The sequence below is a fragment of the Scomber scombrus genome, chromosome 3 (assembly GCF_963691925.1).
Source record: "Scomber scombrus chromosome 3, fScoSco1.1, whole genome shotgun sequence".
In the NCBI taxonomy this organism is placed as follows: domain Eukaryota; kingdom Metazoa; phylum Chordata; class Actinopteri; order Scombriformes; family Scombridae; genus Scomber; species Scomber scombrus.
Window position 1 is genome coordinate 16,281,582 of NC_084972.1, and position 141,345 is coordinate 16,422,926.

Consider the following 141,345-nt stretch of genomic DNA (forward strand, 5'->3'; position numbering starts at 1 on the left):
ATACTTCATACAAAGGTTATTAATAGCCGAAGCTTAAGATGCTCAGGTAACATAAATGCTTGTTATATACTCCCCTTTAATGAAATTGATCATTTTATTCCACATTTAGGTGATTAAACCAAGTTTCTTTCAGCCGGTCGGCAGGAGGCGCTCAGGAGCCGTGTGGCTGCAGTACATTGAAGACACAGTAGAAGAAGAGTTAGTATAGTAAACACAAGGATATGGCTGACGAGAGGGGAGGAGGTGAAGACAACATCAACGACATCATGGGGAACCAGCTGCAGCTCTTACCAGGTAACACTTCAGCTCACAGACAGAGCCGCAGGTCTGCTCGGTGTTTCCTCTGAAGGAGCGTTTATATTTCCATTCAGCTAACAGCTAGCTAACATTTCTCCACAACAGGCCACTAATGAGCCTCTGCTTTCGCTTTCTGTCACTTTTCCGTCACCAAACTGATCATGTTGCAGCTGTAGTTCCTTCAGGAGCCACTAACTGTGAGCTAAACTCCTTGTGTGTTTGTTGTGTCCTGACAGACAATGAGGAGGAGGAGGAGGAGGAAGAAGATGACATGGAGACTGAAGATCGAGACAGTGAGGATGCAGAGAAGCCCAACATCATCACCTTTGACCCCAGTCTCCCCACCTCACATGCTGTGAGTGATGCCAACGCTTTCTTCTTGTAGCTCCGCCCAGATCTTTTTGTGTTGTGTTAACTCTCTGTGACCCCTGTGGTTTCAGTACCTGGGCTCTGACATGGAGGAATTTCATGGCCGCACAGTCCACGACGAGGACAGCTGTCAGACCATCCCTGTCCTGCCACACACGGCCGTGATGCTGGTGCCGGGCCAGACGTTGCCTCTGCAGCTATTCAGGCCACAGGAGGTCAGCATGATGAGGAGCGTCATCCAGAGAGACCGGACCTTTGCTGTGCTTGCACACAGGTACTACTGATGATGGTCATTTGTGTCTCAATTAAAGTGGCACTCCAATGATTTCACACATAGATCAGTGTACGACTTATCATAAGGAGTTTTCTGTGACACTGGAGGGAACTTTTTTTAATCCCTGATGATGTTATTAGGGAGGTATCTTTACTTGATGCTGGAGACTTTAATCTTTTTAACGGAAAGCCTGATTACAAACTCGAGGCGTTTTTTGTGCTTACCAAGCTTGGTTAGTGGCTCTAATAGAAAGTATGCTATTCAAAGTCAAGATATTTTGGCCTCTGCTGCTTTGATTTGAGTGCCCTGGCCTTACGAAGGTAGAATACTAAATCACTGGAGAATTACTTAACATTATTATGAAGTTTGACTTTATTTAATGTTTGTTTCTGCAGTGATGCAGGCGAGCCACAGGCAGAGTTTGGGACCACAGCTGAAATCTATGCATATCGGGAGGAGCAGGAGTACGGCATTGAGACTGTCAAAGTGAAAGCTATAGGGAGGCAGAGATTCAAGGTCCATGAGATAAGAACTCAAGCAGATGGGTAAGTTGAAATTGCCCCATAAAACATGAACCAAAGGTCAGGACTTGTTGTGCACATCTGAAAGAACTGCCATCCCAAATAAAGATGTACACATTGTGGCGCTGTTCTGAAATCGACTAAGCCAGATGCTGTCTGCAGAAATGAGAGTCTCATGGGTATTTTTACCATTAAGTCAGGGATTGATTAAAAAAAGGAATATCATTTTTTAGGTAATTATCTGTAATATAAATATTTATATTAACATCTTTTTAGAATGAAAAACAGCAGTACTCTGTACCCTAAAACTCAGAATGCAGTTGTAAACATTTATTGAGATGTACTGAACTTGATGTAAAAATGAAATCTAACTTGAAAGTGTCAATGTTATACATACAGCAGATATGATGTGTATTTACTAAATGACAATGACATCATGCCAGATAGTGGGTTTAGACCGCTCATTTTCTTGGATCCCATTTAATATTGGTTGGTCAGGACTTCTGTCAAAATGTCTCAAGTGGTTCTATCACAGTTCACAGCTAGAGGGCAGACTTACACTTTTTACAGTCATCCTTTAAATGTGATCTGAAAACAATATAGTCAGTTTCCACCATGTGTTTTTGTAGGGGGCACGCACATTTTAAAAATAAGATTGTGTTTCTTTTACTCTAATACTTTATCAGAGAGGTTGTTTTTAATCATCAGTGTGGATTATAAGACGATGTAAAGCACAATCTTCCTGCTTCCTCTTATTTGAGGGTATTATAAACCATTGCAGCATCTATGGAGAAAAGTTACCCAGTTAAGTGTTACGGTCATACCATAGATCACAAGTACTTATGTCTTCCGCTGCACAGGAAATCACAGCTTACATAAAACTGAGTCTTCATGAAGACATATTTCCCTCATTTGCTAGTTGCTATTATATAATGCACACAAATTGCTCGCCATAATCTTGTTGACCTCTTGACGTACTGCAAGTTAAGCTATCATTCACTTTAGTGGCATCAGCCGATGTGCCCTCATCCTGAGGTTGTTGAGAAAATTATTTATAGATCACTAAACACAACCCAGAAATCCTGTAGCATCATTGTAAACCAAAATGAATATTGCAGCTCACACCAGGATATTAGGATTGATTTTTATGAACAGATTACATTAAAAATAAAAAGGAGTGAACTCAACGTTTTGCATGTTGCTTCATCTGATTGGCTCTCCAGTAGCATCGTATTAAAAGAGCCGTTTTGGAGATTATTCTTTATCATATTGATAAAGATTAAATAGAGATCCCATATGGAATATTGTCATTTTGCAGGATGGGAGCCTCATGTGGTGTTCATTTGTGGATGTTTGAATGTTTGGACTCCAGAAAGTTCACTGAGCATCTGGTTGAAGAGCTGGCAGAGAAAATGAACAGGCCGCACCGTTTTATGATCCTCTCACATTTGCAAACATCCTGCCACACACTTGATAACATTCAACCGGCACACCTTTTGTTTAATGTTACTCATCTGCTTGGTTTAACTCATCTGCTCGTCTTGCTCTGGTTTCTTTTGTTCCTCTACATTTGTCATTAGCTCCCTCTGTTTTTGTCCTCAGGATCAGACAAGCCAAAGTCCAGATCCTTCCAGAGAGAATCCTTCCTGATCCTCTATCTGCCGTGCAGCTAACGCCCCTCTCCAGGCTGCACATGCACCCCTCCTTCAAACCCCAGACTCAGAGCTGCAAACAGGCCCAGTGCTGGTGGAATAACTACCGACAGGTCAGACTCACTTACATGTAAATGTACTGCAATTTCAAGCATAACCTTCTGCTATTGCACCCTTTAAAATGAGAAAAACTTTATTGTCCATCACAAGGAAATGAATATTTGTCATTTATGTGGCTCACAAGTAAAAACATTTAAAACAGACTTTGAAAAAAAAAAAGTTTTGTCTTAACAGCTGCCTGTGGTCTGTGGTCATGCGAAAAAGTGAATGAGGCAATTAAAAGAAATTGTGAGACTTCATTGTTTTATGGGGGAAATTTGCAAAAATGTGCAACAAAATGATTAAGTCAATTAAAAATCAAACCGACAGTACTATACTGGCTGCAACTATCATAACAAATGTTTTACTGTTGTAGTTAAATCATTTTTAAAAAACTGTCCAGTGATCTCCCTCGTCCTCCATAATCTGTCTGTTTCTTAATTGGGGTGCATTTTGGATTTTTTTTGGTGGTAGGGTTGTTGCCTTGTTTGTTTTGTTAATGAGGTGTAATTACGCACTTATTATACGCCAATGCAAAAATATTTTCATGGTTTGAGTTGCCATTAAGGGAAATCTTAATGCTACCAAACACAGTGCAATGATATTGTAGACAATGGTGATTTTCCAACTTTTTGCTCCAACTTTATGTCAACATGTGACTTTGTACACAGGTGCATGTGGGTTTAATGGTCAGGTGTCCACATACTTTCAGCCATGTTGGTTCAGTTATGTTAATGTGAGAAAGGAACGAAAGAGGATCTGTCAAGATGTTTTATTGTTTCAGGAAAAAGTAACCACTGAACTGTAGCTTTAATTGACTAATGGTCCGTCTGTTGTTCATCAGAGGAAGTTTCACTGTGCCAGTCTGACGCCATGGCCACCCTGGGTTTACGCACTCTACGACTCTGTAAGCGTCTCACTGCTTGCACACTGCTTGCTTAGTGCATAAATAACACGTAAAATTGAATTTGAACTTTGTTTTTTCTCTGCGTCCTTTGTTTCACCTCGCAGGAGTCGCTCATGAACAGAGTGAAGAAGCAGCTCCATGAATGGGATGAAAATCTGAAGGATGACTCTCTCCCTACAAATGCCGTAGGTCAGCCTCTGCTCCATTTATTACAGATGGATCACAGACACGCACACGTTTGTCTCTCTGTTTCTCTGTGTTCTTCATGCCTTCTTTTTTCCTTCCTTTCATCCCTCCCGCTTTACTTTCTGTCTGGTTTCTGTCAGACTTCTCGTACAGAGTGGCGGCCTGTCTGCCTATAGACGACGCGTTGCGGCTCCAGCTGCTGAAGATTGGCAGTGCCATCCAGAGACTTCGCTGTGAGCTGGACATCATGGACCGGGTAAGTAAAAGGACACAACTCACCCCACCCACGCCAGCCTTTCAATCTCCTCTGTCATTGCAGTCGCAACATCATTTCCCTTTGTGGTTTGATTTGTGGGATAAGATCAGCTGTTCCTACTTGTGTTGTACTGTGTTCCTTGGTATATTTAAACTTCCCTGTCAGGAGCTAACAGATGTGTTGCTGCTGCAATATCTCAGACTGAAGTTGGCCTTTAAAACCAAATATGTTTGGAAATAGTTCAGTATAAGCAAGTAGCAATGAATTGTAATATATCAATAGTCAACACATTGTATATTTAGTGGGTATTTTCCAACATAGCAGCAATCGTTCAAACAGCAAATGGGCTGCATTTATATTGCGCCTTTCTAGTCTTCCAACCACTCAAAGCACTTTAAGCTACATGCCAACATTCACTCATTCACACATACATTCATTCACTGATGACGGGGACTGCCATGCAAGTTGCCAACCTGCTCATCATTTCTCATCATTTCTAAAGCTCATTCACACACCTCCAGTACTGTTAGTTTTGCTTTTAAGTTTTGACATCAGTATCAAACTGCAACAACTATACATAGTTATATAATCGTGATGTTTATGTTTTAAAAAAAGAGTAGAGTGTGAGACTAGAGGTGGTCAGGATTAACGTTGTCTCTCTTTATCTTTGCCTTTTTCGCATCACCACCAACATCCATATTTAAATATAAACAGAGCAAAGCTGTCTGGCCTCTGTATTCCTGGTTTACCTCAGTCTTGTGTGTCAGGGCGTTTAGGGGTTGTTTTTAGCCCTGCAACCGAGGTGGAACCAGTGAAGGCAACGTTGGCTGGTTGGGCCGTCCACCACTTTGGTCCGTACTGAAATATATCTCGACAGATATTGGAGTAATTCCCATGTTAATTTTAACAGACATTCATGTTTCTTAGGGTGAATTGTAATAATGTAAGTAGTGCTTGCCATCACAAAAACTGCAAATCCAATTTGAAAACGACGCAGTGACAGTAGGGTAAGGGTTAGGTTTTTTTTTAAAGTATTCAGTAAGATTTGAATTTGAATCCTACAGCGACACTTTTATGACATATTCCAGGGTTAGAAAGGTCTCGTGCATTAAGCTCAAAATACACACACACACACACACACAAGCTCTTAGCTGTAACTTGATGTGTGAAGTTCTTCTTAAATGTATCTGCCCATTATCCCAGTATTTCCTGCAGTCTGACTGAGCCATCCGGCTTGTTGCTCTTGTCCAAGTTTAAAAGATGAGATGTATTATTATCACATCGTCACTTAGTGAGAGCAGTGAGGATGCATTTAGTGAACTCTCGACATGTATACTGTATATCCTTTTGTAATGTGTCATTATCTCTTCTCCTCAGTGCACATCACTGTGCTGTAAGCAGTGCCAGGACACAGAAATCACCACAAAAAATGAGATCTTCAGGTGAGGACTTGAATCATTTGATTCACTAATAATGATCAAGAATATCATTTAATGGAGCCAGAGACATTTCAGGCTTTTAGATTTTGAGGTCTTTACTGAAAAAAACACATTAAAACAGCCTGACTGTGGTACTTATCCAGGAACAAATCTGCTCCTATTTATAACTGCGTTGTGTATTTTTGTAATGACCTCCATGACTGTAATCACTGTAATTATTAACACATCAAAGTCAACACTAGTTTGACGGTCTGAAAGACTAAAGTCTGGGGTTACATCATGAAGATAAGTGGCCGTTCTCTGCACCTCCACACTCAGATGCTGTTATGTAACGTAATTGTCTAACTGTCTGTGACGTATGATGGTCAGCGTGTTTGTCCCAGAGTGACACACAGAACCCGTAACACTGATGATGAAATTGTCCAGACCCTCTCTGTACGTTTATATGAAAAGTGCATTAACGTTATTGTCTGAGAACATCCAGATAATCTGAGCGAATGAGTGATCATGTGTTTAATTTAATTTTTGAAGATAGATACTCAAAAGGTGTGAACTTTTGAAGCGGACTTCCTCTGATGAACAAAACATTGTACCTAACTAATGCATTTTCAATCAGGGGCACAAAACCAGAGCTGGATTACACTGAGGAGGTACTTGAGAAGCCGACCTAAATAGGGATTTTTGGTGATGATTGTGTTTTAAAATTGTGTTTTTGGGTTGTATGTTCTGCAGAGATCTGTGGATTTAAAAGATGACTTAAATTTAACCTGAAAGAGTTTGAGTTTGAAAAACCATTTTCTCGTTGTAATTTAGTCTGACAACACTCACAATATTTTGACTACCAGACAGTCAGGGATAGAACGATAAAGATCTAGACTTATTTCCATCGTTGTTTCAGGTGTTATGAAATATATTGTGAGTCTTATTTCAAAACAGAAGCTAGAGGATGATGAATCTCTTCTTACGGGAAATATTCCTCTCAGAGTGGCCTTTTTTTATGTGACTGTACAGTTACCTTTCAGGCACATAATCCATTCTGATATTTTTGGAAACACTGTAGTGTCGATAAGAATTTAAGGTTTGTGTATTTGAACAGTGCTTGGCTGGAGTTTGTTATAATGAACTCGCAGATCAGCATTTTGAGGCCGTCTGCATCCCTTTGGAGTCTCTATTCAGTGTTCTATTCTTTCAATGATGTTTTGTTTTTGGTTGAACTCTTTTTCTTAAAGGGCAGGTTCACAATTTTTAAAATCTGTCTTCAAAACAAACAGGAAACAGGGTTGTATGTTGTAATGTAATCCCTCTTGTTCATACTGAACTCTAGAAAATCCCCTCCAAATGTGCTTAACATGAAAGTGATAGGACAAAATCCACTGTTCACCTTTTGTGTGAAAATGTGTATAAAAGTTAATCTGAAGATAAAATCTGAAATAAAATAATATGCATATCCTCCAAAGTTTTTAGTATAAAAATCCCTCTTAGTGTGTCATCAGACAGTGTTTTCCTTTTCAGCTGTGGTAGAAGGATTGTAACTAAACAAAAAAAATGGCACTAGAAAACAGTAACTTTGACTAATTTGGACATTTGAAGCCTCATTAGATTACAGACTTTGTCCCTCATTTCTTACAATGTAATTGAAGGGACACAAAATTCACAGACCTCGTTTTAAGTGAAAATGTATTCAAAGTTGTATAAAGTTAATATAAGTCTTCAGCAGTCTGAGTTCGTCAAATAAAGTGGATATCTTCCATAGTTTGTCTTTTCAGTGAAGAATTTCCTGTTTGTGTCTTGATGGTCAGTGTTTTCCTGTTTAGCTGCAGCAGAAGCATCATAACAAAAAGAGGCAATTTGGCACTGAAGTAACTTTGAAAGATATTGACTTGACTTTACTAAATTGGCTGACTGAAGCTTCATATTAGTTTCAAATAACTGTTACATTTTTGCATGGCAGGATGTCCCCCGTCAATTACATTGAACATGCATTATAAAGGGATCTTTAAATGGTCAGTATGAACAGAAGGAATGATTACAGCAAGAAAAACATGTCTCAGTGTTTGTTTGGGCATCTGACTGTTGTTTTTGGGACAGACTTTAAAACCCTGCCTTTAAGTCATAATCACTGCTGCTGACATATTCCACCTGCCTCTTCTTTCTCTGCAGCCTGTCTCTGTACGGCCCCATGGCGGCATATGTCAACCCTCACGGCTACGTCCATGAAACCTTGACTGTCTACAAAGCCAACAACCTCAACCTGGTTGGCAGGCCATCCACACTGCACAGCTGGTTTCCAGGGTAACTCTGTCGCTCACGGCATTTAGCTCACTATCCTTCCTCTCTGACCTATGCAGTGTATGGATAACTCAGACCCCTCACCGCGCTTTTCACCGCTTTCATAAATGCATCTTTTTAAATAAGGGCATACCTGTGACACCAGAGGTCTAAAACAGGCTTCAATACACAATTTGGTTTAGCTGTAATCCATAGTGACACAGTCTGGTACCTGGAATTGAAAGCCTTTGGCCTTAACTCGTGGCATTATAATCAATAGTGTCCTTTATTCTAATCAATGGTGCATGTATTTGTCTCTTCTTAGTGGTCTGGGGTCATTGTAGAAAAAACAGGTTTCAATAGAGAGCAGCAGTGGGGCACAGCCTGTCCCAAGCACGTAGTTTCATTTTCTGTTACATGATGCATTTGTATTAGCATTATTCTCTCACTGGTATAAGTGTGTCTAGTTTTAAAAACCACTTCAGGATTTCATGAATTATTTATCTGAATAGTTTTCAGTTCACCAAAGGAATTACATCACTGATAACGACAAGAATGTCAATTATGGAGTTTTAGGTGTTCATTTGAGCAGTAAGCAACAGGCTGTGATATTATGGTAAACTCTGCAGCTTCGTGCCTCGATAAAATACCAATGTATAGACTGCGAAAGTTAATACAAATTATATTTTTGAAGCATGAATGAAGAATATACCTGTATTAATAGAGGGTTAATTAAATTCTTCTTCCCTGAGAGGATCTGAATGACATATTTAGTGCCAGTGTGAGTTGTGTTTCATGTTAATATTTAAAATACTTGCCTTATATGAATACATCACTGAAAATGTATGTTTAACAGCTGCAACCTGCGATTATTTCCATTATCGATTAATCTGTTGATTATTTTCTGGATTAATTGATTTGTTTGGTCTAAAATGGCCAGAAAATTGTGAACATCTTTTAAAATGTCCCACATAATTCCAACAATGTCTTGTCCTAACAATCCACAATCTAAAGTTATTCAGGTTAGTATCATAGAAGCCTTAAAAAAAAAGAAGGAAAAAAAAAATCACATTTAAGAAGCTGAATCAGATTGTTATATTTCTTCCTTAAAAAAAACTCAAACCAATTAACTGATAATGTTTAAGTTTTAAATCTCAGAGGCTCTGAAAATGTGTCTTCTTCATGCAGGGCAACAGCTGTTATTATTTTTTTGAGACCAGTTATGAACTTGGGTCACAGCAAAAAACATCTCAAAACCCATCTGTAACATAATGAACGTCTCAAATGTTGATCCATATTGCAGCACTTGTGTCTCAAAATGGCTAAAAACTTTATTCCTATGTTTGACTGAGATGTTTTTCTGTGGATGTTTTGATGCTTTTTCCCACTATTGGACTCTGTTGTAACTGCTGTGAATACAAACAAACCACAGCTACTGAACAGTTAGCTGTTACAAATTTCGAGTCTATAATGGGGTATATGAAACTCACAAGATAGATTCTAAGTGATTTTACTCCTTTAAAACTTTCATTTTAAGAAAATATCATCTCCTTCCTTCTTTTCTCTCAGGTATGCCTGGACAATTGCTCAGTGCCGAACCTGCGGGTCTCACATGGGTTGGAAGTTCACAGCCACCAAGAAGGACTTGTCTCCGCCTCGTTTCTGGGGTCTGACTCGTTCAGCCATGCTCCCCCGTATCCCCCACGGCATGGGGGATGACGGGAGGGAGGGCTCTCGCCTGCTCTGCCTGTGATGTCAGACCATCATTTCCCCTTGTTAAAAAAAACAAACAAAAAAACCCCTGCAACCCTTCCCTCTAAGCCTTGATTGTCAGCCACACTCTGGCTGTGATTACTTTTAGTAATCAATGCATCACACCCCGCCTGTCACCCCTGGCAGTAAATCCATCATATTAGTGGAAAGGTCACTCGGCCTTTAAATGGCACTCAAAAGACAACAGGTCGGAGGTAGTGATTGTTCTTAAAGGTTCTTAAATTGTAGATGCATCATTTAGACCACTCGGTGCGTTGTGAGAAATTGAAAAAGAAATGGACGATAACAGGTTGAACAGATTGACATCATCACATGTGGTAGTCCTAGCATGCAGCTCGCTGATCTGCACCCCTGTCCAGCTGTGTTCTTGGTCACTGCAGAAACACAGAAACACAAAAGCGATGCCTCATGCATTATGCTTTTCACCCTTCAACTCCTGTCCTCTGTGTGATGGAGAGTGTGACTGCATGCAATTGAGATAGCAGGCTACTTCAGCCACTAAAATCTGCTGTATAACCAACCAGTCAATATAAATTCACATTCAGATCCCTTGTGTGTTTTTCAAATAGGTTTTCTGATGTTATTGACGACGGCAGTTGTTTTGAATCTTTGGATTAAATTGGACGTATTTTTGTACGCAAGAAGATGGAAATGAATATACTCTTTCATGTGTGGAATTTATGTGCTTTTTATTATCACACCAGTTTTTGTGTAATAAAAAAACACTGAGGAGACAATGATACCTTGTAATACACTTGATAAAATCAGGCTTTGTATTCCACAAAGACTCATTGTCTTGTTAGATGATGTGCTTCAGGAAATGAGCATTATCTCTGGTTGCACAAGTGAAAGATTAGAGATGTCTCGGTGCTGAATGGCGGACAGGTTTTTCTTTTTTTCAAAAGGTCAAAGCTCATTAAGACAGAGAGCGAGATAAACATTTACCCCTTCTTCATTTAGTTCATATTCAGTGTGGCATTTTAAAATAGTGTGCCTACGCTCCAGCTCAGTGTCTTCTGATAAGTTTGATATATCAGTCAACCCCAGACGAGAATGAAAGATTGTAAAAGTGACGATAAGATTTAATTGTTTTAGTTTTTTCGGTATGCTCTTTAATTTGTGGTGTCACTGCTTTCAGGATTTTACTTCATGCGAATTTGTTGCAAGGTGCTGGCTCACGTTTGTATAAATGTAACTGTAAATAAGAGGTACAGTTATAGTGTTTGTTGCTCTTCTGTTTGTAGAATCCAGCTCTGATTTCATTTTGCTTTTCATGGCAAAAGATTTTTCCATCAGTAAGCGGATTGATTAAACAAAATAAGAAGTTGTCAAGAATATGAAGATGTTCTTCTGAATGAAATATTTTTGGGTATTTGATCAAAGAAATAGTTTGACATTTTGGGAGATGTGGTTGTTTGCTTTCCTGCCACAAGTTAGATAAGAATATTGACACCACTAACAAAATTCACCTAGTAGCACCTCTAAAACTCATGTTCTTTGTTTGTTAGCTACAAAAAAGTGCAAACATATCAGTTTGTGAGTTTGTGTAAATAAGCATATTTCCCAAAATGTCAAGCTATTCCTTTATATGGGAGGGGCCTTAAAGGACAGGTTCACAATTTTTCAAGTCTTAAAACAACAGCCCGGTCCCCTAATGAACATTGAAGTCTATATGAAGATAAGCGCTGAGGTAGTTTAAAAAAGTGCATATTTTCCAAAGTTTCAGTCTTTTTAATAAAAACTTTGTTTTCTGTTTTTTTAACAAAACGAGACAGTAACTGTGAAAGATATAAACTTGATTTGACTAATTTGGGCAGATGAAGTCTCATTAGCTTTTTCCCCCATTTCTTACATTGTAAGTGCATTATGAAGGGATTTCTTAATGACCAGTATGAACAAGAGGAATGATTACTGCAAACATGTCTCAAAGTTCATTTGGGCACCTGACTGTTGTTTAAGAACAGACTTGAACATTTTTGAACCTGTCCTTTAATATTCCCCATATCACATCACCACCATGTCATGGGTGTCCAGTTTTGAGTTGTGTTTACGCCGAGTGAGAAAAATAGCTTCTTTTTTTGTTTTTGTTCTCAGGCAGAGTTTGCCTAGAATTAATTTTAATTGATGTTCATATTCTTGTGGTAGTCCCTTTTTAAAAAATCAGAAAATGTGAGCTTCCTCAGAAATAGCTTCTGACTTTGATCATATTTATTTACTTATGATTTATTTGCCGGACCCTTCATCAGCTTCATATCATATTATCTCATCGTCTTTGTTTAATTAAGAAAAGTTTTTTTTCTGTCATATCACTGGTTTAGCGTTCATCAGGCTGTCAGACTTTCACATGCGCCCGACAATATGGATGCTTCACTGAAGAAATCGATGGCCTGGTTCCCAAAAAAAAGGCCTCTGTTTGTTTTTCCATGTTGTTCAGTGTACCACAGAGTAAAATAAACATGCAGTTATCCTGTGAGTCTCCTCTGATTAAACTGTCTTTGTCACCACAGATGCTGAACATGTTTCAGCAGGACAGTAAAGGCAGGGAGTGCATTGAGAGTCATAAATTTGACAGTTAAGACAACAGCACTCCTGTGTGTGTGTGTGCGTGGGGGGGGGGGGGGGGGGGTGCTTTTTGTGCTTTCATGTGTCTGCATGGACTTAACACATTACTGGGTTTGCATGTCTATTATTACTTAATATTGCGCAGACACGTTTGATCTGAGGTTTATCTGTATGGTTGCACATTGAGGGTCTAACAAGGCTCTGTGAGTGGAAAAAGAGCCATGGCCACTGTGCCTCATTGATGCCTTTTAACGTGAGTTTCCATCAGATCGGATCATTAAGAGTGAAGAGGCAGACAAGGTTGGCAACTCGTGACTTCTCATAACTCAAATGTGACTCGTTGAAGCTCAGTCCGTCTTCCTCCTCCTCAGGTGTAAGCTCAAATTTTACATGGTAGGATAAAACCAATGGACAATCTTTGCTCAAAGTCCATTTGACAATATCGGATGTCAAACTCAAATTTTTACCCATCACAAAATAGAAGTCCTAAAGGTGCTCAGAATAGTGCAAAGTTGCACATCTACAATCAAGCTCCAGAACGAGCGTGTAAGTGAACCTTGAGTGGAGACTGTTTTCTCACTAACATTCGTTGCTGTGGACTAGAAAAGCATCATGTATGTATGATGCAAGATTTATTAGTATATTCATTTATGTGTGAGCATGCGTGTGTGTTTAAGTGATGCAAGCTCACATTAGGGTTCATTATTTTCAATCACAGTCAGTATGCATGTTGTACTGAATGCTTGCAGCTGGTTTGATGTAACTCACAATGAGTCACACACACATACTGTATTTCTGAACATGCAAAACCCAGCTCTGCAGTATGCTTTATATAAATGGGGTCTCAAGTAGCTGTGGTAAATTATGTTGAGTAATATTTCACTGAAAGACTTGATTAAATTAAACTTGATTACATTTTGAGATAAGATGAAACATTGAATTAACAGTGAAATGAGGTAATTGTGGCACCAAACATAAGGGAAGCATCACTGTAATTTAGAAGTGAAATGACTGTCAATCCATTTAGTTTGATGAAGGAAAAAGTAGAATCTGTTAAATCTGAAATTTATATTAAATTTGATTTTGTAATATATAATAATTATAATAATTGTGTATATCTAATTAAAGGTGATGCAGCTGCTGGGGTCTTATCAGGATAGTGTAGAAAACAGGTTTATGTTTATGGCCTATTCAATGTCTCCGTGTTTGGTCAAGACAAGAGTAAACCATGATGGTGAAAAACAAGAATGTTTTAATGAAGTTTTTTTACTGAGCACGACTCAAAAGTAATACACATTTCTCATTTTCAGTGAACTTTCTCTTCATTCATTTTACTTTTACACTAAGTGAAGATAACATAAGTGAAAATATGTTCAGATATTCATCACTGTGCTTGTCAGTTGTCAGGCTCCTTGGTAAAATGTCTTGAAAAAAACAATAAAAATAATTCAACCCCCCAAATCATTTGAAAATGTTCAGTGTAGAACAAATAGAAAATCTCAAGTTATTAAGGTGAACAGCAGCTGAATGGAGACTTTAGTGAGGATGATAGGTTTGCCACCTATACCACTGACTGACATCAACAAGGAAATATACAGTGTATACATTGTCATGTATTATGAATACACACACACATATATGTATGTATGTATATAAATACATATATGTGTGTGTCAAGGTTAACATGTTAGTAACACAGCAATCAAGAGAGGACGGGTGAGTGAGTGTAACTAGTTCCTAACTGGTATCATAACTGACAGCAGATTTTTGAAGCATGCAGTATTTCATTGTTCTGGATTGTTTAAATAATAATAAACATACATTTGCTTAAAGAAAGCATATGTATCCACTACCATGTTAATAAGAGTATTAAAACCTTGAAAAATATCCCTTTAAAGTACATTTAGAAAAAAATTTAAAATGTGCAATTAATTTGAGTGATTAATCGCAAGTTAACTCATAACATATTTAATCACGATTAAATATTTTAATTGCTTGACAGCCTTAATGTGTGTGTGTGTGTATATATATATATATATATATATTAACAATGTGTGTTATTATATTAACACAATTTGAGTGATTAATCGCAAGTTAACTCATAACATTTAATCACGATTAAATATTTTAATTGCTTGACAGCCTTAATGTGTGTGTGTGTGTGTGTGTGTGTGTATATATATATATATATTAACAATGTGTGTTATTATATTAACACACATTGTTATGCTCCTGATTGTTTTGGGGAAAATGGTTAATAATAATGACAAAGATGTTGCAAAGCTCCAAAGTAGCACCTTAAACTGGTGACACACTGGAGCCACAACAAGAAGTATAGCATCACACACAAAAAGACAAATAAGCAACTGCTGGATTCTGTGTAATCAAAGCTGTGTACAACCTTCAGATATTTTCATGAAGTCATTTTAACATCCTCAGATCAAACCCAGACTGCTGTGGCTGCCATAGTGACTAAGAAAAACCTTGATACTGACTGCTCTATTGGCTGCCAGTGTACATATTCCCACACAGGGAACAGAGCACCAACAACCTGCCTCCAGCCTGGTGTATAACAGAGCGTTTATTTCCTAATTTTTCACATTTTCGTAAAAATAATGACTGTAAGAAAATGATTGACTAATTATTGGAAAAAAGTGTGAAAATGTAACCTAAGCATATTTTATCCTGACTTTTGCGGCATGTATGTGTGTGTGTATACCTGAGTGTAGCTGAGAATAAATGGGTCACATTCCTTGCGTGTGTACTTTATGCTTGTGTAACTGACATTTTTCAGGCTGTGTCAGGTCTGCATGCCGTTCCCCCTGTGTGAAATCCTTCATCCTGAGTCACTTAGCAGATAGTGCACATACCATGTGTGACATACAGTTACCAATTTTAAAACTGGCTAATAACTCTTTATCATAGTAAACTGTGATAGACATGGAAAAATACTTTCACGATGCCGACAGTGTGCTCCTCCTCTGTCTTCACGTCAAAGTGAGAAATAATCTACACATTAACCTCTCTTGGCTCATTGTAAACTACCTTACTAAATCATCACTAAATTTTACACTCACATAAAACATTTTTAAACAGTTTGTAGTACATAACTAACTTTTTGATAACATTCCTCTGTGCATCAACTTTAACTGATTAATTTACACTGAATTAGTGACCCACACTCTGTGGAGTATTTTTGTATTTGATACTGAGCTTTATTTGAATCAAGGTTGATATATTTATACCTTTATACTTATTCAAGTAAAAAGACAAAGGAGTTGCAGGAACATGACTTTATTCCACAACACTTTCTTTGGTAACAGAAGAACAATATTTTACAAACTTTACAGTAACTTGTGACCACAGTGAATATTTACAAATGTGAAAAACATATTTCATATCTTTAGGTAGCCTACTGTACAGTATGATACAACAGTGTTTGTGGGAGGCAGCATATTTTAAACAATGTTGTTGTTTTTTTGCTGTTCATGAAAACACATATGTGCTTGCTGACAGCTCAAACTGCAGAAAATAAAGCTGTTGTGTAGATGCAATATAGTTTCAAGTCTCTGATCTTAACTCTAAAGGCTCAAGTTTTTACATGCTGCATTACAGTCAAATGCCCGTTTTGCCAATACACAAAGAAGCCCAAACCCACCTTCTTTTAAATGTTAGGCATATCAAACCTGTCCCAGTCAAAATGATGTGACGATATGAGCCACAACCAGCAGTTTACTCTATGGTTTATCTATCCTGACACTTTACTAAAAAGCAACTGCAGCCTAACAAAACTGCACCCTGTGTTTTTGTCATCAACATCTGGAGCGCAGTTGTCACTCATGGGCACCTATTTCTGGTTTGCTTTCCGTAAGTGGTTCTAGGACATGCCATATTTTCAAATGTCAGGGACCCATGGAGATTGTCTTACTATCATTATATCTGCTGCTCAGAGGAACATTCATCCACATGCGGAGAGAGCTCAGGGGCAGTTCATCAAGGCGCGCAAACTTTGCGTCGCTTTTTCCTTCAGGCTTTTCCCGTCTCCAGGTTCACTGGGTGCTTCTCATTTGAAGTCGGAGACATTTTTGGCGCTCATGTACAATGTGCTCACAAGCGTCGCCTCTTCGTGCATTGAATCCTTACCGTGGGACTGCCGCCGGCACAGGAGCGTCAGCAGCCTCTTGGGAAACTGGCCACTGAACAGGAGGTAAATGCAGGGGTTCGCACAGCTGTTCAGACTGGCCAGCAACATCAGGATGGTGAAAGTCGCAGCTGGAATGACAGGAGAAGCGCACCGCGTCACAAGTTTGCAAAGAAATGTCATTTGCTTATTAATAAATGGTGATGTTTGTGCGTAAATGCACATCGCTAGCGCGTCGAGACTCTGGTGTGTTACAGAAATAAAATAAACTACTTTGGGCTTTATTGTGATGAGCTGAAACTGAGCACCAGCCACAAATATTTACTGACTTACTTTCTTTTGGTGCATCGGTGTCCCAGGCGGACCAAAGCTGGACAGTGAAGAAGGGGGACCAGCAGACAATGTAAGCCAGCACTATAACCACAGTCATTTTCAGCGTCTTGACCCGTGCCTTGGACATGCCGGCCACACCGCTGGCTCTGGACGGAAGCGGCAGAGCCACGCTGCACTGCTGCTGAGTTTTTTGGTATAGGTTGATCTGGATGGCTCGGCAGATGCGCACTTGGCAAAAAACAACTGTGATAACAGGTAAAATGAAAATGACCAGCGTGGTCCAGGTGACGTAAGTCTTCAGTCCCCATGGCTGGATAAACTTGGCCCAGCAGTCAAACACACCTGGTGCAACTTCAACCTGTGAGAAAATGAAAACCTGTGGCAGGCTGCCCAGCAGAGAAACCCCCCACGCGACGCACACGGGGATGTTCAGTCGTGCACGTGTCCGCTGAAACTTCACCATCGGGTTGCACACAGCTTGGTATCTGTCCACCGTCATCACCACGATCATGTAGGTTGAGGAAAACATGCCAAGCACTTGCAAGTACTTCACCAGGCGGCACACCAGGTCCGGCCCAACGAATCTGTCAGTGATGTCCCACATGAGCTGCGGACAGACCTGGAAGAAAGCGACCACCAAGTCCGCCAGGCACAGGTGAAACACAAAGACGCGCATCCTGGTCACCTGTTTGCGCTGTCTCCATAGGACGAGCAGCAGGGCGCTGTTGAGGATGGCGGCGCTGACGAAGACCACACTGAGCAGTGCGATCTCCAACCTGGCCAGACTCTCGTCTCTCGGCACGTCCTCCGCATCCATAAAGCCACTGTCATTGACTGGGAGCATTGTGCCTGGGTGCTGGTGTCAGTGCTCAGACTTGCAAACTTGACGAGGGGGAATAAAAAAATGCTAAAACTTTGCCTTTTTAAAAAGAAATATAGATTCTGAAAACGTCGTGTACCTAAATTGCTGTATTGTAAGAGCTGGCCCTAACCAATCAAACTGCAAAACTACATTTTAAAAAAATCAAGGCACTTTAGAACACACATCTCGACCTACCTTCAGGCAACAGATATGTGTCAAATGTGTTGAATTTGAATTTCAGCCTCTGATGTTGTTCAATTCAGGTTGGGAGTAATGTCTGGAGATGCATGGGGTTTTGCGTGTTTTATGTGAGGATGTCACTGGGTGGAGCTTACATTTATTTAGCACTATGACTACCACACTTGTGAGTCTTTTCAGAAACTGAAAAAAATCCACCAGGGTCGCTTGGTATCATATGATAAGGATATTTCATTTATGCTTAATCGCTTTAAATACTGTATGTTGATCATACTTGGTGGCACAAGGATACAGACCCTTTACTGAAGTAAATTGGCAATACCAGAATGTAACAATATTTGATTAGATACTGAATTCAAAATTGTACCGAGATACTATCAGAAAAAAAGGACTTACAGTAGCCTATCAAAAAAAGAAAGAAAAGAAAGTAGCATAATGGCCCCAGCTTATTACACATTTCATTATAATATGTTTTTTTAAAGATGGCTAATGCATAAATGTGAAAGCAACATTTCAGTGTTTTAGTTGGTACTTTATATTCTGCTGGACAGTTTAATCTTAACAAGTTGTCTCTAACTGATTGTGTTTTGTAGTTATGTAAAATCGTTGTCATATGTTATAAACTGTCTGATAAATGCAGTAAAGTAAAAAAGTACAACATTTGCCTCCAAAATGTAGTAGATTAAAAGTAAAAAGTAGCTGAAAATGAAAATACTCAAGAACAACTTTAAAATTGTATAGTAGTGTAGATTGTGGATAGTTGCAGCACTTACGCAATTACTCAATTGAGACTATTTACAGTGCACCACCACAATTTTAATAGATTGAATTTATATCTATCAGCTTAGTACCCACTTAATTAAAATATGTCCATTTGAAGAGAAAGCACATGTTGCAACTGACCTCATACCTGGTGACAATTCTCCAGGGACGGTGGCAACATACAATTAAATGCATTAAAATGATATTCATAACCGTAGTTTTTATTTTATGTGCCATATTAGTCTGAATATTTTACAATGTACTGTATGAAACTGAATAAGTTCATTTGTTTTGTTTTGGCCTGTGCAGCTGTTGCTGGACTAGGAAATTAATCTTAGCACATTTCAGCAATAGATTAAACAACAACAGATAAAAATGTCTATAGTTTCTCCTAACTTATAAACAAGTAATTCACATAGCTAGGGTGCCACCATGGTGAAACCATATGTGACCAGACTGCTCTCATGATGCTCACTGGAGCATCAGAACATATTTTTTCAATCACACCAGTAGGTAGCAGCATTTTGACTGTTTTATAACACAAGGAAGGAAAAAACTTACTGCACCTTTAAACAACATTAATATATCTTTATCCATAAGCTTAATCAGAATGTAATCAGATTTTTGTAGTTTTTGTATTAGTTTTTAATGTGTATACTCAGTATGGGGACAGTTGCAATCCCAACAGCCATTTTATACTCAGTATGCCAGCATTACACAAGAACCTTGATGCATTTAGTCAAGTCAACATAGTGATTAGAATCATATCAAATTGTATTTTTTTCATACAAACAGTCGGGATAGTATAACAAGAACACAGATCATGAAAAAATATATTCTTTCATACCTCCAAAACTTATATTTGGCAGTCAGTTACACTTAGCTGCCCTCTTAGGAGAGGGGCTAACTGGGCAAGTTCAGAATGAGTTTCATGGTTGTATCGATTGGAGGAATATGACACTATTGTAACCATCCCCATCTTATCTTAGCATATTTATAATGAATTGGACTTATGTTTTATTCAGTTATTCACAGGCTGTGGATTCCTTACTGCTAATGAATCCGCTCTATATTTGAAATGAGACAATAAGCAAGAGTCTGACATTTTACACGTTAACAATATCCGTTAGGATATAGACATACATACACATTTTATTTCATTTATTTTATTTATTTTATTGACAAAAAAGGGGAAAAAAACTTTATATGTACACAACGTACTAAACCATATACATTCTGGGTACATATAACAAATACAAAGAAAAGTAAATGTATATGTAAAGAAAATGTATACATTACAACTAGAAATTAACGCTAGGGGGATGGGGACCTACTGCATATAAATATTTTTACCATAGCACAATGTGTTACAGTTTTAATTGCTTTTGGTTTTAGGGAGGATTGAATTGAATGAATGTATTGTTTGATCTCATTGCTAAATGCAATAAGGCATGGTTTCTTACCTGTAAATGTAATAAGATAAATACTTTATTGATCCCAAAGGAAATTAAGGCATCCAGTTGGCCATATTAGGTCAGGTCAAATGAGAATTTGTCTGTGTGTTATTTTCCATGACACCAAACAATACATTCTTCCAAATTAAATTAAAGCTTTCATCAATATTTTCAACAATAAAATCACAAAGATTTTGCCAGAATATCTTCACAAATGGTCAATGCCAAAATAAATGTACAATAGCTTCTGGATATTCATAACAAAAACTACAACTCACATCAACGTCTCTTTTAAATCTCTTTTTAAGATAATTTTTATATGGATAGACTTTATGAATGAGTTTAAAGGACATTCCCTTAACTTTATTGTGACACTTTTTTAACACATCATAAACACAGCATGAAACTCTACAATGAGCCCGAGATGTCGTCATCCTCCTCTCGACTAATCACAACACAGGATAGTGTGACGTCCCAGGACTCTCAACCGGAAGTGTGGAGGTAAACACAACAGTTGAGAAGAAGCGCTGCAGTGTTACATAAGTTGTTACTCGCTGAGTATTTTAAGTAAACGATGTAATGTTACGGGACTGATTGAACAACTTATCATTTTGTTTATAACTTATTCGCGTGTCGATAAACAGATAACAGCTAAGGGTCATGGATCTTTTGAAATCTGCTAGCGAGAGTTAGCTAAACGGCTAGTCCCAGTTTGTAACAGTTTAACGTCAACTCGCTATCAGCAGCAGCAGCAGCAGCTATGCCTCAAGAGGAAGAGCAGGCTCTGCCCCTGGTCCGCTCCCTCAACACTCGGATAGTCGTCAATCCTGTGTTTTGTAACCGCAGTCCCCGTGTAGTGCGACCGCTGTGGATAGACTTCCGCGGGGCTCCTCGGGCATACCCCGATCTACAGCCAGGGACAGGACGGAAGATGACTACATACGTCGGTATGCCTCTCAATTCTTACCACCTACTTCTGCACCGAGGTTTTGAATAACGTTTGCTATTTTGGCTCAAATTTGTTAGCAAAGCTTGTAATAAAGAGGAGTTATTTGGTGTCGACATCCATCAGAAGTCAGTTTACAACTCTTTGAATGTGTTGACATGGTGAACAAGTCCTCCTTTAAACTAAATAAAACAGAAGGACTTTAAAGATTAATACATTTCTCCACAGGTGGTAATTAATGTGAGAACTCCTAGCATGCTGTTCTTTTTCTCATACAGTATCTTAGACAAACATACTCTTTAGTCGATCACAGTGCTTAAATTCTGATACGGGGTGAAGGGAACATTTAAGGGAATCATAAATATTGATATTTCAAGGCTGATTCTCTGTCTTTTACACATATAAAAGAGTGTTAGGCTGATATTTTCCCATCCAGACCACATTACACCAGGTCCAGATCAAATGTCCTTTTCTTTTTTTAGTTTTCACAAATAGATTAAAGGTTTCACAAATCTGAAACTGTGTTTTAATGAGTCTATGGACTCTTCTTGGTAATCTAGTCCAGATTTGACAAGGCAAGCAAAATAATTTTTTGGTCTGGCCCTGGTCTAATGTGGTCTGGGTGAAATGTCATTTTTTTCCAGTTTTCTTAAGAAAAATGTAAGTTCCACAAATCTGTTTGTGTATTTTAACAGTATTAAAGCTTTTGCTATGATGTTTAGCACTTATTCACAAGCGTAACTGGTGCAAAAATCACTAAATATCATTATTTATGTTTTCCTTAACTCATCCCTTAATCCTGAACAGAAAGCTGCTAATCAATGGCTAAATCCAGAGTCGGTCACTAATTTAGTGACTAACTAATTTGACCAAAGTCATCAGCTCAAGTCTTGATGTTTTGATTTTCAGCTTACAAAGACAGTTTGTCTGCTGGAATGTTATCACATGTGGGCAGTGTAATATGAACTTTTATTTAAAAATGCTTTATGTGTGTGTGCTTCCCAGGTCACCCATGGATGTTCAGAGATGTAGAAACTGATGAGCTGCTGTTGGTGAACTGCAAAGAGTTGTTTCTTCCCAAGCCATCAGAGAGTGGAAATACATATGCCAATATCACTTTACCAGGTAAGATTTGTCAGATGACCCATTATGATAATCATATTTATCATTAGATGCAGTGTGTAATACAGCTATTTCACTGTAGACTGTGTCTGAGCATACTTTGACTGGCAGTACACTCAAGATGAAATCACATTTGGGGTATTATGAAAGGCTGGCAAACTGCTGTTGAATTTCCAGTCTGGTGGTTTAAAGGGAGGCAAATTACATTTATTAAACAAACATGTTTTATACAGTTTACAGCCTCAAGGATCGTGCGCTTCAGGTTATTCGGCGTCTGGTGCGACCACAGCACTACAGGAGTTTGGAAATAGCACGGTGTCTAATTGAGGAGCTGGAAGATGGGCCCAGTGTGTTGAAAGATCTCCATCGCATGAACCAGAGAGTAGAGCAGCATCTGCTAGAGAGGATCCAAGGCCAGGAGGAATGAGGCATGAAACCAGATGGATATAGATCACTCTTGGACATCTATGCTGTCTTGCACATGGTTAGAAAGAACATAAGTCAGAATCATTGAACTTGATTCTTGGATGAGTCAGCAGCTGCTGTAGAGACTTTCCCACATAACTTTGATATGCTGCCTGTTTGTCATTTTCACTCGCTGGCTTTAGCAAACGTCATCATTTCTCAACGTTAAAAAACTGTATGTAGTTAAATCAGAGTATGTAGCAGGAAGAGGGATTTTGATATAATGTGACAAAATATCTTCTATAAAATATTTTTGTGTGTCCTTGGAAAATGTTACTAAGGATTACAAGTACCTAAATGTCCTGAAGAAATTATATTCTTGATGTAACATATAATAATTTGTTCCATTTTGTTTCATAGATACAATGTTTTAGCTTCAGTCCTAAATATCACAATTTATGAAACTAAATAAAATAAATTTGATAGGAGATACATATATGCTCCTGATAAGATTAAATAACTATTTCAGTTATCTGCACACGTTCCTCTCAAAGAATCTTAGTTATCTTTGCTCGTAGGCATACTAGTTTAACCAAGACTGAATTGTGTATTATCTGCACCTGAGAAAAGCCTGAGTGGCTGTAGGAGCATTTTCCAGTGTAGTTTTTTCTGGTAAATGCAGTCTACAAGTCAGAACATGTCACCACAAATGGGCGGTGAACCATAGTGGCTCAAGTTTGCCTTGCAGTTGATTTTCAATGAGCTATGAAACACGACTATGGCTGAGGAGCTCATGCTGACAAAGTTAGTATCATCTTTGTCTTTGCCTAATTTTTTTTTTTCCTCTTTAATTTTTCTGTCACTTTGTTTAAATTTCATACATTGCTACTGTGTCTCAAAGACATTCATTGTTTATTTGTGTAATCAATAAATGACATATATATTTCTTACTGGTTGAAAAATGCTGTGAGTATTGATATTTTGGTTATTTGCTCAGCCTCTAAGTTAAAAATGTGGATCGAACTTTGTTAATTGACTAATCTTTGCAGCTCTACACCCAAAACAATATTGATTGAACATTAATGATTTTTTTCTCATGTCTGTTTTGTTAAATTTGTGGTAAGAAATGTTTATCATTTTACCTTTTTATAGGACTGTGTTGAAACAAATCATTCATTTTCTTTAAAGTAGTGTCATCATCATCTGTAATATATCAAGCTGACACTTGGAAAATACAGATTGTACAATGCCACAGACAGACTACACAAGGATGTCCATGTCAAAACCTTAAGTTATAACCAGCTCCGGTTTACAACAGCAGGGGTACTGTTGCCAAATGCGTTGCTAAGCAACAAAGTAACACAACCCATTTTTGTGTGTGGGAGACGAGGTGAGCTGGGTTCAGTCATATCAGGGACATGCACGCAGGAGAGAGGAAAAAAACCTGGGACTCGAGCCGTTTCAGGCGAGAGCAGTAAGTCCTCACTCACTGTCAAGAGCTTTCTTTTTGTAGTGCAGTTTTTGATTTGGTGCCAGGATCCATCTGGACAGAACGATTGATGGTGACTAATATTCATGATTCTTCCATATTCTTCACCAGCATGACATTTTGGCCAAGGAATCACCCAGTCATGTTTCCACATCTCCAGACAGATCACTGGAGCAAAATGAAAACAATGGTAAGACCAAATAAAGCATAACCCTCTTTTTTTTACCTACAGAGCCAGAGGCACATTTTACTGATTTGTGTTACACTACACACACTTATTCCCACACAGGTACCAGTTTATCTTGCATCAGTTCCAGCTGCCTTGTTAAAAGACACAGGTTTGTGAAAGTGACTCTATTTAATGAATAACATAAAATTGGGAGGTGACTGCAGAGCACTTTGTACAGTATTGCTGCATTGTATGTTTCAAAGGATTGTTTTAATTTGCCCATATTACATGTCCTAGTATATGAAGGTCCTCTAAACCGCACCACCTGCAGCCTGTTACCTTCCTTGACTCAGGATGAAACTGCAGTTAATGATCCTGTTCCCCCCATGACGCCAACACAAAGTACGTACCACATTAACAGGAGTTGTTACTTGTTTTGTTTATTAGCTTCCCTGCTGTATCCTTATTATCTCTCTCTCTCTCTCTCTCTCTCTCTCTCTCTCTCTCTCTCTCTCTCTCTCTCTCTCTCTCTCTCTCTCTCTCTCTCTCTCTCTCTCTCTCTCTCTTTTTGTGTTTCTTTTAGGCCTGCATCATTACGCACCAAAAACAAGTTGTTCACCTCAAAATATGCCCCAGTACAGGAATGTGTTCAGTGACCGTGCCAAGAGGGGCTTCTGCTACTGGCTGGTTGACAATAAAGCCTCAAAGTGTAAATACTGATCCAAGCTCAGACTGCAGTAAAATGTCCCCTATGCCATAAGTATCAGCTTGGCATGACATTTACATGCACGTGTGGCTGTTAGGAGTGAGATCCATACCCCAAATCCTTTCTCATGGCTTCCCACTGTACTCTCAACCTTTATGATATAGCAGTTTGTATTCAAAGACTTGTTTTTTTAGAATAACTCCTTTACATCTCCTTTAAATTATGAGACTGATGCATCTTTCTTTCTTTCCAACAGGTAAAGGATACAGCTTTGGTGCCTATAAAACCTCATTGGGATTACCAAAACTCTAACAAAAAGAGATGCTCTCACTTTACCTGAGTGTGTCCACACTAGGAAAGCTGTCAAGACACAATTTCCACTACCTGAAGAGTGATTTTCCTTTCAGTGGCAATTTGAAGTATTAAACTTGGGAATAAAACAACTGTTGTGCTTAGGATAATGTGAATAATACCTAGTGGTATGAATAAAAAACAAACTGAATTAAAACTGCAAGCAGTGTCGAAGGGCCCTCGCACCCCCCCAGTTTCCCCCCAACTGTAACGCTGTACGTGCATGTCGGTGCGTTTGGCAGTCGCAGGGCTGTCAAAACTGGCATGTACATGTCTTCGCTCCTGTGCCTTTAAGTGAACATTGTGTGATGAGGTTAATGTCTCCACTAGATGGCAAACTAAGACCACAAATGAGTCTGGGGGACTTCTCAGCACAAAGGAATGTGGGTGAAGGGCCAAAAAAGCATCAAGATTGAGCATTTTAGCCTGGATGGCCGACTTCCTGTTGGACTTAGGCTATGGGTCCAAGAGGCTTTTTTGTGCGTTTGCACATGATACATGTGTTTACCGAATTTGTCTACGTCAATCTGAGTCGAGGGACTAGATTTTTTAAATGTTCTAGGGGGCGCTATTAATCCATTTTTGCGTCGGCCATTTCCGCGATCCTTAAAATATCAAATTTTTCGCTGGATCGGACATGATTGCAAGTTTTGGTGAGTTTTGGGGCATGTTTAGGCTGCCAAAAAGGCGTAAAACTATAATAATAATTAAAATCATCCAGATTGAACATTTTAGCCTGGATGGCCGACTTCCTGTTGGACTTAGGGTATGGGTCCAAGAGGCTTTTTTGTGCGTCTGGACATAATACATAGGCCGTGTCGATTTCATTTCTCTATGTTAATGTGGTAGGCAGGGCTTAAACTTTGAAATCTTCCAGGGGGCGCCTTGGAGTCATCTTCTCACTTAAAAATCCCAAACTTTGTCAGTAGTCAATATGTGTGACTGTTGACGTATGTGTACACTTTGGTGAGTGTAGGAGTTTGTGGAAATGTACAAAATGGATAACGGCATTAGGGGGCGCTAGTGAGCTGTTGTGCCACGCCCAGGGGCAGTTATGGTCTCAAATTAAAGTGCTCCTGAGTGTGAACCTATGTGGGCAGTTTGGTGATTCTGTGAAGATGGGAAAGTCCTCTAAATGCAGTGGGAAAATGGGAAAATTGACGCAGGAAATGCACAATAACCGAACATACATGAAAACTCATGAAATTCTGCACACACGTCGCAGCTTGTGAAAATGTATTTAATTCAACGTGATTGGACGCAAGCGTGGTAAGGGGACTCGCTAGCGCCCCCTAACGTCGGTCATGTGACCACAAATCCTCTCGGATCGGCATGAAATTTAAATATGTTACAGCTCTCATCGGATCATGGGGAAATTAATATTGTGGAATTTTTTTACCAAACAGGAAGTTGTCCACGCGGCGTGGCGTGCACCGATTTTCATTTTTCGAACACCGCTTTGAGGACTTTATGATGTTCACAGAATCATGAAACCTGCCATGTAGGTTTCAAATCATGAGCTCTTTCATCTAATACCACATTTGCCCAATATTTTGCCCCAACAGCTCAGTGGCGCCCCCTAATGCCTTTTCCCACTTAGGATGTACTGACAAGCTCTAAAACTCACCAAATTGGACACACTCGTCAAGACTCACGAATATTATTTTTTGGTATAACCGCAACCTTTTAAGTGCCAAAATGACTCTACAGCGCCCACTAGAACATTAAAAGTTGAAGCCCCGCCTTCTACATGCACGTACATGAACGAAATTTAGGATTCATATATATCATGACCAGACGCACAAAAAAGCCTCTTGGACCCATACCCTAAGTCCAACAGGAAGTCGGCCATTTTGGATCACAGGTGCATTTTTTCCACCATTTTCGCCATTTCCAGGCCTCAATAGCGCCCCTTAACAGCAGGTCATGTGACCAAAAACTTTGTCTGATCTTCTTGAAATTTACAGGACTCATAGCACTGGGGTAAACCCCCAAATTTATTTTTTCAAAATGTTCGCTCTAACAGGAAGTGAGTTATTGTGCATTTCCTGCGTCAATTTTCCGTTTTTCCCACATAGTTTAGAGGACTTTCCCGTCTTCACAGAATCACCAAATTTCCCACATAGGTTCACACTCAGGCGCACTTTAATTTGAGACCATAACTGCCCCTGGGCGTGGCACAACAGCTCAATAGCGCCCCCTAATGCCTTTATCCATTTTGTACATTTTCACAAACTCCTACACTCACCAAATTGTACACATACGTCAGCAGTCACACATATTGACTACTGACAAAGTTTGGGATTTTTAAGTGAGAAGATGACTCCACAGCGCCCCCTGGAAGATTTCAAAGTTTAAGCCCCGCCTTCCACATTGACATAGAAAAATGAAATCGACACGGCCTATGTATTATGTCCAGACGCACAAAAAAGCCTCTTGGACCCATACCCTAAGTCCAACAGGAAGTCGGCCATCCAGGCTAAAATGTTCAATCTGGATGATTTTTATTATTATTATATTTTTACGCCTTTTTGACAGCCTAAACATGCCCCAAAACTCACCAAAACTTGCAATCATGTACGATCCGGCGAAAAAAATGTGATATTTTAAGGATCGCGAAAATGGCCGACGCAAAATGGATTAATAGCGCCCCCTGGAAGATTTCAAAGTTTAAGCCCCGCCTTCCACATTGACATAGAGAAATGACATCGATAACGCCTATGTATCATGTCCAGACGCACAAAAAAGCCTCTTGGAGCCATACCCTAACTCCAACAGAAAGTCGACCATTATATGAATAACTAATCCAGTTTCATTTATGGTCTTGGTTTGCCATCTAGTGGAGACATTAACCCCATCACACAATGTTCCATTGAAGCAGCAGGAGCAAAGACCTTTACATGGCTGCTGTCAATGCCCTGCGACTGCAACAAGCACTGACATTCCTGCGTATGAAGACCTCTACCTGCGCGCCCTCCGACTGCGCCACAGCCCGACGTGCATAGGATGTGCGAGGGCCCTTCGACACTGCTTGCAGTTTTAATTTAAATTCCACCTGCCCTCAAAATTATGTTTTTCTTCTTGTTCTTACAGTTGAATATCTGAGCGTCTGTGTGCAGAATAATGTATGTGCAGAGTCCAATATTCAACTTACGTCCATCAGTTAAACTTCTGAATTGAAATATATTTGCACATTCATCGATTCTGAAACGTTTAATGAAAGGCAAGGAGTATATGCCATTTTAAGGATTTTAAAGTGGTAAGTTGTTTTTGTGTGTGTGTGGAAAAACCATATTAGACACACATTGTTGTTCAAAGCAGAGTAACCTGATATGTCTTAATACATATCTGGATGGGATATTTAAGTTAATTTGGCACATTGAGTTGCCATTGTGTATGAAATGCGCTATATAAATAAAGCTACCTTGCCTTGCCTAATGAGGAAAGAGAAATGTACTGAACACACTTATTTTGTCTGGAATCACTGTTTGGCATTAAACACTTGTAAGGCGGGCCTAAAGTTTTTTGGGGGAAAAAACAAAAAACTTGCAAGGCGGGCACCACCTTATGTCTCTATGTTCCTTTTTATATCAGGATTGTCTCAAAATGTGTACACAGCATATTTATTTTTTTCTTTCATTTGCTCTTTAAAAGCCCGTTTTTAATCGACTGTAGACAGCAAGGAAAATGACACAATCATGAATGAATAAATAAATAAATGCAGAAACACAGAATTAAATAAAAGATTGATGCATAGAGATGAAGCATTTTTTTTCATTACCAAATTGTACTTATTTTTTCTGTATTTTATTCATACTTGTGTCGCTTTCCGTCCTCCATACAGAAGACCGGTATTGACACTGACAGGCAGCGCACAGCAGGCCCTTTGATGCAGTGAGTTGATTACAAAGCAACTTTAAGGTAAAACTTTGGAAAGAAATGGACCTGTGCTTACTGTTTGCAGCACATTAATGACTACGTATATGTATATTGTAAATTTGAACCACCATCTGTGAATGATGTGAGACTGAACCACCGCGGATAGTTGAAGTGACTCCCGCTAATTTCACATTTGGTCATTTCTACTGTTCCCAAGCCTGCGGAGGCAAAACTTAACTCTCTTCGACATTAGCTCAACAAAGTCAGCAATGTAGCTAGCTAACGGTTATGTGTGATGATAAGGTGTAAAGTAATTATAAATAACAGCGTGTGTTAATAGCAGGGACGACATTTAGGGTGAAAAACAGCTAGCATTAATTGTCTAAAGTGCTAACTTAGCTAACGGCCTCATTTTTCTGCTTTTTTTCCCCACCATGGCCAGGCCACATTTAAACACTTTATCTAATATACAACTTTACAAAAAAATCCAAAAGGTCACTATATACTGTTTCTTAACCATGAAAGCTAGGTTTTAAAAGAGGCACACCTAAAATTGGCTGACTCATCTCCAGGTGTTAGCTAGCTAAAGTGAAGCTAACATTGAATAAAATATGGTTATATATATGGTTATACATATATGATATGTTTTTCCATTTGTCCTGTAATTTCACAGCAAGTAAAAACAAGGGGTAAAATAGCACATTATGGCCATATTTTGAAGTGCAATGTCCATAAACTATTTGCCAACCTATTTGGAGTTGGGGGTGGGGGGCAGTTTGTAACCCCAGCTTGGGGTCACCTCCGCCAAGTGCCAGCATCATTAAAAATATGTACCATTTTACACAATAAAACATAAATCCCAAGGGAATCACAGCAGATGCTAATGCCTCAGGCTACATCTCCATGTATTGAACTTGATCATGAGACCAGTGGATATCCTGTGAGTGGTTGGAAAATTATCGAACTCTGTATTTTTGACTTGAGTCTTTTATTAACAGTCATGCTTTCACCTTGCTGCCCATTCAATGTACTAGATGGCTTTGATGGACTTCATGCATATTTGTTCAATTATATGTTGGATTAGGATCTCAGACATGGACAGCAACAGAAAGAAGGTAAAGTTCAACTGGCGGCGAACTTCTATCACCTCACCCACAGAACTTCAAGAGAGAGACACTTGCTCCACTACATCTTCTCGCTGGAATATGTCGCCAGATGAAGATTCAAGCACCCTGCCCCCCAGTGACTCCCCAGGACCTGATGGTCTTGGAGCAATGAGTCTGGACACTCCCAAGAGAAAAGCAGAGGATCTCAGCGATAGCACGCCCTCTGTAGGCAAAGTCAAGCTGAGGAAGCTTTCCAGGAAAAATCTTGAAACATTCATAACTTCAGAGGTAAATCTTGACTGCACATCTTGCTCTGTCTGTGATAATTCCAATAATGATAGTGATAGTAATAAAACTTTATTTATATAGCACATTAAAAAGATGGATGCAAGTAATAGGAACATTAAAGACATGACAAAGTGGGTAAAATGACAACTCTGAGATTTAAAATGAAAAAAAAATTACATTACTGTAGATGAGGCCAAATCAATAACAATTCATTGGTTTGATGAGTTGAGTTTTAAGTTTTGTTTTAAAAAAAATGCAGTATCACCTTGGGATGCAACGGTACTCGGTAAAATATTGAATCGTTCGGTCCGCTCTGCACGGAACAATATGCCCTTATGGACCGCAGGTTTTCGGTTTTGCAATTAATTTTGCATTGATGCTTTACAGGCCTGTGTGTGTGTGTGTGTGTGTGTGTGTGTGTGTGTGTGTGTGTGTGTGTGTGTGTGTGTGTGAAGAAAGACTGTCTAACAGGTGAAAAGCCCTCCCCGCGAGTTAATGTCCAATCACTGTTGTGCCTCCACCCACGCACTCCCTCTCACACTGTTGTAACTGGAGCCAGGTTCAAAGTGCAGCTCACACACAGAAGCGGAAAAAAGAAATCAAACAGGCATGGCCAGCACTAGCGGAGGAGTTGAGAGACAAAAGTTTGAAGAAGCACCGGCTTCATTCAAATCTCCGGTGTGGTTTAATTTTTAAAACGCAGACATCCCAACCCTCTCAGAAGTTCCGGGAGCATATTGATAGCGGCTCCCTGACGCCCGCAAATGAGCTACAATCTCTTGGAATCTGGAGCGAGTAAACAAGAGTACGCGCTAGAGAGTGACTGTTTGTGTGACTATCAATGCAGCACGTGTGAGAGCACAACATCCTTATAGCTCTGTGTTGCTGGTTATTAGACCAATCGCGGACCCCCCCCCCCCCCCCCCCCCTCCCCGACACCCAGCGTTTTAACTTTTTATACATATTTTATACTACCGTATGTGTTATATTTTTCAGTACACCAGTGATACTGGAATTTGTTTACTGCGAAATGCCGTTTTTTGCTGACAAGCAAAATAAAAAGATAATTTTGGGAGAAAAAAAGTTGTTCTCTTTACGCACAAAACACGAACTGAACCGAAACCGGCACCCAAAAACCGAGGTACGGAACGTACCTTGAGTTACCTGTACCGTTGCAACCCTAGTATCACCATAGGCTTTAGTCTTGAATGAAGTGATTTGTTAGGTATATAAACTGATGTAGTCTGGAGTGAGGCTATGAAGTGGTTTGAAAACAACCTTTGGGCACTCAACACAAAATGAAAACTTTTTCTAATGGGACACCTCTAGTTTCATATGTGCAAATTGCTGATTTATTTGTCCTGTTGCACCTCATCTATCAGGATACACCTTTGGACAACTCACCAAAGGAACTGGAGCCCACAGAGAGCCTGGAAATATCACCACCTCCATCTCACTCTTTTATCTTGAAAAAGAAAGAGAGGACACCTGAGGAGGGATCCAAGGCTATCTACAAGATGGCTTTGATTGCAGCTATTGGCAGCAGGGGATTGGGGCACACAACTACTAGCAACCCCAGCACTGACGCTAACAGCCTCCCTTTGCCACCCACATCTTCACCAGTGAAGACTGAAGTACCCAGTCTGACAACACTTGACAGAACTGTTAATTGCTCCTCACTCAACACCAAAATAAAATTAGAGGGCAGAAGCACTGACCAGGAAGTTGATTGGTCCCCCAAACAGCTTTTTGTGGACTCAGACACCCAAGGTGACTGTAGAGACCCAAAAGCAGATGCAAGGGTAAGTGTTAACTAACTGTAATTAATTTTTCAGTCTTTTTCTTTTGCTCTCTTTATATGTAATTTAAAATGTTTTAGTTATATATCTTCTGATATTTTTCTTGTCTGTGATTATTTTTTGGTCATTTAGCTAATGTTTTTATTTACTTATTTTTTGAAAGAATCAAAAATCCAGGGAGATGTCTGTAATTTGTTCAATATCATTTATGTTTTTTTTTATGTGTCATGCTAGAGGGAAAGGATTCACTCAAGAGTTTTGTTTCTCAGGACTCTGTGTTTGTAGACTCAACCCCCCAAGATGAGCTGTCTGCACCAGATAATGAACCAGACGCTGATGACTGCAACTCGTCCCTCCCTCTTCTGGAGTATATTCCAGACTTGTCGTCTTCTTTCACGACTCATCAGAATACCTCCTCCGACAGCCAGCAGTGCCAAAGCCATTTGATGAATGCCCATTCAGCTACAACTTCTTTCACCAATGACGCCAGCGGGCCGATCCAGTCAGCTCCTGACCAAATGGAGATGGCTTCCCCGCCGTCAGGGAGAACAGTTTTTGTCTCGTGCAAGCAGTCTCATCCACCAAATACAGGCCTTTCAAAGGCTTCCAGAGTTGACCCTGAGAATTCACACATGTCCAACATTACGACCTATTTATCGGATCCTTTTGCTCTACCGCTACACTCAAACAAAGAAGTATTGAACTCCACAACCACACGCAGGCAGTCATATGCTGGTTCTTACATGTGTGACCCTGCCTACTCATTTACTCCCTATGGTGGCTCTTCTAAGAGAAGATTTTCCATGGGGGCAGAACCTACTTGGACAAGTTGCCCCTATAACCAGGCTGGTTTCATAGACACACATTGCCATCTAGACATGCTCTATGGGAAGCTGGGTTTCCGAGGGACATTCAGCAGTTTTCGAAGGCTGTACCAAAGCAGCTTTTCCTCTGAGTTTCGAGGCTGCATTGCCGATTTCTGCAACCCGCGGATCATGGTGAGGGAAGCATTGTGGGAAGGTTTGCTGGCTGAAGACATGGTTTGGGGGGCATTCGGGTGCCATCCCCACTTTGCCAAGGAATACTCAAGTGTTCATGAACGCAGCATACTGATGGCCATGCGACACCCAAAAGCTGTTGCGTTTGGTGAAATAGGACTGGACTACTCCCACAAAAACTCCACTGACTCCTACAAGCAAAAAGAGGTAAGGGGGAAAAAAAGATGTTATGGTCTGAGATGAATGTAACTTTTTAGTCTAACTGTTCATCTTAAATCAGACAGCCATGTATGAATGTTGAGTGACTAGAAATGTTGAAGTGATAACGTAGTTTGTTTAGAACGAGTATCAGTATTTTGTTTCTTTTTTTTTTCTCTGCAGGTGTTGGAGCGTCAGCTGCGATTGGCTGTGGCCATGCAGAAGCCTCTGGTGATCCACTGCAGAGATGCAGATGATGACCTGCTGGTTATCCTGAAGAAGTGTGTCCCGAGGGACTACAAAATTCACAGGTGTGTATGTGTGTGTGTGTGTGTGTATCAAGAAAGACTGTCTAACTAATTATTTATCAACATGTCACATGATGTATACTCTACATCAATATGGAAAAAAGGTTAAAAAGGTAGTAATTCAGTCCGCTTTTGAGTTAACTGTAGTTGAAGTTTTTTTTCTTCATTATTCTCGTGTGTTGCAGGCACTGTTTCACGAACAGTTATCCAGTGATTGAGCCATTCCTGACAGAGTTCCCCAACATGTATGTCGGGTTCACAGCCCTGATCACCTACACCAGAGCCACTGAGGTCCGAGATGCTGTCCGCAAGATCCCTCTTAACCGCATTGTGTTGGAGACAGACGCACCATATTTCTTGCCAAGACAGGTACATTTAAATTGACTAAAAACACTGCTGTTATGTGATTAATGACTGACATGCCTTTTTCAAGTTTGAGTTGTTGATAACTACAAATGAAAACAGATTACTGTTGAAAAAGTATTGCCCTGTTTATAGTAGTAGTTTATACTGGGAAATGAACTTCAGCCAAATACGCTCAATAACTTTTATTTGTGACACTGATGTCAGCGAACATAATTAAACGTATCACACAGCTCTTTTTTAAAACTCAAGTTTATCTTTTTATATAAAGTATTTAGGTTGTTAAAAGTGTAAAGTTTATATAAAAAACACTGAAACCATTGTTCTCAATAAATAGGTTCTCATATTTGGACTTGAGGAGAACTGAAATTCTTCTACAGACCAGTTTATGCTTTGTTCAAACCTTTTTTTGCTAGATTTGAGCTTATCTGATCCTGTTGCAGGCCTCAGTGATAAACAAAACATGTGGGAAAATATGTGACCACAGAACTCTTTATACTGTGCAGCAGAACATACATATAAGTCTCTTCCACTCTGACAGGTGAATAAAGACGTCTGTCGGTTTTCACATCCTGGAATGGGCATCCATACTCTGCAGGAGCTGAGCCTACTGAAGGGAGAGGACATGGCCACAGTCCTCACCACCATCAGAAACAACACCACTCAGCTTTACGGCATATAAACATGAGAGGTAATGGATGAGAGATTAGCTGTGAAAAAAAGAGGACATGCTGGTTTGTGACTAACATTTTATGTGGCTTTTTGTTTTATTGATCCTCCATGTGTACAGATGTAGGACTATGGGGGAATACATTTAAGGAGCATGAAGTCTGCAGTCTCATTTTAAACAGTATGAAAGATTTACACATTTGTGCTAAGCTAAAGACAGAAAAAAGGACCAAAATAAAATGTCTCCTGTTTGATAGAGATACTGTATATTATAGTTTAATTGATTATATTTTATGTCGTTCATTATAGAAATTCATCCTAAGCATTATTAGTTTTAAGTTTTTGTTAACACTCTTTGCCTGTTCTGATTTGTCGTGATGTTTGTCTTGTCTGGCTGCTGTGCAGTTTGGTTTAATACAGTGGAGACATATTAAATTCCTTGAACACATCCTTCAGCCTTGAATCCTGCTCAGTTATTCTCCATGTGTGATGTGTCATATTAGTCAGTGATGCACGCGAGTACACACAAAGATGTACAATGTAGAAGAGTAAAGCATCGTCTGTACCACAGCAAAACTTTTAACACCACACGTATTAGCCTTGAGCAAAGCGGATTCTTTATTGAAGGAAGGATGAGGCTGAGAACAGTCCATTAGCTTGCTTTGATACCACCATGTTTGTCGCACACACATTTGGCTAGAGTGCTTTTTATTTTGAGAATGATTAGCTGGGCTTTTTTGTGACATTTTCTAGGGGTTTGAGTACATCTCCCCTTTTGCCAGGTTCTTAATGAAAGTCTCTTTTACAAGAATTTTAGACCCATCCAAAAATGTAGGTCAGTGCACACTGTTCCTAATGGTATATCTGTGCTTAATAAAAGCTACGAGGTGGAACACACAGACAGGTACATGCAGCAGAGCTACATAACACACATCCAACAATATGTTTGTTCTTGAATGTGTTTGACCTAGTTTCCGAGGTTTGACGTTTTGTAGCCTTATTCTGAGAGTTAATGTGATGTTGGCACGATGACAAAACAGTATTTAGGCCTGTGATTGCAGTTATATATGTATTTATGTATTATTAATGTCATTCGTGTAGAGGGTGAATGGATGTTCTTCACTGTTCATTTGTTTGAAGGATCCCGGTTAGTGCTGGGCTTTTCTGTGTGGGGCTTGCAATGTTCTCCCCAAGTTTGCGTGGGTTTCCCCTGGGGGCTTTGGTTTCCCCCCACCATCAAAAACTTGTATATCAGGTTGATTCTCCTGTCACCGCTCCAGCTCTAAGCCTCTAAACACCGACTTAAAGTGTTTCCATCAAATTAAATGGAGAAAAAAGCCCGACTCCTTCACTGCCTTACTGTCAATTTCATACAGTTTCCATTAGCCGAGTCAGAGATGAGACAGAGAGACAAATGGTTAATTCATGCTTTATTTTTACATGCACATGTTGGTCTCTGAAGACTGCTTAGGACTGGTTGTACAGTTTGAACTGCATATGTGTGTGTGTGTGTGTGTGTGTGTGTGTGTATATAAACTGGGTGTTTTAAATTCTGACTAACATTAGATCATGAATATGAGCGACTCATCTAATTCTATAGGGAAATTTTTGAAAATAAAAACTAAAATGTCAGACTACAGATACAGACTTGATGAGAAACACTGAATTCACAACAATTTTACACATTTGAGATTGCACGTTAATTATCAGCTTTGAGAACCATTCCAAACTCAGGATCCATATGTAATGATATTTAACTTATATCAACTTCTATTTATTAAATTCATATTCAACCATATTTATACCAGTTAAGCTCTATAATAAGTTCACGGGATGAAAACTGAAACAACTCCATCACTGACGAAGACTCTGTTTGGGAAGCTGAGTTTAGATTTTACACCTGGTCTGCAGTTTCATGTTTTAAATTGTGATGAGATGGACATCAGTCATTACAGGCCATAAGTTGTTTATCCAGTCTGAGCGAAAATTGTTTTGAAAGCTTTGAAAATGAGACCAGCATGTGTACAGGTTAATTTTTTACTATCACAATCTAATGATGTAGAAATTGGAAAGCATTGAAGCTGAAAATTTGAAAATCTCATCCATTATCTTCAAAGTTGTGATTGTCTCTCTGGAACAAGAGGAAAAAACCATTGTGAAATTATTCATTTTACAGTATATTAGCTGAAGGGAACAAATAATGTTTACTTATAAAACAGAATTAGATGAACCTGCTGTCTCTTTTTCCCCGAGCAGACGCTGGATGATCTGCTGCAGCGCAACACCATACTCCTCAAAGTCCTCTCCACTCATGGTGATGCCAATTTCAAAAGGGGCCCTTATCTACCCAGAGCAGACAGAGTTCATAAGATTTTAGTGATTATTTGGGATGGTGGGCTGCAGCGATGAGTAGGTCTATGATTGCTACTCACTGTGATGTGGTCGTCCTCAGCGGGTTGACCGGGTTCCTCCATGACATGGCGGCCGACTCTGGAAGATTTCCCTCTGTTCTGTAGTTGACACGGGACAAAAAAAGCTCATGATTATACCTTAGATTACAGGTCCAAATGCGAATATAATGTATTCATCATTCTGTTGCCTACAGTACATCAACTAAATATGCATGTGATAAATCAATTTTCCTTATTTCACCCCTGCCAAATATCAACATTTCAGTATGAGAAAACATGGCTGCACGCCATCAAAAACCTTTAGAGAGGCTCTTCAAATGCTAAAACAAATAATATATTATGAATCCAAAAGGTGGCAAAGCATTAAAAAAAAATAAAAATAATGAACATTTTAGTTATAACACAATTTTCAGCACAGCTACCATCATATGTAATATCAATTGCGATTTTGGCAGCCCCTGAAATCTCATTGGTCACCCCAGATCTGATATGTTGGTCAAGTTATGATGACATCTGATATAGGGCCAGTGTGCCATTTATAACTACTATAGTAATGGTTGGACTGAAGCCATGAGCGCTGATCTCTAGTCAGCATAGTTTTCACGATGAGTCAGAAAATGGCAAGTCTGGAAATCAAAAGTACGTGCTGGCTGTCAGTATGGTACATGGAATAGAAAACTGAATATATATATATATATATATATATATATATATAAATGTATACATGTATAAATATATAAATGGTTTGTTAGTGCAACTTAAGTAGTTGTGGGTTGTCATCATGGCAGCTTTTAGTTTAATGCTGTATTATGAAATGTAAAAACATCAACGTGGCCTTGAGTACAAACACTACAGTGGATACTAACATAATTTATCTGTTCATAGGTTGAAGTAATGTGATCCATTGAATGTCTGTATTCACACATTTTGATCACCTGCTATTCATTAAGGTTTGCTGTGCCATGGCTACCTGACACCTGCTCTCTGTCCCATCGTAACGACCCTGGTCAAAATGTCCTTGATGCACCACTGTGTAATATTGCTTAAGTTTAGAAATTTGCTAAAAATTAAACATGGGGCTCGGTGGGTTGGCAGGAGCTTAAATACGTTTGTTATCTTTTATAGCTGAAGACAAAGTAGTATGGTAAAGTGTAAAATAGTAATACATGGTTTGGTGTAACATATGAAACCATTACAAAAAGTCTTACACACAATTAAAACCAAGTCCTTGTTAAAGATCAGTTAAAGTTATGTTGAAAGTGGCTTCATATTAGGACCGTATCTAATCATTATCAACAGGATTAGATCAAGTGAAGGTTAACATTTTCTGGTTTGCATTAAATTTTTATATTTTCATAAAAAGATGAAGAATTAGTCCAAACTGAAAACACCTTACCTGTGGTTTTTGGGAGGGGCTGAGAAAGCTGGAGCCAGCACTGGTCGACTTGCACCACAAAGCCAGAGAACACATCAGAAATACCATCAGAAACGTATTTCTCTTTAAAAACATGGTTGAATAAAAAATCTGCACTGCTGTAGAGATCTACTTACACACACAATGATGTGTGCTTCGTGTTAAATGGTTGAAAATATTGCCATGAGTTTCTGACTCCATACCTTTATATACCTTTCATTCTCTTTCATTTTGGTCATTAAAGGCATTAAACATAATAACAGCAGGTACTTGTGTTGTCATATCTTGGTAGCAATGGACTGTTCAAATGTTTAAATTGATAACAGAGTAGGCATTGCTTTGTTGTAACCTGATAGCTTGCCTAATGATCATTTTATCTCTTCAGTGGGGTGATGGAGGTAATAGTGTTGCTATCGTAGTGATGCAGATAAATGGGACTGAATATTTACAAGGAAAGAACTGAATGCAGTATATTGAACTGATCGCTAATACTGTTTACTTAGACAGACCATTGTCCATATCAACACAGTTATATAATAACATTAATATTAAACAATAAAAATGCTTGACAATAAAGAACTAATTATTATGTTATAAATGTACAAAACCAAATAATTTGACATTTAAATCTGAGACTATACATGTGTCAATAATTTAAGGCTTGTATTTGCTGAGTTAAGGTTAAAAAAAAAAGCATAAACATAGCTTATTTTTTCAGGTTTTGTCATGCAAAAACAACAATTTAGGCTAACATAAATTAAAACCGCAGAACCAATCTGTTCTCTCAGTCTTCCTCGTGCAATCACCAATAATCACCTCTTTTTGAGGGGGAAATGTACGCAGGCATTTTTTTTTTGGGTCTAAAATGGATCAAAATTCATGCAACCTTTATGAGACATTTAGTGTTTAGAGCTGCCATTTACACGTGGATCTGAGTTATATTTGACTTATTGATTTATTTGCTTTGCAGTCTGTTTTAGACAGCAGATAAAAGTCCTTAATGAACTCTTGTTCTGAATTCATAACATCAGTGATGTGCTTTTTCATTACTTTATCAATTAGGAATTAAAAAAAGAATATAAGTAAATATGTCACTTTTTATTGTGGTAACACTCAGGCCTTTGTAGTCCTTAGCTTATGAAATTCACAAACTCCAGCGTCATTTTATCCTATATGAGGGACAGTCAGTGTATCTGTAATGAAATATGAAAACCTTACACAGTTGAAATGCTGTAATGTGCAGTTAACTCTTCAAATACTGCAATTAAATACACTCTATAAAGTATCATCACACTTTTAGTGAGGGTATTTGAAACAGTCCTGAATGTGAAAGGCATAAAGTAACGACCACTTACTGTTAGAAATAGCACGGCATTAATGTCCTGGGTTTTCAATAAAAATGAGATAAAGGACAGTTTCTAGGCAGCATTTAAATATTTTGCTGCTTCAAAGGTGCAGGTCAGATAATTCCAACCTGATCTGATGTTAATCATATTGGTTTCATGCTGTAAACTCAACCTTTGTTAGATATGATTATTCTTGTATATCCACTGTGTAAGAGGACGTGTACTGAGAACCGGAGAACAACAGGGAGGAAAAGCAAGCAATGAGCCTATCAGGGTTCAATTTACCATTAAAACATCTCCAAAAATATTTTGGCACACATTTGACCAGTCTTAAATGAGAAGAGACATTATTTTCACCTTGCTTCAATGGGCTGCTGTTTCTCTCAGGATAAGCAAAGGGAAACAAACACTTATTTACCTTTTAACTGCTACAGAGTTTTTTTTTTAAATTATCTGAACACTCATAAGTTCAGTCATTGCATTGCAAATGAGTCTCTCTTCAAATATGTTATAGTTCAGCTACTGTAGTTTACCATTAATGAGATAGGTGATGAGGAGGCGAGGACGCTAGATGGCGGTAAAGCAACAATGGCAACCAGATAAACACCAAAGAAGAAGTCAGGCGCACAGTAGTGGATTATTATGGTGGTTTTAGGTTAGAAAAGAGAGAATAAACATGGATAAAAAGAAGAAACCATTTGATGTGACAGCTTCATCGGTGAGTTATGTACATAAGCAACTATATATGTGCATTTTATTGATATCCTTTATGGCCTTGTGATGTTAATAAACGCTAAAAGCAGCTGATGGTAGCTTACTTGCTATCAGGCACAATGCTAGCAAATACAACAAATAACAGTAGTGTTTAGGTAAAGATTATATTAGATATTTGTAATTTTTTGTCTGACTGATATTTCTGGAAATACCTTATTTCTTCCAGCTAGTGGACCTTAAAGCTGAACTGTACAGAAAGCAGGAGCAATTCAAACAGGAGAAACTTGGGCGAGACACTGCTGGTGCTGGACTCAAACCCAAAGTCAAGGTAAGGTGAAGTATGTATTGTTGTTTAGGGACATATTTGTTTTGCCTGCTTGTGTAGCTCAATGACTGATGTAGGTTTGTAATCAGGGCGTGGTGTCTTCATGTGCCTGTTTAGAAACCTAATGTGTGGAGCAAACAAAACGCTGGTGTTTCAGCAAGAGCGGAGAAAGATGCAGAACAGCTTTCTGAGGAGCAGAAGAGCATCGATACAGCAAAGTGAGTTGTGCACATTACACAAGAGACCCAGTGTCAGTACGCGGTAGTGATTGAACCCTCTGAATTGTCCTTTTTCTCTCGTAACAGACGCAGGCTGGAGGAGAAAGCCAAACTCTATGAGCAGATGACAAAAGGAGACTTTCCAGGTTGGTAATATATGAATTATACCCTCCTGATGTCTAGTGTTAAAGGCAAATTGTATGTGTATTGTATTTATCTTGTCTTGTAATGTATCAGATGAAGAGACAGAGGGACTGTTCCTGGTTGATTTCACCCAGAAGATTATTGACAAAAAGAGAGAAGCAGTTGCACAGAAGGAAATGGAAAGAGAGGATGAAGAAAGAGGCAGCTCATCTCCTGTCCCTGCTCCTCAAACCCCAGATGAGGAATGGTAACATTTAGTCACTTCATTATCAAGGGTTTGGTTCTTGAAATGTACATTCATTAAGGAAATAAATGTCATATCTCTTTGTATAAAATATTTTCCTTATTTTTTGTAATTCTGTAAATATAAAACACCAAATTCAAGTGAAGCCACAGCGATTAGTTGATTAATCGATTGACAGAAAATTAATCTGCAACTATTTTGATGATTAAGTTTTTATTTTTGATACATTTTCTTTTTCCAGCTTCTTAAATGTGAATATTTTCTGGTTTCTTTAGTCTTGTGTAATAGTAAACTGAATACTTTTCATTGTGTATTGTGTAATGGCACATTTGAGGTCATCAGTTTGATCTGTGATGGACACTTTTCACCATTTAAGTAATATTTAACCAAACTGTCGAGAAAACAATAAACAGATTCATTGTAATTAATTAAAACATTGTTAGTTGCAGCCTTAAATACAAGTTGATTATTTTAAAGTAGTATTGCCTACATCACTTCTAAATGTAATTATATAACTGCAAATAATACAAATTTAAAAAGTATTACATTATTACGATAATACATTGCTGTTTTGTTTCTCTGTAGGGTGGACTTTGTGGACTCTTTGGGACGATTTCGAAGATGCATGAAGAAAGACCTCCCAGATTATAAGAAAATGGACCAAGACTTTAAAGGAAAAGGGTAAATATTCTACAAATATGAACACACCAATGGTGTTGGTGATGGTTTCTTAACACTGGATACTGGATTTTGGTGTCATACTGAGAACTGCAACTCTTTTGGATTTGCTTGTGCCATGTAGAAAAGCCTCGGCTGAGAAGACTTTACTCTCAGAAGACATGCGTCGAGAGCTACAGAGGCAGGAGTGGGAGAGGGAGGAAGAGGAAGCTATGAAGAAGCCTGTTGGACCAATCCACTATGAGGATATCAGGGGGCAAGGTCTTTATGCTTTGCTGCGCACATTTGGAATTGAGAGGTTTGGGTTGTCTGTTGTGTGCCGTAAAAAACTAAATAAATATTTTATTTGTTTGTTTGTTCATCTCAGAGGCTCGGGAGCTTGGTGTAGGCTACTATGCGTTTGCTCAGGATGAAGAGCAGCGTAGAAAGCAGAGAGATACTCTGGACATGCTCAGAGACCAGGTGAGCTGCTAATCACAGCTATAAAACACAGAAATGTTCAACTGCATGATACAACAGCCTTTCTATGATCGCATTTCTTCCACACACCACTCCAGACTTAAGACTGTTAGTTCTGTCATGAGAAACGATATAAGGTGATATATGTTTAGTGTAACACAACAACTGTTCCCAGCCTAGACAATGCTGCTACGCACTTGAATGTCTCCAGCCCAGTTCAGAACAAAGATGGATGTTTTGAAGTGTAAAGTAAGAATAAATATGTGTTCTGAGTTTGACATACCACAGAAAAGTGTGTTGTTAACCACCCTGCCGAATCTGAATGATTAAAAAAATCGCCAAATATATGAAATCAGCCTCTTTCCCTGCTCCCAAACGCTGTGGCAGTGCCCGCCGAGTTCACTGAAACCCCGCCCCTACCAAGTGTCATCTGTCAATCAAAGTCACCACCTCTACCAGAAACATGGACGCTACGTCTGAGAGCTTTCTGCTGCTAACTCAGCTGCCATGCCAATGGTGATTTTCAGACCCACTAAATCCTGAACACAGAAATCTTGAAACACAGTTTGTGAAGCCTAGCTTCACAATTCAAATCTAAATGGTTGAAATGCTTTTTACACCTTTTTTTAGAAATGCATTTTACATATTTAATGTGTTTAGAAGAAAATGTCTGAATTCACTTTACACAGTCTTTAATGACATCGCCTGCGACTCAGCTTGTCAAGTTGCCAGTGACTGGTTTTACAACATGAGGCACATCACGTGTTTCAGCAGCCCATCAGCTTGTAGCAAAGTCAGCTGGTGAAATCAGCAAACTGTCAGCTGATTGAAATGACAGAGTTTTGAATGGACGAAATGGGAGACTCGACCCTCTCTCCCCTTTTTATGTTTTTGCCGTTTCATCCATACTAGAAATGCAACTGTAGCAAGTAACTCACTATCACTATCCGCATTCATATTTTAAGATGCCACAAATTATATCCAGCAACAAAAAACCTGTCAGTTAGAACAGAAGTACAGAAAGTTGTTACTAAGGAGACGATGCACCGTCTTGTCAAGGCTGGCAGGTTTTACAGACTGGCACATTTTCAACTTAAGTTTCAACTCATCTTACTGTAAATCTTTGGTATATAAAATGAATTCCTAATGTGATGTCCCTCTCACTTTTTGCTTTTCTCTTCAGACAACAGATCAGCGCAATAAGAGGGAACGACTGAAGGGAAAGAGGCAGGCCATCCTGCAGGCCCGGCTGGCAAAGGTCAGGCAGAGAAAGATGAAGACAAACCTGAACGGCAGTGAGGAAGGACAGAAAGAGGAGGAGAATGAAGGTTAGAATCTGCCCCAGTTGAAATTATAAAATTGAGTTGTTTGTGTAAATTGTATATTACAGTTTAAAGGTGCAGTGTGTAAGATTTGGCCATCTGATTTAAACAAATAAGGGCAAAATATCACCAGAAAGCCCTCTCAGCAGAACAATACATGAACATCATTGACAGAAGGCCAAAACTGTTATTTCTTCACATTCTGGGGATAATTTTGTCAATTTTTGAATGACCTAAACTAAAATTCTGGCAGAATCTCACACATCGCCCCTTCAACAATCCCATGTGTGACTTTTGTGAACTGTTTGTCACAGGAGGAGAGGACGAAGGTGACTTAATCGGACCCCCACCTCCACCTGAGGACTGTCCAGAGGTCAGTATACTGAAGAAGGTGGAAGTGGAGATTCAGGAAAGGAAGGACACTAAACCAGGAATTCCTCATGTCAGAGAATGGGACAGAGGCAAAGGTAAATCTGATCTGCTAAGGCCCCTATTTGAAACGGTAATTCAGCTCCTTACATTATGAGTACAATGAAAGTATGTTGGAACCAAATAACCTCTTGCACCAGAAGGATGTTTACTCTCCTGACATTTAACCAAGACTGGTGTAAAAGTCTACTGGAGTAGAGTAAATAATTATATAAATGACAATGTATGTCATTTTTATTATAGTATAAATGTATATGTATGTATATGTATCTATTATATCCATCTCATTCAGATCACTCTACTGTTGGCTATAGTACTCATTAGGTGTGATGATTCAGAATAAGGAATAACATCTCTCAAAGAGATCGATGCCTGTTTTCGGTTCTGCTTTTCAAAGATCAGGCTTACTGTTCTGTCTTAGAAACGTGTACTTGGTTTGACATTGAACTCTGTTAACACCCCCTTTTTATTTAATCCCTCCAGAGTCTATGTTTAGTGAGTGGAAAACTCGGCGTCGGGATGAGCGAGATTCAGAGTTTGCGCCTCCCTCTGCATATTTTGGTAATGAGAAGAGACCAAGATCAGAGAAGACTGAGATGCAACAGAAGAAAAATTCCACAATGTCCTTCAAGTGGACAAAAGGCCCAGCAGGAATCTCTGAAGGCAAAGGAGAACCATATCCGGAGCCTAAAGCTATTCCTCCACCTCCTCAACCTCAACAAAATCCTCCACCTCCTCAACCTAAACAAAATCCTCCAACACCTTCACAGCCGTCACCCTCATCTCCTGTCTCTGCTCCTCCTGTCAACCCCCAAAATCCCCCTCCTCAATTTTATCCTCCATTTCCTCCTCCTCAGTTTGCATTCCCACCTCACCTGTCCCCTCACTTTCCCACACTGTACCCAAACCAGTACCCAAACCAGTACCCACCCCCCTACCCCCCCCATTATTCCCCCCAGTATCCACCTCAGCAGCCCCCACAGACCACAGACCACAGCCAGGCCCAGGAGCCCCCTCCTCCGGGTGCTTCTGAGAATCTGGATGACATGCTGTCCTTCTACAGGAACTCTACCTGATCCTTGAAATATCTGACATGTCTGCTGTGTAGTTGGTTCATATTGTGTGTAAATATTGCGACCACAGTGTGGTTCCTCTTAGAGATCCAAAAAACAGAGCCAGACATCTCAGCCCTGTAGTTTTCGAATTAAATAAATATCAGCAATTTGAGTGATTTGGACTTGTTTGTTTATTTTTATTGTGTAACTGTTCATTCTCTTTTAAAATATTTACTGTCATTTCAAATAATGTACATCAAAGTAAGTCCTCTACTTTATCAAGCGCCGAGTTGTAATATACCAACAACCACTAGATGGTACTGTATGCCTTTTTGTTAAAGCTTAATCTCTGAATACGCTGTGTGTATACTGCAGTGATTTATCTTAACTGTTATATATAGTGCTTGAATATAGAACGCAAACGATTTTCTTATGTTTAACAAATGTAAAAATGTATCTATAAATCCTCTCATGGCTTTCAGGGAAAAGCAGTAGGTGAAGGTGATATTTGGCTCAGAAATTCTGTGAAATTAAATGCAGAGAATTTCACTGAAATGTAAATTGTTAGTTGTCTGAACTGAACCTCTTCATTTGTTGTTCCCTTATGCCTGAATGGACACATCCTGGTTGTACGTCCTCTCTCTTTCTTCCAACACAGGCCCAGGATGAGGAGAGAGCCGTGCAAATAATACAGAACAAAGAGTCGTTGTGTATATTTAAGCTGGTGAGTCTCACACTAACAGTTTCAGTTTCTAAGTTCAGGGAAGAGAGGATTTTGAATGTAGTTTGAATAATTTGAAAGCTTTCTTACATGCTCACTGTTATCAGAGTGTGTCGTGGTCTTTTTTCTTATTAATGTTGTGGATAATTAATGCTAGAGAGGAACACATTCATCATACTTAAAGCTCATGTCTTCCTCAATGATATACTGTATTTCCATACTGCTAGTGAGGCCAGGTTAAAAGAGCACTGTGTAATCTGGGAGTGATTCATAATTGCAGATGATGAATTAATTTGTCTAAGTCTTGCACTGTCACCCAAGTAACCCCCCTGCATATCACAGAAATGAAGCACGCTAGAAAACTGTCACGATCATTTACTGCAATAAAGCAAATCCAGACTTGTAATCTTAAATGACAAAGAACAATATTTCTACCCATGGATTATGTTGATGTACATATGACACAGACAGCCAATTGTCTGACTCCGACCTCTGCCCCTGTCCTGGTCCACAGAAACCATGTGAGACCTGAGACGTTTAGGAAACAGCAGGGAACTATTCAGATGAGTTGATAGTTGGAATAACAAGAGCTGGAACTTCAACTTGACAGCAGATCAAACACCAGATCAACCCCATTACCCTCTTAATTAGATATTTGGCTCAGCTTCTGGCTCACTTGTTTCCCTTCTCAGGCAGGAGAATAGGTAGTTTGGCACTTTCTGTGTTTTGTGCATCTCGTTTATGAAGAGGTAGTTCTCTTCCTGGTGCGGTGTGTCATTGACCCCTCTGTGACCTTAAACACTGTTTTTTCCCCTCTTTGTTTCTGTGGCTTCAAGTAAGACCAGTCCAAGCAGATTGGGAAATACACACCCAGACAGCTTCAGCACTGTCCCCTGTTAGGTGTGTGTGTCTGGGAAATTGTATGTTTGTTGGCATTGTTGAGGAATATTAGCTGCTTGGGTAAATGTGCTACCATGGAGGTGAGATTATACAGTAATAATCATGCTGGGAATATATATTTTTTGGGGAATAATATATCCTTGCATGCATATATAATGCAGCACATGCCAAAATACTCTTAACAATTAAGTAAAGCCATTATTAATGAAGCCGCAGTCAACCCTGTACCCTAAAGAGCAGAAAGCAGTCCATCGATTGAGTGCGTGGTCTCAGCTCATTTGACTTGCTGACTCACCACTTTGATGTGTCTAATCACTTTTAAGGGACAGGAGGGTGTGTCCCACTGACAGATCCGCCCTCCTCTCAGGGACCAGCTGCACTGAGAAATGATTCCTGCATGTGGATGTGGCAGTTTAATCCAACTGTAGCTCAGCAAAATGGCAACCTGCTGTTCTCATAATGGAAAACAAATGACCTCCAGCATGTGGAAACCACTTGAGATTTAACATGGTGTGATTTCTCTAAGTGGTTTAGTTTTATTTATTTATTTATTTTTTGCAAAGTATGAGCTGTTTAACCAGCAGACCCTTATGCACTCTTCAGAAACATACTGTCACATCTACACAGTGTAGGTGTCATTTTACTGATGACATTTTTCACCGTGCAGCTATAAAGCCACTGTAGCACAGGAGCTAATGGAGCCTTTATGAGGAAGGTTATATGGGTTGAAGATAGTGTCTGACACTTGTTCCTCTCTAATAATGTCTTATGTCCTTTATGGCACTGCAGGACCCTGGTCCAGAGAGGATGGGGCTGTTTTGCCCCATTTTTTATTGCAGTCATACTGGGATAAAGGCAAACAAGAATCACCATATACAGGAGGCAGCAGTGGTTGTCCCTTCTACTAGCAAAATGAAACATCTGACATGGTAAGATCATCAGATCGAATTCAAAAGCTAGTCATGCAAGCAGCAGCAGTAAGATGGGGAGTATAGCAGAAACACTTTTTAGTGACTGATTTGAAATGCAGTCAATGATTGCAGACAAGCTGAAAAAAGATCAATTTGAAAGTACCAACCATGAAGTGTGAAACAAGTAGTAAAAAGTTGTTGTTTTTTTTAGACTTTAAAGTAAATGAGTTGAGCTGAGAGATTATTCTTTTGTTGACATACTATCATTGTCCTTCTCTGTGTGTATCTTAAAATCAGAGAATCAGAATCAGCTTTTCCAAAAGCTTTTCATGCTTTCCTCTCTACACTCCCTCAGCCATAAAAAAAATGATCTCATCTGCACCCAGCTGAACAACGTTTCACTCTCCCTGAGGGAAGAGATTACATAAATGTACTTTTAGCACTGTATCAGTGACCTAGTGAATTTAAAGAGGGAGCAAAGGGGGGTGACAGTCAAAAAAGGTCCCAAGTCAGAATGAGAAATGCTGTCGTAGCACGGTATGCATCTCGGACCACATTCGTTCCCCTTAAGAGTGAATTTAATAAGGATGCAGACCCCATCTTAAATGCTGGGAAATCTGTTTACAGATGCATTATTCATCTTCAAAATATAATATTACACTTTTGCATTTGTTTCAGGACTCATGCATATTTTAAAACAACTTAAGAGTGTGAGAAAACTGCCTTTAACACAGTATTAGTTCTTACTTTCCTGTAGAAGTTGGCTCAATAGGCTTGATTTTACAGATTGAGTCTTAATGACCTATTATCCTTAATGGAGCCAGTAGTATTTCCCTTATACCCTCCACTTGTTTTTATGTCAACGTCTGTAATTGAAGGAAGAATCCTTTACAAAAAAAAGCTATTTTTGTCACTGTTGTCGCAGTGTAAAATTGCACTGGTCTCACTGGTCTCTGATTGACCGGGATTGCCAATTTATGAGTTTGATTCTCACTCTCAGTTTGTGAGTTCAGTCCCCAGTTGGGTCATTGAGACTCAGCATCATAAAACTGCCCTGAGGATTAAAGACCTCTTATAGTTGAGCGTGTTGTCTGAGCTCGTACCACATCTGGGTCTTAGTGAAGTTACACCAGCAGTAAACTAGGTGGAGATTCCAGGGAAGACCTGCGTGGTGATACAATATAAGCAAAGCAAAGTGTGACTGAAGCCACTGACAAACTATTTAAATATGCTAGATATTTGATAGTGTAGAGAAAATAGTCAAGTACTGAGTATGTTTACATGTAAACTGTCTTTCCATTTTCTTACCCTGTTTTTTAAAATCTTATTCAGGACATTGTACAATGAAACATGGTTATTCATGTCCCTGTACACATAATTATAACTTTGTGCATGTCTGATCATCAGTTTGCAGATGTATCTTGACTCCTAAACATCTCAGCATCTTCTTTCTTTGCCAGCAGAACAGATGACGATACACTGGTTTGATTTGTGTCTATTCGAACTGATTGAAAGCACCAGAACAGCCACTAAAAGGACCTTGTGGTGAGATTGTTTTGTCAGTCAATCCTTTTGTTGTTGTTGTTGTTTTTACTAACAACTATGTAACTTGCCTCTTTACATGCCACGCATGCACTCAATAAGTTATATAAAGATTTGTTGAGTATAGAGTGTGTGGAAGTAATTAAACACATTTTAGAGTCTATCTCCATGCTAGCAGCTCTACAAGGCTGCACGTGAGGTATTGTGTGCTTAAGCAGAATGTTAAGATCAATATGCTAAAATGTTCAAAATGAGCAGACGCTGAGCAGGTATATGTTTACAATTTTCACCATCTTAGTACAGCATTTTTGCCAATTTGCCAATTATCACTATACACAAAGTGCAGCTGCGGCTGGTAATGTCATTAGATTTGCAGGTAAAGCAGCATAAAGCAAAGAACTGGACAAAATTGAGATTTTGTCCTGATAATTGCGCAGAGAATTAAAAAAAATATTATGATTCATCCTTTGGGAACCATGAATTTGTCTATAAAAGATTGTGCCAGTATATCAAATATATAGGAAAAGTCCAAAAAGTTGGGAATCGCCAAAGCAAGTAGTATTAATCCTCTGGGCAGCATGAATGTTTCAAATTTAATGGCAATCTGTATTTTAGTGGTTGATACACTTCAGTCTGGACCAAACTATATACAGTGTATATATATATATATATATATATATATATAGATGATATTTTGACTCAGATGACATGTAAAAAGTTTTTGAAATCACAATTCAGGCGAAACAAAGACACACTAAAACATCACAGACCAAACTGCTAAGACAAGTAGTAATGCAACTTGGAGATGAGTTTTCATTGGACTCATAAAACAATAGGGGGGCTTTTTGTGAGGTCCAGCAAGAGCCAAAAGAGACGAGTGGAAAATCCAACATTCATTAGAGCTTATTACATTTCATTTCTGATACGTAAGCAGGTTTATCCATCATTTTAAAACAAATTAATTTGACCTTCTGTACTGAACCACCTGAGGTGGACAGCGGGTTGGTTTCATTTGCTTTTAACATGACGTGATTCTCCTTTAGGGATGCAAGTTGTTCTTCTGTGTGCTTATCTCAGCTGCCGAGCACTGCAGGAGTTTAACTTGTCCTGACTGAAATGCCAAATTATATAAACTGAAAAGCAGGAAGGAAATGAAACTTTAACAGCAAATGTAAAGACTGACAGCCAGTATAATGTCTGTTTCATCCCTGTGTTTCTGATACTGTTTTGGTACTATTTCTACAGCTGCTATAGCTACTATTTCTAATTAAACAATAATGGGCTCACCTAATAAAGTCAGACTTTCAAGTCAGCGCAGTGTCCATCGGGCCGACAGTTAAAACAAATTATTGCCTCGACATCCCGCACTCCTCAATGAGAGCACTGTCTTACTTTGTCTATAGGCTTCTTTAATGGTCCATCAGTGAATAGTGTCTTCCACTGGCGTGTATCGCCACTTCCACACTGTGAGATTATGTGCTTCAGATGGAGGCCTGGGTCCCTCTGTCAGCATCACCCCACGGTGAGCTGTAATGAGTTGGTGTGTGTAATAAGAGCTAATGCTGCCACAGCTATTGAGCCCCTCTTGCCACCAGGCCATAATGCCACTCCTGCTGTGACGTGTCAAACAGCCACATGTAAGTAGTATGGTGCCAGTGAGCTGATGGCAGGCCTGCTGCAGTCACCACAGCAGCAGATGGATGAGAGAAAGAGGGACAGAAGGCCCTGTCGATTCTCTGATGAGCATTTGGCTGTGGTTCAATATGGGACAGTTGAATTTTTGTTGTAATGTAACACCTTTGCTATCTATTAACATCATATTGTTACCATTGGGGTTGGGTATCATTTAAATATATTCGATACAATGCTAAGACAAAGACAATTTTTGAACAGATACCAGACTGATACCTCTGTCTGTAAATTCTTTTGAGATATAGTGTTTTATGTTTTCTACAAAACCAATTTTTAGCCACAATAACAGCATGGCTACCAACTATTATGTGGTCTCAACAACAACTGGATGGATTACCACAAAATTCTTTAAAGATATCTATAGTTCCCACAAGATGAATCCTAATAACATTAGTGATCGCTTGACTTTTCTTCCGACTCCACCATTAAGTTGACATTCTAAGTAAATGGCTCCACAACTATTGGATGGATTTCCATGACATTTGGATATGAACATATTCATGTTCTCTGCAGGTTGAATTGTATTAACGTTCTCTCATTTTCTGCAATTATAATTAAATAGCTGCAGCATTAATATCTTTCCCATCAGCCTAGCACATATTAGCATGCTAACATGATAAACTAAGATGGTGAACATGGTAAACATTATATTGCTAAACCTCGGTATGTTAGCATTGTCACTGTAAATTATGCTAACATTTTGGTTTTTTTTAAAGGAAAAATATAAACATACAAAACGCGAAAGAAAAGAAAAAAAACAAACAGGTGTATGCACATATTACAAAAATAGATATATATTCCATACATACATATACATAAGCATATATACACATACAGAATGCTAACATGGTTTCAGTTCAAGTTGAGCCTCACAGAGCCAAAGCCGTGGCTGCAGACTCGTTCTGGTTTTATTTAACAAAAGTCATAAAAGTGCTCAAATGTTGAATTCTGTCTAAGAATAAGCAGCAGCAACACAGTGAATCTGACCTAAAATGAAGTTTAAAATTGTCAAAATCTCAATTTCAATCAGGAAATATCTGATATCAAATAATTTATAAACTAGATTATGAACCAATAACCAGCCCTAGTTAGCATGTACATACAGCACCTTAACTCAAGTCAATTTACTTCTATATGTTGGCGTGTTACACGGTGCACTGCATTAATTTTTAATCCTTTGGGCACCTGACCAGGCTTCAGTTTCTTCCCTTAATGAACAGATTATTTCATAATAAGAGAAGGCTTGGGCTGAATTAATTATCTAAGTTGCTGGCCACCTTGAAAAAAGCCGGCTAATGTGCTGAGACATGTTGAATATCTAAAGTGTATACATGTTATGTGGCTGAACTGAGAGCTGGTGGGGCAGTTTGTCTCCTGGGCAGTGTGTGTGTCGTCTGACAGGCCCCCCGTGCTAGATAAAGATATTAGCTGGGCACTGTTGACACTGCATGCACACTCGTAATGGCCTCATAAATTCTGCTCGTGTGAAAGGGAAAACGGGAGTGAACAAGAAAGTAAAGGGACTGTGGACTCATTGGCAGTCCACTCTCACTCTCGGCCTACTCTAAACCACCCAGCATGCTTTCTACCTGCAGTTAACAGATGCTGCAAATAGTCCTACAAGTATCAGATGTTCCTGTTTATGCTACACTTCAGGGCACAGGGGCTTATTTATATTATACTTAGTCAAGTATGTCCTTCTTAAAGCACTAAATCACACTTATAGGTTTACATTTCTTTGAATTGTTTTTCCAAATTTTTTCCCCGTTAAAGGGTATTTTGGGGTAGATCATACAGAAGATGTAGTCATTTATTTAGGTAACTCATGCCACCAAATTTTGTGGTATGTGTGACAGTTTAATGAAAAATGAAAATTAGAGATGAAGAGAGTCTGACTGTCAGCTCTTCTCTGAAAGCACACTGTCTTCATCCTTCTGTCATCTTTCAGCATGTACACCACAGTATTAGCCTTTCTCTTCTCACTCCAGCTCCTTCTGCTCTGCTGTGTGTGACCGCCTCGAGCCTCTCTGCAGACTGGTGTGCTGACAGTTTTGTTCTCCCCCTTGCAGAGAATAAGCTTCATAAATGTCACCTGTTCCTGTTGCAAACTTTACACATTATTCACTCAACAATGCCCCTCTTGTTGTGTATTGTCCAGCAGCCTTTTCAATGGACTTTCTCCTCTAGATCTTTCTCAGTTATCTGCAGATTGGACAGATCTTTGGAGATGCCGCTCTGTAATTATCTTCACTTTAGCTCTGGCTCAGTAAGCCTGCTTGTTTCGGTTGCATAGAGCCTCTTCCAGCTGGGATTTAAGAGATCTTCTGTTTGCCAACTCTTTTTTTTCTCCTCTCTCTGCCTCCCTTCAAGCTGACTCAAAACTACACTCCGTGTCTCCACCTGCGTGTAATGATGATGAGCCTCAGTATTGTGTTCAGAGGCAGTTTTGGTAACAGCTGTGAGTTAAAATATAGTCTGCCTCTTTCTTTTTGTATTTAGAAACATTTTATTGATATCCTGACTTTAGATCCTCAAATCAATTATCAAGGACAAAAAATAAAGAACACTTTTGATTACATGCATAAATCACATGTAGATATCATTCATATAAAATATGCAGTGATTTTGTCACTTTGTCAAGTATTTTACCTAGTATTTTATTAGTATATTTTTAGCTAATTTCTTGTGTTTGTGAATATCTGAAAGAAATAAAATGCAGTTTGCACAGATGTATTAAACACCATGTGTAAATGTTCCCTTACAGCATTCTACTATATATATTAATTACTGATCTACAGGTTTGATGTATCCCTCTCTTGTGGCCGAATAAGTAGTGTATTCACAACTTGTTCATTAAATTATCAAAAGTGAGACTCTAACATAAAGCTGATTTGGGACTCCTGTGATCTTTGTGTGATGGCGAAGCGACAGCTGAATAACAAACAAGAATTTAAAATGTGCTCATTGCTGCCAAGTCAGCAATTAAAAAGGTAATTTAGGTGGATTTGATGGCGATGTGTGACAGGCAGTGACTTTGCCTAAATGAGATGTTTTAAAGGGAGGAAGCAATGCTTCTTGGCGGCACCAATGTCACTCTTGCTTGCTCCAATATCACGTGGCCAGTATTGATTGTTAGATCCAGGGGCTGTTAAGGGGCTACTTGCATCTCAATGTGTCCTTCAGTGAAAGATTAATGTTGCCTTTAAAAAAACAGACTCTACCCGCCTGCATTTCTCTTCATTATTAATGAAACTTAAATGGCAGTTTGCCAAACCAAAGTAAACACCTGATTTTAAACACACTGCTACCCCAACACAATCACCAACATTTAAAAAAACGACCACAAAAAAGATACATACATATTACATATATTACATATATATACATACATATTTTAATCTTTAGAAGATTAGTTTGATATTTGGTTATTGTGGCGATTGTTCTTGCCACTTTAATTAAATCCACTTTGCAGCACCTCTAAAGTTCACAAATTAACACATACTTGGTTTGTTTAATTAGCACTTGAAGGGAAGTGCTATGTGCTGGACTATCTTCTTGGGTGGTAACAGTTGCCAGGAAAGGAGCGGAGACCCAGCCAAGAAATACTGCAGCCCCAAAAACTGTAGATAATCATTTTTACGCTTCGGTTTTTGTACTGATTCAACAAACAATATATAACTTGTTAATTAAAGCCGCAAGCGGCGATGGCGGGCCCTCGCTCACCCATGCCACCGCGGGGCCTGAGGCATGGCGGGGCTGTGGCGTGAAGCAGAAAGTGAGAAAAAACCTGGAAGGAGGCCAAAAATGCAGTTTCGTTCATCCAGTAGGGGGCAGTCACAGGTAGTTACACATATGGTCTGGTGTGGTCTGGTGTGTTCAGGGCGGTCATGTGAAGTTTGGAGTGAATTGGACAAAGCATGAAGGAGTTATGAGAGGTTGATGGTTCATCCACCAGGGGGCAGTAATGGGATGCATGCAGGTGTGTTCAGGGTCAGTCCCTCATCACACATGTGAAGTTTCGTGGAAATCGGACAATGTTGATGCAAAAAATGGCACTTCCTGTTTCCACTAGGGGGCGACATGAGCGACACCCCTATCAGATGGAAGAGGTCTCCACCCTGGACCTGTGTATCAATTTTCATGATGATACGTGTTCAATAAAGCCATCAGAAAGCCAAACGTATTTTCATGGCGAGGAATTGATGGTAGCCACGCCCCCACAGGGACGCCATTACTCGTAGCTTCACAGTGTTCATAATGTAGCTTCACCAACTGGTTCTGCATGTTTTAGAAGTGGAATGAAGTTGATGGGGTCAACTATGTATTTTTCATGAATTTAAGTTCACTTCCTGTTACCACCGGGGGGCGCTATGAGTTACGTGGGAAGTTAATATATCGGGACGTTCAGGGCGGAGCCATTATCATGTCCAGCAAGTTTGAAGCTGATTGGATGAAGTATGTGGGCGTGAGAGCCACTCGTATGTACATGGCGAGCACGCCAAAGTTAGTTGAGCCCTGGCAGACACGCCCTTTGACCTACGGATGCGCAGAGCACAACTTAAGCTCAGCTAGGTCTGGAGATTTTGCGTACCTAATTTGAACTTGATCGGGCGAACGCTGTGGGAGGAGTTAATTTTAGGCGGGAAAAATCAAAACCAAAATGGCCGACTTCCTGTTGGGTTGAGATCATGAGGTCAAGAGGCTTTTTTGCATATGTGGGTATAATACATATGTGTACCGAATTTTGTGAGCATAGGACAAAGTTAGCAAAATTCCCTATGGGCATTTTTGGACTTTGTAGGGGGCGCTATTCCGCCATTCTGCGTCGACCATGTGCGACCACCCAAAAATATCGAATTTCGGATGAGGCCGGACGTCCGTGCAAAAGTATAAGCATTTTCGCATTTGGGAAAGGGGCGAAATTGGGGCACGAAATGTCGGAAGAATAATAATAATAATAAACATTACAATTTCAATAGGGCTTTCGCCAGGCGACTTGCAGTCGCCGCTCGGGCCCTAATTAAAGCCGCAAGCGGCGATGGCGGGCCCTCGCTCACCCATGCCACCGCGGGGCCTGAGGCATGGCGGGGCTGTGGCGTGAAGCAGAAAGTGAGAAAAAACCTGGAAGGAGGCCAAAAATGCAATGTTTCGTTCATCCAGTAGGGGGCAGTCACAGGTAGTTACACATATGGTCTGGTGTGTTCAGGGCGGCCATTCATCAGTCATGTGAAGTTTGGAGTGAATTGGACAAAGCATGAAGGAGTTATGAGAGGTTGATGGTTCATCCACCAGGGGGCAGTAGAGTGTAACAAAACACAAGCGGTTGCGTTCAGGGTGGGACAGTGATTACACATGTGAAGTTTTGTGGAAATCGCACAGTGATGATGTAAAATATGGCACTTCCTGTTTCCGCTAGGGGGCGACACGAGTGAGATCGCCTATGAGCGAATGGAGACGTTGAGGTCTCCACCCTGGACCTGTGTACCAATTTTCATGATGATACGAGTTCAATAAAGCCATCAAAAAGCCAAACGTATTTTCATGGCGAGGAATTGATGGTCGCCGCGTCGCCACACGGACGCCATTACTCGTAGCTTCACATTGTTCATAATGTAGCTTCACCAACTGGTTCTGAATGAAGTTGATGGGGTCAACTATGTATTTTTCATGAATTTAAGTTCACTTCCTGTTACCACCGGGGGGGCGCTATGAGTTACGTGGGAAGTTAATATATTGGGACGTTCAAGGCGGAGCCATCATCATGTCCAGCAAGTTTGAAGCTGATTGGAGAAGTATGTGGGCGTGAGAGCCACTCGTATGTACATGGCGAGCACGCCAAAGTTAATTGAGCCTTGGCAGACACGCCCTTTGAACTACGGATGCGCAGAGCACAACTTAAGCTCAGCTAGGTCTGGAGATGTTACGTACCTACTTTGAACTTGATCGGGCGAACGCTGTGGGAGGAGTTAATTTTAGGCGGGAAAAATCAAAACCAAAATGGCCGACTTCCTGTTGGGTTGAGGTCATGAGGTCAAGAGGCTTTTTTGCATATGTGGGTATAATACATATGTGTACCGAATTTTGTGAGCATAGGACAAAGTTAGCAAAATTCCCTATGGGCATTATTGGACTTTGTAGGGGGCGCTATTCCACCATTCTACGTCGACCATGTGCGACCACCCAAAAATTTCGAATTTCGGATGAGGCCGGACGTCCGTGCAAAAGTATAAGCATTTTCACATTTGGGAAAGGGGCGAAATTGGGGCACGAAATGTCGGAAGAATAATAATAATAATAATAATAAACATTACAATTTCAATATAGCATTTTTCCCCGGGGGTCTTCCATACCACATGATTACTTGATTACTTGATTACTTTGGGGTCACTTGCACTTTGGGGTGACTTGCACGTTGGGGCATGAACGAATTTCAATAGGGCTTTCGCCAGGCGACTTGCAATCGCCGCTCGGGCCCTAATAAACATTACAATTTCAATAGGGCTTTCGCCAGGCGACTTGCAGTCGCCGCTCGGGCCCTAATAATAATAATAATAATAATAATAATAATAATAATAATAAACATTACAATTTCAATAGGGCTTTTTGCCAGGCGACTTGCAGTCGCCGCTCGGGCCCTAATAATAATAATAATAATTAAAGCTGCAAGCAGCGATGACCGGGCCCAAGCTCCCTCGCCACGCCACTAATGAGCGAGACTTGCCGCGACGCATCTTCCAGGGCAAATGGAAACAAACAGCGCCAATATCGCAAATTTGATTCAAAATGGCCGACTTCCTGTTGGAGTGAGGGTATGGGTCCAAGAGACATTTTTGTGCGTCTTTAGATGATACATATATATACCAAATGTTGTTAATCTATGTCAATCTGGAGGGAGGGGCTCAATTTTCTTAATCTTCTACAGGATGCAGTACCCCCATTTGGCCAGCAGTTCCTGTTAAATGGTGAAACGGCAAAATTCCTCACATTACCAAGAAGCAACCAAACCAGTAATCAAAAAGATTTTGACAACTTTTCATCTCCAATGTCTGAAGATGTTTCTGAGTGAATTTGAAGTTGGTCAGATTAAATCTCTAGGAGGAGGAGTTCAAATACGATGCGTGGAAAACGCCAAAATCGCACATATTTTTCAAAAGGCCGACTTCCTGTTGGAGTGAGGATATGGGTCCAAGAGACTTTTTTGTGTGTCTTTACATAATACATATGTGTACCAAATTTCGTTTATCTATGTCAATCTGAGTTGAGGGCCTCAATTTTTCTTGATTTTCTAGGGTTCGCTTTTGTATCCAGTAGGTGGCGCTATGGAGCTAACACAGTATTGATGCATAGACGTGTTCAGGGCGGTACCCTCTACATGCGTGATTAATTTGGTGTAGATCGGACGATGTCTGTAGGAGTTATAAGGACTTCCTGCTTTTTGGCGAAGGATCGAATGGCGAAGGAAATTGTCGGCGTTGCCAAGCCCAAACCGAATCCCTAATCAGAAAGTTTTTGATAACTTTTCATCTGCAATGTCTCAAGATGTTTCTGAGTGAATTTGAAGTCGGTCGGATAAAATCCCTAGGACAAGTTCGTTAAAATACGAGGCGTGGAAAACGCCAAAATCGCACATATTTTTCAAAATTGCCGACTTCCTGTTGGAGTGACGTCATGGGCCCCCTAGACTTTTTTGTGCGTCTGGACACGATACATATAGATACCAAATTTCGTTCATGTACGTCAATCTGTCACATTTTTATATTCGTTAGGGGGCGCTATTGAGCCATTTTGCGACGGACATTTTGGTGAACCATAAAATATCCAATTTTTCGCCGGGTCTGATGTGCATGCAAATTTTCGTGAGTTTTGGGGCACGTTTAGGCTGTCAAAAAGGCGTTTGTTTTTTATAATAATAATAATAATCTCTACGATTACAATAGGGCCTTCGCACTGTAGTGCTTGGGCCCTAATAAACATTACAATTTCAATAGGGCTTTCGCCAGGCGACTTGCAGTCGCCGCTCGGGCCCTAATAAACATTACAATTTCAATAGGGCTTTCGCCAGGCGACTTGCAGTCGCCGCTCGGGCCCTAATAATAATAATAAACATTACAATTTCAATAGGGCTTTCGCCAGGCGACTTGCAGTCGCCGCTCGGGCCCTAATTAGTGAGCTTTAGTGCTGAAAGGTACATTTTAACCAGTCTTTATGCTAAGCTAAGACTGCTGGCTCCAGTTCCAGCTTCATAGTGTTCTCATATAACTCTTGGCAAGAAAGCAAGTCTATTTAACCAAAATGGCGTAACTATTTCTTTGAAAGAAGAGAAAACCTTCTCATAGCCACTGCTGATTTAGTCCATATCAGCCCGTTTTCTATGGTGCATTAAATAGTAAGTTTAAGTAATGAAGTAATGAAAAGTGTGATAAAGTCATTTAATGAATGTTCTACAGCATAATTCTTGCTATAGATAGAAAACATGATCTGTGCATAAAGAATCTGAAGACATGACCCTGAAAATAGAGGTAACACTTGCTGCGTTACAGTAATATAAAGTGTTGATGTTCAGCTCAATCTCAGTGTTTGCTGAATAAATCTTAGAAGTCTTTACGCAGATGTCGTTTGCATTCTTGTTATAAATTGATGTACATCACCTGAGCTGTTAAACATGTCTTGTCCGTCGCATATAAACACACACACACACACACACACACACACACACACACACACACACACACACACACACACACACACACACACACACACACACGCACACACACACACACACACACACACACGCACACACACACACACACACACACTCTCTCTCACACACTCTCTCTCACACTGACATGTCATTGAAGACACACATAACACTTATGACAGGGGGTCAGTTCAGGTTAATCCAGTGTGGTTTTACAGGGACGTGTGATCGGTGCTCCCATAAATATGGTCATTAGACTTAATGCTCCCCATGACAAGAGGCAGATGGACATATTGTTCAGTTTCAATTAATACCAGTCACTTAAATCAGCAGTGATTAATCTGCTAAAAGTCGAAGCCAATGAATAAATTTGACTTTTCAATTGCATTGTGCTGCAGACTTATTTCAGCATAAATGGAAACAAACTAGTGGACATGTAAAAGCTTTCCCCATGTTAAAGAGAATATGAAGCACTTCAGATTAACAGTAATAAAGACATTATTGTCTCATATGTAGTTAAAATATTTCTTTACTGCACATATGGCTTTATTCCAATTGTCCTGTGTGAAAACTGGATGTTATTATTAACTCATATGAAGGCAAATGGCTCTCATACTCAAATTTGTCCAAAGACTGAAACACATTACGACAACTGACATATAGTATATGCCATGAAAATAGATGGCTGATAGTGAGCATTTTTCTGTGTGTCATGTCATCGATCGTATTTTTACAACTTTCCTATGTAAAAAACAAAAAACAAAAAACAAATCCCATTGTACACTTGTCAGAAAGTTCTCACAGGAGAACAAAAACAACCCTCCGGCTGTGTTTTCTTCCCCGTCACGATGTGAAGGGAAACTAAATTTAGATAGCCATGACACAAGCGTTTGTTCCTGCGTCCTATTGGTTCAATAACTTCACAGTTTACAGGATTCAGTGTAGCCAACTTCAACAATACTTTCCAAGAATACACGTGTGTGTGTGTGTGTGTGTGTGTGTGTGTGTGTGTGTGTGTGTGTGTGTGCGTGTGCATGTGTGTGCGTGTGTGTGTGTGCGTGCGTGCGTGTGTGTGTGAGTTGATGTCCATAACCAAGATATGTATATTATATTGTAAGTTTGCTTATGCATTCTATGAAAGTCCATTTGAAATCATTTTCATTATTCAATGACAAGAGAAATTAAAATAAATACACAGTGAATTCTTATAGAATTCATGGATCCTACTGTAGTTCTTAAGTAATAATCCATTTAAAAATGAATGATTGAATGCAAACAAAGAGTGAGCCAACTAAAGACACGTACAATAAAGTTAGTGACCCATTTTGTAAACCTAACCGAGATGATTTCAAAAATTGGGATAATGAGGCCAAGGTTGAAATAACTGGAATTCTCCTTTAAGTTTGGCGACCACACCCTCCCTCTAGTTTTGCCGAAAAACTTGAAAACAGTCACAGGAAGGAGTATATCAAGATGGAGTTCCTTTTTTAAGAAACAGTCTTATTGTTTTCACCTCAGAGCAGGAGAGAGGAGGAGACACACTCTTCCCTCGCCTGACGCAAACAGGAGACACACAGACAGAGATGGACCTCGGGGATCTGACTGCACATGGATCACACAGTTTTCTAATCTGTCTCACAAAAACACACCAGCACTGTTCAATACATAAACTATATATACACGATATATCATGATACATTATGTCTGACCTGGATCTATAGCCAGGAAAAAGATCTAAATAGATAAAATTATTTATTGATTATGTAGGTGTTGAACTGAACTGCACACACACACACACACACAGACACACACACATGTTTCGATTTGAAGAGGGGCACAATCGTTGTACTGTACTGTAGGACATAGAAAGAAGCATTAGCCAACACACACTCCCATTCCAAAGCAACACAGCTGTGATAGTTAAAGGATTTGGCTGGCGATTTCCATATTTCCCTTGCTGTCAACAAATCTCATGTGCTGAGCCAAACCAACAGTGAGCTCATCCTAATTACAAGTATTGTGTGTGTGTCCATAGGCGAATATAGCTTGGTCCTCTGTGGGCGTTAGACCTCTGTTATTGTCCAAAAACTATTAAAAACACATCAATGTGCCACTTATTTTCAGTCTCTGGAAACACGTTCTGTGTAAGGCCACTGCGCATGCTTTGCCAGCTTCTCCTGCTCCATATCACAACCTCTTTAATTTATACTACTTTCTCAAAGATCTTCTGTACAAACACAAGAGGTTGTGTAATGTAGCACAAGCTGCTGAAGCTCTGTAAAAGGAAACTGTCCTGTTAATTTAAGCATTCATTAGAGCACCGAATGTGTAGTAATCTGCTACTGAAAATAGTCCCCAATGATTGCACAAATTACTCTTGTTCAAGTAACGTCTGCAAAACACAGTTGTGTCCAGCTGTTTTAGGAAGTGAATTGGTTTGGGGCTAAAAGGCACATTCTGAGCGGGGACCTCAAAAAATACTGAGGAGCAGCCCAACTAATTGTTTGTTGTGGTCTTTACATGGGATTTGGTGACAATAACAGCCTCATCCTTTATCCATTTTCTTTGTGTGTTTATGTGTGTGGGGACTCCTCCTCATCCCAAAACATGCTTTCATATGGGCCATGTTTGTTAGGGGATCTGTCATTACTCTCTTATGCTGCAGACCACAGAGCCCACCTTCCTCCCCTTTATTGACTCAATATGAAAACAATTATAGCACCAACAGAAAGGGGGCCAAAGGGTCAAGTCACATAATGTTTTTCAATGAGCCGAACATTCACTGTTAGTGATAACTGTTCATAGGCTTAGTGAGAGCAGCTTTACATGACTGTTTCGACTCAACAGTAAGATTTTTTTCTGTGTTGGGTTGTATGGGAAAGGATGAAATGCTGTGACCTGCTTATTAATATGCTAAATTATGAGGGAGCCATCACAGATTATGTGTTTGCAATTGTATGACAGTGGCTATGGGCTAATGTGCGTAAAATCTCCTTGTGTAGCTGTGAATTGAACTTTGATCCTAAAGCGTGATGCACACGAGCATAAAATGAGAGAGGGCTCGTCAGTGTGTTGCACAGCCTCATCATCACAGATAGCCTCTGTGTGGTGTTTGGGAAAGCTGCAGCTCTGTGGAAATACTCAGTATGCTTCAGTGTGCTGTTTGGCTGGGATTAGCCTTTCTGGGAGTAATTTGTAATGCACGTAACAAAGGGATTACATCTCATCACGCTCATGTTTTATAGTCTGAAAATGGATATTCTTAGGCATGACATCCACAGCCAGGATTCCCTTTTTTGCTTCCTGCTGCTTTGTTTATCCCCGACAGAGCCACTCTCCACCTTTAAGCTCCTGTGTGTTCTAGTGAATCAACTGTGGTCATCCTACTTGGCACAGATTTTTTTTCTAAGTTTTTTTTCTAAGCAACAAATCTTCACCAGCTGACCACAATTCAAGAGTAAAAATAAACTCACTGCCTGCCAGTGAGTCACAGTCAATTCACTGAGGGGTTAAATGTGAGCATGATGTCCATAAGCTGCTGAGGATGTGAAGTTGGGTTGTGCAGGAAACTGGGAGAGCAGTTTCCTGTTATGTAGAAAAGAACCTGCGGTACAGTAATCAGACAGTCAGATGGGGGTGCAGGGAAACATGGCTGGTTTATCATTGTAGGAGAGCGGATTTAAAGTCAGAAATACCCTTTTTTAATGAGACATGATGAGTAACACTGAGTAAAACTTTTTAATCGTATTGTCCAGACACGACTGGGATTGTTTTCACCTTTCAGTATGCTGTGTCACAACTTGATTAAAGTACCAAATTAACCAAATTACAAGAACATTGTAGTGGAGGCAAAACTGTGGGACTCATGAAGCATACGTTGTTTTTTAAGATGAAAACAAAAGGAAACAATTGACTAATAGGTTTTCTAATGGTTAATGTATAATTACCTAATTCTTTAATATATCAGTTTTAAGCCATTAAAAGGAACAGCTTTTGGGTTACCAATTATTTTTGGTAATAATTCAGCAAAAAATGTCAAATTCTCACATGTTTCTCACTTTATAATAAGCCATTAGCTATAAATGTTCATGAGTCATTCATATTTTTTAATCCATCAAGTGTGCAGTTATCAATATTTAAAAAATGTTAAATTTAACTTTGAATTATTAAATTATTTTTCTTTTTTTAAAGACAGTCTGGCAACCCTCTATGTTTAAATGTTAATCTATCTATAAACAAATCTATAAACAAATTGTTCATTATTTATTATTAACTAATAACTTATTACTAATAATTTATTATTTTGTTATGTTTGTTGTGTTCGTTGATGCAGTGTAGTGAAAACTGCTGCTTTTTAAAAATGTTTTATTGTAAATCTGATCTATAACTTCTGAAGTGTGTCTGTAAAAAAGCTGCGACTCACTTTTCACCACAAAATATTCCCTGTGTAGCATTTTACCAAGTATTGTAACAACTGATATTAAATGATAACGAGCCTTTAAATTCAGTTGTTGTCTGATGTTAACATCTGCAACACTTGACTGGACCTGCTGCTGCTGTAAGAGGGATCCTACAGCCTGTGCTGAGATGGGGAGCGGAGCCTCTCTCCATTTGGTTTCCAGTCGCGTCCTGCGCGCTTTAGGACGCACAAACTGATCAGCTGAGCAGCATTTCACTCTCAGAGGAAGACAGACTGAGCTGTGTTCACCCACACTTACTCTCTGTCTTAACAGTTCAACATAGTTTGATCCTGTTTCTCACATGGTATTTTAAAATTTCGTGCGTCAAAGCTGCTTTTGTGGACGAGATGTTGGAGATGGTCGCGTCGCCAAAATGAACACAGGTGAGATCGTTTATTTTAAAGGAGAGGGGTTTGAACAGTTGGTCTTACTCGCCTTTTTCACTGTGTGTTCGATGCTGATATATTTTGAACAAGTGAGTATTAGTAGTTTTAGTTTTCGTTTTTGATCAATTATTTCTGCTCCTACATTCCTGTAAATAAATGGTGAATCAAGCGGCGGCAGCAGCAGGATGGGAAGAAACGCATTGTTTCTTGATGTCAAAGTGTGATAAATTATTCACATCGATCTCCTACTGATATGATAAAGAGATTCCACTGTCATTTAGCACCAGTTGAGCACATTTGGGTGTGCAAATCATTTTAATCCATCCACAAATTTATTTAAGCCATCCACAAATCTAAATTGCCAGTTTCATACCAACATGTGTTTATGTATTCTAATTTGGAGCTTCAATGGTCATAATGTATATAAAGACGCTGATTGCATTGTTAGCTTCAAGAAAATAAGTTGTTGAAGAGATCATGCTAAGCCACTTCATTTCAGCTCCTTCTCTGAAAGTGATAATTTGTTGAGATTTAGTATTAAATCTACAAGTAGCTTTTTACATGATTTGCTTTCTGTCATTGTCTTTGTTGCATTCATTATTACTTTAAAAGAAGTAAAGGTGGCTAACCCTGAGAGGGGTTTCTCACACTTCAATCACAGGAAGTGAGTCAGGGAAATCCCTCAGATTTTTTATATTCTTTCCCAAAGAGTGTAAAAGCATACAATACTCATTTAAAGTCTTTTATTATACTTTTCTAGTTTCAAATTTTCATGTTTTTAACAGCTACTGTTTTCATGAAAATCATGTGGAAAGCTTTTAGCTGGTTTGCGTAGAAGATTACCTTAATGGGATTTTAGACATATTGTTCATATTTTGTTAAGAAAATGGTCAAACTGCAACCACAAGGCAAACATCAGTTTGCATCTAATGTAACGATTACACACACAGTTACATTTGGTGCAGTTTTAGGTCACAGGAACACAATACAAATGACCTGAAAGCTATTTTAAAGCACATAATCTTACAGTTTCCTTTTCCTGTTGTTCTTTCAGACTGCACCAAGCCTTCTGTTGCTCCAAAGCCAAGGTTTGTTTGTCACGCCAGCCTGAAGCTGTCCTCCCCTCTCATGTCTGCAGCCAGGGGTCCCAAACCTTCCATAGCCCCAAAACCAAAAGTCACACTGGAGCTCAATGGGAGGGACCTCTTCTCAGGCAGCCAGGGAGGATGCATCAATGGCAGCTCGCTAATGATAGATGAGCCTGACGAAGAGGCAGAAAATGGTCTAAACAAAGTGACCGCAGACAGATTGTCAGCACTGAAACAATTTAACACCTGCATCCTCGAGTCACCACGGCAAGATTTACAGAATGTGTCACAGAAGGGACTGGAGGTGACAGAGGAGGAAAAGGAAGAAGACAAGAGTCTGAAGATGGAAGAAGACAAGAGTCTGAAGATGGATGAGGACTGGAGACTGACTGACAGCGCCTTGACAGAGGAGGTGGACTCACTGGAAACTCTGTGGGTCAGTGATGCTGGACTCACCGCCAACTCCGAGGACGCAGTGGAGATGATTGACACAGATGTGACGGAGGACATGGATGCTGAAGGTTGTGATGCAGGCGAGGCATTGGCTGACACAGATGGCCTTTCAATGGGAGACATTTCGGTCAATAGTCTTGATCAGGAGGCAGGTTCTTATTCTGCTGAAAAAGTGCCTGAGCTGGAGGATGGAAACACAAAGGAGAGGAAGGAAAGGCCCCAAACCAAGGAGGAGGAAACAGGTGACTGGACAGCAGATGATTTAACCGAGTCTCTCACAGACGAACCTGCTCTATTCACCAGTGAAAACATGCAGGACGCTGATACCCAGGAAAGTTTTCTCACAAGGGGAGAAGAGAAAGAAGAGGAAGCTGCTCCAGACTGCAACATCACTTGTAACATCCTGAAGCTGAGGTGTGGCCATAAAATTAAGGAAAAGGGTACCAATGAACAGAATGTCAGACTTTATGATTTTGTCCCTGAAGACCAGAAAAAGCTCTGTAACACAACTAAGAGACATGTTGCCTTAAACGATGATCAAACCCAAGAGCCTTATTACGTCTCTTCAGAGGATGTTATGATCCCAAAAATTAACAAAACTCATGGACGACCAGAGAGTCCGCTTAAACCACACAGGCTTTTGCCTGTAAACAACGGTGGATCATCAACTGGGAAATATCAAATTAGCAGTAAAGACTTCAAGAGTTGTGAAATAGAAAAAAATGGGCAAAAACAGTATGTATCTTCTGAAGATTATGTGGAGATTGGTCATAGTGACAAGAACAAGGTAAGAGCAAATCAAGAAAGGGTGTTTGTGAGAACTGAAGAGCACAAAGCTCAGACTGTGAAGGCTTTGTTGAATAATTTGGATTACCAGCCGAGGTTCAGGCTGGTATCCATCTCAGTGCCAACAGACACTGACACTTCGCTGACCTCCTCTCTCTCAGATAGCCAGTTGATTTCTCCAAATGACTCTGATGTCTTCAGAGACGAGGACGATCTGGAGGGTCACATAGTACCGTTTGTGGATGACACCACTGATACAGAGCAGGACATCAGTGATGAGCATGTTTATGAGGATCCAAGGTATCCTTCGGGGGGTGAAAATATTTTTCCTTTTGACAAGAAGACAGCAGGGATGCGCTCTGGCTCACTGTCACAGCGCATTAATAATGGTCTCAATGAGATAGGAGGGGTGCAGTTTGTTCAGAGACCCTGCATGAGTGGATTCAGCCACACTGGACCTGCAATGAGCAGCAGCCCCCTGTTAAGCACAATAAGGCACAAGAGCTACTCCAAACCCCACTATTTGTCCTTGTACCCCCGCTCCCTCTCCATGGAGGGGCAGGACATGCCTCTGTCTGTCTACAAAGACAGTGAAGGATCTCCAAGGCAGAGAGGTGCCATTTGTTCATCTGGAAGCTTCTCCAGGTGCTCGCCTCTATCATCCAGCGGCCTCTCCACACCGACATCTGTGGTGGATATCCCTCCTCCGTTTGAGCTGGCCTACATCACCAAAAAACCCATCACAAAGAGCTCCCCCTCACTTCTCATTGAAGGAGACTCACCGGAGAAAAACAGGAAGAAGAAATCCTCCATTAAGCGCTTCCTGATGCTCAAGTTTAGGCGGAAAACAGAGAGCAAGTCTGTGGTGGATGTCAGTCCATCCTCCTTGAAGTCCTCACCAGAGTCCAGCCACCACATACCTAGCAGACTGCTGGATTTAGATAGTCGTAGCATAAGTAGTTCTCCACAGCTCAACTCACGTTCTGCCAGTAAAGGTTCAACCGAGCAAGCCTCATCCTTCTTGTTCTACAAAGAAAGCAAAACGAAAGGGAACTCTGTGGCCTTTCTTAACCGCAGTGTCGTCCGGGTTGAGTCCTTTGAGGACCGCTCCCGTGTGCCTTTCATACCTCTTCCCCTCACCAAGCCCCGCTCCATCTCTTTCCCCAACACAGATACCTCAGACTACGAGAATGTTCCTGCTATCAGCTCGGACTATGAAAACCTTCAGGTCCCACAGCGCAGGCCAGTTCGGCAAGGGCCATTCACTGCTTTCTTTGATCGTCCTACTCGGGTGCTGTCGTCCGCCAATGAGACAGATGGTTATGTGGACATGAGCAGCCTCCCTGGGTTTGAGAGGAAAACTCAGTCATCTGAACAGGAAGCAGAAAGGTAACATGTCTTTGTGTAAGTGTGTGTTCATATAGATAGATGCAGCTGGACATAATATTAGCAATCCTTACACTGAGCACTAGTCTTTTTTTATTACTGTTCGGTCACTGTGTGGGTTTAACAATGCCCCTGGGGCAGAGGATTTATATATACAATGTTGAGTCCCCTGATGGTATTATCACAGCAGACATAGATGTGGTGGTCATTGTTAAGGAGGAAAGTGCAGGAGCTTCCCTCTTGCATTGCAGTGAGATATGCTTAACCCCAGCTGTGCGATGTTGGGACATATTGGGTGGTAGAGGGGGAAATGCTAGTGGTGGTGTTGAGGAGGCTTCATTCATAAATCATCTGTTTAGAGAAACGGTGCAGAAACGGACTCCTCTGTTGATGTATCCAGTAAAGCCTCTCACCTCCCTGCTGTGCTGGTACAGTGTTTGTTGGTATGATCAGCCATGCTGTGCTTACATTAACCCATCCCCCCTGCATTCCAGTTGGCTGTGCCCATATCATACAGGCCGCTCAGGATGATTAATAGTCAGAGCATTTTGGAGTCATTGCCCTTCTCTACCTAGTAAGGAACAATGTCAGTATGTTCTCAGTAGTATGCATTTGCACTCTGCAATGCGCCCTTCTCATCATGTGAAGTCAACGGTTTTGGTTATACGTTTGAGAGGAACTACACAACAACAGCTCTAAAATACTGAATGTAGAAAAAAGGATTACATTTTTGGTTGAAATAAAATGGTTATCTTTCATGTTTCCTTAAAGTAGCACATTAAAAAAAAGTAAATACACATACTTCATTCTACCCTTTGCTCCACAGTGCTGGTGCCTCCATCTTGTGGGTTAAAGCACTCTACATGAGGACTACGTCCCTTATTTTTATCAAATGAGGGGATTTTAACATGTTTGTAGATTTGAAAGTAATTCTCACATTTTCCTTTTTTCCACTTTGTGAAATCTATTAAGCCTTTGAAGTTCATAATTGTTGTTGTAATAAGTGTCAGTGATACTTTTTTCAGTGTATTAATCATTTAATGTGGGTAGGTACATCAAAGCATGATCTAAATCAAGATATGTTTCTACTTTAAATTCAATCTGTTATTACAGTCAAATAAGCCTAAAATATGTAAATTGGGTGTATTTTTAAGAATGGCATACCCTAGTAATTTATGTTGCACTCCAGTGCCAGTTTTGGATGCCATTGTTTTGTCTGAAGGTCCACATACTATAGTTCATGTAAATTAAGGGAAGTAAGAGTTAAAAGGTCAGTGAAAAGATGAAGACATCTAATTTAGTGTTAGGGTTAGGGTTACATTTCATATACTTCTGTTTTCTGTTCTAATAGTCAACAAAGACAGTGGTGTAATTGTGATTTTCTCCACACTGTTTGAGGAAATACAGCGGCTGTCATCACAGCACAGCAATATCCAGACGGACAGCAGTGTCAGTGGTTGAGGCTGTTAGATTTGCAATAGCCTGAAGCGGCAACATTAGCAGATAGTTTGGAATTAATTGGCATATATGCCCTCATCCCTGCTATCACTGGAACCCATAGGCTCACCCATCAACCAGAGGCAAAAGGAGAATTTATATATTTTTATCTCCCTCTGTAATTTATCTTCATAGATTTTGCTGTGGGCCTTCATACAACATAGCAACACTGTGAGAAGTGACAGCGGCAGTTTCTTTGGGAGTGATATAAAAGCCAGATATATAGAAACTGTGTGTGTAGTGTTTCAAACACCCCCTGGTACCACATCCAAAGTTTGATCCAGTGAGCAGTAATGGGCCATGCAGCTCTAATGTGTACAATGCAGAGATCTGAACTGCTCACATATGTTGTTCATATGTAGCTAATTTGCATCTCAGTGGGGTAAAATCCATTGGTGCTTGGAGTGAAACATGGCAGGAACATTGGCAATGCAATTGGTCACATAGAGGTATACTGCATCACTACTGTAACTTAAACAGTTTTATTTGCACAGATTACACTTCCCACTGAGCTGCAGCCATTAGCATATTCATTTAGGCTCCCTGCAAAAGAGAATCTTGTAGCATAAAATACTGACATGCATCCCTGGTTGGGTACAGTTGTCACCGCAGGCCTTTTGGGATCCGTTTATTGGTTTCTGTAGATCTACAACGTTTTATCTATTCACATTAGCTCCAATTGCTGAATATGTTTATTATGGTGATATTTCAATGTAGAGAACCATAAAGGACCATAAAGACAGCCTGATGGCTAAATGAAACTCATCTGATTTATTCTCACATGAATGAAGGTTTTAGGGGAGAATATAGTTCATATTATAAAGCCACAAGTCATATTTGTGGTTAAAAAAAACCTGACATGCTACGTTACAGACTACACCAATGACTTCCAATCATGGGTTCGGGAACCTTTCCCAAGTGGTCGCAAGATAATTAAAGGAATTAAAAAGAAGAACACACATTCCTCTCTCACAAGTATAAGGTTTATTTTCTGGCTTTTCTCTAATTTTTTTTTCTTTTTCTGAAATACTGAATATTTTCACATTTTGCTGGTGCCTAAAAATAATTAAAATTAGACAATCGGAGAAGGATAAATCCTTGACTGCTCACCAGTCATGTCCAAACTAAGGCTGATATACATGCCTACTAATGTATTTATCAACACGAATAACTCCTCCTGTGGATACCCAAAATACTGTCTTTATAGGGGAAGGTATAATTGCTGACAAAACTGTACATCAATAAACACAGAAAAATGTCATTATATCTGTTTACAACTACATTATAGTGTGTTATAAACTATTTATTAAATGTTTACACTGTAAACTGCTCATAAATGACAAACGAGGGATTTGAAGTCAAGTGTTGACTGACTGTGTAATTGCTGGATCACTAATTCTTAGCGTCACTTTTTAAAAATGATCAAACAGTATACACGTACAGGATGCCACAGCGCCACATTGTTTGTCTTTGTGTCTACACAATGATTTATTTTATGCTTTATTGTGTGTATGCTATATTTATCCATCCAGAGTCCTTTCTTTCTTCCTAGTGACTACACAGAAGCCTACAATGTGTGTTCGGTGGCCGTTGGTCCACAGGCTGGTTCAGTGGATGATGTCAAGGGAGAGACGGCAGCTGATGAAGACCAAGGACGCACCTCTGAGGAAGAAGACGGAGGTGGAGACAGTAATTATGACAGACAGGTACAATTTTGACAAATATGGCTTGAGCTTTTGAAGTGATGCACATAATGATTTTAATGTAGAAAAGATGGTGTTTGTTGCAATAGTAGACTCATATTTTAAATAACCTACGTGGGAAGAAAAATAACTTAAATCATTGAAAGTCTCAGTCTTTTTTATTTTCCATTGTTTTTTATCAAGGACCTATATTATCCTCTATCCTTTAAAAAGGGATTTAATTTGTTTTCTTTGGTGCCAGGATTTTAATGCAGGTTAATGGAAGTTAATGTGCTACTACAAGGCTGTCCTCATTATTTAGAATTTGATTGCCACTTGGAAACATTTTCTATATTTATTGAACTGGTGCCAAAATGCTTTAGTTTCTCCTAAGCCTGGGTTTATTACAAATAAATCATATGATTGCAGCCTGACGGTCGATCCAGAGCCTTTTACATCGCCAAAGAACTGGTGGATACAGAGAGAGTGTAAGTTATGTGTAAACTAATTTTTCATTTCAAATATTTTTGCCTGTAAGGCAGAATCAGTGTTGAATTGTTTGTATATTTGTCTGTTCACAGGCATGTGAAAGCCCTCAAGCTTCTCCAGGAAGTAAGTGATATGTCTGTATTCTCTTTAGTTGACTCTTTAGTCAGATCTCTGTAGAGCTGGAGTTGCAGAGTTACATGTGAAAGAAAGGCAGGTCATGCTCTGCTGCTCAGGATTAGATTCTATAGCTATATTTTAAATAATCTCAAATGTTAACATGTCTTACTGTTTGGCTGCCTCAAGCAGTCTTATTACCGTAAAACCGGTGTATAAGTCGCACCGGTTTATAAGACGCAGTCTACTTTGGGGGATGTCATGCGGGGAAAACGCTTTTTTTAAAATTACATGCCGGTTTATTTGAATGTACCAGTGGCTATTCATTTGAAACACATATGTTTATACTCCAAACCTTTTTCAATTAACTTTTATTTGAAACACAATTAAAACACACATGAAAAAAAATCGCATTTAAGGTGCGTCTTATACCGTTTTTACGTATATAAAAGATTTGATGTTATGTATGTTTTTAGCAGGTGCACACTATATTTACTGTTACTTTAATTTAATTCATGATCTTATTTATTTTTATTAAATGCTATTTATGTCGTATGTCTGTTCGTAATTCAACCAGAGTAGATTTATTGATCAGGATCACTCATTTCCAGGAACATTTGTGCCACACTCATTCATATTCACACCTAAAATCTGCACAGTACAAAGACAGTCCAATCTGTTGGCCTCTGAGCAGCTCCACTGGAGCAGTTAGAGCCTTTGTGCCATGTTCACAGGCACCATAGTAGTGGCATTGAAAAAGGGACAAGTGCTCTCTCTTTCACTTGCCTACCTGGATTTATTCCTATGGTGTGAGGATTGAACCAGTTACCCAGACCACTGCTCTCTCAGGATTCAAGAGATGATGAGATTTCTTGATATAATAGCTCATCTACTCCCTGCTGTCAGATATTATCTTGGTATACAGCAGCGGAGGAAGGAAATGGAAAAATGGGGGGGGGGGGGGGGGGGGGCTTTAGAGAAATTGGAAGTTTAGTAAGTATGATGTTGAACACAAACTACTCAAAAAATAACCTTTACTGTACACTCCTCTTTGTGTGCCAGGACTTTCGAGAGGCGGTTGTGGCAGCAGTTGGGGATGAGGGGGAGCCTGTGTTGGATGAAGAAAGGCTTTGGGAGATTCTCAATGAGCTGCCTGATGTTTACACCCTGCACCGCAGAATCCTCACCGAGCTGGAGAATCGAATCCGACACTGGTGAGATGCGTACACTGTCTGAGATGTTAAATAGGAATACTGACACGCACACATGCACAAACATCATATGCATTCACAGCGGTCCCTCTCCTTCTATGGCTCCATAGAGTGCACACATTAATGAAGCTCAGAAAGCATGACATGTAGTCTGGGGATGGCTGCCTCTCCTTCATCCTCTGTTTTTCCCCTCAGGGAGGAAAGCCAAAGGATTGCAGACATCTTCCTGTCCAGGAAAGCAGAGTTCTTGGTCTTTACGACTTATATTGGCCACTATGACCGAAGTATGAACTTGCTGGAGGACAGCTGCCGAACTTCACCTGCCTTTGCTGCCATCGTTCACCAGTTTGAGGTCAGACCTACAATACAGTGCTTCTCTCAATCCACAAAAGATATACACTCAAACTTTATTATAATAACAATGTACTAATTGAAAAGCAAAAAAAGTAATACCTGCACTGAGGTTTACAGTAACAAAATCCTCAATACAGTAATCACAGTTGGGTATATAAAGTGGATTTTGTCCACATGACATGCAGTAATCTCTGTGGCTCTTCAGTAGGGGAAGTGTTCCTCCTCCTCAACCTCGCTCCACTGTTTCTGATTTGTAGTTGGAATTCCAGCCTGCATAGAAAATAGGAAACTAATTAGTTTTTTGTTTTTTTGCACATTTAACTTCAAGGTTTGGATAACTGTGTGAACAACTGCAAAATTGAAAACAAGACTACTGTGAACATTTGGAATTTAAAACACTTCAATATAGTGAAAAAGGGGGTTTTGATTAAAAATAGCAGTGAAATGGTGTATTTGATCATTATCGAGAGCCTTTCTTATCTCTGCACATTATCTCTTATCAGCAGAGTATGGTGTGTGTTTGTGTGTGTGTGTGTGTGTGTGTGTGTGTGTGTGTGTGTGTGTGTGTGTGTGTGTGTGTGTGTGTGTGTGTTTCAAGTGCAATGACAAAGATGAAGTGCATGTGGTAGCAGAGATGGTGATGGCTAAGTGTAGTGTGGTATTGACCCATGTTTGTGTGTGTGAGAGAGCAAGACAAAACAAAGGAGACCTGGTGTAAAAGCAAGAGATGCAAGCCTTTAAAGCAAAAAATCAGACAGACAAATAAAAGTAGGAATTTAATTCAAAGGAAGAACTACTTGGCGTCCTTCGCACAAGACTGTTTTTTGAACCAGTCAGCCAGAGGTTTTGATACAGAAGCTAATTAGAAAAGTGTAAAAACATATAAGAACATAGGATATGAATACAATAACATGCTGAAAGGTTCAACAGGGAGGTTGCAACATTGCTTCATTATCTGTAGTTTAATTTACAATCAAATATTGTCCACCCAACTGTTAAGTACAGATGAGATTGTTGTTTTTTTTGTTAGTTTCCACAGAGATTGGTAGCAGAGTGTATTGCTCCCTTTTGTAGTAATCTAGTCGGATTGCAGTTGAAAATCCATTGATGCTATATACATGCATCTCATTTATGGACAAAGGCGGTTTCAATATGTTCCCTCAACTTTATAGACCACTGAGGAGAAGACTTGGCAGTAAGTCCTGCAGACAGAGGCCATACTAGAGTTTAAAAGTCCTCAGATTCTCCTAAACTCTTTGTGTATACAATATTAATGTCAGTGTAGCTGCATCATTACACATTCGGGTTTTAAAAGTGAAACACTGATAAAATAGTCCTTTCACACCTAAGAATTAAACCTGTTAATCAAAATCTGAGGGTTCATGCCCAAAAAACAAAAGCAGTAGTTAAAACGTGAGTCATCATTAAGGGTATTGATCCATAGAATCTTACACTATTGTTGTTTGCGTGCGCATACACACACACACACACACACACACACACACACACACACACACACACACACACACACACACACACACACACACACACACACACACACACACACACACACACACAGACACTCACACACACACACACACACATTTAAACACACGCACACATACGCATACAAACATGCAGACATGCACTTGTTTTTCTGCAAGGCGATATGCTGACCTGCAGTCTGTGTTATTGGGCCTCGTTCACACTTAAAATCTGACAGGTGATTCTGCTCAAAGGTGCAGTGTTGTTGAAAATGTTTTTGTCTCAGCAGCAGAGTCCAGCTGGAGAAAAGGTTTCTCTCAAACATCAGCTCCTGCAGGTCATTGTACGTGTGGCTCAGTACCGCATGCTCCTGACTGGTGAGTGTAGTCTCAGTATCCTTCTTGATAATATGTTTTTTTTCTTAACCCTTTGGAGGCATTCATTTCTTTCACCCCTCTTACAGATTACCTGAACAACCTTTCCCCTGATTCTAAGGAGTATGAAGACACCCAAGGTACATTAAACACGTTATAAGAACAATGTGGGCAGAGGCGCCTCTCTGTGACTCACAGGAGAGCCTTACTGGCCTCTGTTTGACGCTGGGTGTTTGCTGGGAATTTATTGAGCTCATTTGGCATGGAGAAATGGCCATGAGAGAGCCAATTTAGATTTCTTTGTTTGTGGTGGTGACTCACCAGGTGGTCATTTTAGCTGTCTTCTGTGTGAAGACCATAATTTTTAATTCATCACAAGACCGGTTGCAGCAACACTCTCTCTTTATCTCTGATCAGATAGACATCCAAGTCAAGGCGTATAGACACATCCAGACTCCTGACTCACTTTGAGTTTTATGTTAGGAAACTTCTCTAACATCTCAAGCTAGTTATGAATATTTATTGTGATTGTGTTAACTTCTCAAAGCAGCACTAATCTATTAACAATGGAAAAATGTGTACATGAAATTTGAAAAGGGCAGAATGTAATGATAAACTCACAGAGCACTACAGCACCAACTCTGCAGCTGTGTATGTTGTTGAATGTGTAAATAGGCTTTTTTTTGCTAACATGTCAGCCATATCAGCTTTACAAGGTGATAATATGTTCATGTGTTCATGCCAAACAATCTTTTAAAGTAGATTTAACATGAAACTTTTCCTTTTTATTTGGTTTTGTCTTATTCAGCTGCTATCGTGATCGTGTCTGACATTGCAGATCAAGTGAATGACAGTTTAAAAGATGGGGTAAGTATCATTTGTGGGCATAATACAACTGTAATGTAACAACAAACAAAGATATGTAGCAAGAATTTGTATCTTCTTATTGTCAACCTCATACCTCAGTTACACAGATTCTTTTTAAAGCACAGACAGAACAAGACAGTCAAGTATCTCCTGGATGGATTAACACTAATTTTTGAAAAGACATTCAGTTTTCAGACAATGTACCTTAACAACTTTGGTTTTAACACCACCATCAGGTCGACATTTGAGGTTTAGAGTGAAATTTCTTGAAAACTATTAGATAGATTGCCCTGAATACATTAATGTTCCCTGCGGGATGAATTGTAATTACTTTGTTGACCCCCTTGACTTTTTATCTTGCACAATCACAGGTCATGATAATCATTTAATTTGTCCAATATTCTGGTTTATGACCAAAAACCTATAAAACTATGACATTATCCCATCACCCTCAGCTCTACTTTATGCTTGTTGCTAGTTAATAAATGTTAGCATGCATGTTAGCAAAATGGTTAAGAGGACAAACCTTTATATTAGCATTCTGCTCAAAGACTGGCTGGAAGAGTTACCAGCATGGCTGTAGACTTTTGTTTTGTGGCTAAAAGTGCATTTCTAGAGCCACACACCAAATGATGACTCTCTTCTAAACAGAACAGTATATGACATACCTGTCTGATCCAGGTGATAACTAAAGCCTAATAATAAAGGGAGTCATGAAAATAGCCAAGCAATAATAGCTATGGGTGAACGGTATAATGATTTTCTTGTAATGCTCTTTCATCACTCACTTCTCTTCTATTTTGGCCTGTAATTTTCTCTCTGTGTGTCTCAGGAGAACTTGCTGCGTCTGGTCAACATAGAGTACAGTGTTCGTGGCCAGCGGGACCTGCTGCAGCCTGGCAGGGTACAGCTCTGATAACAGCATTGTTTCTGTTTGAAGCTTGCCAGCACACCCTGTCTGCCCTGCACCACCCAAGAGTTGCCCTTTACACAGTCATTCAGCTGGGAATCCCCAGCCGGCCTGGCCTAAAACAACATTAATTATTACAGATCCCCAGTGTGTATCATCATCAGATAACTTGTGAGTCACATTGAGTCTGATTTACTTCTGTTTATGTTTTTTCTGTCAGGTTTTTGTGAAGGAGGGCACCCTGATGAAGGTCAGCAGGAAGAGTCGACAGCCTCGTCATCTGTTTTTGGTAAATGTTTCTTCTTTTTTGTCACATTATGCATGTAATGTTTTATTTAAAAAAAAAACATATTTATATATGCCCCATCAGGAAACCACAGCAGTTACATTTCTGTTAATATCTAATAAATCAGTGTAAAATGTAGAGTCAGGCCTTTTCTGTCTGGTCTATTTCTATGTCCAGACGGCGCTATTAAGAGCAGGGTTTCCTGGCAGGATGTTTCTGAATGCTGACTTCCTGAGCCACTTTTTTACTGACAGCACAGGGAAGGTCAAAACCACCTTCTTATAAACTGAAGCACCCACACACCTGTGAACTTTTACGATTTTAATTAGATCAGCTAAATATTAGTTTAATGTGTCGTCAGTATTTTTAGTGTAGTATAGACTTTTACATTATACATTATGTTAGTGAGCTTTCAGCTCAAAATAATCAGGAGACAGGAGGATGTAGCAGGAGTGGACATGGATCAAATTGATAAAGTTATAGATAGAAACAGTAACAATATAATTAAGGTCATTCTTCACCACCTGTCACAGTCGCGTCAATACAATGTAATTTATTTCATAAGACAGATTGTTGAAAAAGAGCCAGTCAAACATACAGAGGACGTGCTGTATTAAACATTCAGTTTTTTAATCATAACATAAAAATAGCTCTGAAATGTTATAATCAAGAGAAAATAGAAATGAAACGCCTTCACAAATTATCCATAGAGCATCATCAAAGTGGACTGTTTTCCCCTCCTGCAGTGTTTTTAAATTTGTGGTCTGGGCTCGACACTAAAAAAGCTCGTAAATTTCTCTCTTGAAGGAATGTTGGGTAATCATCGCTGCTGTGAAAGTTTTATCCCGCCAGTTTATTCACCCAGAAAATGATCACATGTTGCATCACAGCTATTATTAATGTTGGACAGAACATGATAAAACAAGTCTGTAGGAGCTGCCAGTTTCCTAAATAAGGTACTGAGACACACAGGGACAGGAAATATGATGATTCACAGGAAATGAAACAGAGCTTAATAATGCTGTATGATATCAGCTTTGACATCTATTTCCTCAAGTATCCCATTGATATGTGATCATAAAAATTCACAGTATGGGTTTCAAATTTAAATTAAAGTTTTGTGTCTACATTTGAAGTGTATTATACGAGTTGGTGGTGGGAAAGACCACCACTATTGTAAAGTTTCCATTAAGTTTCCATTAGGGAAAGACTGAGTGTGTAAACATGCTTGTGTCTGATCATGTTTACTTTTCTAACTGTGTACCACCTTATTCTAGTAAAAAAAAAAAATCATAGTCTGGTAGAAAGGAAACAAATAAAAGTAAAAAAAAATCTATTAGCTTAGAGTGCCACCTAATGGACAATTGCTGTACATACAGCACATGAATGACAAAGTCTTGGCAGCTGGATATTTTATGTTTTGTTGTATTGTATGCTTTTATCATGCCATTGATCTTCATTTATCATTAAATGACTTTCCTGTGTTTCAGACTGACAGTGACTTATGGCTGCTTATATATGTCTGTTTTCAGATGAACGACATGTTGCTCTACACCTACCCTCAGCAGGACGGGAAATACAGACTGAAAAACACTCTGTCACTCACCGAGCTGAAGGTCAGAGCCAATCATTATGTCTCCTAACATATCTAATTTCTCTCCATTTTCCTTCAGCCTTTTGTGGATATAGTTTTCACCACAAAATGCATCAGGAGTTTGTGTGCAATCAAAGCTTTACATCTGCTGTCTTTCTAACACCTGTATAAAATCGCTATTTGTTATTTTTGGATTGTTCCCCCAACTGTCAGACTGCTATCAGAACCCTTTGGTTCTCAGCTTCTCTGTTTTTCTGATCTGTGATTTGTCATATAACTGATTGATTCCTCAGGTCAGTAAACCCATCATAGAAAATGTCCAAAATGCACTGAGGATTGAAGGAACAGACATCTCCATCACTTTGTCTGCAAGGTTGGTCACGCTGTACTGTGTCCTGTTTAAATAGTGGATGATGGATCATTTCTACTAAACAGCTGCGTTGAAAAAAATAATTTCACAATCACAGAAGGTTATAAAACTTTAAAACTTGTAATATTGTGTTCATTTTGCAGTTCCTTCATCGAAAGAGAGGACTGGTTTTACACTTTGAGCCGTGCTGTAACTGAACATACCAGAGGATCTGTAGCATTCAACAGCAGCTCAGGAGAGGTGAGCAAATTCCTCTCTGTATTAATCAATTATTACATTAATCAATAACTTTTTATTCCAGTCATGCTTATCGTCACCCACCCAGAATGAGACATATGTTACACCTCATGGTCGTCAGTCTCTGCAGTGTGATAAAGTACTATGTTTCTATGTGCGTGTGTGTTTCAGGCCAGAGATCGTCTGCGGCTGTCTTTAGGAGAGAAAGCTCCTACACTTGTTCCAGTGTCCCAAGTGATGATGTGTATGAATTGCACCTCAGATTTCAGCCTCACTCTTCGTAGACACCACTGCCACGGCTGCGGCAGAGTGAGTCCCACACAAATAAAATGCTGTGTTCTATGGTGACGTTTGTTCTCTCCTCCTTTTTTGCACTTGTGGTGACTTTATGTTGCTTGACACAGATTGTTTGCCGGAGCTGCTCGAGGAACAGATATCCACTGAAATACATGAAGGACCGTATGGCCAAAGTGTGTGACCACTGTTACAACGAGCTAAAGAAAAGAGGTGTGAAAACTGTTTTTTTTAAAACATGAAACCCAAGTCAATATTTACATAAATTCATCTAGTGTGATACATCGCAGTGAAGTGAAAATACACCACACGTATCATAGCATAATATATGTTATAGTGAACTCTTTTTTGTTTAATGTAATAAAAGAAAAAATGCTAAACTGAGGTTATATTAGTAGAACTTTTCTTTTTTTTTTAAGTCACCACACTGGCTTCAAGTTCTTAAAGTCCAGATGAAACAGCATTTTTGAGTAAAACAGGATAGACAGGCAGGACGAGGATACATTTGATTTGAATGTTGATAAGTGAATGTGTCATAATGAATCTTAGCTCTGTGCTGCTAAGCGTTAAAGATTGATTGATTGGTGGATGTCATGATATTATTGGTTGAAAATAGCTGGTTCATGCCTACGTAAGCACACAAGATTGAAGAAAACATTATTTCATTTTGATATAAGATTACAAAGAAGTTTTTTTAGGTTTTTTTGGCATGTATTGTTAAATAGGTGCACAATATGACCAGGGATGTGATCTTAAAGGTTTTTTTGCGTTTGTTTGTTTCTTCTTCTCTGCATTGCTTTTATTGATTGTGTTTTTATTTATTCTGTATGGTTTTATCGTTTTTATTGACCCTGCTCCTGTAAAGCGTCTTTGAGTGTTGTTAAAAGCGCTGTGCATATAAAATGTATTATTATTATTGTTAAAAAGGCATTTTTCATTTCATTTTGACACAAATTTTGATTTACTAAAACTGTATAGTTCCCATTGTTATTCATGCATAACCTCACTATCGTTCAACACAGAAACTTATAGATTCTGCTACTTCAGACAATAAAGTTGCATATCTGTTATGTTATTTAGTGTGTCAGTGGGGGTGACATAGTCTAATCCCTGTTCTTTGCTGTGTTTAAAAGCTGTTGTCTTTCTTAACAGGGGGAGACATGTCTGTGTCAGGTAAGAACAGCCCACGGTTGAACAGGTCCAGTCGTCCACTCTCTGCTGTGTTCCAAAACATTCATCCTCCCAACATTTGGAGACATCGGAAAGGCACCATGACCTTCAACCAGGTAACCCTCCATCATGTTCAGGAGCCATGTACACTGTACTGTTTAAATGTATGATCAATTACTGATTGCGTGGAGTGACAGCTATACCATAGGTAACGCCTCTTCTTACTGCTATGTTGTGCAGATGATGGTGTCAGAGGAGGGCTCCATTAGTGGCAGTCTACATCGCAGCAAGAAGAGCAAGAGAAACTGGAAGAGATTGTGGTTCCTCCTAAAAGACAAGGTGCTTTACACCTACCGAGCCCAAGAGGTGAGGGGAAATATGCACTCCCCTTTAACCTGAACAACACATATTCATTCAATCATCTTATACAGGGAGGTGGCATTAGCTGGACTTTTAGCTGTAGCCATTAGCTGACCAAAAATAATTAAAAGTACAGAAATTCCCACAGGTACGTTGCTGTATCTAATTTCTTTTCTCCTGTCAAATGTTCTGTCTGCAGGAGAAGGTAGCTTCGGAGAGTTTGCCTTTGTTGGGTTTCACAGTGAAACTGCCAGACCAGCATCAGGGAGAGGAGGAGGCCAATGTCTTCCAGCTTTACCACAAACAGACTTTATATTACACCTTTAAAGCAGAGGACAACCACACAGCCCAGAGGTGAGAAGCACATTTACCCTAATACATCATTTTAACATTTTAAAGAGGTTTTCCTCGCTGTAGCCATTCCTCCTATTGATACTGATTATTGTATATATATATATATAGTAATGGGGGCCCGGGGCCCAGATCCGAAGTGTGTCCACACAGTAATTTTGTGTAAAAATGCTTTTTAAAGTTTAACAGAAGTTTATAATGAGGCTTCAGTCTGAGTTGGTCATATCATGTGGATATCTGCCAAATTTACATTCTTTGTAGCTTCAAATTCCCTCCTTGTTTTTCCCTGGACAGTGTTTCCTTATTTAGTTGCGGTGGAAGTATAGTAACAAAAACAGGGACTTTGGCATTAAATAGAGTATAACATTGAAATGTATCTACTTGATTTGACACATTTGGGCAACTGAAGCTTCACATTAGGTCCAGATAAACTTTTAAATACATTTTTGCACAGAAAGAAGCCTGTGTTTTCGCCCCCATCACTTGTAACATTGTAAGTGCATTATGAAGGGATTTTCAGTCAGTATAAACAGGAAGAATGACTATAGCAAGAAAAAAACATTTCAATGTTCAAATGGGTATCTGACTATTGTTTTAAAACACACTTCAAAAACTGTGAACCTTTCTTTTAATGCTGTTTTTTAACCTTATGTAAAATCTGCTCCTCACTCAGGTGGGTAAATGCCATGGAGGAAGCCACAGTTTTATAGGTCCAGCTACTCTGGTGGTTCACTGAAAACAGAAGTCTGCTGCCTTTCACAACAAGGAAAAAGTCCAACTGTGAAACCAAAAAAGGAAGATAAGGAAATAAACACATTTCATATGTCTGCAAGTTGTAACTTCCCTGGCTGGACTGAAGAAAAGGACACAATCACCTACTTTGTCAACCTCCAGTGTCCCCTGCCTGCTGTTACAGCAGGTGTGATGCTGAGAGCCACGAGAGGCGTTGGCCCAGATACCTGCCGGTGTGGAACATTACATTGATGTGACCTGTATTTCCCCCAGCAGTTGATCAGCCAAGCTCCTCCAAACTGTGGAAAACAGTCTGGATTATTTTCACTGTTTAGAAGATAAAGATTAATTTCAACAAATATACAGTTTAACCAGAGCTGATTTTAATGTAATTTCCAGGGGGGGAAACCTAATATTTGGGCATTCCCCTCAGAAATAAGCAAATCTGAAATGGCCTGACCACCAGTTAAAAATTAATTAGCCATGCCTTCATTTTTTCAGTCTTCTTCCACTGGATTAAATTAATCTCTATGACTAATACTTTGAAGCACAGGCTGTATCTAATTTTATATACATAGAAATGTCTGTAGCTTTGCTATGTACTGTAGTGTTGGAGATGGTTCTTCAAGTAAATTAACTTCTTTGCTTTTTTGCACTGATATAAAAAGGAATAAACCTGAAAAAGAAATATGAGTGTACCTTCACAAAATAGGCCAAAAGCTGCCGCTACTGTACTTAATTTACATAATATACATTTTGATTTGGACAAATATGTCTTTATTGTTTTAAGTGCTTTTAAGAAGTTAATTTCATGTTTATATAAAGACACAGTCAGCCTGGACTGATTATGCAGATCTACATTATCAGTGTCTTGGACTTTCTATTGTACTTGATGATTTATTAAGTTTATTTCTAACACTATTTTGAAACCAAGTAAAGGAGGCTATAACAATGGAAAAGACCTGTGTCCGTGTATTCTCATCCTCTTCCTCATGTCTTCTAGATGGCAAGTGGACTAAACTCTGAGGTTCAGAATTGACTTTGTGTCACTGTGTCCTTGCTGATGGAGCTCGGGACATACATTAAAATCAGCTGATTGCCCTCCACATGTAGCTTGCCCCTATATATAAACATATCACATTAGGAAACCATTTCTCTGTGGTGGCGTGCAGTCCATGTGTGGCCAGTTTTTCAGATCACACTCTGATCTGCTCGGGAAGACACGGGGGACGGAGTGATAGACAGACCAGTGTGCTGTGTGGCCAGAGAAAGGCCAGGCCTGCTCTGCTTCTCATTTCCTCCTGAGGCTTCCTGACCCAGAATAATATCAGGCAGAAAGTTTGCTTTCTGGGGCTCCTGAAAAGTTGCAGACACCTCGTCCTATATAGAGGACAGATCATTCATCACTGCGCTCTCCATCTCTAGCCCCAATTCTGTTTTCTCCCTACTCTGTTGCTTCACCCTTTTATCAGATATATGAAACCTGGTTTCTTTGCTTTGGTTGCAGCATCATATTTCTGTTGCTCAAGACACAAAACAGAAATTCCTTATAGATGACAGTTATACTAAGTGTTGATCATCCCACATTTCCTGCACCTGCTCCATCTCACTGAATCATTATACTGGGATATCTTTCCACCATTGGCTATAGTTCAGTGAATTTTGCATGTGTCTTTATACTACACTAGAACTGAATAGTTGCCACATGTTAAGAGCAAATTTCTTAAAGTACACAGTTTGTCTGAATATGAAAATGTAACCTGTCAGTACAGCTTCATCTGCAGCCTTTTTCATTCAGCATTCAGCAGCAACAGGAAACTGATGACAAGAGCTGGTTGAACAGTACACAAGACTAAAACAAGATAAAATTGTCCAGTCTTTTAACGTCTGTGTACTAATTAATAAAAAAAACAAGTGATGGAAGCTTACTGTGATGTTGCTGCTGGTGGAAAAGATAGAAAAGATTTTAACAGTGGGGCAGCAACAGTGTCATAATCCGAGCTTATCTTCCATATCGCCGCAGGCAGGAGCAATGCAGAGAGAAGCAAATAATCAATCATACACACGCAGCCTACTCGATAACGATGGATGCATTCAGCTGTGTTACATGTGCTCGGCTCTGCAATCATTAACAAAGCAGAAATATTTTCTGAGCTGAACTTCCTCAACTAAGGCTTTTTACCCATGATGCTCTAGCAGCAGAGTGGTGGGAACTCAGCTTTATTTAATGACAAACTCACACTGACACACTTTGTGGTCATTTGCAGTTTTAGTCTGAGAAGATGCAATGTTTGTGTTGATGTCGTGAGTTACAACAGTGTGCCTTTTTATCTTTCATAGTTTCGCGTGGGCAGCAGATCCTCAGGGGAAAGGGAAAGATTTTATTATATAATGGCAAGGGATTTTTAAAAAAAAGAGGAATAAGAAATATGAGATAGGTAAAATAGCTGAGTCCACTTGACATTGTCTTGACATTTCTGGGTTTGCACCTTGTCTTGTGTTTTTCACCATGCTGCTGAGATGGAGAGAGAAGGAGAAAAAAGATGTAGAGAGGCTGGAAGAATAGAGGGACGCACTTTCATGTCCCACTTAGCAAACTCTTTGCAGCCTACACTGCCAAGTCAATGTTGCACCTATTCCACCTCCCCTGAAGCTTTAAATATCCCACTCTCCCTCAGCAGGACAAACACACAGCTTTTTGCACACTCTGCACCTCCGACTGAACATTTATTATCCCTGTTGCCTAAACATGGAGTCTGCAGCATGCTTTCTGTCATCTGCAGCTATCTGCAGACAGAGAAGTATAAACACTTGTCAGCGGGGGCCGGCAGCTGTCACTGTGAGATCTAAAATCTGTCTGGAGACTTTTAGCAAAGACAAGTGTAGTTAGGGTGTTATTCTTCCTTCATTTCCTTTATATTTAAAGTAATAGTGCAATACATTTTGGAGCCAGCAGCCAATAGGCTGGAAACAGGGGAAAAAACTCAATTTATCAGCACCTAAAGCTAGGTAATTAACATGTTATATCTATTTGTTTAACTTGTACAAAAATCTGAAGATGCCAAAATGTCAAGTTTTGGTTTTCACTGTGCCAGGCTATTTCTTGGCTGGGAGCAGTTGCCAGGCAACCAGCAGATCCTCCAGGAAGTCATTGCTCCATGCCCTAGACACGTAGACTAACCCCCTGTAAAACGCTGAATTGTCATTTGTACACTTTGGTTTGTGTATTGCTTAAACAAACGAGTGTTAACTAGTAAACTTTACAGCTGCTAGTAGGCAAATTTCTATACCTTTGGGCAGAGGAAAGCTAGCTGTTTCCCTATTTTTTCAGTCTTTGTGCTAAACTAAGCTAACCAGTTGCTGGCTCCAGCTACATTCTTGAACTTTTCCCTTAAGTGGTAATGTCTCGTGTGGCATGACAATTCTTTCTACATTCATGTTATATTGAAAACTATACTTTAAAACAATACTGTATCATGTAAGGACACTCCAGAGTCACTAAAGACATGGACCTACTGACCTGGCTGCTGAGTAATGCTCTGCTGGTGACTCTCAAACAATGTACATTTCCTTATTATTTTACTATCTTAATTGCTACTCTAGAAGCAGTGTGACACTTTTGGTCACCCAGCCTTACTCAACATGCTTTGCAAACAAGAACCAATAATCTTTACACACACCCTAATGCATCCTTGAAGATTAAACCTTTTCCTCATCTGCCTGTTTTATGGATGGTGCTTTACAGTCTAAATTAGCTCCTAAAATAAAGGAATGTCTACCTGTGACACCTAATCTTAGATTGTGGTATTCATGTTGACATGATTTGTAAGCTGTTCAACCAAACAGGGAAACCTAAAGAAAAAAACAGTGGTGAGGGAAAGATATTTCTTCTATCTTGTTGCTTTCCTTTACTTGTGACCCCTCCGATTTATCTTGGGAACCCTTAGGGTGCTCCTGACTTTAATAAAATCATAAACTATTCACAGCTATTCACATATATATCCATATTGCCCCTGATCAAGTCCATACATTGGGAGTTTCTATTATTATCTGGCTCTCTTAAAGCTGTGTGTGCTAAATATAACATCCAAACAGAGTATACGTGCACATCCAAACCAAAGAGAAGCAGGCGCTAATCTGAAAGTGAGCAAATCATGAAACAAACAAATAAACAGATGGCACACTGCAGAGCCCCAAGAATGCAATAAATAAGTGGACATTGGAGCCCTGCAGCTGTTTATTTGTTTATTTCTAAATGTATACAGCCTATACATCCCACGGGTGGATCATGGCAGTGTGTAGCCTGTGCTAAAGGAAGAACAGAAGGAAAGGGTTCCTTGAGCTGTGGATACGCATCTGTCAGAGAAGAGCAGCCGGGCGATGAAATCTTTAATGCACACACACACACACGCACACACACACCGAGTCTTCGCTGCAGACTTCCTGTGTCTGCAATGAGTCAGAATCTGCCTGTTATGTAAGAGAGGAGATCACTGACACACCTGTGACCTGTCCGCCTGTTCCTGGCAAGTTTTACTTTAAATCTGTGCTTCACTTTGTGGTGGTTTGTAGCAGCACAAAGAATTTCATAGTTACAAACTGCACATAGATATTTAATTATGACTCAACCCTGCAGGGCTTTATCTGCTGCATTCCTCATTTAGATCTTGGTTCACCTCATCCAATATTTCATTAGTGTCATCATGATGAGAATAGCTCAGTTGGCATTAATGTTCAGTTTCTGCCATACATATATTTGGATGTGTGAAGGTGTTTATGGGGGGTGGGTGGTAGGGGGGTTGAATGCAGGCATGTGAAATAAATAAATGAACGTGGATAATTTGAAGTGATGGACTGTAGAACAACAAAATATGCTTTAGCTGCAGAAGCCAAATCTGCCACCTCCTCACCAGCAGAAACAAAGCTCAAACCTCAAAACTACCCCCGCAGCCTACCAGCCACGTGACCCCACCCCCTACCACACAAACACTTTTTATGAGAAAAAAACGTCTTCCCCCACATACAAGGCAATGCTACACTAATCTAGGGCACACTCACCAGCAATGCAGATCTATAGCGGCACGGGCAGGTTTATCTAGCTCAGGTGATCAACAGGTCTGCAGTAATAAACCCACCCACACAATTATGTTAAGCGCCCACGTGGGGTTAAAATGGAAAGTGGCATTTGTGTCTGAGGCATGTTTCTATGAATGGTTCAACCCATGTGGAAAAATGCATTATAATAACTCACAGGACCTCTATTTAAAATAGGGCAGCTGGGTGCAGTGCAGGGACTGGGGCACATACCGCGTTGTGTGTGTGTGCGTGTGTGTGTGTGTGGCAGGTAAACGTCACAGCTTGTCGAGAAAGCCTGCGAGCGCGCGCCACACTTCCTCAATCGACGGAATCACAGAGCAAAAAAAAGGAGGGGAAGAGAAAGAGCAACTTTTCGTCGTCGGTGAAAAGAAACAACACCGAGTTTGCAGGACGAGGTGAGACTGCCATTATTATACATTTTTTGGTCAAGCTTTTCACAGAGTTTAGGGGCTTGCCGGCTGGTGTGTGCAGAAAGTTGCCCTAAAACAAAAACAAAAAAACGACCTTCTTGTTGTTTTTTTTTTCTTTCATCAATAGGGAAACAAACTGTAACGTTACCTAGTTAACCATGACCGCAGCCGCTAACGTTAGCTAGCGTTGTCTTTTTAGGTCTTTCCGACGGACTTCAGAGTAGCATCAACACTATATCGACACCTTTTCTACTGTTAAAAACATAATTGCCACTACCTTCACATCTTTGAATGAAATAACATGCTCTACCAACTTTTTGGATCAGTGAAGCGGTGATTTTTAAGTAATACTGAAATGGTGCGATGGAATCTGTGACCTGTCAGATATTTTATGGTGACTATGGAAACATTAGTTAACCAAATATTGACAGGTGGTGTCAGGACTCTCCAAACTGTCCTGACTGTCCGCAAACGTCTGCTAATTACAGGTCTCAACCCCCTGGATCCTATTTACATATTTAGGAGTCTGTTTGTGGGTAATAGCTGAGTGTGGACCATATTGAGGTCGCTGAATCTCACGGGTCACAGAATGCGCCGTAACACCGGGCGTGAAGAGGAATGTGGGCAGGTCCGGACAGAAATGATGTAAATGTGAAACCAAACATCACATTTATCTGTGATGAAGATAATCTGGTTTCCAAACTGCCGACCGAGTCAAACTTGAGTCGACATCTGCGCTCTGCCAAACTGACAATCAACCACTTCCTTCTGAGGAAATGATGTTCCTGAGAGAGAGAGTCAGATGCACTGACTGATCCCTCAGATTGATGCCGATGCTTTTCAAATTGCCACACTTTGAATCACTGTAACCGCTTCCGTGGACTTTGTTACTGCCTCGAGAGTGTTTTTGTTTCTTAACATCTTAACATCATGTGCAGTTTTCAAAAGCATGGGGAAAGTAAGGGTATAGGTGCAACACTTTAACCACGTGTGTGTGTGTGTGTGTGTGTGTAAGAGAGAGTCAGATTTGAGGACATGTTGTTCACTTCACCAGCAGTGACAGCAGACTGGTTGTATGAGTATGATGCTTACATTGGGACCTGCTCTGAAATAGTATGAAATGTTAATTACATCCATACAACATATCACTGGATGACTATACAGGCTCTGTCTCTGTGTTTCTGTCTGTTGACAGTTATGTTTCAATTTTTTGCTTATTTTGTATTTTAAGAGCATAGAGACTGGATTATCTTTTGGTATGATTACATAGCCTGTCAGCCAGGTGTTATGAAATGTTTAAGTCAAAAGTGTGACTTTATAAGTATTGGTCATTAATAGATATCAGGATGTGGGCTATGAAAGACAAAAAGTCAGTAGTTACTGTTGCAAATTACAGTACACTGGTGAATGGCACATAACTACTGAATTTAACAGTCGGGACAAATCGAAACTGCACATGAACAGTTTGCTAGGTAATCAATCTCTACCGCCCTCAATCACACAGTGTGCTATTGAATAACTCCAAAAACCCTGACAGCACAGCTCACAGCAGCAGTGAGTGTGTGAGTGAACATGGTCACCACCCACCCCCCCTTCTGATTGCATACTTTCTGTCTTGCCTGCATGTTTTTTTGTTTCTTAGTTTTCTGGTCTCAGCGTGGGCGATTATGGGTTTAGGATTGTGAATACCAGCTAGGCCAACCGTGGAGCACTGCATGCTTGTGTTTGGATTAGGGACATGTTCAGGCTCGCTCTGCCCTTGTAGTACACGCAAACATACCTCCTCTGTCGCAATTGCAACCCTTCAGAAACTACACACTCAAGAAAACACAGTGGCAGAGAACTAAACAAGTATGGTGCTATCTATTTAACATTGTAGTTGTTTTTCACACACAGGGGTGTCAAATGAATAGAGTAGATATGTAAAAAAAAAAAAAAAAAAAAAAAAAGCATGGGTGTGACCCAAGTGTGTAGTTAACACATGAGGCTGTTGGGCGTCACCTGTCTGTTGGTACGTGTGTTACACATACAGAAACTGGTGGTGTGTAGACTGTTTCAGAAAAAAGTTGCGCATGTAAGTTTATGCAAGCAGCAAGTCATGCATGCATCAAATTAGAGCCTGCCTGTAGTGTGATATATCTCTCATTTATGTCATTATCAGGATATATTTCACCTCTGGTCCACAAGGAATGCAACATACTTAAATAATCTTTTAAGCTATTGATTATTTTTCTTATCAATTAATTATTTAGTTAATAAAATCTAAAAAAACAAAAAACCCAGCTGGGAATCTAATACAAAAACAATGCAATACTCATTCCACACACTGTTCTTCCTCTACATAAAAACAGGTGATATCGATGGAGGTGTGAGAATGTTTGTGTCCCTCCTCCGTGTGGTTGTGACTGAGCTGAAACGTCTCAAAATGAGATTATAAAGTACAAGAGTAAATTCAATTCAATGTCTCATTTCTATGATGGGAACATAACTGCGGTTTGACAGACGTTTTTCCGTCCTTGTTGGCAAAGCACATCTTGTGTGCAGGTGTTTGTGTCTGACAGGGTGTCAGATATATGGACATAATAATAATACAATTCTCAATTAAGAATTAAGAAGTATTGCCTATGTTCTCTCTATGATGCTTTGTCTCACAATGTACACAGAGATTATGCAGTTCAACATTCACAAATAGCACTTATCTTTATATCTTAATGTGAGCCAGCAGTATTGATGCACAACCATATGCAACTGTGTGTATTTATGCATTTATGCATAGGTAGATATGGTAATGAACTGCAACTATGTGTGTAATTAACATGCCATTGCAGATAAATGTCACCTGTGTTTGTCCATATCTGAGAGCAGGTGACCCCGGTACTTGTGACCATGGCTCCTTTCTTGAGGATCGCCTTTAACTCGTACGACCTGGGCGTCCTGCCCCCCCTGGCTGATCCGCCCTTCTGTGCAATCAAAATGAAGGAAGCCTTGACTACTGGTAAGAAACTCTGTGATAGCCTCCACTGCTTTATCTTTTACAGAAGTTGCAATTTCTGTCAACAAAGCTGCAACTTCCTTCTTGTGGTTTCCTTTTCTAAAACATATTTTCTCTCTCTCTCTGTCCATCTTCCTATCCTTAGAACGAGGTAAGACCCTTGTTCAGCGGAAACCCACCATGTATCCAGCGTGGAAAGCCAGTTTTGATGCACACATCTACGAGGGCCGTGTGCTTGAGGTACTGCTGATGAAGACAGCCGAGGAGCCGCTGGCTGAGGTCACTGTTGGTGTGTCCGTACTTGCTGAGCGCTGCAAGAAAGCCAACGGGTGCGCTGAATTCTGGGTAGGACATTCCAGATGGTCCTGTGTCCCTGTAGAGCAATATCTCAGGCTGTCTCTGTGTCTAACTGTGTGTTTGTGCGTTCAGGTGGATCTCCATCCTTCTGGGAAAGTGATGATGGCAGTGCAGTACTTTCTGGAGGGAGTAGATACAGGTGAATGGAAATAACACGGAAGTGTTCCCTTTTTTTCTTTTATTCTCTGCCTTTATATAGTTGACTTAAATCTAATCTGTATGATTTGTTTTCAGGCTGCTTTGTTTTATTTGCTTTATTTGCCACATTAGCCTTTTTCTATAGCATTAAATATGAACTAAATAAGCAATAATCGAAGTTAAAACATTATTAGTTATCATTTATTAAAACATTAACACTGAAAAATGCACTATTTCCGCTGTTGACAGAGGTTTCACAAGATAAGCTGACAACACGTCAAATATCAACAGACTCTAATTCTAGTGTTGCTAAATTCGGATTGGTGCACAGATATGCATGAAGTCTTTTTCCAACTGAGCAACCTCAAACAAGGAAGAAGATCACAGACAAAAACACAAAACAGAAATTCTTAAATTAAATTGTGAGAACTGTTTTTTACTCTAGCTGAATACGTAGAGTAAGAGTCTGTTTGAGAAAATAGGTTTTTTAGAGCAAGATTGTGGGCGAATAATGTGAAAATGGGGTTGAATGTTTTCTATATATCTGTTATTTACCTTTCATGTTTAACAAATACCATGTTGAGCTTTATCTGTGGGGTTAGGGATTTCCTGGGTGGTAGTTCTGATTACTTTTTACCCCATACATACACAAACTGCCCCACCACTTGTTTTTATCTTATCACTTGCAGGCATTCACATGAGCAATTACTATGGGTCCCCATAGTTTATCATTAAGCCTGTCAAGTTGTGACATATATAAAATGACCTAATTTTCCATCGCAGTATTGGGGGATAACTGATCTGTGTTTCTCTGTCTGTCTGGAAGAGAGTAAGCAGGCTGTAAAGGAAGAAGAGGCTCCGACCCTGAACCGTAGACGAGGGGCCATCAAGCAGGCAAAGATCCACTTCATAAAGAACCACGAGTTCATCGCCACGTTCTTCAGACAGCCCACTTTCTGCTCTGTGTGCAGAGAGTTTGTCTGGTCAGTTCATCCTACACTGAAGTCTATAAACAAATCTTCAAGGCAGATAAATGGGAACTTATAAACCACTGGTCTGATATGCTAGAACACCAGACAGAACAACAAGGGGAAATATGTTTTGGATTGTCCTGATATGTGGCAGTTTCAAACACTCTCTGACTCAGCTGCTTTCTGTCAGACTTGAGTCTGACAGAAATGTTGCGAATGTTTTTGCTAAAACCATAAAGGGCAACTTTCCTTTTAAGTTGTTTCGTGCATTTGTGTCAATGATTATGTTCATCCACTGATGGCAGATCTCCACTCATCTGCTTTGAGGACACTTTTAATCTCACTTGAGAGGAAGTTTGTGATGCACATGGGTGTACTGCAGGTGTTTATCACTAACAAATGATTAATCAGCACACTGTTTACATTCACATGATCAAAGAATGATACAGACTGACCCATTTGTGTTTATTTGTCTCTCACAGGGGGCTCAACAAGCAAGGCTATAAATGCAGACGTAAGTTTACAATCATTTAATAATGTAATAATCGTACATTTTAAAATTTTGCATTTGACTAAAAAAAGATATATTTTTCCACTCTACTGTCAAAAATATGTTCAGATACTGGAGCAAGTATACTATTCTGTTTTATCTTATTATCTTTGCTTTTTACCAGAGTGTAATGCGGCCATCCACAAGAAATGCATAGACAAAATCATCGGCAGATGTACTGGTACTGCTGCCAACAGTCGGGATACTGTGGTACGTAACACATATTTGTGCAGCACAAAAAGTACTGTGAGTGTTCTCCATTTGTCTCCAAATGTCAGTTTAGTGTGGGTTTTTATTCACTCTCTATACTACTGATAGAAAGGTATCCGTCCTATTCACTGAACAATTGTGATCATATCATTGAATTGGCTGGGGTTGCCGGGTCAGAGGTTAATACAATGGCAGATACCATTGTGGGTCCACATCCAATATTTTGCTCTACTCAATCATCATCAATACTGGAAGACGATCAAAGACCAACTGACTTAGATAATGGCTATATGGAAATGATCAAGCACACACACCCACACAGTGAATGAATGACAGATGGGGCGGGTCAGAGAGGTACCTTAATCAGAGTAGACCTTGGAGGAATCCAAGAAGATTTAACAGTGTGGTCATTTATGACAGAGACAGAGAGGGAAGCAGAGCATTAAACAAAAAAGGGAAAAGATGAGACAGGTACGCAGGGCAATGAAGTATCGAAGACCTTTGATTAGGTTTCTATTGCCACCGGACATTCATGGAGATGACGAATCCCATCTGTCCCCACAGTTCCAAAAGGAACGCTTTAAGATTGACATGCCACATCGTTTCAAGAACAACAACTACATGAGTCCCACCTTCTGTGACCACTGTGGAAGTCTGCTGTGGGGTCTGGTTAAACAAGGCCTCAAGTGTGAAGGTACAGTACAGATATAATTGAGTAATTATTGGAATTTAAGTACACGTGTGTCTTACACAAGCTTTCTTTTTTTCTGTTTGTAGATTGTGCCATGAATGTCCATCACAAGTGTCAGGATAAAGTGGCCAACCTTTGTGGTATCAACCAGAAACTACTAGCTGAAGCACTCACACAAGTCAGCCAGGTGAGTTCATGGAGGAGGTCACGTCATTTAATACATCGACAAATCAAGTGTTTTTTTTAATCTTTAAGTCAAAGAAAAGTCTGACTCAAGGGTTACACCAGCTAATTTAAACAAAACGCAGCTCTTTGAAAAGCTATAGGTATCTGATTACATTACCTTTTAATGAGCAATTAGTGTATAGTATCAGAGTCAGGTTAAACATTCTAATGTAACTTAAAACAGTGGAAGATAAGAACCACATGTTTCATGCAGTTTTATTTTGTATAACTGCAAAAAATGTGAAATGAATTGAAAGTGTTTGACAGCTTGCAAGGGTTACCAGATAAAATAAAAATAAGAGCAAAGTTATCCGGTCCTCATTTGAGCCTTTTTCTAACACTAATCCCAACACTAGAATTAACCCCTAACCCAGACAGAGCGTATCTTTTCAGGGCTCTTCATTATCATAAGTGTCACATGACATTCAGTTGATTCTTTGCTGAAAAATTATTGTCCCTCGGTAGTAAGTGGATTATCAACAATGGACTATCAAAATCAAGTGTAACCATCAAACTGAGTGTCTCTTGAATGTGAAACTCGTGATCCCCGGTGTGTGCTGACAAATTGTTCAGAGTGTGACACCTGACAGTGGGAACCTGAGCTCATTGTCCTGGTGTGTTTAAGGACTGGCAAGTTGTGGAAATCCCAGTTGATCTATTTTAAAGGCCTCTACACTATTTGACTTCCTCTTTGATTTTTACTTTTTTTATGTCTTCATCCATCAGAAACCTTCCACTCGCCGTTCAGATCCAAACCTGCCTAATTTACCTGATATTGGAATCTATGATGAGGTCAATAAGCTTGCTGGACTGGATATCAATGGTCAGTGAGAGGGTTTTTCCATATGTGCATCATAGGCCCTTTTTTGCTTATTATGCACAATAATGTGAACATTTTCATGATTAAATTGAACAGTGAACAAGTGAATAAATATGTTCTGTGTGTTTATTCATTAGATGGATCTCCCTATGGCAAGCTGTGGGATGGATCTAGCCCACGTCCTCAGTCTCGTATTACACATCTGACCCGCATCAATGTGGACAACTTCATCTTTCACAAGGTCTTGGGAAAAGGCAGCTTTGGCAAGGTACACACACAGCAACCATTTGACAGTGAAAGAGTAGTTTAAAAAAAAAAAAAAAACAGCCCAAGAATAAGAGGATAACCCTGATTACACCAACAACACACTGGAAAATGCAGGCTGCATATAGGAATAATGACACTGATTATAGGTGTTTGATCAGACTGTGAGCTGCTGCAAAAGTGTATGAATTTAGCAACTGATTCAATTTTCCTCTCTTCTCCTCTCCCAGGTTCTACTGGCAGAGTTGAAAGGTCGTGGAGAGTACTTTGCGGTGAAGGCTCTGAAGAAAGATGTAGTGCTGATGGATGACGATGTGGAGTGCACCATGGTAGAGAAGAGAGTCTTGGCTTTAGCCTGGGATAACCCCTTCCTCACACACCTTTACTCCACCTTCCAGACCAAGGTAGAACCCTCTCTACCTCAATAATGTCTTTGGTCCTATTTTGTTTGTACTCTGCATAATTACATCATTACATACTGAAAGTGAAACTTGTTTACAGGAGCATCTGTTCTTTGTGATGGAGTATCTCAATGGTGGAGACCTGATGTTTCATATTCAGGAGAAAGGGCGCTTTGAACTCTACAGAGCCACGTAAGTCGGACCTGTCACACAGACATGAAAATATACAGACTTGTTGGAAAATAAAACACACAACCGGGCATCATTACTGCAGATGCACACATACCGAATCAATGACCTGATGGAAAGCAGACACTTGTAAAGGAGAACTTATGTTTCCTCTCTTTGCCACTCTCTCTGACTCTGCCCCATTATGTTTGTTTTCTTTTACATAATATACTAAACCCTGATGGACAGGGGCTTGGCAGACGTACATTAACTGCCGCTCACCAACAGACTGGCCTTGTATGAAGTGAGCAGGCCTGAGTGTGTGTGTGTGCTGTTTGTATGCAGTGGTATCAGTTAGTGACACCCACTACTCTTCTCATCTCTCTGTGGGAATCACTCCAGAATAAAACAATGGCACACTGGTAAAAGACGGTGTTATGTCCACATCCAAGCTTTAAAAATTCTCACATTTACAAACAGATGAGTTACACAACCTAGATGTACTTTCTTTTATGAAATATTTTTCACAGTGCCCTTTTATTACTTTAATTCGACCTTCTTAATATGACAGTTGTAATACAGAAAACAGTCATGCCACAAGCTCCATTAGTACCTGTTCTGGAGCTTTTTATGGTATCACACTATCTTCCTCAGCAGATGGATTTTGCTCAGTTGAAGATCTTGTCTTGGTGTTGTTTTCACACATTTTGGAGTTCAAATTCACAATTAAAAAGCAGAAATTTACCTTGCAAGTAAAGTTTTGTCGACAAAGACATATTCAGTGCACGCATTTTCTTTGGAAAATATCGACAATAAATACATTAATCATCACCTGTGGTCAGAGACATTGGTCTTACAGATTAGTCTGCTGCTACATTTCCTGTAGTTAAAGTGGTGACTATGTACTGGACACATGAGATGAGTTGACAGGAGTAATTCTCCACTTTGCAAACACAGACACCTGATCTTGTGTTGGCATCCACTAAAATTCTCCTCACTCAGTGACTGTATTGAGCCTGGATGAATCATTTACCTTCAGTGAGTGCGAAAGAAACAGAATTGTCTGTTTTATCCTTTCACAGTGCATTAATTTTTAACAAAATACACATTTGCACGTTTGTTTACATATGTGGATAAATGTAAGTAACATGTTTGTGTGTTACTGTACAAGCTGTCACACTGGAATGGAAAGTATCTCTTGGATTTGGTTATGCAATATTTTTTCCTTAGGCGCTGACTGAATCGCAGAGTTTCGAGTGACCTCTTTATCAGAAACAAAGGCCCTGTTCTCCCAGTAGCTACTGCTAACCTGTTGACCCAGTGCAGTTGACAGTCTAGTCTGTCATCTCAACTTCCTCTCATAGCAGAGCCACTTAAAACCAACTTAAACTATATTTACACATACAATATACAGACTTTATTTCATGCCATTTTGTGTCTGTGCTTTTTGTGCACATAGGAGTAGGAATAACACTACCTGCAATTAATATTAAGTACTCATCAAGTTAATAGGAGCGCCACCTCCATTGATTAATTTGTAAGTAATTTATTAGGAGGATATAAAAATAATCAAATTAATCAGTTTTATATCTGAAAGTCATGAACTCTGAATAGAGGAACCTCCATCTCTGATATAAAGGAATACGCACAGGCAACAACTTTGTGATAAATTATTTATCAAACTGCTAAGGAGCAGGGATGAATAGGGAAACACTAAGCATGAATGACCGAGCAAATTAAATTAACTGTTATTGCTAACAGAATGAATAAATGTCATCAAAAATGGAAAGAGGTACCAAGACTCTAAGTACAGCCAATACAAATTAAAATTTCGAATAGCTCTTTGCATCAACTCTGAGACAGAAGCATGTTAGATGGTTTTCCTACTGTTTCCTTGGTGATGAAGGGCTGATGATGAGCTTTGCGGAAAGCGCAGAGCAAGGTGGAGGAGACTTGGTTATCCTCTGATTGCCAGAGTGACAGCCAGATGAGAACAGCTGCCGTGGGTTCAGTGAAACACTTTGGTTCACTGCTTGTCAGGAGGAGGATGAATCTCTCAGACTAGTTGAGGCTGTATAGTGGACATACACAGCACAGAGGTGTCCTGGTCTCGGTGCAGCAGGCTGCAGAGCTGGATGCATGGAGCTCTAGGCTGATCAGAAGTCCTCGGAAAAGTGCTTAAAAAGTTGAACTACGTTATAAAAAAAGGAGATTATAAAAATAATAGATTATTCAGATGGCAACTGGCATGCGATTGCTAATGGTGCTTGGGGTGTGATTTATGCATCTGAGCAGTCCTTTTTTTTTGTCATGTCTTTCCCTGATTTCTCAGTTCTCAGCCATAGGAAATAAAATAGGCAACACCCAAAATGCATAGATGGTTATCTCGGCTGTTGAGGCTGAGAGAAAACAGAAGCAGCAGCTGGCAGCAAGCAAAAGGAACAAGAAGCCGCCTGACAGAGTTGTAAAAGTTTTTATAGTTAAGGTAAGATAAGATATTCCTTTATTAGTCCCACAATGGGGAAATGTGCATTGTCACAGCAGCAAGTGGACAGTAAATAGAATATAAATAAATATTATAATTAATAATAAGTACAAAAAAGGTTGAGGTTTACTGGGTGCAGTGCTGATTGTACAGTCTGACAGCTGCAGGGAGGAAGGACCTGCGATATCGCTCCTTTACACATTTTGGATGAAGGAGTCTGTCGCTGAAGGAGCTCTCCAGTGCAGTCAGGGTGTCTTTCACAGAGTGGGAGTCGTTGTTCATTAGAGATGAAAGCTTAGCCATCATTCTCCTCCCTCCCACCACCTCCACCGGGTCGAGGGGGCATCCCAGGACAGAGCTGGCCTTCTTAATGAGTTTGTCCAGCCTCCTCCTGTCCGCTAACGAGATGCAGCTGCGCCAGCTGACCACCCCATAAAAGATGGCTGATGTCAAAGAAGAGGCATGTCTTGAAAGAAAAAGGATACTTGGTGCTTTTTTGAGGGACCTCATTGATTACTGATTAATACGTTTGGGTGGACTTTGTGGAGACTATACGTGCTTGGAATGGTATCCTACATATGTGCAAATACTAACGTGTCTATTGGAGCTACAGTATATTTATCAGTAATAAGTGAGAGATATAGATTGCATAAACCTGACAGCTGGTCATTTACAGGGAACGACCAGTTATTATGTTTGAGCGGAGGCTACTTTATCTCCTCTCTGGACTCTATCGTTTCACCTGACACAGATGACAAGAGAAGCGGGTCAGAGATAGTCTAATCTTTTCGGCTCGCAGCCGCTTTCAGGTTTCACATTATGAGAGCATTATTCACCTGTTTCCCCCTCCATACAAATGTCCTCCTCAATAATTCAGGTCTATACTGAAATGAGTCTGCAGTGACACCAGCATTTACCAACTCTGTAGTGACATTGCTGCAGTGCAGACTTGTAGCTTTCCATCAGAACGAGTGGCTGATATCTGTCTATCTCTGCCATCTTTGTCTCCTGCAGATTCTACTCAGCTGAGATCATCTGTGGTCTTAAGTTCTTACATTCCAAAGGGATCATCTACAGGTCAGAGCACAAAAAGCATTTTACTTAACGATGTACAGTACACACTTACAGGATGATACTGCTAGTTTAGCCCATAAACTTAAAGTACTAAAGTCTTCACATCACAGCTGATCTTTTTTTGTTGTTGTCCTGCCTTCTAGAAAACCACTGATTTCAGTTTAGTTGCAAGTGTGATGTGAAAATGAGTCTTGCTTGAGTTAGATAATACCACATATTTTGACACCTTTTGTTCCCATCTGTTGCGTTGCATGTGATGATATGAATCAAAATAAACACTCACTAACACACACTAAATTTCAATATTTTCACTGTGATGCATTACCTATCTCAGGTAAGTTTCAGATCTCTGCAAATAGAACTGAAACCAATGGTTGGCTCAAAATTAAACCTAACATTTTAAGGTATGCTTAATAATCAGCAGTATTAGATATTAGGCAAATGCTATTTGTAAATTAACAAGCTAAACATGTAAACACTCTGGTATGATGCTAAAAAGAGTGCTGTTCTGAGACAGTGATTCTTAAAGATTTACAAATTGTTATATTTAAAATCAAAATCAGTCTGCTATGATTGTATTTCTTCCAGAGATCTAAAGTTAGACAATGTGATGTTGGATCACGAGGGACACATAAAGATCGCCGACTTTGGCATGTGCAAGGAGAATGTATTTGGGGAGAACCGCGCCACGACTTTCTGCGGTACTCCTGACTATATTGCTCCAGAGGTACAGCCTTTCAAACACTCTCTTATTCTTAAATATTCAAATCCACAACTGATATGCATTTATCATTTTGCACGCAGCAAAGTGTCAGTGTCTGTTTTGAATGAGACATTTATAATTTGTTGTTTCAACTCAGATCCTACTGGGACAGAAATACTCCTTCTCAGTTGACTGGTGGTCATTTGGGGTGCTGCTGTATGAAATGCTGGTTGGACAATCGCCTTTCCACGGAGACGATGAAGATGAGTTGTTTGAGTCCATCCGCATGGATACTCCCCACTATCCTCGCTGGATCAACAAGGAGGCCAAAGACTTGCTTGAGCGGGTCTGTACCGGAGTTTTTATACAAAATATGTCTGTCACAGAACACCATGAAATCTGTTCTATGCAATTGGACAATGCCAATGTATGTAACTGAAAAGGTGTTGTTTTTGAGATGTAATCATGCACATCCTGTACTTACTGACTGTCTTCCTGCAGCTGTTTGAGAGAGACCCCACGCGCAGGCTAGGAATTGTGGGTAATATCTGTATACAGCCCTTCTTCAAGTCCATTAACTGGCAGGCCTTGGAGAAGAGGGAAGTTGAACCGCCCTTCAAACCCAAAGTGGTATGTTCGACACACAAGTCATTGATGTTTAAATAGTGATAAAACAATTAGTTATATGTAATACATGTCTATAATCAATTTGTTAATTTTTCTGACATATATTTGCTCTCAATTACAGAAAGCACCAAACGATTGCAGCAACTTTGACCGGGAGTTCCTCAGTGAGAAGCCCCGTCTCTCCCACAGCGATAAGAACTTCATAGACTCCATGGACCAGTCAGCGTTCGCTGGCTTTTCATTCATCAACCCCGAGATGGAGCACCTTCTGGAAAAGTAACTGTTTTATGGACAGTCAGAAATACCTACTGTTGATGGGAGAGGTCATTTATTCTGTCACACGGTTAAACTTGTAAATGAGTGTGCTGCTCCACAAGCAGTATTATGTGTGACCCTATTTTAAGCACAAACTATTCTCCTTGGGTACGTATAGAAATTAGAAGAGGAAAAAATGGGCCCTTGTACTGTATATATTTGTTGTAATTGTGTTTGTGTGCATGCCTCTAGATTTTGAAGGCCTGTATGAGTAGTAATATTGGGTGGGAGATTGAACACATTCCACTTGACATCATTGCTACAATCTGCAGCCATCCTCTGCCCCTTTTGTTAATAACCAAATCAACTCAACTGAAAATTTAAGAAGAGGAAAAAGAAACCAATAGGAAAAAAATTGTACTGTATACTTCAAATGTAGATTGTGTGAATAAGTTGACTGCATGTATATATAACTCAGACCAACAGAAACCTATTCATCTTTAAATATAGCTCATTCATGAACGTTATCTGTTTTTGAAACATCTGAATTCTTGCCTATGAATGGATAAATCATGCCTTGCTGACAAAGAAGAACTTGTGGTTGTGTCGTTGACTGAACTGTGCCATGTAAAGATCACATTAAAAAAGGCTGTATTGAAAGGTCCTGTCTGTGGATGGGGCCAGGTGGATGGGGCCAGATTGTGTGCAAAAAATTAATGAACAGTATAACTTAAAGCATGAGCAGGAATTCACTCAAATGCTCTATATAGACAGTGTATATGTATATTGTGGTAACATCTGTACTCGCCAGCCACTTTATTAGACCTTGCTAGTACGGGCATGGACCCCTTTTGCTGTCAGAACTGACTTAATTCTTTGTAGCACAGACTAAAAGATTTGCTGAAAACATGGAAACATTCCTCAGAGATGTTGGTTTATATTGACATGATAGCATCTCACAGTTGCTGCACATCCACAATGGGAATCTCCCGTTCCACCACATCCAAAAGGTGCTCTATTCAACTGACCATTGATCGGCCATTTGAGCACAGTGAATTTTCATGCTCAAGAATCCAGTTTGAGATGATTTGAGCTTTGTAACATGGTGTTTTGTCCTGCTGGAAGTAACCATTTGAAGATGGGTACACTATAGACATAAAGGGACGGACATGGTCAGCAACAGTACTCAGGTAGGCTGTGTAATTGATGCTCAGTTGATACTAAGGGACCCAAAATATTCCAAGAAAATATCCTCCACACCATCACACCACCACCAGCAGCTGCAGCTGCAGCCTGAAAGCTTGAAAGGCTTTATTGTGTGATATCATGTGATACTGTCCGTTTTATGTTTTAACATCTTGGAAACCTTAATGGAAATCAGCTTTCTCACACACATTGTCACTGTATTTTGTAGATCCATGAATAAACCATATACAAACTAAATATGAATAGATACAATGAGGTAAATATCACCATAAGGCTGGCTGGTGATTATTAAAAATCACCAGCCAGTAATTTGTATACAGTTAATCCCCAAAATGAACTTCAATGAAATCTTCTTACAGTGACACAATAATACTTTTAAGACATTTTAGGCAGAACCAAACATGCAGTTAGACAGTTCTTTGGGAAATAGTAAAAACATTCTCTTTGTATAACTTTGTAAATAATGAACAAAAGAAAGAATGGACAGGTTAACATAAAATTGAAAAGCTTGTGAATTTAATATATTTCAGGAATGTTAGCTGTGATAACCTTTATATATATATATATATATATATATATATATATGTATATATATATATATATATATATATATATATATATATATATATATATATATATATATATATATATATATATATATATATATATTTATTTATATATACTTTATTTAACAAGGAAGTCACAGAGAGATTACAACCTCTTTTGTAGCGAGATTTGTTTGGCTGGGGGGGGGGGCAGTTGTTGTTTGTAAAAGTAGAATTGACCAAATATAATCAGTCACTGCCATGATGTGGTCACGCTACAAAAATGAGATATTTAAAAATGAGTATCCAGTATCGTGAGGGACAGTGACGCTCTCTAGCGGCGCTACGCTTAACAGTACGCTGTAATGACGTCTGCGCGTAACGTCAGTGCGTACAATGTATACGGAAGTGGAAATCTAGCCTCTACTATCATACAATGTTGTTTCAACTGCTGCTTTACAATCTTATAGCTGCAGTGTGATGGTTCGGCAGCCACAACTGTGACTTAAGTATTTGATTTATAATGAATTTATCTGCCGTAGAAAGCAGCGGATAATCTGTCAGTTTCACTCAGAGTTTCCAGCGAGCTAGAAGAAGTTCAAAATGAGTTCTCAAGATGTGCTGAAGGATGCGTCCACATTAGCATCTTATAATGTGTTGCTACAGGTAAATTAATACACATCTGAGCTATAACACGCTAAATGCTCTGTTTTGGATGTTAAATGATTAATATTGTTAATCCTGCTTTTTGTCTCAGGTGATGTTCCGGGTACTCACCTTCTTATTGAATGCATTCACACTACGGTTTGTGTCCAAAGAGCTGATTGGTGTAGTCAATGTCAGGTAAGCTGTGATAGGAGCACAGTGGCAGTAACAGTGAAGACAAGAAACACAGTGCCAGGACATTTCACCTCACCAGTGTCTCTAACGTGATTTTGTATTTGCAGGCTCACACTTCTCTACTCCACATTAGTATTTTTATCCAGAGAGGCTTTCCGGAGAGCTTGTCTGAGTAGGGGATCAGGGGCAAACCACAGCTGGAGACAAGTTATCAACCTGCTTTGGCTGACGTGAGTTGTTATTTGATGATTCAAATACAGAAAAAAGGACGATTTCACTGCTTTTTTGCCCCACATTAGACAGAGTAGAAAAATGTACTATATAAGGATAATGTCTAGTTGTATTTAAAAAATGTAAGAAAAACTTTTCTACATATCTTAGAGAAAGAGGAGCTACATGGCCATGGCCAATGAAATGGAGAGAAGTGGAATCATGCTATGAATTTCTAGCTGTAAGATCAATTATCTTTTTTTCCCTTCATTTTTCACAAATAGAATAAAGTTTTCACAAATCCGTAATTATGTTTTAATGAGCCTGTGGAGTCTCCTTGATAATGTAGTCCAGATTTGACAAGTCTAAACAGTTTTTTTTATCTGGTCTGGTCTGGATAGGAATAAAACAGTGAAATTGCCCCTTTTCAGTTTTCATAGTCTAAATAAAGGTTTCACAAATCTGAAAGTGGGTTTAAACAGTTCTAATGCTTTTTCAACAATGTCTAACGCTGTCTAAGTGGTAAATAAATGGAGAATCAGCCGCTAAATATTAATATTCATGTTTCCCTTAACTTTCCTGAATTTTAACCTACTAATCGTAAGTTAATTGGAACTTCTGTGTCGTTATGTGCAGTTGATATTGTGTAATCAGCGTGGATTGTTCTGTATCTCTCTCACCTATCAGGTTGCCTCTCGGTGTGTTATGGGCAGCCCTGCTGGCCTCTGTGTGGCTGTGGCTCCTTGAGGCCCCAGATCCTCAGACCATACCTTTCTACGGCCCTGCTGTGGTGTTGTTTGCCTTTGCAGGAGTGCAGGAGCTCCTGGCTGAGCCGCTCTGGGTACTGGCTCAAGCTCACATGTTTGTACGACTGAAGGTGGCCGCTGAGAGCTTAGCAATGATTGCTAAGTGCAGTTTAACAGTTGTGCTGGTGGTAACTTCCCATGAATGGGGCCTTTACATCTTCTCTGCTGCTCATGTAAGATATTAATTTAAGTCTTCTGCAATATTTTTGTAAATGATTTTTTTCACATTTACTGATCTTAATCTATGTGCTTTTCTTAGGTGGTGTACACAGGAGTTCTGGTGCTGTGCTATGCTGTTTACTTTCTTTGCTTCTTGGGATCTAAAGAGGCGACCAAGAAGGGTTTTCCTTTGCAAAGTGTTGGAGATCTGCTGCCTCACAAAACTAATGGAAAGGTTTTATTTTTGTTTTATCTCCACAAATTAAACTGAAGAGATGTACTGTTTACCATCTAGGACCATTGATGATCATCTGTTTTTTGTCTATAGCCACTGGTTGATTGGACTCTGGCTCGACTCACTTGGAGCTTCTTCAAGCAGTCCTTCCTGAAGCAGATCCTGACGGAGGGTGAGCGTTACGTCATGACCTTCTTGAACGTCCTCAGCTTTGGAGACCAGGGTGTTTACGATATAGTTAATAATCTGGGCTCCATGGTGGCGCGCTTCATCTTCTTGCCTATCGAGGAGAGCTTCTACATCTTCTTTGGCAAAGTGCTGGAGAGAGGCCGTGATGTCAAAAGCCAAAAACAGGTCTGTGGTGTGGAAATAAACACAAACACAGTTTTGTGAATCACTGGGCAGGAGTGCTTGTTGGTTTTATTTTCATGCTGAGGGTTTTCACTTCAGGAGGATGTTACTATAGCAGCAGAGGTCCTGGAGTGTCTGCTGAAACTGGTGCTGGTGATTGGTCTGATCATCACAGTATTTGGCTACGCCTACTCTCACTTGGCTCTGGACATTTATGGCGGCTCTCTTCTGAGTAGTGGAGCAGGTAAGGGAGATATGACCCAATCACAGGAAGCACAAACATTTTAAAGAACAGCATGTGAAATTCTGTTTGGTTATCTTAGTCACAGCTCATTTTTAGTTTTTTTTTTTAAGGTCCCTCTTTGCTGCGATGCTACAGCTGCTATGTCCTCCTGCTAGCTGTAAATGGTGTAACCGAGTGTTTTGTATTTGCGGCCATGAGCCAAGAAGAGGTTGACAAGTAAGAATGTAAAAAAACAAACACAGATTGATTTATTACACAGCATATAACCTGTCAGCTAACACGATGTTTGTGGGGTTTTTCAGGTATAACCTGGTGATGCTGGCTCTGTCTGTGTCGTTCCTGCTCCTGTCCTACATGCTGACATGGTGGGCAGGGGGTATTGGCTTCATACTAGCCAACTGTCTCAACATGGGTCTCCGCATCTCACACAGCCTGCTTTATATACATCGCTACTTCCAGTCCACTCCATGGAAACCTCTGCGAGGCCTATTGCCTTCCCCGCTCCTATTGCTGGCACTGGCTGTCAGTGCAGTAATCACAGCAGTGTCTGAGGTACAAGAGAATTGTGTTTTTTTTCATTTTCTACTTATGTTTTACTTCTTAATATTGACATTACATTGCAGTTTTATTCTAAATAATCTTTGTCAGTGGCCCTAATGTAAGCTCCTCTTTCTTGTGGTTTCAGGGTTTTTTCTGTTGTGACGATGGCTGGTTGCTACGCCTGGTCCATATCTGCGTGGGAGCAGTTTGTCTGCTCTGCGTACTTGTAACTGTTCTTCTCACAGAGACTTGGCTCATTCAGTTCGTGAGGACTAAGCTCTTGCCCCAGTACAGAAAAAAACACACATAAATTAGATGGGAAATTATTTTACTGAACTAGAAGAAATCTTTTCCTCCTCTACAAACAGCATTGGACCTTACATATGAGTGTGAATGTGTGTGTGTATGAGTGTATGTATGTGTGTGATATGTTTTCACTGGATCATTCCTGTGTTGGTACATACGTGTATGAAGAAACTTACCATGACTTTTCTGGGATCTAAATATGGATGAAAAACAGATGAATGTATTTTATGGAAACAGTTAAATTGTTTACAGGGAATAGATTTTCATATACAATAAAAAAAAAAAAGGAAATGTAATTCATATTTGTGGTGTTATTGACTGAATGAAAAATTATGAATTCATAATCCAAAGCTAAATTCAGTCGCTGTTCATGTAAATGTAAACTTTTTTTAGAGTTATTTTAAATGACTTATTCCAGGACATTGAATATAAAATACAACTTAAACTGATAGCACAGTTGTGTAAATAAATGTAATAAATTTGATAACTTTACATTCAGGATGATAAGACAATCAAGGTCTTGGTTATAGTTTTCTTTTTGGATATCAGTCATAAAACATGATGCCTGTAACTCTATTCAATTAATTTTTTTTTGAGAAGATAAAGAAGCTAGGATTGATTGTTTCTTACACCCTAAAGTGTCTAGTACATCTCCACTTGAAGTTTAGTTTAATTATATTTTCTAGGTTGAAGTTTGGCTACATTTTCAATGAGAGTAATCAGTTTGGATTTCTACAGTTAACATGTTGCTGGGGAACCGTTTCTGGTTACTTGTTGGTCCATCCTCTGTACTAATCACCAGTTTAGGATCCCTGAGGGCTGAAAAATGATGTCATGGAAAATGAGCAGGAAGGGGTGGAAACAGCATTCTTTTAAAGTTGGACAATGCTTACTTTTATGTTCTTTTTGCTTTGTACATATATTTGTACATAAATACAGCATGGCGTAAAGTTTACTGGACAGTTTGATGTCTTCAACCATCAAACAGCTACTTATCTTTTGACTCATGTCTTTCTTGAACTTTGAGTCCAATTTGCTTGACATGCAAGTAAACAGTGATGGTTTGACTGCTGCAGGGAGGGGGAGGATACAGACTTCATTTGTCATATTTTTTCCTTCTCTGGGATTTATTTGGTCAAATGTTATGTTCACCGAATGAGCTAACAGTGAGCTCATCATTTAAAAAAAAAAAGAATAGGCACAGAAGAGAGAAACCAGAGGCAGTGAGACAGAAAATAGGAGGAGCATTTACACTCATTGCGTCATTTATTGGTCTTGAGAACAGATTTATTGTCCAGTGGAGAATCACTGCTAGGTTGTGTGTGTATATATATGGGCAGGACCAACAGACAACTGACAGAAAGAGGATCATTTCTCACAGGATATCTTCCACCACTGCTCAACCAACATGTCTCAAGTAAGGCCATGGTTTTAAATTTTCAGAATGATGATATTTTCTCATATTGTTGGCTTTCTGTAGACATGGAAGTGTAACTTTTCCTTCTCACTGCCCTTCAGCCAGGTCAGGAAGAGGACGAACAACTGCAGCGCCCTGAAGTGAGAGAAGATGACCTGGCTGACGCAAAGAATAAGCTGGGTACAAGTGGGCAAGCAAAGAGCAAGACTATAGAAGTTATGGAGGAGTGTGGTGAGTGCACAAACCGACGCACGCACACACACACACACACACACACACACACACACACACACACACACACACACACACACACACACACACACACACTTAACCACCCACAGCTATATGGTTGATGTTAGTTTGTCTTTTCCTTTCTGTATCTGGTTAAGCCAAGATCATGTTAGGGCAGCGAGTTTGTGTGAGGGGTGTTCCTCATGATGCACAAGTTTCCACTCCATATACAGAGAGGAAAGGGGAGCTCTAATAATGGGAGACTCCTGTCAAACAGTGTACTTTCTCACCCAGGGGGATAAACTGTGTTTTTTAAAGAGCATATCTGCAGCCTTATATGACCCCTTCTCTCTGCCTCATTTAGAGTGAAATATTCTTATTGTTGTTTCTCTTGTTCTGCAGAGAAAATGGGTAAAGCTGCTCCTTCTGTGTTCAGCGGGGTGAGGTCTGGAGGAGAGACCGCTTTCAGTGCCCGCTCAGCTAAACCAATCAGGAAGTAGCAGGAGACCTCCTGACCATGATGGGACAACACCTGTGATAGATTGTTTTCTTGCTGTACTTCTTGCTGTTTTTGCACTCAATTCACTTAATTCTGGCATGTTTGAACTTTTATGAAGCTGATAGTTACCTTTTTTTTTTTTTTTTAAATCTAAGAATTTCTATGAAATGGTAAGTCAGTTTTTCATTGTAAAATTAAGGTGATTTTTTTGTTGTTGCTGTTATTGATTATCCTCACCAGCATTCACCCAGTTTCATGGTGTGAAGTAATAAAGGACTATAAAGCACCATATGCAACACAACAATTGATGCATTTGAACATACCAAACAACTTTTGAAACATCAGTGTGCTTTATATCCGTGTCTTTGTCCAAAACAATTTGGTCTTTTCATTTGTGCCTGGATTGTGGAGGAGTTTGTCAAAATCATCGATCATGTAAAAAAGCGACATAAGAACCCAAAAATATTAAATAAAACTGAGTCAAATTGTGTTTTTTCCTTTTTTATTCAAAAATTATGCTCATTGACAAACAGAATGAATACAAATCAATTAGAACAAGCCTACTACAGTAAATGAGGAGCAAGTAAGGACACTACAATGAGCCATAGTAGAGAGTGAAACAATGCATGAAACAAAGCATGGAACAACGATGGAGAAATTAATTGAACCATGTAACAAATGGCTGATAACACCAGCCCTGGGAGTTGTTAAGAAAAAGTTGGGGATCCAGTTTTATTTCATAAACTTGTGATGTTGATCTTGAAGGATTTTAGCGGAGGACTTTGCATCGTAGAACAGCTCGTTGATTTCCTCTACCTGCTCCCGCTCCACTGTCTCTTTTCCCTGAACCCGGCCCAGCAGGCTGGCTGGGGTCAGCAGCTGCACAGCATACCTGAGAGGAAACAGAAACAGAAAGTGAGACATGCACACACCAACAGTACACAGCCTCCACAATGCATTGTGTATCTCTACCTGAGGGTGGTCTTATTGCCGATCTCTGCCAGGTGTGAAAGTGCATCCTCGCTGATATTGATCCCCTCAGTCTGAGCTCGGATCTTGATGATCTAAAAATCATCAGTCAGTCAGACACCAATGCAAAAACCCTGAAGTCATACATCATACATGCAGATACTTTGATCCTCAGACTTACCTGCTTCATCTCCTGTGGTGTGTACAGCATAGTGCGGATGATCATGACTCTGTCCAGCAGGTCCAGTGGAATCCCATGTGGCGAGCTGATGTCCTCCGTTCCTCTAATGTGCGAAAAAAAAAAGGAAAAAGAAAAAGGGGGACAGAGTTAAACTATGACTTTTACATCTTCGCAAAACACTTAATTCTGTTGCATCAATTTCTAATCTACAAACCTGATTAAACAGTTTCCCCTGTTGGAAGCAAACACGACGATGGGGGCAATGGTGCTCTCCAGCGCTCGGTGGAGGTAGGTGAAGCACTCGATGTCTAGCATGTGCACTTCATCCACAAACAGCACACCAGGTACTAGCTCAGCTACACCTTGGTCAATGTAGCGATTCACCACCTTGTTAATCTCAGCACGCAGCTTATCTGGAATGGTAAAAATGGAAAATGAATCAGTAACAAAACTCAGCTGGTGGAAGCACCTGGTGATGTTTTCAGTTTTTCTCTACCTGTGATTTCTGTCTTTTTGGGCTTCATCAGTTGTCCCATCATGGAGAGAATGTCCTGGCCTCCCTGAGACAAATAATGAACAGTTACTAGGAAAGCAATTTAATGTATGTATGAGAATGTTTTATAGTGCTATTGCAGCTCTGTACCTGGGGCCTGGCATTTGCGACATCTAGGTCGTGCAGCGTTACATCCTGAACTATCTCTTTCTTTTTGTGGACGTCACCTTTGGGCAGTGGCACATACTCCTCGGCCTCCAGGTCAAACTCTGTTGCAAAAGTGTCACAACGACCTTGTCTCTGCAGAAGACACAAGAAAAAAGTCCGTGTGGCCACTGTTTAACAAAAAAACCTGAATGTCTTACATTGCTCCGGAAAACAGTGTAACAGAAGACGGCGCATAAGAGGAGGGCGAGCAGGTGTATGATTGAACCTGGTGCCAGCCCATCGCAGACAGGAGGGATGAAAGAGTTAGAGGAGGCAGGTCATGAGATGGCTGTCAACAGTAACAAATGTGTCGTCCAGCCCTCCGCCTCTGGCCTCTGACTAGAGCCGACCCGCGCCCCCCTGGCCCACCTGCGCCGATTAAAGGAGCCGTCATCGTAGCCTGTCAACACAGACCACAAGCCCCCGCTGCTGCAAGAGGGGCATTGTGGGAGATGGAGAGATAGAGGGAGCGTGAAGAGTTGCAGGAATGAGAGGGGCTCATTCCAGAGTACAGTCGAAATGCAGCAGAGCTTTCATGCAGAGCTGAGAGAGATGAAAGAACGCCACCATGAAGGACAGTGGAGGACATAAAAAAAATACCTACCTTTGGCCTAACCAAGAACAAAATCGAGAATTTTTATTTGAAGTGTTTCATTAGTGAATCTGCTGATCAGAATTTGTGACAATTGTGACAAGTACGAGAAAGTAATATAGTGATACCTTGACAGCTCCACTGTTGGCTTCAATGTAGATGACGTCTCCCACTTCTACACGCTCCTTCTGAAGACTCTCGTAAATGCTGGGATCCAGCTGAGGAAACAAGACAGATTTTTAGTAAAACATTGGTCCATACCTTGTTCATTAGTGTTACATCAAGAGTAAAAAATTTAAAAATCTGAGCATTAATGTCCCCGATGGCATTAGTTTTAATACTAAAATACAATATTTACAGTATTTTGTTTTTCAGGATACTAATGGAGAAGAAGAACAAAGGCATTTATTTATCATTTCAGGTAAGAGTTAAACTGAATTTGGAGATGCTGGTAGGAATCACATCTACACACAACCTGGAAATGACATGTATGTTAATATAATGTGTAAAATAACAAGAGAGCCATAGAAATATTTTAGCTGACGCAAAGTAGCTTGAGAAGTTGATAAACTCTTGATAAATAACACAGTTCCCATCAACTTAGTGGAAGTCATTATTATCATTAATAGTTTATAGCTGTAATATAGATCAATGTTCTTGATGAGCAGCAGTAGCACAAGTGCAAATAAAGAATGAAATGAAAAAAATAAATAAATCATAGCTCCCAATCTGACCTTGAGCTGCTTTGTGCCTTTGCCCGTCTTCAACCCGATGACGACGTGGCTGATGGTTTTTCCATAGCCACCCATGGGATTCTCAGTCTCACAGGGGGTCAGCTCTGTCACCTCCCCTTCATACACCTCCTTTGTTTCTTTGATACGTAATCCTGAAAGGACGACATTACAGTACAGTGTGAGAACTCAATCAGGTCTTTATATTCCTGCTGAAACTAAGACGCCACATCCTTCAAACTACTGAACAATGCATTTTATTACAGAGAGCGTGTGTGTGCGTGTGCCCATTTTCTGTAACATGATTACACTCTTGGTGCCCTTTTGTGCAGCCTGTGGCCCTGAAGATGAGGAGTGCACAGGTGACTGATTCTCAGGGCCACAGGTGTTCAGAAGTAACCTGATTGGATTTCGGCTATCGTATTGGATCAAATCTTGAAAATGGGTTGTTCAAACACAACAAATAAAGGATTCTTAAAATCGGATTAGATCACGTAATCCAGTCTTGATTTTGATCTGGATCAAACCTTCAGTATGTGTTGTTCAAAACTTTTTAGTAGGATTGGGATATCTTTGATCCTAGAGAAGGTGGATTCAGAGTTGATTTCAGGAACAAAATGTAATAAAACTTTAAAATTGTAAATTGGTCAAATAATACAACATTTGTATCATGTTGTATATTTGTTTATATCTGGCACTTGATTGTTTAAATGTTACAGTGATAAAGTAGATAAAGATGACATTAGGCTACCTATTAAGCTTTTCAGTACACTTCAGCAAATGTAAAAATAAAATAACCCCCCAAAATAGCTGTCAATATATATTTGTATATTTAATTTGAACTGTCATTTATCACTGTATATTGATTGTAATAACAGAGGTGAACCAGTAAGAGTAGTTTCTAACAGTTGCATCCCTTAATGCACAGAAGGGTGGATGTTGGTCCGGTCCAATCACAGAGGGTAAACCGGTGTTTGGTAATATTGAAAAGTTTGTATCTGGATCTGGGTAATCCAGTCCAAATGTTGCTTTAAAAAAAAAAAAAAAAAAAACGTTACAAAAGTAAGATGGATTACCTGATCCTGGATAGTAAAATATGGGATTTCAAAATCCGGATCCATCTGATCCAGAATACACTTTTTGAAAAACTGGGTCCAAGCGAGAGAGAAATGCTTAAGGTGGAGACTGTCAGTCACTGCGCTCTTATCGCCATGGTGATGACAACCTCAGAATGAAACCCCCTCCCCACCTGCAGATCATATTCGAGGGGAGGAGCAAAGGTGCTGAAGACCACCTCTCCCTCTACCCAAGCTCCATTTCCTTCCCTGCGACAGGTGCCATCAGCAGTCAGACACCCCCCCCCCAAATCCTTCCTTCCTTTTTATCATCACTCTCATTAATTTGCTGCAGACTGCTGCCTTTCAGCTCATGACAACAGTGTCAGCAGGACACCTTACTGGTCCTTCTTTGAGGGATTGAGTTGAACATGTAAGACTCTTTTAAATCAAAAGCTGCAGAAATGAGAGGCATACCAAGATTCAGAGGCATTTTATTTTTCACTGAACCTACTGATCCAGCTCCAGTAGAATTTAGCCAAGCAGATGGTTTCTGTTTTATGTGCTAAGATTTTTAAATATCTGTTTGTGAAACTAATGCTTTCAATTCAGGACAATGTAAGTGGTGTGGAATTTGTTTCATGTTCATGTTGGTAGAAAGTCTGGTGGTTATCATTTTGTCTGTTTTTTTTCACCTACTGTTGTTTTAGCACTTGCTTTCTCTTGCTGCTATTATGGTCAAATTTTCATGACTGTAAACTCAATGCCCGTCAGCTCAGAGTACATCAAAAACAAAAACTTCAGTCTGCCTTGTTTGGGGGTAGAAACTAAAACCAGAGCAACACTCACCGATGGCCCTCCTGAAATTTTCCATCAGTACTTCTGTTTTTTTAATCTCTGTTGAGTAGACCTCACTGCCGACCATGGGGCAGAAAGGCACCTTGTTTCCCAGTTCCTGCGCTACAGCCAAAGCAAGGGCGGTCTAAAGGGAGGAAAAGCAGAAATGTGAGAAAAGAATCACCAACAACAACATTAATAAACAACAAAAAACACACTCAACAGTTTAACTGCTGTTAATAAATGATCACTGCACATTACCTTTCCTGTACCGGGGGGCCCAGCCAGTAAAACTGCCCTTCCTGACATCTTCTTTGAGCGGATCAGCTCGACAATGATGCCACAAGCCTAGAGAGTGAATATAGCATGTAGTGCCATTTTATATCAACATACAAAAGTACAACACCAATAGGATCTAACTGCAGGGAGGATGGACAGAGTAGTGGGATCTCCTAGTGTCTTACCCTTAAATCAGGTGTTTGTAATGTCCCCTAATTAATAGGTTTATTCTATATTCACGTGTGTTGAATTATTGTAAAACACAACATTTTTCACTTTTTTATGCTACTAGAAATGTACATTGTCTTGTCTGGTTTGACCTGTCCTGTTTGACCACACAATATATTTTAAATCGCATTCAAAACAGAGCCAGTGCAGGTTTATATTTCCACAAATTGAAATCAACTGTAAGCTTGACAGTGGCAGCTCCTGACATTTCCAAACACTGCAATGTCCCCATTTGTACGTTTAACCTGTGCCCACTCTCTGTCCATGTATGTTAATGGTTTGGCATAGTGATCATAAAAAGCTCTTTTTTAAAATTACACATTTTTACAGCTGTGAAAAGGGTTCAATATGCCAACATGTTATCCAAGTGATTGTAGACCCTCTCAAACTCACTGCATTTATCTGTTTACATATTTTAAAACTGGTCCCTTGACACTGAATGTGGACACATACACTTATTATTTGAGATATTAAATGTAGTTTAATTTTCTATGACTATATAGTGGGTCATCCAGTAAAGAAAACCATTGACACATTGCTGTCAGTGTCCGTCTATTTAGCTGATGCAAGTGGCATTCAATAATTATACAAATATGTTTCTATGCTTTTCCGTTCACAAATCAAAAACGGAGCTCGGTAATAGTTTAAAAAGGGGAAATAAATGAATGGAAATATGATTTTAGGGTGGATTTTCCCTTTAGCTCATCTCTGACCTGAGCGTTAAACAGCGACACCACAGGGCTGACGCAACTAACACATTATCACCTGCAATGAGCTAAATAATCCTTGCAGAAACCATTCAGCTTTTGAGTCATCCAACCAAACACTACATTAATAACTTAACTTCAGTGCAACGTCAATATTACCTCTCTTGCAGCCTCCTGGCCGACCAGACCACATGCTGACTGTTTAGCATTCCCGGCCTCGTCTAGCCCGAGTCCTTTGACATGACTGTGAGAGGCGATCCGCTGAGTTTTTGTGGTGCTTTTTACCTCCTCGATCTTCATAGTTGTGCATAAATATGTGATGTAAAAACTGCAAAGTGGGTTTAAGACAAAATAATGGCTTCCTGTGCCTCAGACTATTTCTCACCGCCGGAATCGGCGCCGAAACTCAAAACACAGGAAAAGCGGTTTCCATGTGGGTTACTAAGGGGAAAATCGACGGAAGTGATACCCTGTAAGTACCGCCTATTTAGACTTTTATGTAAAACGATTGGACCATGCTGATCAATGCTACATTTTAATTGGCTAAAGCTCACGTCAATAATTTTCACACCATGGTAACCCCGCCCATGTAGCTTTCATTTCCGTTTGTGTTTCAGTTGCCTTGTCGTAGTAGAAACTACTAGAAACTTGTCAGTGAGTAAATACTAGGTTCAAATGAGTGTGAAACATAGCAGATAGAGGGCTTACATCGCCATAGCCACATTTTGTAATTAAGTTTTAATCAAAGAACCATTACATTGAGTTAGTTTCCCTCTTTTTTAAACTTTTGTTAGCTACTGAAACAACGTTCTGCTTTAGCATGATGTTGTCCTGAGGATTGAAAGCAGATAAGACTTTTATCTCAACTACCGAGCTAAAGTCATTTATAGCTGTATATCATTTGTAAGCCACACGGTAACTAGGAAGCGTGTTCTTTAAAGTGTTTTGGTTGTAATTAACGAATGTCAACGAAGGGAAAGATTATTAGCAGCAGTAATAGCCGCCCGATGTTCACACTGTAGCTCAGTTCAAGGTTCAATTTAGAGTAAAGAAAGACAGTCTCGTTACGGCAAAATGTCAGACTCCGCTGGCAGTCGGACCAAAACATTAAATTTCAACGTCGGGGTGCTCGGGCATGTCGACAGCGGGAAGACGTCGCTTGCCAGGTCGCTGAGCAGCACCGCCTCCACGGCCGCCTTCGACAAGAACCCGCAGTCCCGTGAGAGAGGCATCACGCTGGACCTGGGCTTCTCCTCGTTCACGGTGGACCTCCCGCATCATCTGCGGGACAGCGTTGCACAGCAGCAGTATGACAGCCTGCAGTTCACCCTGGTAGACTGTCCGGGGCATGCCTCTCTGATTCGGACTATTATTGGAGGTGAGATTCATAATTATATGCACTATTTTTTTTTTGGTAACAATAATAAGAAAAAAAAAAGTATTTCTATTGAGCCTCTCAAAATCCAAGGTGCTTCACAAAACACGATACCATAAAATCTACTGCAGGGGTCACTTTACCAGAATAAGACAGTGGCCTCAGATTCTTGGACCCTACTGTGGGTGCAAAAATAGCAAACATAAAACTAAAAATGTAAAGATCATCATACACAGAAAATGTAATGAAACAGGGATTCCAAGAAGTGCTCAAACATAGAGAAATAAAACAAAATAGAAAAAGAACAACATAAACGTATTTGAGTAGGCACTTTGTTGATGGGTAGGTACAGTAGTGCAAGTTATATTGTATGATGGTACAGACAACAATAATTGATCATACCTCACTTTCTAGTTCCTCACCTAGTTGGTTATGTAACACAGCTACCCTAAAACATCCTGCGGAGTCTGTCACAGAGAGGAGTTGGTTCAACCTGATGGTCATATTGGAGGCTGTAGTGTGTGTGGTGCTATGGGGAGGTAATTTTTTTTGTCTGTCATTACATCAATGAGTTTAGAGCAAATATTACAGACAACCCTCAGTGTACTAAACATTGTAACCTTAATGAAGGTAGGATGGGTGGCTGTCATATTAGACTGCATTAGTTTTAGTGGTATTTCATTAGTTATGTGTACCTAATACACTGTTCTTTGATACGACCCGAAAATAGTAGTTATCAAATCATGTAGTGCTGTATATCTTCACTGTTTAATAATAAAGTACTTTCAGAGCGCTTGGGTAGTTGAGTGGTTAAAACGTGTGCCACATAATCACAGTGTCCCTGGTTCGAATTAGGCAAGGGACCTTTGCTGCAGGTCATTCCCCTCTCTCCCTGTTTCCTGTTGGCCTCTATGCCACTACTGCACTCACAAAAAAAAATACTATCAGAATTTGATAGATACACAATGATACACTGCAATAGCAGCATCTATTAGACAGTGCACATAGCCATAGCCTTTCTGACAGATACACATCTGCATGTATGTAAAAATCATTCAAATCAGCCAAAATGTGGTAAATACTTTAACTGCCTAAAGGCAAAAAAACCAACAACCCACAAAACAAATGTAAGTCTTTTCAAGATTAACAGGAAACTATATATAATAATAAAAAGCTAATTGTTTTGTTAAGTCCATAATCACACACACACTGCTTGGTGCCAGAGGATGGCAGAATAAATTGCAGTATTTCCCATCTTTTGTGCTAAATGTGCATATAGTAACAACTACATTTTGGTACACTGAGCCTGAAGTTATTCTGTGTAGAGTTATAAGTAGACCTCTGACACTGAAGTGACTGTATTGGATGATGCTTGTACCATCTCGTCATGCTCAAATTTTAAATTCCCAGCAGAGGGCGCCTTCTCTCTGCAAGTAGTTTGACAGATTATGACATATTGAACTGGACTGTGAGGGAGGAGAAATGACTACAGTGCTGACTACTTACAGAGTGACCACAGGTCACTAACTCAGAGGGACATGGTGGATTACCTGCTTTCTCTTTTACTCCTCCTTCTTATTTGTCACACACCTAAGACATTAGATCCCACTTTTTAAAATGCATGGAGCATAATTGGATATTAAACAGATTGCTGGTGAAGTAATGGGCTTGTTACATAGGCAGTGAAACACCAAATGTTGCTGTGTCGTGTAACCAACATGCTAAATGAAACCTATGAGCCAGTGGGGTGGCACATGCTATAGATTAGGGAGGAAGGAAAGTGCAGGGATCAGGGTATGTATTAAACTTCCCCTCTTGTCCCATGTGGGGAGAGCACAGGAAAGAAAGGGAGCCAAATGGAAGGAGAGAAAAGAGGGGACCACAGGAAAGAGAGACTGCCAAAGTCAGGAAAAGAAAAGAGGGAAAGGAAAGACAACCAAGTGAGCTGCAGCTCTAATTTCAACCCTCTAGCCCTTTATTCTCTCTTTGCTTTTGTGCACCCCTCCCCTAATTTCTCTTCTTGTTCTACTGTTTTTCTTGGGTGTCTGTGTCCATTCCTGTTTGTATTGCTGTTGTCGGCTTCATAGTTGATATCACACTGAGGTGGATGAATCAATAGACAAAACCACCCAAACCTTTTCTCAAAGTATTTATTATAGCATGCCATATTAAACTTGTATAGGTGTATAACAAGAATGTTAATTACTGTGCCATGTGAGTTTTATTCCATGTAAGTAATATTTAGTATCTCCTTGATGATTTAAACACATTTTTTGCATCTTTTCTAGGTGCTCAAATCATTGACCTGATGATGCTGGTGGTGGACGTGGTGAAAGGGGTGCAGACTCAGACTGCAGAGTGTCTGCTTATAGGAGAGCTGACCTGCCCTCGCATGGTGGTGGTCTTGAACAAGATTGACCTCCTGCCAGCCAACAAGAGACAGAGTGCCATCGAGAAAATGACCAAGAGACTGCACAAAACACTGGAGAGCACCAGGTCTGCATTTAAGTCAAATGCTCAATATGAAGAGGTGTAGGAGGAAGTCTGAGTCCAGACAGTTAAATAGGTTAGGGCAGCCTGTGTACCTCCCACGATTTCATCTCTTGTCAAACTTCCTTCTTTGCTAACCATTCTGTCTCCTTCTCTGTTTTATTTATCAATACAAATAGTTTAAATTGTTTTAATCATTGCTTCAGCATTAAAAGCATGAAGTAATTTCAACATCACTATTTTCTATTGCCCAGATTTAAGGATTGTCCAGTGATTGCTGTGGCAGCGAAGCCTGGAGGCCCAGAGGCTGCTGAAACAGAGGAGCCACAGGGAGTGCCAGATTTAATAGAGGTGAAATCTGGAAACACACTGAAGCCCGTCTGATGTTACTAATGTTGCTCAAAACAGCACATAACTGTGCTATTTGTCAGTTGACAAAAAATAATAAGAGTAATTCTCGACTGTGTGTACTTCATGTCCAATCAAAACTAACGACAGAATACTTTATTTGTGCGGGTATGTTACTTTTTGCAGTGCTTATCGGACAGTGCTAACAATGAAGTTGGTGTTTTTTTATCAGGGTTCATATATGTGTATTTCTGTTGCTCGAGTCACGCGACAGAAGTTATCTTTCCACGTGTGTCTCACTTCTATCCTTTTTGGTTTTTGTTGCAGCTTCTGAAGACACAGACATACCTTCCTCAGAGAGACCCTGGAGGTGACTTTCTTATGGCTGTGGACCATTGCTTCTCCATCCGTGGTCAGGGAACAGTCATGACTGGGACCATCCTACAGGGGTCGCTGGCCATCAATGACACAGTGGAAATTCCAGCGCTAAAGGTACGCTGCAAAGAATGCACATTAATTCTGAATTTATGATATTTACAAGCAGGCAACATATCATAGCGCTGGAAATGCTTTTGTGGAACAGCGTTTCGGAAGTTCAGAAGTTGACTGGATGTGGGCAGACAGAGGGAGGGATGGCCGGGTGGGTTCAGAGGATGTGTCAGTTTAATGTGAGGGAAGGATGAGGGGACTGGGGGAGGAGGGGTGGTGGGCTGGCAGCATAGGAGTTTAGTAATTTAGACCAGATGCAAACTTTCAGTCGGGCTCAGCAGATTTATCTGCAGTTATCATATTCACCTCTTGGTGGCAGCATATGGCTAAATGATCAGTCGCTGGTGATGGTGTTTTGATCTGAACCACTACTGTTGACTTTGTCACTGTGTGATAAAAGACAACAAAAACAAATACAGTGACACTGTGGTATGTCAGATACAGCAATCACTGATGGATATATTGATAGGTAATCAGATAAATAACTTTTATTTCTAAATTTGTGTATTTTATCTTTTTGTCAGTGCTTTATATTTAATTAAATATGATTTTTTTTAAACATAAAAACTGCCATTTTCCTAATAGATAAAGCTCATACAGTAACTTGCACTTAAATTTGGACATTGGTATGACAATTATTTTATAGAAACAATATATTTTACAAATGACCCTGACAAAAATAGTCTAAATGGTTGTGCATGTTCAATTAGCTGTTGACTTAAGTGCATATTTTAATTAAAAAAAACAACAACAACAAAGTACTAAATCAAGCCATCTCACTTAAATATGTTATAAATCATCCCTGTAATGAGGATATATTACACATACGTTTTTTAATTTATCACATGCTGCATTCCATGTTTAGTTGTTTTAAAAGTAACTTATACTTGAAGAAATGATTGAAAATGTTAGAAAAACATTTAAACATGTATGGGTATTAAAATCAACCTATATTTCCTATTTTGTGAAAAGAGATTTATTAACTTTAAGCAGCAGAGTTTCAATGTACTGAAGTGTAATGTATGTACATTGTTCTTAAAATGATTCATAGAAATCTTTGTTGTTTAAATTATTATTGTCATTTATTTATTGTCCCTCTGTGCTCTCTCACATCAGGTGACCAAGAAGGTAAAGTCGGTGCAGATGTTTCGGAAGCCAGTGTCTGGGGCCATGCAGGGAGATCGTGTGGGTGTGTGTGTGACACAGTTTGACCCTAAACTGTTGGAGCGTGGTGTAGTGTGCACCCCAGGGTCCCTGCGCACCCTCTATGCAGCTGTCATCTCCGTCAGGAAGATAGGCTACTTCAAGGGCTCTCTTTCCACACGTGCCAAGTTTCACATTACAGTGGGACATGAGACAGTCATGGCGAGGGTGGCCTTCTTCGGCCTGCCACCTGTGGGTGCCTCAGAGCCCCCTTCAGACACTAAAGCACCTCCAGAGGCGTGCTCACTAGAAACGCGCTTCACCTTTGACAGGGAGTACTTCTACCAGGACCAATATCTGACCGGTCAGGGAGAGGCAAACTCAGGACCCGACCCAGAGCAATGGGCTTTGTTAGAGTTTGAGCGACCAGTCACATGTCCCTCACTCTGCCTTGTGATTGGCTCCAAGCTGGACACAGACATCCACGCTAATGCATGCCGTTTGGCCTTCCAAGGCTGTCTGCTGCAGGGGTTTGAAGATAAAGGCTATGCTGAGACCACCCTGCTTCGCCTGCGCATCTACAAAACCAAACACAAGGAGGGACAGGTGGAAAGGGTGAGTGAACATGAAACTGTTTGTCTGTTATTAAAAATTGTCTTTTTCCAACTCTCCATTTTTCTGCTTAACCTTGAACTTTGCCCTTGATTCTCTGCCCTATCTTTCACCTTGTTCTCCGCTCTGATTCTTCTTTGGATGTTTCTCATTGCTGGTGGCACTGGAGCGTGGCTCTCAGACAGAGCCCCTATTGTATATTCATAAACAGACACGTACACACAAACAAGCTTGCATATGCAGCCCTGGTGAGCAGTTTTTGAGGCATGGGCGGTATGCATGCCTTAGCATGTGCTGTGACACAGAGGTGTGTGTGGGTGGCCGTCTGACGCCACTTGCCCTGTCTAGCTATCAGAGGCTGGAGCTGTTTGGACACACCTGAGTGGCACAGGAATACCCACATGGCTCTGTGAGTTTACCTGACTCCCTGGTTCTCTCTGGGCCAGCATATTTCTCTCTCTCACTCTACTCCTCTCTGGATGTTACATTCTGTCCTGAGTTATAGTTCATCATACTGATCCATATCTCATCTAATCAAATATGTTGTTTTCTTATTGATCTAACATCTGATTATTCAAAAGGTCTACAACCTCTAATAACAATCCTCAGGATTTTATTGATAGCACTACTCTTATTGATAGTTCTTATCTGTCCAGTAATTGATTAATACTCTTCTTTTTAAGTTCTGTGTAAAACAAAAATAGCACAGTAAAGTTACTATATAAACTTCATCTCCTTTGAAACACAAACTAAATAAAATTAATAATATTTCTGACATCAAAACACTGAATGAAAGAATCTAGAAAATAGAAATCAGCCACTATCGCTCCACATTCATCCTGTCCTCCTTTTACTGTTAATGTAGCTTAGTTTTCAAGAATTTGCTAACTTTTAAGATACTGTATGTGGCTAATAAGGCTAAAGAGTTAGGCTATAGACTGTTCATAACAGTTTTATATTTGCAAGTCAGCTGTTGAAAAAATTGCTTTACTGGGAATGTCATTCTCTGGTTTCCTCAATATCTGATAAAAGCTGAACAAAGTTCTTAGAAACTTTAAACCAGATCCTATTGAGAACTGAGTTTCTGGAGGCATCTCATTCTGTAAATGCACTGGAGGTGTTATTCTGCAGGGTACAGTTAAGTTTATCTGTGTGCACCCTCATGCATGGGTCATATTCAGGTCAGGGGTCAAGTGTGTGAACTAGTTTCCCGCTGTTAGCACCTCAGGCTGTTGACAGCTCCACTCACTGACTCAGGAGTAGAACAGCGTGTGCAAGAGGTCAATGCTGGTCATGTGACATTACATTTACTGTTTATCTGTCTCCCAGAATGAGGCAGTTATGTTATAAGACTAAAGAATTCCTTTTCGTAAGGACACATTACTAGCATTGTTCAGATATGACGGTCTCAACCAGTCACTATTCATACGGTCTGTCAGACGTGTATAGCAACTGTATTTTTTTTATCAGCGCATCAGTCACGCTTGAGGGACGTCAGGGTCAAATGTTCAAGAATGAATAAGGGTTAGGCAGAAGAGAGAGGAAGAGCTGGTGGTGGTGGGGGGTGAGTTGGAGACAGAGCGGTGCCCTCCTGTTATCAGATTAGTGGCCTGTAAGATCGACTTAGTGATGGATGATAAGCAAGAAATACAAACAAATATAGCATAAAATGTGCAGGGGGATGAAAGAGAGAGTGCGAGACAGCCAGGCGGCGGGCCTCGAAGAATGCAGCTTACAGCGAACGGTGTGGTTGATGAGGGCGCAGGATGGAGGGTGAGTTGTTCTTCCTCACCCTACCATGATGGCAGAAGGAAATAATGGCAACCCGCAAGATCTAGGCATCAGAGGAAGGAAATCAAACGAAAACTCATCCAGACATATTTACAGTCGTAATGAGATCATATGCTTTTTTGCTCATATGCACCATTTAACAAGTACTTCTAATCATGTTTTATGCTTTCATTTTTATCAGTCATTAGTGCTGCAGTTCATAAGTCTCTTTCCCTCTCTTTTTGCTCTCAGGTTACTGATGATTACACTGTGATCGGCCGTAACCTGTTCAAGAAGGAGACCAACCTCCAGCTCTTTGTGGGGTTGAAGGTCACGTTGTCGACAGGTGAGACCGGCGTTATCGAGGGCGGGTTCGGACAAAGCGGGAAGTTTAAGATTCGGATACAAGGTAAGGATTTATCAGATGCATTTCAGTTATGTTGCTTACGTCTCCCTCTTCATCAGTACACGTACCAAAACTTTCTCCGTCCGTCTTTTGATTTTGGGGGCTCTGCAGGACGGTTTTCAGGATGTGGTAAGAGTGGTAGGCCTGACATCCCGAAACACATTCCCAGGATTCCTCTGGGGATTGCCTGTATTCCGGGGGAAGTCTGTTCTGTGTTTATTTTACCTTCTGTTGCTCCAAACCCACGGCTCCACACCGGGAGGGAAGAGAAAACAAAAACATTTAGAAAGAGAACCTCACCTACATCCTCTTCACTGCCTCACACTTGAATACTTGAAAGTCTCTGACATACGGATACACACATCCTCACATATGAACATAATGCATACATTCAGTGGTGTTCATTTGAGACTCTGTCAGGCTTCAGAGGGAAGATAGCACTACTCTGCTGCTGATTGGGGGTTTGTCAAGCTTTAGTTTTAGGTTTTAGCCTTTTGCAGGTTCTACATTTGAGTAATGGCACTGTATGTACAAATTGCTGTTTCTAAAAAGGCCTCAACTGTTTGAAATCATTTTATCCCATTTCTGTGTAAATATATAAACTTGTATGGGTGTGTTCTCTTTTCACACACATGAATGTGATAGAGAGAATGAATGAATTAAAAATGTCTGCTTTCATACAGATTGAAAAATACGTTTCTGTTGCTCATATCTGCTGCGTCATTTATAGGGCTGCAAATAACAATTATTTTCATTATTGATTAATCTGTTGGTTATTTTCTTGATTATGCAGTTAATCTTTGATCTATATGTTTTTTAAAAAGCCATCACAATTTCCTGAAGCCCAGAGTAATACCATCATATTGCTTGTTTTGTTCAACCAACAGCGCAAAACAATGAAATATTCATGTTCCATACAGAGAAAAGCATTAAATCTTCACAATTGAGAAACTGGAGTCAGATTGTTTGGTATTTGTACAGCAATAACATAACAATTAAGCAATTATTAAAATAGTTGCTGATTCATTTTATGTTGATTATGTTATGTTTATTGCTGTTTCATTAGAAATAATGCACAGTTTAAGTGTTTGCAGAGATAGTTATAAGATATTCTGACCACTTGTACGAACTTAATTTAAAGTTCTCAGTTGAACAACAGTGAATACAGTTACTGTAACCTATTGTGATGCAGTCTTTATAGTGACACTCAGAAACTCATAAAGAAGTCTCTCAGTCTCTGTTGTTATAATCTCCTTCCTTCTTCCTTTCTGTACCAGCATATGTATCGATGTGCTACCACATATATAACTCAGTATAGGTTTTATTACAATGAGTTATATAAAAGTCATAAGGGGCTGTGCAGGTTTTCAGTGGGTGTAGAGGATAGTGAGATTATCAGTGCTCCATACACTTATCTGGTCTACGAACAGAAAACACAGTGGCGTTATGTTGCCCTTCAACAAGTACATTTTCTGCCACCTTGGCAGATGACTCGGTCCTATATGTACTACACTAAACTTTATTTTGACCCATATTTGTGCTTGTTGGATGTTAAGTTTGGACGCTGTCAGATAAACATACTGTGTCATGTACACGTGTCACTGATGCCTCATGCTTAACACAGTCATCTTGATTTCTAGATTCTTCATCAGCCATAGTCCCATTACCTGCATTCTTAATCTGTGCAGGAATTTGAAGATATAATTGTATAATAATGGATGTTTGTTATTTACAGACAAATTAATTAGAGAACAAATGTGTAAAGCAGTGTTCCTTAAGTGTCATTTGTATGTGAACACAAATCCATCAAGTTTGTGTGTGTGTGTGTGTGTGTGTGTCTTTTGTGGAGTTAAATGGATGTTTTCAGCTGATCATAGATAACAAGGAAGAGATTTCTGGCGGTGCTGCAACCATAACAACCCTCACATTGGCATAACGATAACAAGAAGAATGCTGGCGCCGTTGTACGTGAGGTCAGACAGTCAGCGTGTAAAGCAATGAACCCAGAACATTGCTTACCTTCCGTGTGCAAAACCACAAGCAAACAAGCAGCCATTTTCCATAGTCGTCGCAAACAGTAAAGATATGATGGCACAGAGTGAGTCTGTGGTGGATGCTTAAGTAACATCAGACTGCAACTCCGTGTTCACAGGAAACAGCTCAGTAGGGCTGAGAACGAGGCCCAAGTGAGAGAAGAATCATGAGTTTAGGTCGAAGCATAAATAGGAGGAACAATACTGCAGTGTGCATGTCAGGATGGGCCAGACTAGTCTCGAGGCAACTGAGACCTGGTTCTCTGCACATTTTCATCAGTTACATCAGGATGACGAAGGCATCAGTTGATCTTGAGGTCAGCACACTGAACAGCACTGATACAGCACCTGCTGCGCACATAACAGTGAGGAAAAGATCTCTATCATGTATCAGATATACCTACACTGACTTGATTAAGTTAACCTGAGTACTGCATATTAGAATCTAGATTCATTACATAAAAGAATCTATTTATATGATGTTTCTTGATTGTTGTTTTTTTAAATAATAGATAATCAACCCCTTTGCTTGACCTTTCTGTTTATCTTTTCCTCAGATGGTCTTCTCCCAGAAACCAAGCAGTTGTTATCCTCTACCTCTAAGAAGAAAGGGAAGGGAGGGAACAAAGGCGGACCAGCAAACGAAGAGGAGCCCAAAGCTGATTCTCAGCCTGTTAGCATTCACTTGCATTTCAAGCGCTATGTCTTTGATCCCCATAAGAAGATGGTGCAGTCGTGACCTTTGTTGCACAACTTTCACACTGACACTGTGTGGCAGTGCTGGAGACAGGGAGAGGACAGCTTCAGAGGTCTTTTATAGGCGAGGGGAATACTGGCCTCTGTATCAGGGGTTTGTTCACTTTTGTTGCCTCTTTTTCTGGGGATGGAAACAGTTTGCTGAAATGCAATGATCGCACAACACTGAATGCATGTGAAGCAGTTATTGTTTTATCTCCATTTATGGAGATGGAAGCTGCTCTGCTTTTGAGTTGTCTTACATAATCATACCTCAGTTAAATTCTGATTTGATTTGCTGCAAACCTTTCTGTCTTACTAATTCAGCAGATCCGTAATTGCCATGATCACATGATCCCACATTCACAAAATAATCGCAGGTTTCTTCAGATCTCTGAACTGCTGTTGCAATATTTTTCTTCTCAATTTAATTTCTTGTAATGGAGGTTTGTAGAGGTGCAATTTTTTAACCCTGAATAGCAATTATATCAGAGGTATCTAGAGTTGAATTGCAGAAAGACAAATAAAGTAAACCCATCCTGAAACTCTGTTTCTGACTGTTATTTTCTGTATAAATGTCCTTCATCAAATGAGTTAATGATAGCAGTGAACGTAGTTGTCTCACACAATAAGATTAATTCATTAGCAGCAATGTGCAAAACTTTCACTACAATGCCAGTCACAGTTTGTATGTGCTGTACCTGCTGCTGCATATGTGCAATAGCAGTGAGATTCTGCATTAACATATCATATTACAGTTTCAGTACACAAATACATACTGAACCCAAAACCCTAATGTGAGTCTAGTCTGTGGTTCTCTGGTCAGTTCTGCTGTCATCAGTAATCTACAGCATAATGGGCACATTTTCCTTATAATTTCCTAAATAGGTTTACTTAATGTCATGCTCTATCTAGAATTTTTTTTAATTCATGTACAACCAGAACCGCCATTAACATCCATACAAAGTGTACCTACTACTGTAGCATGCAGTTTGAAACTGCCCACTGAATCGTATTAAACTGTAGTGCAGAAGCAATCTCAATATACTGTAGGATGTAAGTCACAGAAATGGCATCTCTTTATTCATATTCATCAATTTGCTGAATTTCTAGTGTGTGCACTGCTATTCTAAATCAGGAAAACCTTTTTTATTTCTTGAATTAACAATAAATGAATCCATCATAATGGATTATTTGGAGATGAACATCTACCGTGTGTGTCTCAGTGCGTTTCACTATCACCCATATGTTTCACCATGTGTTTGCATGTGTCTTTTTCATTTTTGATTGAGTAAACAATGGAAAACAATAAGAAAGAGCAGTTTTTTAAACGGTTGTTATTGGGTGATTGATGGTGTGATTAATCAACCAGTTACTGAGAACTGTACAGTGTGAAATGATCATGTCTTGTCTACTGTATGTGTTTCCATCCCGTCCCAGAGGTGTTTCGGGGTGGGGCAGAGAGAGTGCAGGACACTCGGTATGTAGTGGATGATGTCAGCAAACTGTCCCTGTGAACAGCGACTCTATCTCAGCAGGAATCTGTGGAAATTGGAGAGAGAGGGGGAGGAGGGAGGGAGGAGCAGGAGCAAGAGGGGACACTGGAAGGATTGTTCCTCTGAGTGACAGTCCTTTTAGTCTTATCTCCTTTCGTTCTTCTTATAGAAAACCAGACAGGAAAAAAAAAATCTGTCGCTTTTTACTCCTGTATGTCTCCAATTTCTCTTTCTCGCTCCACCCCCTTCTTTCATTCTCCATCCATTCTAGTTTTTATTGAAAACCCATTTCTCTGTCTGTTACTGGTCTCAATATCCCATCATGAAACAATAAAGGAAATCATTTGTAGATTCTTAAATATTTCCCATAAATTCTTAATTATGTGTTATTGCTGCAATATAATCTGTTGGAGATGGATACAAGAGGGTTTTTTAAATTGAGCAACTAGTGTTGGTATTATCTGCTCCAGATCTAACATCTTATCATTCTTCAAACAATAAAAAACACCCACTGACATATTAATTAGCTAAAAGCTATAGTTGTGTCTTGCTTCTCAAAAGAAATATGTATTACACCTTTATATAATTGTAAACACTGAATCAATTTGCCAGTGCATCTTTTTAGAAGATGATTATTTTCATCCTCCTTGTCTTGATAAAGATCCTCCTGCTTTTCATTAATACAGACGCGGGAGTGTGGGTGTGGTGCGTTTCCCCCAGTATGTTTTAACATGCATGGTAATCCTGTTGTCTGTGCGTCTGTGCGTGTGTGTGTGTGTGTGTTTGTGTGAGAGAGAGAGAGAGAGAGAGAGTCACTACAGTCCCTTCTGAGCTTAGGTGAGGAGGTTTGGGTGGACTGTATAATCCGCTTTTAGAGACGTAGCTGATTATGACGGGAGGAGACAGACAAGGAGACGGTGGAACTGCAGCTGGGAGTGTGTTCTCACCTCAGCTCATCACACAGACTCACCGTCAGTGAGACAGACACCTGACATGGGGAAGTGATCACAGTTCATGCTGAGACACTCTGATTACAACATTTTGGCCTGTACATGGGGCCCAGTGCTCATATCTTTAACTACTATTTCCCATATGACTCTATCATTTTGTCTTTTTAAATTCCTCCTCTTCACTCTTGTGATAACACACGCAGCCACGATGAGTTTCTTTCAACACCCCTGTCCTTTTTGTTTTTTGCTGGTAAGAGGTCAGCCAGGAGTCGAGGGTCAATGTCTGAGCTCCTGAATGTTTATAGATGGGAAATGGTCATTGACTAGCAGAGATAACAGGCATCTTTCTGTGAGAGAAAGAAACAGAGGGGAAGGGAGTAGAAGACGGATAATTGACAAGGCAAAGGAGGAGGGCAAGAAAAAGAGTTTTAAATGTGGTTCAAGGCAGAGAAGATTGAAAAGACTAATTAACAGCCATTTGACTGATAAATGGGTGCAACATTAATTAACAATTTAACCAGTGGGGATGTAGTTAGGCTGCTCTTATATTACTGTCTCACTCCATACTATTATATGCCCTCCTCCTACCCTGTTTGATGGTGTATTTTCTTTTGCTCGAAAGCAGCTCCAGAAACTCTTTTTTTCCCCACATTTCTCTATGGTTTAAACACCAAGAGCTCGGTTCAGTTGTTGGTGTCAATCCTCACCAAGCTGCTATATACAATCACCATTTTAACAGTATCACCTCCCTCTGACAAAGATGATATTTATTGCTGATTATTTGATGACAGAAGCTGTGCTTTGCTATCAGACAGCTGCACCGCACTAATGAGCGCAGACACTGATAGAATCACCCTCGGCCCCCTCACTCCTCTCAACCCTCGCCTGCAAATATAATTAGCCGTGATTAAAATGGGCATTGTTTAATTAATACCACTGCAGCTTCTTTCAGTCGACTTCTCCATTTCCGGCACTGCTTATCTCCCACCCAACCCCCCATCAGCTGTGGAAGTCTTCTTAGTTGTTTTGTTTTTTGACTTATGCCTGTGTGAATCGTGAGCATAATTTATAAGCCTGCCTATGTGATTAAGCTATATCGTTACTTTCTTTCACTGCTCTTAAAATAGTTTTAAATTAAGTGTATCTCTGGTGTTGTTAGAAAGCTCAACTAATGGAGTATTGTCATGCATTAAAAAATTGCCTCATGTAAAGGTAAGGAAGTATTTGTAGCAAAATATTAATAGTAACCCAACAACCCTTAATTATTCATATTTATGTTTTTATCATTATTGTATAAGCAGTTTTCTGGACTTTTAAAAAAATAATATAAAAAGTGAGTCAAATTTCAGCTTTTACGTCACCCTAAAAAGGAATTTAAACAAGTTTTATTACATTTGCATGTTCTATAAATGAGACCCGAGAAGAAGGAAAATAACCAACCTCTGAACATCCTTTTCTTGTATGTTGACAACAGATCCCAGACTGTCAGTGCGTCAGCCTCTGCACTGATAGTCTGTCCCTCAGTACACTGTGCACTCTCAGTCTTAACTGGAGTGATTGGATTTTGACAATGGAGTATTTTTTGTGAACTGAGTATTGCAACAAAGACGGAAACCTCTGAGCATCTTTATGACTCTGTTCCAATAATTACAAATTAACTTCTCTACTGCATGGCAATAGTAAACTTTTACACCTTTAAAAATATACAAATTGTTCTGGACTATCTTTATTCCTGTGTGTTCAGATAGACCAGATTCAATATGTATTTAATAGTTTAATATGTTGCTGTACTGTGTTGTACTTCAAAAATGGCTCAGATTTTTGAGTTTGATAGTGATTGTAGTCTCTAAGTGTGCCATACTTGTTCTATCTTGTAGTCTTACATTGTGTGACTTGACATGTTCTGATCACTATTGTTTATGTTTTAATTTGGTTCTGCCTCCTTGTTTTAGCAGTTCACCGTTTTTCATTCTACCCCTGCCAATATTTTTGGTAAAGCTTTCAACACACTATCCCTTGTGAGATTGAGCCATTATTATCAGTGGATGATTATCTAACTAAATTCAATATCATGTGCATTTCCTCCAATGAAAACCAGGAAAACTAAACACGTGGATATATTAAAACATTTGTACTGTAAGACGTAAATGTGGTAAATCAGCGTGTCAGTGGAAGGCCTCTAAGTTCCCTGGTCCCCATGAGGACCTTAAGGATCTGTTGAAGCTTTTTAATACAAAGGTTAAAAACTCTACACATGACTACTTTTCCCATCTCGTTGAATCAAATATTTCTAATCCCAAAGTGCTTTTTAACATTGTAAGCTATGCCATCCCCCTGTTCCTATGCTACTCCTAACACAATTAGTTTTTGCACTTTTTTATTCAAAACATTTCCCTCACCTGTAGATCCCCTGTCAGTTTGTTTACTCACTAGGCCTAATACTTGTCTCGATCTCTTCAACCCCTCAACCTACACTGCTGGAAATTGTCAACAAAATTAACCCCTCCTCCTGTCCTCTGGACATTCTCCCTCTTTGCTTTTTATACTGAACATTTTAGGTAGCTCTCTTTCCTCTGGTACTGTACACCGCAATTTGAAAAATGTGCTTGTTCAACCCGTTAAAGAAACCCAGAGTCCTAGAGAAGATTGTTGCAAATCAACTTTTAGCCTTTATAAATGAGAATTTTTTCATTCAGCTTTTAGAGCTTACCACAGTACAGAAACTTCAGTGGATCACACCATCCTCTTGTTTAAAGAGGTGGATGGGCATCAGTGGCATGGTCTTTGAATGGTGTAAGTCATACTTTAGGGACAGGACTTTCAGTGTTGATATTGCTCAGTGTAGGTCTTCGAACTTTTCTTCAGGGTTCAGTGCTTGGCCCGATTCTTTCATTAACATGCTGTCTTTGGGACATCTTATAAGATCACCCAATATCAGTTTCCATTTTTACACAGACGATACCCAGGTTTACCTAAGCTGTGACCCTGATAACTTCAATTAAATTTCCTTACTTATAAACTGTCTCAAGAACATTTGTGAATGGATGGCTCAAAATTTCCGACAATTCAAGTTGAAAAAGACTGAGATACTTCAAATTGTCACTGACTCCTTAAACACTCAAATTACAAAGACACAAGGTTCATACTCTTCTCTTTTCCACAGTGTAGAAACCTTGGTGTGTTATTTAATAGCAGCCTCACATTGAACAGCTACATCAAATGTGTCTACAGTCATGCTTTCTTCAACTTATGAAAATCTCTAGAATTAAGCCATTTCTGTCCACCAAAAGTCCCTGAAACAGTCATTCATGCTTTTATTTAGTCACGGCTTGATTATTGCAACTCCCTTTTTTCCATCTGCAGCAAAAAGTCCCTCTCTTTTCCACAATTAGTTCACAATGCAGTCGTCAGGATTCAAATATTTAACAGAAAACGAGAACACATTGCACCCATCCTTTCTTCGTTTATAGTTGATTTTCAATATGTTGTCAAATGCTGCTCTGTTCCTAAATTCAGACAAAAAACAAAGGTGACCGAGTATTTACCATCTGTCCCAGACTTTGGGACAACCATCCAGAAGAGATACGGAGGGCAAAGTACATCTCTTCCTTTAAGTCTCCTCTTAAAACACACTGTTATAGTCTAGCTTCCCTGTGATCCCTCTATCTTACCGTTCCCAAACCATATGTGTGTGTGTGCGTGTTTTTTTGCAATTTTCATTACTGTGTCTATAATTTCTTGCTTTATTATATTATTGTTTAGTGACAATTAACACTTGGTGATTTCTGCATTTGTTGTTTTTACCCTGTGCATCACTTAGTAAACCTTGTTGTGGAAAGAAGCTATGTAAATAAATGAATAAAATATCTAATAATAATAATAATGATAATAATAATTATAATATTAATTATAATATAATAATGGGTTAGGGTAACAATTAGTTTTCGAAAAACAGGAAATTGTGCAATCTGCTACTAAAGCCAAATTCTTTATTTCCTTTGTATATCAAAGAAGCTCATTCACTGATCTGTCCACAAAATAGTTGTAGGTTGTAAGCAGTACACCATAATGAAAGAAAAGTCTTTAAGACCTCCATTGTTCTCCCATCACCACTCAGTTGTTTGCATATCTATTCCTGTCTCATTTATGCAGACAGGGGAAAAACACCCATGCAAATTAGTGCTGCCACCTCAATAAAGCAACATATTGATGTACTGTTTCCATATCCCTTACACACACATAGACAACGCAACCGCCACCCGAACGTCTAGTATAGTATGACTGCTCTTTGTGTATACTGGCGCTGTCATCCTCTCATCTTCCTCCTCATCACCTCAGGACAGGGGGTGGCCAGTGAAAGTCAGAGAGTGATGGCTGAAGAATAACAGCCGATCATTACAGCTGAGCTCAGCAGAGCCTCGTTTTCCAGGTCAGAGGTCACCTGCTGCTTCACCTTGAAAAATGCCATCCAGCATTCTGTCCGTCCGTCTGCTAATGTCATCTCGTCTATCATTCACCTTCACGTATAGAGGAGAGGAGAAATGCACATAAACGCACCCTCTGACCTGCAATTCCAAAAAAGATTGAGGTGACGAGCAAAAGCAGAGAGGATACAGAGATGATTCAGTTGTCAGAGGAAAATATCAACTTTATGGAGGACACAGCAGTTACTTTGTCAGGCTCTTTTCTCCAATAAGCTTCCTTTATGACTCATCCTCCTTATACACATCTTCATAAGAAAGCTGTCCTCTCTGTAGTTCACAGCAAGTGTTTTTAATCCTGTACAGCCGAGCAAGTAACTACAAACTACTTTTGCACTTAAGCTACCAAAGAAAGCCATAAACTAGTTGTAATAGCTGTAACTCTTATCATGTCTGTCTTCATAAGTTATAAATCCAAAAAAAAAATTATACCAGCGTATTTTGCATCATGTTTAATTTTATAGAAAAAACTATTAGTGTTTGACAAATTAATTGGCTGCTATTTGATTTTTACAGATATTGTCCACCAGATAGCACTGAGAAGTTAATTTCTAACTGTAAAATGTCATGCCCAGTACATATCTTGATCATAAGTCTTTTAAAAACTATTATAAAGGATCTTTATTTTTAAAAAGGGTTATATGTTATATGCTTTTGTAACACGGCTAAAACTCTACAGCCACACTAGAGGTTGTGTGAGCTGAAATGCTTGCGTGCCCACAGTAACAATACTGATATGCCGATGTTTAGCTAGTATAATATATAACAGCTTAATTTAGCATGTTAGCTTGCTAGCATTTGCTAATTTGCACTAAATGAAAAGTAATAGCAGTTACTTACTAGTAAGTAGAAGCAGAGGCTGATGGGAATGATGTGGATACATCTTACTTTTCTCTTTTAGCCTTAAAAAAAAAAAATCAAGCTAACTTTGACCTGAATATCATGCTCACTACTGCTGCAATCTGCTCAGTGTTGTGCTTTAACTATTAAACTACAGGATTTTTGATATGAGATCCTGTGCAAGCACAAAAAATGTTCTAATAATTATGTTAAAACAACAGGGTAATGATTTTGAAGGAAAAGCCTGAAGCTTTTCCCTTTCGAGCATTGTGTTACTGCTGAGGGGACTTGATGCTGCAGGGAGAAGGTTTTAAAACTGGGGGTTCGGTGCAGCTAAAATTGCTGCTGGTGGGGTCATGAGATGTGTAGGGTCATGTGAAAAGTCACTTCCACTCTGATTAACCTTGTAAAGGATGTCAAAAAGATGTCAACTATTCTTGGATTTTCATGCTTGTTTTACAATCTAATGAAATGTCTTCAGGGAGTTTTGGGTAGTCCATTTGGCCTGCAGAGGTAGATGTTATGTTTAGATTAGTAACCAAACATGATAGTCCTAAACAAAGAAACCGCTCCTAACTCACTCCTTATGTGTCGCACAGTGTATGTTTGTGTATGTTTCAGAGTCCACTGAGTCTAAAATATGTTAAGTGAATGTAAACGTGTCTAAACAGTGTCCGAATTGTGAAAACTTTTACATACTTTGAATTACATACTCTGAATTGTGAGTTCCCTCAGGACAAAAAGAAAAAGAGTAATTAACAGCACCAAAATATCTTTTTCTTTTCTTTTGTGATACACAGAAGAGATTTTATAGTCACATGTTGAATACACCCCCCAATCACTTATGTTCACGATGTTTCTCTTAGTAGGTGGTCCATATAAGCATTTAACAACAACGCTGAGCTCTCTATCACTGCTACACTGCTGCGTGATGTCAGAAATTTGTCCCAGAGCAACACATGATCAGATCCAGAAACCTTGACGTGAGTGTTCTGACTGAAATATTAATTTTCATGGCTAGAAACTTAACAAAAACAAGAAGCACATGTCCTAGCACTTTACTTAAAGGCACTGCTTTGCTCAGCCTCGCAAGACATGAATGAAAATGAAATTTAAGTTTTTAAAGCAATTTACACCTGCCACTTGGGGGCAGTGGAAAACTAAACACTGACTTTTTGTTATGGTGAACTTGTTATCAAAGAAAACTAAATTATAATTCATTTTGGGGTCATGTTTGAATATACCTGGTGTGTGTGTAAGTCTCCTTTTAGCTCTGTTTATGATCTCTGATAATTACTGAGGGAAATATCTGGCTCTTTGGTCGCTAAATGCTTCACTACATTCACCAGCTAGTGCGTATCATCTGTCTGCTGTTTGGCGCTGGGCAGATAGTGCACGCAGGTTTTTATAACTGCCTGCTGCTTCTAGAAATGGTGCTGATGAGAGTGAACCAAAACAGTAAAGTTGCGGGCCATAAAACCAAAACAATAAGCTGAAAGATGCTAAAATGCTCTGCTGCCACTATGAAAAACTCTTTTCACATGCAGATAGTAATCTGATTAATTGTGAATATAAATATGTGTATTATAGCGGCTTCAAAAAATAATGTTTATCAGGAGATACAAGCCTCAATGATGACACAGCAATATCCTTGCTGAGGACATCTAACCGTGAAGAGTGAATTATATTTTTATTTATGCTATTTGATGGAAGGTATTTGAATGCTGGTGCTGCTGCACTATCATGCAGGAAGTTTTAGTGCAACAGAAAACCAAAGCACACTTACGAACCTCAGAATTGCGGCTTTAGGAAACCACGAAAGGTTATTTAACTATCAGTTAAACTGTTTACAGATTTTGAGGTTCTTCATAGAATACTATGCTAACATACTGTGTCAAACCCACAAAAACCTCTAAATAACTTTCTTTTAAAGCTAATGCGACGTTATCAGATTAAAGGTTATTTATTGTGCCCTTAGGGCTGCACTGTGTGTACTGTAATGGGCCAGTGTGTATACAGAGTTAATCCTGGACTGACAGGCGGGGACAGTGGGGTTCTGATGGGCCGGGGGACTCTGTGTCTGCAGGGGGACCCAAACATGGCTCTGGTTCTGTCTGGGACCCGTCTGAAAGCCCCGCTCTGTCAGGCTGGCCCAAACACTGCCTGATGGGGCTTTTAGAAGAGCAGAGTGAGTGACGGAGGTTTAGAGGAGATCTGACACTGCAGCCTGTGGTGCTGCTGTTTATGTATGTATGCTATCCCTCCAAAAACTGTGTTTATGAAAACAGTGGCCCTCTGCCCATCAGATACGAGCTGCGGGGGCTAGGACAGAACTAAAAGGAGACGGAAAGACAGACAAAGACGGAGGAACACAGGGAAAAAAGGACAGTAACACAAAGGGAACATATAAAAAACGGGGCAGGGAGGTTCATTTGATGCAAATGTGGTCTGAAATAACTCTCCAGATCAGTTTAAAAAATGCTCCCTTCATCAGTGTCTCTTTAACTCTTTATTCCTTGTCTTCTGCCCCACTTTATCTCGTCCCCTCCCTTTCCAAATTTTTGAGCCAAACTCCAGCAAAAGTAGAAAGCCCTGTCACACTAATCCCCCTCCTGCCTTTAATTTGATTTCTTCCCTCTGTGTTGCCCCTTCGGTTGTCTTCCTTCTTAATTAGCTCATATCGCTCTGGTTTGCCAGATTGAGAGTGTTGACATGCACACGGCACAGCCCTAAATCAAATATATATATATGTAACCCTCCCAACCCATAACATCACACACACCCATTCCTACTTTTACTTCTCACAAGCAGCCCAAAGCATTTCTGTGCCTTTGCATTTGTTGTTTTTGGTGTTTACTTCAGTTATCTGTTGTTTTCTGTTTTGAAGTGACAGATGAAGAGTGGAGAACACCAGTTTATGGTTATAATTATATTGTCATTAAAGGTGAATATCACCATCTATATTTGAAATGACATTTGGATTTATTTAATTGTAAATTCGTAAACCTAGTTAAAACACTTTTTAATACATTTTAATACTTTATTCATTGCTGTTGCTATGGATTACGCTCACACACTTGTGTGCTCTAAGTTTACTTCACTTGTCCTTGATCATTTTAGTGTTATCAAAGGAAAACGGAGGGAAAACTGCTTCTCAAAGTTCACATTTCAAATATTTTTTAATTGTTTTATGCAGCTTTCATTTATTTTTCTAATAATCCCCTGAGGCGGCTGGAAGACTGTTTACCGTCTTTGATTTGCAGTCCTGTAGCTTTTACTCCAAGCGTTAATTAACCTTCAAATGGAGAAATTATAGGAGGCACCCAAGTATGCACACACGCTTTACAACCACACACACACACACACACACACACACACACACACACACACACACACACACACACACACACACACACACACACACACACACACACACACACACACACTCCAACAATGGTAGTTTTTTTCAGCTTTTCATCTGAGATCTCTCTCCCTGTTTCTTTCTCTGACTTTAGTTCGCTCCCGTCCTCTCTCTCCCTCTCTGTGAGACACACACACAGACTTACAACATGCAAGTCGACATTTATTCTTCTCTTTCTCTTCCCCATTCCCTTTGTGCACCAACGTCTAACTCAATCTCGGCCTGCAGAGTCTTTGAACTTCTGTCAGCGCAAAAATAACATTACAGGTTCAAAGACAACAGATATCTGTTTTCTGCTCAGAAGCAGTTAATCACTCTGCCTTTCACTCTCTCTCTCTCGCCGTTTGTCGTTTGTCTTTTCAGCTCTTTTTAGTTTCTATATGTCATCATGGTGTTTTTCTTTTTTGTTCATTTCTCACATAGCTGGTAAAACATTCTATTATTTTGATATAGGCTCTCATTAGCTGTTCAGTTTAATTAAAAGAGCTCATTCATATGAAAATGGGAGGCTGATAGTGATTTCCTTCCCTAGCAACAATCGCTAACCTTGCGCAGCAACTCTTAATTAGAAACCTTCTTGATTGACATTGAGCATGCACTATACACACTTATATACACACATGCATGCATAAGCATTCTGTGAAACAATACAGTACATCTTTGACTGACACCTTTTAATACCAGTAATACCAGTAATGTATCTCCTGATAATTTTAGACATATAAACCTGCAAATTCTAAAAGGCTTCATGTCCCCTTTCCTGCTTTATTGAACAGTTTATCATCCTTATTTATACGTTATATTGTATATTCTTTCTCCTTGCACCTTCTCCTCATTTGTTTTCTGGTCCTCATGTTTTCAGAGCTCTGAGGTTAATTCATGCAGTGTTTACCGTCCCGAGAAGATTCCCATCAGGTCTTTTCTTGCCTCTGTTTTTCTTTTATCCCCCGTCCCTCTTTTCACTGCCTCGTTGCTGCATATTAATCGTCAGGTGTGTGTACATAACATCATTGCACGGTGGCACACGGCAGTGAAGAGACAACAGAGAAGCAGAGACCATTCGAGGGGGACACCGAACAACAGATACAAAGACTGATAGCGCATAACAAAATATCCCATTCTCATCTGTCTTCATCTGAGTCCACATCTGCGTCTCGAAGCATCAAATGGCCCGTTTATCATGTTACATTTCTCTAAAATGGACGTCTGGATGCAATGGTATACAGAAGTTCACATGATAAATTGGGGGAAAATTATCCCAATGTGTTTCCGAATAATCGCCCGATGGCTTTAAACCCTTATTTAGCCTTTATAAGCAGTATATTAACACTCAATAAATTGTTTATAACACAACATTTAAAGTGTTAATTAATGTTTTAAGGGCTACAACTTTTCCTCCTAATTAATTAATGCATTAACTGTTCATACACCAGTTTTGACAAAAATGTCCTCATCACATCACATAATAGTGTGTTATAAATCACTTATTAACTGATAACATGCTGCTTGTGAATGTGGTGGTGGGAGTCTCAGTGACACAGTGGTTCTCAAAGTGAGCTTCTGCATATGAAGATATTTTGTCTGTATTTTGACTTGTAAAGTCATTATCAAAATATCACGGGTGTTTATTTTGAGTTACAATGTTTTCCTTAGTTATCACTAATCTTAGTTTTTTCCCTTCATTTCTTATCTTTTTGCAAAATGAGATGACACAGATATGTGGTGTTAAACTCTGTTCCATGGAGTGTAATCAGCTCACATGTTCTCTTAAATATGTGAACAGACTAATTTATTTTTTCTACTTTCCTTCCTTTCTTTCTTCCTTCACCAATCCATTACTCTTTTCTACTCTTAATCTGTGTTGCTGTTATCTATAATAACAGCCAAGCTAAATGTTTGTATAAACTTTAATTATACAATATAATTTAAATGGCCAAAGACATATTAGGCCTTAAAGTACAGATTGAATTTTGAGTTGAACAGAGTTATAAAGTTCAAAAAGTACTAACTGTCACTGTTAGTTACTATCTGCAAGTTTTATGTGTTTCAAGAAATTCACTTTGTCCAAACACCCAAACAAACCAACTCAATCCAGCATACAAATAACTAATTATGAATTCAGCGTGTTTGGGCCGGTAGTTTCACCTGCCCTGCCACCAGCAGGCCCGACTGCTTGTCTGCTCTCTGCAAAGGAAGACCAAACTGAAAAATCAGATTAGACATACTTCTGACTCTCTTTCCTGCTCAGCGAGGCACATAGTGTGCATGGATGGGAAGATTTAATGGAGAGTGGGGGTTGAGAGGTTGTCTCTTTACTGATGTCAGGCCCAAGGCTTAAGGGTAGTGTCCCACGGAAATGAGCCATTAAAATTGAGGATTTATTTATTTTTCTGCTTCCCCCTTTTCCTTCTTTGCATTTGGCATGGGGTGCAGAAGTCAGGCAGACTGTTTGGGAATGATTTGGGGGACCGGACAGCCTCCATGGTAGACCGGCATGTGAGTTGGGTTTCATAAATGGAAATGCTGCGTTGATTATCGGTTGGCTTTATTAATTTATCAGCAATATCTGGGAGGGGGTTGGGTGTCTTAAACACTTCCGATTTGTCCAGACAGTTGTCCAAGTGTGTAACTGGATCTCTTCTCGTCACAGACAGGCAGTGCAGTAAAGTTAAGTGCACACACCTTTAACTCTCTCACACTTGCCTTCTCCTCTGCTGTAGTTTTCCACCCTCCAGCACTTTTTTTGGGGCCGTTTTTATTTTGTGTTATTGAAAATAATCTCCAGCCCCACAAGTACAGGCTGGTTTTAAGCAGATAGAAAGATAGTGGAGAAGTGAGGGATGTGGTTGAAGTCACGGATGAGGTGTTGCTTTATCAGCTTACACAACGCCAGGATTTGTGCGCTGCATAGACCTTTGATGGAAGTTGTGATCCAGACGTTGAGGAGGTGAGGCATCACACAGCAACAATGAGGGGCGATGAAGAGAGGGGACCTTGTTTAGACACAGATGAGCAGCGCAGAAACACCAAAACAAACTCAACCCACAACAAGCAAATCTACCGCATCTCACAGCTACAGACAAAATCCAGAGAGATAGGTCACTTTCTGCTCTGGTTCTACAGAATTTTCTTCATTTTATGA

General features: G+C 39.7%; 12 protein-coding genes and 1 long non-coding RNA gene across 18 annotated transcripts; 10 read left to right on the forward strand and 3 right to left on the reverse strand.

Annotated features, from left to right (window-relative positions):
• Positions 1 to 221: 221 nt before the first annotated feature.
• Positions 222 to 12,514, forward strand: crbn (cereblon). Its single transcript, XM_062416132.1, has 11 exons — positions 222 to 294; positions 534 to 652; positions 738 to 940; positions 1,336 to 1,485; positions 3,064 to 3,226; positions 4,057 to 4,119; positions 4,224 to 4,308; positions 4,446 to 4,561; positions 5,939 to 6,003; positions 8,161 to 8,292; positions 9,838 to 12,514. Exons 1-11 carry the CDS (start codon positions 222 to 224, stop codon positions 10,019 to 10,021), a joined length of 1,353 nt encoding a protein of 450 aa, XP_062272116.1. The 3' UTR covers positions 10,022 to 12,514.
• Positions 12,515 to 16,666: 4,152 nt separating this feature from the next.
• Positions 16,667 to 17,921, reverse strand: LOC133977843 (vasopressin V2 receptor-like). The gene is made up of 2 exons (XM_062416134.1): positions 17,078 to 17,921; positions 16,667 to 16,875 (listed from the first exon to the last, which is right to left on the reverse strand). The coding sequence occupies exons 1-2, from the start codon at positions 17,919 to 17,921 to the stop codon at positions 16,667 to 16,669; spliced, it is 1,053 nt and encodes a 350-aa protein (XP_062272118.1).
• Positions 17,922 to 20,854: 2,933 nt separating this feature from the next.
• Positions 20,855 to 23,776, forward strand: vhl (von Hippel-Lindau tumor suppressor). The gene is made up of 3 exons (XM_062415700.1): positions 20,855 to 21,300; positions 22,305 to 22,424; positions 22,655 to 23,776. The coding sequence occupies exons 1-3, from the start codon at positions 21,114 to 21,116 to the stop codon at positions 22,846 to 22,848; spliced, it is 501 nt and encodes a 166-aa protein (XP_062271684.1). The 5' UTR covers positions 20,855 to 21,113; the 3' UTR covers positions 22,849 to 23,776.
• An 834-nt stretch (positions 23,777 to 24,610) lies between these two features.
• On the forward strand, positions 24,611 to 25,447 carry LOC133978176 (uncharacterized). The gene is made up of 3 exons (XR_009924995.1): positions 24,611 to 24,653; positions 24,782 to 24,886; positions 25,068 to 25,447. It is a non-coding gene; the product is annotated as an uncharacterized LOC133978176 (long non-coding RNA).
• Positions 25,448 to 30,691: 5,244 nt separating this feature from the next.
• On the forward strand, positions 30,692 to 35,363 carry tatdn2 (TatD DNase domain containing 2). Its single transcript, XM_062416232.1, has 6 exons — positions 30,692 to 30,814; positions 32,197 to 32,616; positions 32,883 to 33,818; positions 33,993 to 34,120; positions 34,303 to 34,486; positions 35,022 to 35,363. Exons 1-6 carry the CDS (start codon positions 30,695 to 30,697, stop codon positions 35,160 to 35,162), a joined length of 1,929 nt encoding a protein of 642 aa, XP_062272216.1. The 5' UTR covers positions 30,692 to 30,694; the 3' UTR covers positions 35,163 to 35,363.
• A 1,897-nt stretch (positions 35,364 to 37,260) lies between these two features.
• ghrl (ghrelin/obestatin prepropeptide) lies at positions 37,261 to 39,070 on the reverse strand. The gene is made up of 4 exons (XM_062416115.1): positions 38,957 to 39,070; positions 37,582 to 37,659; positions 37,381 to 37,492; positions 37,261 to 37,280 (listed from the first exon to the last, which is right to left on the reverse strand). The coding sequence occupies exons 1-4, from the start codon at positions 39,068 to 39,070 to the stop codon at positions 37,261 to 37,263; spliced, it is 324 nt and encodes a 107-aa protein (XP_062272099.1).
• A 1,867-nt stretch (positions 39,071 to 40,937) lies between these two features.
• ccdc174 (coiled-coil domain containing 174) lies at positions 40,938 to 46,130 on the forward strand. The gene is made up of 11 exons (XM_062415801.1): positions 40,938 to 41,038; positions 41,261 to 41,362; positions 41,477 to 41,577; positions 41,665 to 41,723; positions 41,815 to 41,968; positions 42,551 to 42,646; positions 42,768 to 42,904; positions 43,011 to 43,105; positions 44,286 to 44,430; positions 44,739 to 44,891; positions 45,337 to 46,130. The coding sequence occupies exons 1-11, from the start codon at positions 40,997 to 40,999 to the stop codon at positions 45,927 to 45,929; spliced, it is 1,677 nt and encodes a 558-aa protein (XP_062271785.1). The 5' UTR covers positions 40,938 to 40,996; the 3' UTR covers positions 45,930 to 46,130.
• Positions 46,131 to 65,043: 18,913 nt separating this feature from the next.
• Positions 65,044 to 83,355, forward strand: LOC134004961 (FYVE, RhoGEF and PH domain-containing protein 5-like). Of its 2 annotated transcripts, none has more exons than XM_062444245.1 (21): positions 65,044 to 65,215; positions 66,273 to 68,934; positions 71,981 to 72,134; positions 72,540 to 72,598; positions 72,692 to 72,722; positions 73,776 to 73,927; positions 74,120 to 74,276; positions 76,053 to 76,140; positions 76,227 to 76,277; positions 76,946 to 77,004; positions 77,837 to 77,908; positions 78,135 to 78,203; positions 79,733 to 79,816; positions 80,088 to 80,167; positions 80,308 to 80,404; positions 80,573 to 80,710; positions 80,806 to 80,908; positions 81,848 to 81,981; positions 82,106 to 82,231; positions 82,425 to 82,579; positions 83,250 to 83,355. In XM_062444245.1, the coding sequence occupies exons 1-21, from the start codon at positions 65,206 to 65,208 to the stop codon at positions 83,284 to 83,286; spliced, it is 4,518 nt and encodes a 1,505-aa protein (XP_062300229.1). In that variant the 5' UTR covers positions 65,044 to 65,205; the 3' UTR covers positions 83,287 to 83,355. The 2 variants fall into 2 exon arrangements, with proteins under 2 accessions (XP_062300229.1, XP_062300230.1); XM_062444246.1 differs by having other exon boundaries at positions 82,106 to 82,204.
• Positions 83,356 to 88,724: 5,369 nt separating this feature from the next.
• prkcda (protein kinase C, delta a) lies at positions 88,725 to 102,388 on the forward strand. Of its 2 annotated transcripts, XM_062444248.1 has the most exons (18): positions 88,725 to 88,800; positions 91,681 to 91,810; positions 91,953 to 92,152; positions 92,237 to 92,303; positions 93,129 to 93,285; positions 93,756 to 93,787; positions 93,948 to 94,033; positions 94,598 to 94,727; positions 94,811 to 94,911; positions 95,676 to 95,772; positions 95,907 to 96,037; positions 96,264 to 96,437; positions 96,535 to 96,626; positions 100,102 to 100,164; positions 100,750 to 100,888; positions 101,022 to 101,210; positions 101,366 to 101,494; positions 101,613 to 102,388. In XM_062444248.1, exons 2-18 carry the CDS (start codon positions 91,702 to 91,704, stop codon positions 101,769 to 101,771), a joined length of 2,055 nt encoding a protein of 684 aa, XP_062300232.1. In that variant the 5' UTR covers positions 88,725 to 88,800; positions 91,681 to 91,701; the 3' UTR covers positions 101,772 to 102,388. The 2 variants fall into 2 exon arrangements, with proteins under 2 accessions (XP_062300232.1, XP_062300231.1); XM_062444247.1 differs by lacking the exon at positions 88,725 to 88,800 and having other exon boundaries at positions 91,661 to 91,810.
• Positions 102,389 to 103,912: 1,524 nt separating this feature from the next.
• On the forward strand, positions 103,913 to 107,651 carry rft1 (RFT1 homolog). The gene is made up of 10 exons (XM_062444454.1): positions 103,913 to 104,163; positions 104,255 to 104,340; positions 104,445 to 104,567; positions 105,235 to 105,526; positions 105,613 to 105,747; positions 105,841 to 106,101; positions 106,198 to 106,342; positions 106,453 to 106,558; positions 106,645 to 106,894; positions 107,028 to 107,651. The coding sequence occupies exons 1-10, from the start codon at positions 104,101 to 104,103 to the stop codon at positions 107,190 to 107,192; spliced, it is 1,626 nt and encodes a 541-aa protein (XP_062300438.1). The 5' UTR covers positions 103,913 to 104,100; the 3' UTR covers positions 107,193 to 107,651.
• Positions 107,652 to 108,560: 909 nt separating this feature from the next.
• Positions 108,561 to 109,811, forward strand: mustn1a (musculoskeletal, embryonic nuclear protein 1a). Its single transcript, XM_062444466.1, has 3 exons — positions 108,561 to 108,605; positions 108,707 to 108,836; positions 109,239 to 109,811. The coding sequence occupies exons 1-3, from the start codon at positions 108,597 to 108,599 to the stop codon at positions 109,334 to 109,336; spliced, it is 237 nt and encodes a 78-aa protein (XP_062300450.1). The 5' UTR covers positions 108,561 to 108,596; the 3' UTR covers positions 109,337 to 109,811.
• Positions 109,812 to 109,833: 22 nt separating this feature from the next.
• Positions 109,834 to 116,170, reverse strand: ruvbl1 (RuvB-like AAA ATPase 1). The gene is made up of 11 exons (XM_062444497.1): positions 115,774 to 116,170; positions 114,662 to 114,748; positions 114,413 to 114,545; positions 112,512 to 112,663; positions 111,906 to 111,995; positions 111,129 to 111,278; positions 110,982 to 111,045; positions 110,700 to 110,898; positions 110,486 to 110,588; positions 110,308 to 110,399; positions 109,834 to 110,227 (listed from the first exon to the last, which is right to left on the reverse strand). Exons 1-11 carry the CDS (start codon positions 115,912 to 115,914, stop codon positions 110,068 to 110,070), a joined length of 1,371 nt encoding a protein of 456 aa, XP_062300481.1. The 5' UTR covers positions 115,915 to 116,170; the 3' UTR covers positions 109,834 to 110,067.
• Positions 116,171 to 116,277: 107 nt separating this feature from the next.
• eefsec (eukaryotic elongation factor, selenocysteine-tRNA-specific) lies at positions 116,278 to 127,554 on the forward strand. 4 transcript variants are annotated; one of them, XR_009927869.1, is made up of 7 exons: positions 116,278 to 116,992; positions 119,278 to 119,485; positions 119,734 to 119,830; positions 120,155 to 120,319; positions 121,433 to 122,074; positions 124,094 to 126,645; positions 126,838 to 126,976. XR_009927869.1 is itself a non-coding variant. In XM_062444486.1 (7 exons), the coding sequence occupies exons 1-7, from the start codon at positions 116,689 to 116,691 to the stop codon at positions 127,017 to 127,019; spliced, it is 1,755 nt and encodes a 584-aa protein (XP_062300470.1). In that variant the 5' UTR covers positions 116,278 to 116,688; the 3' UTR covers positions 127,020 to 127,554. The 4 variants fall into 4 exon arrangements, 1 of the variants encoding a protein (XP_062300470.1); XR_009927870.1 differs by having other exon boundaries at positions 124,094 to 126,597; positions 126,838 to 126,973; XR_009927871.1 differs by having other exon boundaries at positions 124,094 to 126,220; positions 126,838 to 126,971.
• The last annotated feature ends 13,791 nt before the right edge of the window (positions 127,555 to 141,345 follow it).

Excerpts from the sequence above, each read along its gene's own strand:
- eefsec (XM_062444486.1), top strand. The coding sequence starts at position 116,689 with ATGTCAGACTCCGCTGGCAGTCGGACCAAAACATTAAATTTCAACGTC. Across the intron at positions 122,075-124,093 it reads AGGAGGGACAGGTGGAAAGG|GTTACTGATGATTACACTGT; the intron begins GTGAGTGAACAT and ends TTTTGCTCTCAG. Across the intron at positions 124,251-126,837 it reads GTTTAAGATTCGGATACAAG|ATGGTCTTCTCCCAGAAACC; the intron begins GTAAGGATTTAT and ends TCTTTTCCTCAG.
- vhl (XM_062415700.1), top strand. The coding sequence starts at position 21,114 with ATGCCTCAAGAGGAAGAGCAGGCTCTGCCCCTGGTCCGCTCCCTCAAC. Across the intron at positions 21,301-22,304 it reads GAAGATGACTACATACGTCG|GTCACCCATGGATGTTCAGA; the intron begins GTATGCCTCTCA and ends TGTGCTTCCCAG. Across the intron at positions 22,425-22,654 it reads TGCCAATATCACTTTACCAG|TTTACAGCCTCAAGGATCGT; the intron begins GTAAGATTTGTC and ends TGTTTTATACAG.
- ghrl (XM_062416115.1), bottom strand. The coding sequence starts at position 39,070 with ATGTTTTTAAAGAGAAATACGTTTCTGATGGTATTTCTGATGTGTTCT. Across the intron at positions 37,660-38,956 it reads GCCCCTCCCAAAAACCACAG|AACAGAGGGAAATCTTCCAG; the intron begins GTAAGGTGTTTT and ends TGTCAACTACAG. Across the intron at positions 37,281-37,380 it reads CGGGGAAAAAGAGACAGCAG|AGAGACAATCACAACTTTGA; the intron begins GTTCATCTAATT and ends CTCTTGTTCCAG.
- LOC134004961 (XM_062444245.1), top strand. Across the intron at positions 77,005-77,836 it reads ATGACAGTTTAAAAGATGGG|GAGAACTTGCTGCGTCTGGT; the intron begins GTAAGTATCATT and ends TGTGTGTCTCAG. Across the intron at positions 80,405-80,572 it reads TCAACAGCAGCTCAGGAGAG|GCCAGAGATCGTCTGCGGCT; the intron begins GTGAGCAAATTC and ends TGTGTGTTTCAG.
- ccdc174 (XM_062415801.1), top strand. The coding sequence starts at position 40,997 with ATGGATAAAAAGAAGAAACCATTTGATGTGACAGCTTCATCG. Across the intron at positions 41,578-41,664 it reads AAGAGCATCGATACAGCAAA|ACGCAGGCTGGAGGAGAAAG; the intron begins GTGAGTTGTGCA and ends CTCTCGTAACAG. Across the intron at positions 44,892-45,336 it reads AGAATGGGACAGAGGCAAAG|AGTCTATGTTTAGTGAGTGG; the intron begins GTAAATCTGATC and ends TAATCCCTCCAG.
- rft1 (XM_062444454.1), top strand. The coding sequence starts at position 104,101 with ATGAGTTCTCAAGATGTGCTGAAGGATGCGTCCACATTAGCATCTTAT. Across the intron at positions 106,102-106,197 it reads ATGTCAAAAGCCAAAAACAG|GAGGATGTTACTATAGCAGC; the intron begins GTCTGTGGTGTG and ends TTTTCACTTCAG. Across the intron at positions 106,895-107,027 it reads TAATCACAGCAGTGTCTGAG|GGTTTTTTCTGTTGTGACGA; the intron begins GTACAAGAGAAT and ends TTGTGGTTTCAG.
- LOC133977843 (XM_062416134.1), bottom strand. The coding sequence starts at position 17,921 with ATGCTCCCAGTCAATGACAGTGGCTTTATGGATGCGGAGGACGTGCCG. Across the intron at positions 16,876-17,077 it reads CACCGATGCACCAAAAGAAA|CTGCGACTTTCACCATCCTG; the intron begins GTAAGTCAGTAA and ends CTGTCATTCCAG.
- mustn1a (XM_062444466.1), top strand. Across the intron at positions 108,837-109,238 it reads AGAAGTTATGGAGGAGTGTG|AGAAAATGGGTAAAGCTGCT; the intron begins GTGAGTGCACAA and ends CTTGTTCTGCAG.
- ruvbl1 (XM_062444497.1), bottom strand. The coding sequence starts at position 115,914 with ATGAAGATCGAGGAGGTAAAAAGCACCACAAAAACTCAGCGGATCGCC. Across the intron at positions 114,749-115,773 it reads GCCAGGAGGCTGCAAGAGAG|GCTTGTGGCATCATTGTCGA; the intron begins GTAATATTGACG and ends TTCACTCTCTAG. Across the intron at positions 110,589-110,699 it reads AGGGGAAACTGTTTAATCAG|AGGAACGGAGGACATCAGCT; the intron begins GTTTGTAGATTA and ends TTCGCACATTAG.
- tatdn2 (XM_062416232.1), top strand. The coding sequence starts at position 30,695 with ATGAGTCTGGACACTCCCAAGAGAAAAGCAGAGGATCTCAGCGATAGC. Across the intron at positions 30,815-32,196 it reads AAACATTCATAACTTCAGAG|GATACACCTTTGGACAACTC; the intron begins GTAAATCTTGAC and ends CTCATCTATCAG. Across the intron at positions 32,617-32,882 it reads ACCCAAAAGCAGATGCAAGG|GACTCTGTGTTTGTAGACTC; the intron begins GTAAGTGTTAAC and ends TTTGTTTCTCAG.
- prkcda (XM_062444248.1), top strand. The coding sequence starts at position 91,702 with ATGGCTCCTTTCTTGAGGATCGCCTTTAACTCGTACGACCTGGGCGTC. Across the intron at positions 94,034-94,597 it reads CCAACAGTCGGGATACTGTG|TTCCAAAAGGAACGCTTTAA; the intron begins GTACGTAACACA and ends CTGTCCCCACAG. Across the intron at positions 100,165-100,749 it reads TCCAAAGGGATCATCTACAG|AGATCTAAAGTTAGACAATG; the intron begins GTCAGAGCACAA and ends TATTTCTTCCAG.
- crbn (XM_062416132.1), top strand. The coding sequence starts at position 222 with ATGGCTGACGAGAGGGGAGGAGGTGAAGACAACATCAACGACATCATG. Across the intron at positions 295-533 it reads CCAGCTGCAGCTCTTACCAG|ACAATGAGGAGGAGGAGGAG; the intron begins GTAACACTTCAG and ends GTGTCCTGACAG. Across the intron at positions 8,293-9,837 it reads CTGCACAGCTGGTTTCCAGG|GTATGCCTGGACAATTGCTC; the intron begins GTAACTCTGTCG and ends CTTTTCTCTCAG.